Below are 144179 nucleotides of genomic sequence, written 5' to 3' on the forward strand. Positions count from 1 at the left end.
AACAATTAATGCAATATATTCCAATGCAGTATAACACAGTACATTTCCACAGCATTGGAAATGAACAAACCCCTGTACATGAAATCATTTGGGTGAATTTCACAAATAAAACATGGAATTAAGGAGGCTGGGTACAAAAATGTATATACTGTATGATTCTTTTAATATAAAGTTTAAAAATGGGTAAAACTAAAGTACTGTGTTTGAGATACATTCTTTGGCAGGGAATACTTAAAAGTAAAGGAGTGGTTTCATAAAATTCAGAATTATAGTCATTTTTGGTGGAGGAGCAATGATAGGGAGAGAACAAACCTCTCCATAACATTAATTGAGGGCTTTCTATGCACTAGACATTATTCCAAGGGATTTCTTGTTGCTGTACTGGGGACTAAAGTTAGGGTGTTCTACCACTGAGCTACCTCCCCAGCCCTTTTCATTTTTATAGAGATAGGGTCTCACTAAGTTGCCTCCTTGCTATCCCCCTGCTCCAGCCTTCCGAGTAGCTGGGATTACAGGCATGTGTCCCCAACTCCCAGCTTCCAATGTTTTAGAGGTAAGCCAAGGAACAGAGAGGATAGATAATCTGCCTGAAGTTGCTCAGTAGTAGCTGTAGGTTGGAAGCCTAGACAAGTGGCTTCCTGGCCCTCACCTGTCATCTGGGGCACTGATCTCTCCCATACACATAGAGGACAGAGGAACTAATTAGGTGAAGGCACCTCACGGACCTTCTTTGGTGTTAACAGGATGTGGGGTGAAGAACATTCCAGATATAACTGTTAATATTTTAAAGGGAGATACTTGGAAGTCCTCTCTCTTAGATACCCCCAAGAGAGTACCCTCTACCAGGTCCCAGGAACCCATTAGGTTATAGCTGAGTGTGACCACCATCAGAGATGAAGTTTCCAGAGTAAGGAAGCAGGCTCTCTGTTGGCTCTGATTGAAGCTGGAGGCTGTGCTCTGAAGCACCTCTTTGTCCACTGTCAGAGCTGGGACAGCATTTTGGTCTCATCTCCCAAGCTGTGAGCCGAGATATGGAGAATACCTGCCCAAGCACCAGCAGAAGCACGGAAAACAGCAGACTGGGCAGAAGCCCTCAGGGCAGTTGAGGTTCCCATATCCCTTCCTCAAGCAATCTGCTGTCCCCAAGGCTTTGAGTACCATCCTGTGACTCAGCTAGACATATCCTGTTGCCTACCTTGCACTTCTTCTGGTTCCTACTGAATGACCCTGGTCTTGTCCTTCCTAAGGGCCTCAGATTGTGCTCAGTGTGTATGGACCAGATGTGTTCGGGAATGATGTCGTCCGTGGCTACGGTGCGGTGCACGTGCCTTTCTCACCTGGCCGGTAGGTCCTTGCTCTGAATGAGTCACTGGGCCACAGCCTGTACCTTGGGTCCTTCACACTTACTCTGAAGGGCTTGTCCTTGAGGCAGCCATTCCTGCCTCCTCCATCTTGGGCTCAGACTGAGCATGCTCTCAGGTCCCCAGCAGCCTGGGCAACTCAGCATGGAATGTAGTTGCTGTGACCCTTAACCAGAAAGAGACCCAGTGTGAGGCTCACACTGCTAGCCAGACACAGGTGGGGAGGGGAGGGAGTGGGTCCTAAAAAGAAAAAGACTGACCTCCATGAGGCTACAACCACATAGCCTGATCTATGAGAATTCCCATTCACGGCCTGGTGGAGACTCTGGAAGGGCCTTCACTTTCCTGTTACTCAGTACATCTGTGTGAACACATTTGTTACAGGCACAAAAGGACCATCCCCATGTTTGTACCAGAGTCTACGTCTAAACTGCAGAAGTTCACAAGGTGAGTTTTCTACCTATAGCCAGATTACCTCCTGATCTAGTGGGTCAGTGGCTGTCACAAGCCAGTCCTGGTGATGTGCCTGGAAACCCCACCAGGGCTTCAGGCTGCCCCACCTATTGGGGACAAATGAGAACAGGTCTCCCGGATTTGGGGGCTGCTCAGTTACTGATAACTTTTCTGGTAGCATAAGGCTGTTTATTTTGATGTTGCTTGCTTGTTTGTTTTGCTGTTTGTCTTATTTTTTTGGTACTGGGAATTGAACCCAGGAGTGCTCTTCACTGAGCTGCATCCCCAGCCCATTTTATTTTGAGTCAGAGTCTCACTGAATTGCTGAGGCTGGCCTGGAACTTGCAAACCTCCTGCCCCAGCCTCCTTTGTAGCTGGGATTACAGGCATGTGCCACTATAGTGGCAAGAAGTGCATTCTTACTCTGTGCCCATTAAGACTTTGTGTCAGATGGAGCAGAAGAAAAATTCACGTCAGAAGGGAAAATGCTCACCACATAGTATGACATCAGGTAGGATCCAGAAGTGGGAGTCCAACATCCTAAAACAGTTACAGTGATCCTGGATAGCTTTTATCAGTCAGCTACTAAATCCTTTATGTGTGGGAGCCTCATGGAGAAGGGGGCATCTGAGTAGAGACAAGTGGAGCCAAGCAGCCACCCTGGGAAGAGGTGGGGGAAGAATATTCCAGGCACAAGGAATATCAAACACTGGCTGTGCCCTGAGGAGAGCGTGGGCTTAGCACATTAGGAGCAACCAGATTGCTATGGCCAGTAAGTGGCAAGCTGAGGGAGTGTCAGGGGAGACATCAAGAAGGCAGGTAGGAGCTTATAGGGAGAGCCCAGGGACAGATGCCTGGAGGAAGCCCAGTGGGAAGGACTCTTATCCCCTACCACATCTAAGTAGGAGATAACAAGGTGAACTGGGCCCCAGCTGGCTGACTGGGAGTTGGAGATGGAAGTGCCCCTCTGCTTACATGGTTGTAAGCCACCACCGCTGCCCAGCAGGTTGGCAAGCATGGGAAGAAAATGAAGGACCACCAGGTTCCCAAGCAGCAGCCAGCAAATGGTCCCCTGTAACCTGGCCAGTATTGGAGTGGGACCTAGTCAAATCCTGCTGGGTGGAGGAACAACTCAGAGCAGAGGAAGCCATGCTGAACACTGAGGTCTACAGAGAGGAGGAACAACATTCTCCATTGGCCTCAGCCCAAGGATTTGAGAGCCCACTGCCCCTAGAAGCCCCTCTGGGAGTCTACCAGATGGGAAGGGCTACTCAGACAGATGTCCTGGGCCAGTGTCAATTGGAGGTGACAATACCCAACCCCAGGGCTGTCATCAGACTTGGGGAAAGGCTTTGAGAGTCCACAGAGGCACAGAGCAGTTGCTCTGCTCCCCAGCCCCCAAGAGGAGAGTTTGGGCCTCCTGATGAGAGGTCCCTGAGGAAAGTATCCCATGCTGAGGAGAGAGGCCTGAGAGCCAGCAGAGCAGGTGACCTTCTTGCCTGTGCCTGAGGGATGGCAGCTCAGTGCAGGGCCATTTCCAGCCCTTTGCATGGGCTCTCAAATGGGCAAGGCAGTGTGTGCATGCGTTACAAAAACAGGAAGGGAATGCAGTATGGTGGCACATACCTGTAATCCAGCAGCACAAGAGGCTGAGGCAGGAGGATCGCAGGTTCAAAGCCAGCCTCAGCAACTTATTGAGGTTGTAAGCAACCTAACGAGAGCCTGTTTGAAAATAGAAAGGTCTGGGGATGTGGCTCAGTGGTTAAGTGCCTCTGGGTTCAATCCCCAGTACCAAAATTAAAAAAAAAAAAAAAACTTTAAATAAGCGGGAGGGTCTGACTAGTGAAGGCAGTGAAGCAGAATCTTCCCAGATGCAGCATCCATGAAGATGCAGGCCATCAGTCCCTCCCTCTGGAGCATCCTCCAGCAGCTCCCTTCTCTGCTGTCCCAATACTTTCCCCTACTCAGCCTCCTTCAGCCTGTGGACTGCTACAACATTCTTGGCCCTTGTATTAGTTTTCGGTGGGCACTAGAACAAATTACCACAAACTCTATGGCTTAAAACAACAGAAATTGTTTTCTCAGTTTTGAAGGCTAGAAGTCCAAATCCCATTTTGCTGGGCAAAATCAGGGTGCTGGAAGGTCCAGTTTCCCTTAGGAGGCTCTGAGGAAACTCCATTCCTTGCTTCTTACAGCTTCAATGGCTGCCTGCCTGCCTTAGCTGTGGTCACATCTCTCCAGCCCCTACCTCTGTGGTCACATGGCCTTTTCCTGTGTGTGTGTGTGACACTTTCCATGGCAACATCCTTCAATTAGGATGCCTGTGATCACATTAGGGCCTGCCTGGATAATCCAGAATAATCTAAAATAGTCCCCAAGGTCCTTAATGACACACACCTCAAGACCCTTTTTGCAAATATCTGATATTTCTAGGGGCTTTTTTCAGCCTAATAAACCCTCCAAGCTAGCAACTATGCAACTTCTTCACATAGCAACTATGATGGTGCTCCTAAAACCCTGTGCCCTCCCCTACTGGAAACTACCCAGGGACAACCCTTTGCATTTAGGATTAACTCCAGCCAGAATGCTGCAGGGCTCTCTGAGTTGGTGGCCTCCTCACTGCTTGCTTCCCATCTATAGACTCCTTACCTGCCTCAGTTCTCAGCCTACTGGGTTCTTTCCTGCCTGGGACCCATGCCTGGAACATTCTCCCCTGAACAGTCTAGTCTGTCTCTTCCAAGAATCAGATGAGCACACTGCCCGTGCAAACTCTGGAGAAAACTGGAAATGCAGCGAGTGTGCGATCTGTCCTCAGGATGGGACGGTGCCCACCTCCCCACCCCTCTGCCCATGCCTCAGCCCTCCGCTACCTGAGTTGCATGCTGTTAGGGCTGTGCTCTGTGATGGAGTAAGCGCTTAGCGAGTGGGGGGCCCGCCCCATCCAGTCTCCTGGAATGGGCAGCAGGGGCAGGAACTCTGGCTTCCCCGTACCACTCCGTCCCCTTGCTCAGAGCTTGGAGTCAGTGTGCAACGCTCCCTTGCTCTGGTCTGCACACAACCTCTTGTTCTGCAGCCTTGTGAACCTGCAGACAGAGAGCTCCGAGCCCGAGCCCGGAGAACAGAGTAGTGCTGGCGCCAGGGGAGGGCGTGGCCAGCGGTATGGCTCGTCACAGTTACCAGAGGGCCTGCCTGGCACTGCCCATGGTGAGGACAGAGGCTCGAGGGCGCATGGAGCTGCAGGGCTTTGATGCAAGGTGCTCGCACAGCCACAAGTTGTTCTAGGGCGCCCACGGTAGGAGAAGCCCATGTCTGCCTCATCCACCCAGCCGAGAATAGTGCACCTTGTTTCTGGCTCCAGTGGGTGTGTCGGAGAGGTGGACTTCACGCCCCGTACAGTGGCGCTGGATGAGGCAGGTGGCTCCTAGCCATTCCCAACCCTGCCCCTGCAGAACTGTGTGGCCTGGAGAGTCACTGGGCATTTGCAGAGCAAAGCTCCTGAGAGGGGAAACTTGACTGCCAGGGCCTGTGGCTGAGTGCTGCCTTTAGCAGGGCGTGGCCGCAGTTATTACCATGGCTGTCCCAGGGCATCCTAGGGCCAGTTCCTGCCTAGGAAGGGTAATGTTTCAGATGGCAGCTGACAGAGCACCTTCAGCTCACAACCCCAAGAGGTAGGTGCCAACGTCATCCTTGTTTTACGCTGGACAAAATGAGATTCAGTGATGAGAAGCAACTTATACTGGATCCCACACTACTCAGGGACAAAACTGGGGAGCTAGATCTGGCCCCTCTTTCAAGTGGGGTTATGCTGTTCGCTCCTCCCAAAGTCAGCTGTCACCTTTGAGGATTTCCACCTTGGTTCAGGCTATACCTGACCCCAGCTCAGTATTTCCCTCAGCTTTCATCCCCAGTGACTCAAACCCAAGGAAGACTGAGCTAGAAAAGCCAGATACCTAGGGTGGGGTACAGAACACCTGAGTCTTGGTAGAAGCCCTACTAGGCCTCCAGTGGCCATGTTGCCCAGACAAGGAACACCACCACTCTGGTATCCAGTTGGACAGAGGGAAGGTGGGCCTAGGAAGGTTCTGCCCAGGGGCCTGGCTTGTGGTGGATACATTGGAGAAGGGATGCTGGTTTTTGAAGCCTGGAAAGCCCACTGCCAGGATCTGAGACCAGAATTCCCAGGCAGGGCCCTACTCACCCATGTTTTCCTGTTCCCAGCTGGTTCATGGGACGGCGGCCCGAATACACAGACCCCAAGGTGGTGGCTCAGGGTGAAGGCCGGGAAGGTAAAGTTTGATGTCCTCCACCCCCACCCCCAGCCCAGAGGCAGGTTGGAGCCTGAAGTGGGACCTCAGCACCCAGGAGACCTGGAAAGAGATGGGGGATGAAGGCCAGGCATCTGCCAGGCACCTGGAACCTGGTACTTGTACTTGTGGGAGCTAGCCTGATAATTTTCCCAGAGCACCTCCCAGATTAGGGCCTGATTGGAGCAGAGGGCTTGCCATGTCTGTTTACCCCACTGCAGCCCCGTCGTTTCCCCATGAGGGACACAGGCCAGGCACTGCCATCCTCATTTTACAGAAAAGAACATTAAGACTGAGAGAGTCTTAGTTTCCTGGTTTTGTCCACCCCAGCCAGCCTGGCTGATGCTGCCCTTCTGTTTCCAGTGACACGAGTCCGTTCTCAGGGCTTTGTTACCCTCCTCTTCAATGTGGTGACCAAGGACATGAGAAAGCTGGGCTACGACACTGGACCTGTGGACACACAGGGCCTCCAGGGGCCCAGCCTGCCCTAGGGCATCCCCTGGTGAAGGCATCTGACTCTTCTACCTGCCCACTCCAAGTCTGGCCAGGTTGGCCCACCAGCTCTAAAATAACCAAGGGCTTCTTTTTTAGAGTTAGTCATGGCCTAAAGTATGGCCTGGTGCTGTGTGGGGTTTGGGGACAATAAAATTGTTTTGTATAATAAACTATCACATTTTCAGAAAGCCCAGCTGCCTTCTCTCCCTTTTAGCACCTACTGCTATGGTATAGGTCACGGGGCTGTGGCCTCCAGGACCCTCCCTTCTCTCTAGTCCTACAGGACACTGTGAGGGTAAAAGCTTCAGGGGCTGCACACCAGGATGGCCAGTCAGGACCAGAGCTTTGCTGTAACACTAGTTCTGCTGTTCACAGCCAGAGTGTGGCCTTTTTGACACCTCAATACTCATCCCTAAAATGGACACATCATTCACTTCAGCTATGAAGTTAAGCAGAGTCACTTGCTCAATGCCTGACACTGTGCCAACAGTACCCCAGCCTCTTTTGGCAAGGAGAGAGTTGCGTTAGCAGGAGCTCAATGGCAAGGTGCCCTGAGGACAGTGACCCCCTAGCCTGCTCTCTTCCTGCCTCCCCCACAGTCTGAGGACAGAGGCTGGAAACCTTCCAAAGGTGGGAGGCTGCTGGCTGGAATGCAACTTTCTGGTAAATACCACAGCCCAACACCCCTGGCATCCATGGGAGTCCTTGGCCACCTGAACACAGGTCTCTGTGACCACAGCAGGAATGCCCAAGACTGAGCTTCCTCACCCCCAAGCACACTTCCTGGCATACCATGAGGCAGCACCTCTTGCAGCCTCAGTTGAGCCTCTAGGGATGGACAGCAGAACTGTCCCTGCCCATCCCCTGAGATCTCCTTAGCACACAAACTGCTCTAGCCTGGATGGTCCCATCAGCAGAATGCGGGACAACTCCCATCTTCCAACATGCAGACCACTAGCCTCACTGTTGCATATTGCCCCAGACCATCACTGGAAGTTGCCCAAAGACCCTCTTCCTCCACTGTCTCTCGGGACACTCCTATCCCCTGCCCCCAACTCACTGTGCATTCTGGAACTCCTGATCTGTCAATAAAATTCCTGACTCCAACCATCTGAATGGAAAGCTCCCTGTTTTCCAAAACCTGCCCTGTCCCCGACAGCCCTCTTGAGTAGTTATCTTTTCCTTTCCACACTCTATGCACCATGGGCCCAGAAATGGAATGTGTCCTTGCACTTCAGCATTTCCAGACCACACCCCTCCTTCCCCATCCAGCTTCCTGAAGCCCAAGCCATCAGACCACACCGTCATCAGTCTCCATCAAGATGTGCCTGCATGGCCACTCACTCTGCAGCTATTCTTAGTGACATTATGGTCTTTGTGGATGATCCTTCCAACAACTTGGCCTCTTCCTCAACCTCCTCACTTACAGTGATCTTGACCTCTACTCTTGACAGCCCCCTTTCCTATGGTCAGAGCTGCTTGGTAACAACTGCATCACCTGCAAAATCTGGATCTGATTCCCTTTATTAGACAACTATTTCCATCGTGTGGTCCTTCCCTGGGTGCCCAAGCCAACAGCCCTTCATTCCATCCAGGACCTACAAGCCACTTGCTAACCAGCTGCTTTTGCCAAATGTCAGCCCTTCTTTTCTTGGTATCCAACCTATCCTCTACAGAACTTATGGTCATCACTTACAGGCACTCATTTATATGTCCCCTTAACAGCTATGCCCTTTCTTTCTCTCTGTACACTCACCCAACAAAACCTCAGCCCCAGTGGGGGCTCCCCATCCACCCACCCAAGCATGGAGCTTATTAACTGCCCACCTCCACCCACAGCCCAGCCCTCCATGGTCCTAACTGCCCAAAGACCCACTGTATTTCCCTAGACCAATCCCTCTTATAGTCTGAGAAAACCCCTTCATACCTTCTGTCTCCAAACTTCCAGGACCCTTTCTGCCCCTTCCACCAAATAGCTTACTCCTGGTCCTGCCATGGCATCCCGCACTCCCAGAGACATGTTCTTCCTAGTCCTTCCAAAGGCTGCCTCTTGGGAACACACCAAGGGCCCGTGCCTCTGGTTTCTCACAGGTGTCAGATCCACAAGGGGGCTCTCCTCCATCCTCGACAAAATGATTCCCCTCAGACTCCTCAGGACTCTAGATCAAGAAACCACAAGAAGCAAAATCCTAGGCCCCTCCACTTCACTTTTTTTTTTTTTTTTTTTTTTTCCCATAGTGGGGATTGAACCCAGAGGCACTTTACTCCTAAGCTACATCCCTGGTCCTTTTATTTTGTATTTGAGACAGGGTGTCAATAAGTTGCTGAGTATCTTGCTAAGTTGCTAAGGCCAGCCTCCAACATGCAATCTTCCTGCGTCCACCTCACAATTCACTGAGACACTCCCAGCTGCCCCTCAACTTCTTGGCTTTATTTTAATGCAGCTTCTAAAGATGCTGTCTCCTCTGTCTACAGCCTCCCCCGGCCCATGCCAACAGACCTTTCCTGTCACTGCTTGGGACAGCCACCCTCTCAAGTCCATGTTCAATCCTCAAGGCCAATTTGCCCCATGTCAGGAGCTTTGACATGGTGGGCCACCCTCTTCTCCTTAGTTTAACTGTCCATTCCCCCCACCCCAATATTATTAAATTGTTTAAACAAAGAGAAGTTGTAACTTTACAGTGAATACCACATACCCACCACCTAGATTCTACCACGACCATTTTCCTTCTCTATCTGCGCGTTGCACTAACCACAGATCAAAAATATTAGAAAAACATTGCATCTGTCCTGAATGGATATAGACTTTTTCCTTGTCATCATTTCCTAAATAAAACAGTGCAACTATTTGTATATCATCTACATATGCAGGCATTATAAGTAATCCAGAGATGATTTAAAGCCTATGGGATGATGTGCAATTACTAAACCATTTATATAAGAGGCCCGATTTGGTTATTTGTGGGTTGGAGAGTGGCTGGAACCCATCCCCGCCCAGATACCGAGGGACATTGACTGTACTTGAATTTTCACATATGTCCAACTGTTTTTCTTTCTTTCAGTCCATCCTGGTTTTAGTGTACTTCAAAATAAACTGCAGACTTAAGTACCACCTGCTTTCTATTTCAGCAGGCTTATCATTAACTATAGAGTTCAATATTTGTTCTTTTAAAAAAATATTTGTTCTTTTAAAAAAAAAAAAAAAAAAAAAATATATATATATATATATATATATATATATATAGTTGTAGGTGGGCACAGTATCTTTATTTTATTTTTATGTGATGCTGTGGCTCAAACCCAGGACCTCACACATGCTAGTCAGGTGCTCTACCACTGAGCTATAACCCCAGCCCTTTTTGTTCTTTATTTTGAAGAAACATTTACATCCAACAAAATGCATAAATCTTAAGTGTGCTACATCCCCCTTTGATTTATAACATTCTTGACTAGGAATGTCTTCCTGCAGGCAGGAGGCAGGGAGCTGAGCATCCCCCCAGAAGCACTCTAAGGCCCACCTTGGCTATAGTAGAGGGAATACAAAAAAGAATGGGTCATTCCTAGAGGACGGAGCCTGGAGTCACAGAGGAAACTGGTCAGGAGACTCCCCCTGCCCACCCACTGCCAGAAGAGCCAGAGCTTTATCAGGTCCTTTACTGCCATCTAGACAGGGGACCTCACAGGCCTTTTGCGCTGCCAAGGACCAGCAGCTGCCAGTGTTTTCTACTTGCTCTACTGACTAGAGTCTACTGTGATCACTTACCCCCGATGCACCATTTGCTACTGACAGGAGAGAGGACACAGTGACAGGTCTGTGACTGGGCCTGCCTTGCAGGAGAATGTGCTGCATCCCCCAGAGACCCTGCTGGATGCAGATGGAGGGAATCTTCTGGTCTATGCGTGGGAAGAATAAGGTATTTGTTGACAAGGGCCAGCTATGACATGTTAACCACCAGTTTCCCACTCCTCTGGGCACAAAACAAGTCTACCCCAACTGGTGAGGTGGCAGCTTCTTCTGGGAGGCCTCTAAGGTACATCAAAGCCAGGCCCTGTAACAGGCACACTCAAAACAGGCCTCCACTGTGACAAATGTGCAAAGGGGCAGATGCAGAAAGGGGCAAAGGACTTGAGACCATACTTTATCAGCACCCCAGAAAGGCAGGCCTCCCCAAGAAGAGCACTAGGACTAGGTGATGACCTCACTGATGATAGGCCAAGCTGTTTCTGGGCAGAAATGGGCTCCCTGGCCTGCTCAGCCCTCTGTGGCACAGGATGGACAAAGATGGAAGGCAGAAGGACACAGCCAGAAACCGCATCATGATACAAATGATAAATTATATTTATACAGTAAATAAGTATCAACAGTCAACACAAGTTCAAAACCAGCCACCGGCCCACGGGGAAATGGCTGGGTGACTTCCTCCACCACGGTGCTCATCAGGAGGGGGCACAGTAGCATGTGTGCAACACACGTGGCAGCAACTGGTGGCTTCATGATCAGTGCAGTGGGTAACAGGGACAACGTGCACTCAGGATGGCCTGTGCCAGGGGTGGGGTTGGGGGTGCTGTTCTCGGGTGTCCTGGAGGCTTGTTAATGTTGGGGCCTCAGTCACATCAGGAGGGGCTGTTGTCTTATTACAAAAGAATCACTGACCCCAAGCAGCCTGGTGTACCACCCTATACGCTGGCCCAGGCCCTGCACCTTTTGAGAGAGAGCACCATCCTGGGCAGGCGCCCTGCCTCGGCATCTCATGGTGCCTCCCACACTCCCCAGGCAGGACAAGCCCAGCCACCTGCCTTCCTGGGTGGCAAAGGCACCAAGGCCGGCCTTAAGCCTCGAGTTCTGGGAGGAACTAGAGTGGCCTAAGCAGGCAGTCTTCAGAGCTCGAGTGGCCTCCTGGCAGCCCAGAGACCACTGTAGATTGATCACGCCCCTGCTGATGCTGAGGGTGGGATCTCTTCCTGGAACCAGAGAGGGGCTGGCAGGTGGTTGGCTGCCCTTAGAACTGAAGGTGAGAAGTCCAAGCTGGGACTCAAGTCAGAAATATCTGCCAGGCAAGTTGCCAGGACACAGGATTCAAGGGACTATCCCTTTCCTGGGGAAAAGCAAGTCTTTTCTTGTTTGTAATCTGGGACTTAATACTTTTCTTTACAGTGGTGGATGGGGTGAGGACAGTAGGAGGTTGGGAGTGGGAGATATTAGTGCATGTTTGTTAAAAATCAATCCTGTGTGAGAATGGTTTTTTTCCTTCACCTCCAAAATAAGAGATGATTATTTCTCAGTCTGCAACCTGTGCCTGGAGTTGGCAGGTAGATGGATCAGGGCCAGCCCTGGTCCCTCACCTCTATCTCAGCCTGGGGACCGTTCCCCAGGGACCCCTGGGACATGATCCTGTCATTAACCTGAGCGTGGAACGAGTCAGAGGAGAGCAAGACAAAAGGCTAAGGGCGATTTCACCACTTCCAATTCCCACTGTAAACAGAAGTCTCTAAATCCCTGCATGCCTTTAATTAAAAAAGGAATTAGTTGATAAAAACTGGTGAGTCACATTCATACGTTAGTTTTTTTCAACTTTCAAGATGGCGTATTGGTTAAGAAATAAAAGCCTCTTTCTGGAGCTAGCCAAAAAGGCTGAGAGTCAATTGGTTTTTGTATATCACCAAAAAAGGGAGTTAGAGAAAGGAAAAGGCAACTGGAGGCTACAAGTTTTTGTTGCTGTTGGAGTTTTTTTTTTTTTTTTTAAATAAACATCTTTTTTGTGTAATCAAATTTTCATACTTTCTCCTATAAAGAATTTGCTTTAGTTTTTCCATAAGGCATATTTTTGTCATCAAAACATCTCTTCCTTTTTAAATTTTCTTACAGTTAAAACCATAAATAAGAGGACTTAAACCACTAAAATGACACGTGCCAAGATCTTAAGTCAGCCAGACCTGGTAAATTCTATCAAAACTAGACAGTTAAATAAGAACCACATTATAAAAATATTAGCCAAAAAAAGACTATTAGATAATTCTGCAAACTCAAATATGAAACTGTACTAAACAAAATATGTGCAAACGTGTACAAGCATAGAGCCATGTGGCAGGGTTATGCTCAGGTTAGTTTTAAAGCTCGCTCTAGTGGATTTAATTTAAGAGTTGTCCACGGTGGTGGTGTTTACTTTGAACTCACACACGAGTCAAAGAAAAATAAAAATACGCACAACCACTACCCCCAAGGTCAGTGTTGAATGGGGTGGTGCTTCATCCCATCTACCTCAGGGACAGAGCCTAAAGTGCCCCTAGGGCTGGGGGGTGGGGGGCAAAGATGAGGCAGCTGTCCCAAGTTCTGGGCTAGGCAGTGACCCAGACCCTTGGGCTGAGGCCGGGGCCAGGGCAACACTGATGACTTTGCTTCCTTGTCCAAGACCTCAGAGGAGCTTGGAAGCTGAGCACTTGGGAGGAGGCGGTGAGGGCAGGCCTGCTCCAGGCAGCATGGACAGCTATGTGCTGCTCAGTCTAAGGGTCGGGGCCACAGGACAAACCTTTCACCAGGAAGCTGGAACTGAAAAGCCCTAACACTCCACACTCTCAGCCGCCACCCCACAAACGAGAGTCCCTGCTATGAGTCCTCTGGCATGGGTACTCCAGGCATTCACTCAGGGAGGTCCAGAACCTGGGGCACTAGAGAAGGAAAGGGTTGGTTGTGCCAGTGGCCTGAGCTGCCGAAGGGGGAATGCCCACACTGCCCACCATGTTCATTGCTGCAGGGCCCAGTGGTGTCAAAGAGGAGCCACCAGCCCCCAGAGCTTGGTGTGGAGCTGCTGAGGTCATAGGGGCCACGGCCATGGGCTCCACCCCTGAGCCAGGCCCGAAGGATGTGCTGCTCCCCAGGACAGGGCTCCCCCGCAGCTGGTTCAATGTGAGTGGCTGGGGCTGGTTCACCTGGAAGGGGTTGACAGGGGCCGAGGCAGCGGCTGCACCTGGGAAGAGAGCAAGAAGGACAAGGACTGAGCTGTTAGGAGAGTACAATTCAGCACAGCCACCCTCCACAGACAGCTCATGTTTAGGATTCTGAGCTCCAGGTCAGGATTTGTATTTTGTTCCTTGCTATGCCCTCAGGGCCCATTACAATACTAGCTTAGTCCAAAGGAGACACTAGCAAACATCTGCTGACTACATGAATCACACGGGATGAGAGGACTATAGTTGTGAGAAGCCTGTGACTTGTCTGGGGTCACAGAGCTGAACAAGGCAGTTCTAGGACACACCAGGCTCAGAGACTCCAGCTCCTCTGTAGGGCTGGCACCCAGGACACCATCAGCAGTAAACAGCTGCCTGCTCCCTCATTCTGTCTCCCCAGCTGTGACCACAGATGTGTAGAAGAGACAAGGGTGTGTTTGGCACGGGGACACAGAGAGGGGCAGTGCAGAAACTATAGCACATGACTTGCAGTGCCCACATGGCACCTTGGGCCCTGCCTACCAGCACTTTGAAGGCTCAGGGAAGTCCTGACATCAAGAAGTTGAAGAGCCCTGCATCACCCAGTCCTCAAACCTCCCTCACCCCAGGAAGTCTGTTCTGCTCCAAGCAAAACATCTAGTGATTCTTTGCTGAGACACATCACTCTGCTGGCACTGAGTGTTCACCCTGGTTCAAGCCAGCATAGTAAGGAGGCATGCCTGTCAAAGAGCAGCCTGAGTCATCACCCAGGAGACAAGGCTGTTGCTCTCTGACCCACACTGGGGGAGATGAGCTCCTCCTCCCGGAGCCTGCAATGAGGGCTCTGTAAGTCACTCCTGGTTCACAGTAGAGAAAACAGACTGCAGAGCAGTAGACCCTGATCAAATACAGAGCCAGGACCATGTCTTTGGTCCATGTGACTCTACAAATGACAGCCAGGACTACCTGCATGGCCTAGAGAATGGCCCTGGATTCCAGCAGGGCTGTCCAAACCTTCAGTATCTTGCTGATAGCTCCCAGATCCCAGATGGGTTTCAGATGGCAAAGCTGCCTCAAGGCCCCAACAAGGTGCTCACAGAGAACTGATGATGGACATGATCATCCACAGGAGCTCCTGCAGGCCTCTGGGGGCTCTCTGGCAAAAGGGGACAGGAGCCTTCCTGGGCAGACACACTTCAGAGTGACTGAGGAGCCCATGTCCTAACCTAGCTTCACCCACAGGGCCACCTTCCTCTGTGGCCATATCCTCATTCATGAGGACCTCAGGCTGGGTGGGTCCCAGAAACTCCAAGCACAGATGTATCTGTGCAGGAGGGAAGAAGAACTTCCTAGAAGAGGAAGTCATTTGAACTAGGTACTGGAGAAAACAAGGGAGTATGATCTAGGCCGATTGGTTGGTGAGTCACAGCCTAGAGGTAAAGATGGGTCCTAGTACAGAGCTCAGTGGAGCCAAGGGGGTGTATCCATAAGAGAGAGGAGGGTGGGGCCAGTCTACGGAGGCCAGAGACAGGTTGCAATGGCCCTGGATGCTGGATAAAGCAGCTAGAAGCCTGTTCTGCAGCCAACACAGAGCCCCAAAGAAGACTTAGAGCAGAATCCTACACCAGGGGTGGTGAGGGTTCTTGGGTCCCAAGGCTGGCTTATACTAGAGGGCCAAGTTAGTCGCCTCTCAAGGGGGTATACTGGACAGCAAATCTTGGTTGTTCTTTGCCCCAGTACCCTGTCAGCCTCTACCTGACTTAATACTGGCTCCTGCCTGAGGGTTACCTGCTAGGGGCACTAAGTAGGAGTAGCTTCTACTCAGTCCTCTCAACTAAGAGGAGGAACTATTTCCTCCCCATATTCTCCCTGCTTTAAACAGCAGCTTCCATGCCCCACCCCATATGGCCCTGCAGAAGAGGCAGTAAGCCCAGGTCCTGGAGTTCATGATGAAACTCCCAGTCACTGGCCAGGCAGCTCCTGGAAGTTGGGCCCACAGGTAGGGCAGGGCAGGAAGAGTCCCAGAGTTGAGAGAGTCAGGTTCAGAGGCCAGCAGCACATCCAGTCTCAGGCAAAACAGCTGGATACAACCCAGACATGTGCCTACCTGGGGCCAAGAAGGGGTTGAGGGACTGGGCTGCCGGGGCAGGCCTGGTCACAAGTGAGTCCAGGTTCACCAAGGCCGCATTGGGGCCCAGGAAAGACTCGGGTGTTTTCCGGGCACTGCTGGGCTTGCTTGAAGCAACAGTCAGGGGCTGAGACTCAAAGGGGTCAGGGCTTGTAGTTCCATTGTTCTGGGACGGCAGAGAGGCCACAGACTCAGCTGCAAGACAGGGATACAAGTGGTAAAGTGAGCATAGGGGCCTAAGACCATGCACCTAACGCTGCTAACCCCATGAGCATCAATGCCCAGTGCCTCAGCTCCCAGGACACATGCCCTGTGCACAAGACAGTGTGTTCATTGAAGTGCCTTTCCAACATCCGCAAATGGAGACACAGCCGATCATAGGCATTAAAGAAACCATACATCCACATAGTCCAATAGGCACAGAAGAATAATAATGAGGAACAAAGAAAACTATCAAAATGGTTAAGTGGGAAAAGCAAGATACAAAACAGTACATATAGCACAATCCTCAAAAAATATTGATGTTATTTTTGGTTAGTGACAAGGCACAGATAATTTGATTTTTTAATATGTCACTTTATAATTTCATTTGCTAAATTTTCTACAGTGGAACATGAAGTTCTTGAGAGTAAGAAGAAAGCAAACTGTGTTTTAAAATTCAGCCAACAGAGGGTGTGCTGAGACAGGCCAGCGGCATGTGACTGCTATGATGGGATGCACCTGGACAAGGGTTTGGGTTCTCCAAAATGGTCATGCTCAGTCATTCCACTTTTAGGAATTCAGTCCAAGGAAAAAATGCAAAATGTGAACCAGGATTTTAAGTATAAAGGTGTTCAGCACAGAATTATTTACATTAGAATAATCTGAATTCAACCTAAAATTTCCTCCCCCAAACTGATAAAAATATTACTGAGCTTTAGAGAAAAACATATGTAAATATATCCACATATGTATATATATTTTATTACTATTTCCAATAAATTTTAAAGTCATGAAAAAAATGTTTCCAATCTGTTATAAAATTCAGGAAAGCAGGGGCAGAACTCAACTCTGATAGTAGATTTGAAAAGGACCACTAAGTTCAGAAAAAGATATCAGAGGGAAATAGAGTGGCTGAGTTACAGGTGGAATGATTATAGATGATTTTCATTTTTTTTCATAAACTTTTCCAAGTTTTCTACAATAGGAATACTTCTACAATTGGGAATAAATATTTAAAAGTCAACACCTAACAACAACCAAGCAGCTTTCTCAGAGGCACAGAGGGAGGAGGTGGGCAAGGACAGGATAGGCTGTAATACCTGCACAGACTTGTAGGATCTTGTTTTTTTTTTTTTTTTTTTTTTTACTGGGGGTTAACCCAGGGGTGCTTAACCACTGAGTCACATCTCCAGCCCTTTTAAAAAATATTTTTAAAGATTTCTAAAAATTTCTCCCTGGGTTGCTCAGAGTCTCACTAAGTTGCTGAGGCTGGCTTTGAACTTGCAATCCTTCTGCCTCAGTCTCCCGAGCCACTGGGATTATAGGTGTGTACCACTGTGCCTGGCACAATCTTGTTAAAATGTAGCAAAAAAAGGAAGGCAAAAAGCAAGAGGATTTTAGAGCTGCCTCAGGTCCCTAGCTGGGAGCCCCAGATCCCAGGGGGTGAAGTAGGGGTGGGATTGAGTTGCTGTACCTTTGACCAGGGCCCAGCCAGGCCAGGGTCTGCACCTGAGAGGGGGGCTTAAATAGAAGGAAAGGTGGAGGAAGGTAGGAAGGATGAGGATGAGGAAGTGTGCAGGGCAAGGGAAAAGTCAAAGGAAAAAAGAGAAAGAAGAGAAGTTGTTGTATGCAGCTAGAAGATAAGGACCCATATGGACAGAGGCTGCCTAGCTCTGTCCTCAGTTTACACAGAGTATGTGGGAGTGCACCCCAGGACTCCCCTGCTGCAACTTCCAGGTCAACCTTGACCCCCATGCCCTCCCAGCCCAGTTGGGTCTGGAATGGATCAGGGTCTCCTGGGCAGGAGCTTTCACAGAGGGGAAGTGGACAGAGACTGTCCCCATTTATATCCAAGGAGACACCTCTGGGGAGCAGGAAGATTGGTGGGAGGAAGGTGGATAGGATGGATGGACCCACACTGGCAGGGAGGCCAGAGTGGATACCTGCATGCAGCCAAGGGCTCTGGCTAACAGGAGTCACAGCCTTGGGAGAGAGGTGATAAGACACAGAACACAGGGCTCAACTTGAGGAAAAGTTGAGAAAAACCTCAACCTCCTCATGACTTTCCAATGTCAATGTGTGAATTCCTAGAATTAGATGCTTAGGTTCTTAAGATCAAAGTACTGAGAAAAGGCATAAAGCTGCTAGATTTCAAAAGCTATTATTTCTGCAATAATGAAGTTGGTCAAATGCACAGAATATTATGGAAACTACCTTTACTTACCTGATTTTTTTGAAGTTCGGAGGTTGTCAAATTCAGAAAAGTCGTCTTTAATTGTACCATTGAAATTACTGAACAGCTCAAAGGACCCTGGAGGGACAGAAGCCAGTGACTGTGGGGACCTCACAAGACCCTGCAGCACTGCAGTTGCCCACTGTACATCCAGAGGGTGAGAAGGCCAGGGGGGCATCTCCCTGTTTACCCTACCTCATAGGGCAGCACTAGAACCCAGAGCTAAAAACAGAATGGACTCCAGTCACCTGACTGGGAGAGGAACAGCAGGGAGAAGGGAGCCTGGACACTTGCCACTGCTTCTGTGGTCCTCACCCCAAACATAAGGATGTGGGCACATTTAAGCTGTGGCTGGACACTGGAAGCGGCTCTGTAGAAGTGGTCCAAAGGAGTGCCCAAGGTCAGTCCACCAGGGTAAGGACAGTACCCTTGGCTGGGAGCAGTGCAGACCTCTCAACACCCTCTTGGATGGCCCCTCTGGAGTAAGGTGTGACGCACACAGAGGGGCCTGTGACCTCGCATTCACACTGGGGTGTTTGGATCTGGGGATCGGGACCCAAGGTCAGTGTAACACAGGCAGAGGAACAAATGCAGCAGACCAGTGGGCAGCTGCCAAGGAGTCAGATGAAGCTCCTGGGGGGAGGCTGTCAGAACTCTGGCAGTGAGGCGCTCACCCGAGGCAGGTATGGGCTTGGTGGCGGAGGCTGCACCCCAGGCATCTGTTGTCTTCCCAGCACTGGGGGCAGGCTGTTGCGAAGTTGCCCAGGGGTCTGAGCTCTTGGGAACAGTGTGTGTGCTGACTGTGGTGGGCACTCCCCATGGGTCCACAGAGGCAGCTGGCTTGGTACCTGTAGAAAGGTGGAGTCAGGACTCAGAGATGCCTTCAGAAAGTTCTGAGCAGCTGGGGTAAGTGGCAAAGGATACTGTGGGTCACACCTGGGTCAGTGCCCTGTGCCAGGTGAGGCAGCTACCAAAAGGGTACTCTCCCAGACACAGCAAGGCTAGACAGAGCTGGAGTCCAGGACCCAACACCTGGGGAGGGAAAGTGCTGGGTGGGGAAGATCTAGGACAGACCCCCTGCTAAGGACTGGAGAAGGAACAGCTGAGAAAGACTCTCTGCACATTCTCTGCCACACACGGGGCAAGCAAGGGGCTCCCTGAGACAACCCAATCTCAATAGACTATGGGTAACTATAGGAGTCTATCTCCCCAGAACCCAGGCTCCCCCTACAAAGAGCCCCAGAGCCACCCACTTTGACCTGGCTCTCCAGAGGCACTTGAAGGCATCCTCTCCCAAGTGCTTTGAATGGTTTCTGCTTCTTAAAAGGTATAAGATGAGTACTGAATTAAGAAGTACACCAAACAGTTAGGTACCACCAGCTAAAACCATTAGATGTTTTCAAATTGTGAGTGATAAAATTGAGTTAATAGGTCACAACTGCCTGTTTTTAAAATAGAAAAGCCCTGTGTGCATCTAATGTTCAGTATCAGTCCTGTCATGTGCAGATGCACCTGTGCTTGTGCATGTGTGCATACATGTGAACTAAATCCCATGTCACCTCTCTCACAGTGGAATACCACAACAAATGTTTAAACACTACCGTCACCACAAAGTTATACCCCCACCCAGCTCATTGTGAAATGTATATTAGGCACTCTCTTTTCCTTCTAGTTTATAATTAGGGATACTTTTAAACAATATGCTGCTTAGTTGTGCCTACTTTCTAAACTTTATATTAATAGAAAAACATGTTCTTTTGTGGCTGGCTTTGTTCACTTCACATTTGGGATATTTATCTGTGTTGAGGTGTAGCTAAAATTTGTCATCTTAGTGCTGTATAGTATTTCTTTCTAAAAAGAAAAAAAGCCACAGTTAATTATTCTGTTGGACACTGGCTTGACTTTGTTTTGGTTTGGTCTGCGGCTGCTCTTATTCATATCCTCTTAACACATGCACAAGTGCTGGGTCACAGGGTTCCTTCACCGTCACTTGGTGATGCTGAAAGCATTTCCACAATGGTTGTTCAAGTCTACACCTCTTTTAACAGGGAACACAAGTCCTACTACCTGGCAGCTCACAGTCACTTTGGTAAGCATTATTTACTTTTTCATTTGTGCCAGTCTGGTAAGTGTGAAGCTACTTTACAGTAGGGTTTTCTGTTTGTTTTGTGGTGCCAGGGATTGAATTCAGGGGCTCACGAATGCTAGGCAAGTGCTCTACCAATTGAGTTATCCCAAGCCCTTACAGTGGTTTTGACTTGCACTTCCTTACTCCTTAAAAAAGTTATGCATCCATTTATGTCCATGTGTCATTCATGATTCCTCTAATAAGGTGTTTGTTCAAGTGTTCCTCCACCTTCCTTTAGGGTCATTTTGCCTTACTGATTCATCCCAGCAGCACAGATTAAAACCTGCTTGGGACTTTGATAAGAACTGCACTACATGACAGATAAATCTGGGGAGAAGTGTTATAATAATATCAAGTTTTTAAAACCAAAATCAAGGATTGATTTGTTTACTTAAATCTTTAATATTTTCATGCAATTTAATTCTTAAAAAATTTATCCTCTATCCCCATAAAATATTTATATAACCTTGGTAAATTTTCATAATCTATTTATTATTATGCAAAAAACCCTTAATTTGTATATTGTCCTTGGATCTAACAATCCTGCTAAACTCTTAATTCTAACAATTAAGTTATTTTGATTATTGATTCTAATACTAATAACTCTTAATCCTAATTATCTCCCAAATTTTTTAATATTATCTGCAAAGTTTGACAGTCTACCATCTTCTTTCTTATCCTTTACAAGTTTTCTCTTTGTTTTACTGCACTGAGTAGAAGCAACATAAAGTAGTGGGGCTGATCCCTGATATCCGTGGACTTGCTTTTGATCTTACAGGATCAATTTCAACATTTTAGCATGAAGTATCATGTTAGTTATAGTCTTTTCTCCTTTTAGAAGTGCTTTATCAGGTTGTGAAAGCTCCCCAATGTTCCATTTGCCAAGAATTTTTCTCAATAAATGGCTGATGAAATGCTATTAAATTGTTTCTGCCTTTATTAAGATCATCACAAGATTTTTCTCTTTTAATCTGCTAATATGGTACATCAGTAAGTTTTCCAATGACTCAGGTTCTTTTTTTAGTACTGGGGATTGAATTTAGGGGCATTTAACCATTGAGACACAGCTATAGTCCTTTTTTGGTGGGGGCGGGGGAGACAGGGTCTTGCTAAGCTGAGGCTGTCCCTGAATTTGCAATCCTCCTGTCTCAGCCTCCCAAGACTCTGGGATTACAGGTGTGTACCACCACACTCAGCATTCACTCAGTTCTTACAAACCAAGTTTTTCATGATGTACTTCATCTTTTTATTTTTAAATGTTTTCCTGGTTTTGCAATCTTTCCTTAGAATTTATGCATCAAGATTCATAAGTGAAACTGGCCTGAAATGTTTGGTCTCACACTACTATCTGATTTTGTTAAGATTATGCCAGTCTCATAAAATGTACAGGAACATTCCCTATTTTCCTGTTCTTTCATGGTGTTAGAATTTGCCTATATAGCTCTCTGGTTGAATTTGGGGATGTGGGGGTTTTAAGTACTGACAGAATTACTTTCATGATGATAGGGCTATCTCTATTTAGTTTTTCGATTATTCTTCAGTCTGTTTTGCCAAGTTTTCTTTTTTATTTTATCCATATCTAAGGTTTTTGATTTGTAAGCACAGAGTTGACTGGATAGACTTCTGCTATATATTAACTTTTGTCAGTGGCGCGGTTATGTTGTTTCATCCCTGTTTGTGCCGTTTCTATTTTTATAAAATTAATCCTACCAGAGATTGACCTATTTTATTACTTTGCAATTGCCAACTTGTCTCTGGATACTATTATGTGTTTATGATCTATTTCATTAATTTCTGTTCTCTTTGTGACCCCCTTCCTTCGTTTTATTTTGGTGCAGTGTCACTGTATCGTCATTAATTTTGTACCTTTCTTTATAACTAATGTGAACACTTAAAGCTGTAAATTTTTCTCTTATTATTGCTTAAATTGTCCCCAAAATTCTGTTATGAAAATGTATAAACTATTTGGTTCTAAATATTTCTGAATTTCACTATAGTTTCTTCTTTCAGTCAAAAATATAGAAGTCTTTAAGATTTCTTCTCACTTCAGTCAGAATGACAATTATCAAGAACACAAACAATAATGAATGCTGGTGAGGAGGCTGAGGGAAAAGTACACTCATACATTGCTGGTGGGACTGCAGACTAGTACACCACCCTGGAAAGCAGGATGGAGATTCCTCAAAAAACTAGGAATGGAACCACCACACAGCTATCCCACTCCTTGGTATTTACCCAAAAGAACTAAAATCAGCATACTCGAGTAATACAGCTACTTCAATGTGTATAGCAGCACAATTCACAACAGCCAAAGTATGGAATCAACCCAGATGCCTGTTAGTAGAGAATGGATTATGAAAATGTGGTATATATACACAATAGAGTTTTACTCTGCCATAAAAAAGAATGAAATTATGGCATTTGCTGGTAAATGGATGGAAATGGAAAACATCATGCTAAGTGAAATAAGCCAGTCTCAGGAAATCTCTCATATGTGGAAACTAGGATCGCAGGAGGGGAGGACCAGATATCATAAAGACATAGGGAAGATCAGTAAAACAGAAGATCAAGTGGGAGACAAGAGGAATGGGAAAGGGGAGGAAATGTGGGATGCATTTTTAAAAATCATGCTATATGCACCTTTACATATAAGTAGAAAAGAACCAATCAAAAATAAATCAATAGACTAATGAAAGGAAGATCAGTAGAATAGAGGTATAAATTTAATATTTGGGGAACAGTGTTAATAAAGTTTTATTCTCAAAAAAAAAAAAAAAAAAAGAATGTACTAGCATATGGTGTTTTTCTACTCACCTTTTGTTGTGGATTTTTAACGTGCTTTTAAAGTACTTTGTGATCAGAAAATGTATACCACAAGATCCCAAATTTTTAAAAATTTGCAAGTTATCTTACATGTGACTACAAAGAATGTGTATTCTCCAATTGTGGGGAACAATAAATTCATCAGTTCATAAGATGTACCACTCATTGCCTTTATTTTTAGAACTGCAGACTGAACTCAGGTGTACTTTACCCCTAAGCTACATCCCCAGTCCTTTTGAGACAGGATTCTGCTAAATTGTTGGGGCTATCCTAGAACTTGCAAACCTCCTGCTTCAGTCTCCCTAGTAGCTGAGATTATAGGCATGTGCCACTGTGCCTGGTTACAATTTGGGGGTGTTGGAGGGTGGTACTGGGGATTGAACCCAGTGATGCCCTACCACTGAGCTACAGTTCCTTTTTATTTTTAGACTGGATTTCCACTAAGTTACCCAAGCTGGCCTTAAATTTGTGATCCTCCTGCCCCAGCATCCTGAGCAGCTGAGATTACAGGTGTGTGCTGTAACCAGACATTTTTATTACTTTTAAAATACTCTCCTGCATTATTTCCCTTTTCCAACACTCTTCATTGCATCCTAGATCTAACTTTCTAATCTGGTTTTCTTTACTGTTAGCCTGAAGAACTTTCCTCAGAGTCTCTGTGCTGAGGGTAAGCTGATGATACATTCTCTGAGAATTCACCAGGAGGTACCATCATTTCACCTTCGTCAAATACAGAATTCTGGAGGTTGACTTTTTTTTTTTTTTTTTTTTTTTTGTAGTTGTTTTCAAATTTAGAAGACATTTTTTCACCATGATCCTCAGAAAGATGACTTTGTTAGGAATGGATGTCTAGGTCAACTGTGTTTCTTGCAGCACAATGAGGACACTTCCACTGTCTTCTGTGTCTGTCACGGGCTGGCTGTCATTTAACTGTGTTCCTTCCTACTGGACAGCCCACTTTCTCTGGGTAACTTAGGTACTCTCTTTCTTTACCGTGTCCCAGTGATAAGCCTGGGTGGGGATCCACTAACTTTCTGAATCTGAGAAGCCCCTTTCCACAATTCTTGAAAGCCCTCAGTTATTATCTTCTCAAACATTATCTCTTCTGGAATTCCAAACAGATGCAAGTTAGACATCCTCACTTCCTCCACTGCTTGCCCAATCACACTGATTCCCCACTGCTCCCCAATACAATGAAGGCAGCTATCCACCTGCTCTTCCGGCTTCCCTTGCCCTCTACCTTCTACTTTTTCTTCCTGTGTTCCCTGACTCCTCTGGAATCTTCCACTATCATACAGCACCAAATCTCCTTATTTAACTGTGGGCCTCTCCTTAACTGTGAACTCCTTGGAGTGAAAGGTAACTCTAGCCTGGGACAACTTGGCTAAGCCAAGGCTCAGAGAGGGCCAATGAGAGATGCAGGGACCACACCCCCATCTTAGGATCAGGGAAACATTCTGAGCTTGGAGAAGACTCAACTCCCTGGATTCCCATCTCAAGACGTGCTCCTTATCAGCCCTAGCATCACTGCTCCTATGTGGCAGAAGACTCCTTGGCTTTCATGAAGATGAACCCACTACTAGTCATCTTACCAAGTTTTCAAGTTTCCAAAATGCCAAAGGGCTTTTCTCTGGGTCTATGAAACCATCCCAGCCACTGTTCGACTATCTCTTTTAACTTTTGGCTGGATCAACTGGCAAACTGTGCAGGGAGTGAGGAAGAGAATGCTGCCTTCACTCCTCCCCAGGCTTGCCGGTGTGACCACACCCATGAGCTCAAGACAGCCAAGGGTAGGGCACATCCATGTGCAAGCTTCCCTGCCAACACTCCATGGTCAACTTTCATCTCCTCATTGCCTGCCAACTCCTACTTCGTTGCTGCTGCCCAGAGCGTACCACCTCTTCCATAGGCTCCAGAAGCACCTATCTCCCTCTAGAAGCTCCTTCTGAACCTTGACAAAAAGTCTTCCAGTGTTCTGTGCAGAACCACCTCCCTCAGGACTGAAATTGTTTTCCAATTGTCCACTTCTGCCTGACATGATGAAGAGCTTTTTAAGAAACTGAACCTGGTTCTTGCTGGAATCAAACTGATGGGACTGGCCCTCACTCTACTCCCCAAGAGGGCAACTAGTGGGACTTTTGGCTCTCTTTCCTGATTGGAGAAAGATAATGTGATAGAAATGGCTCATCAAGGAGAGAGGTGGGCTGTAAGCCAGAAGAGCCATGTGAAGTGTCTTCAGAACTGCCTGTGATACAACAGAGGACAAAGAATGCCACCTGTGAGCCAAGGAACATTAGCACAACTTGTTCCTCTTCACTGCTCACTAGCACCTATAGGACCACAGGGGAAGGAGAGTCTGCTGTGAGCCCCACATTCTCTCAACTGGGCTGTGCACGAGATTATAGGTGAGAGCCTCAGCTGCCTTTGTAGCCCTGATCACACACAGCAGCATCCCTCCTGCAATCAGACAGTTGCTGCCCTTTCCCTACACTAGCCTCTGTCAGGGGACAAGCCCTGATTGCTTTCAGCCCCCACACACCCATCTCCTGCGAGGAGACGATCCTTGGAAGAATTCTCCCTCACCTACTCCCTCTCTGAGGGGAAGAGACATTGCACTGGCAATTGGGGAGGGTTCTTGTGGGCTAAAGTTAACCCCAACCCCTTAAGTGGTATGTGGGCTGCAGAAAGATCTTTATCTTCAAGGCTGTGTGGCCAGGAGGGCACTCAAGACAGTCACTATGCTTGCAGCAGAGCAGAATGTGACCTCCTGAGGCCACAGGTGGGCAGAGGGGTGAAGTAGGTTTTGGGGGACAGTGGAGTCAAGCAGATCTGAATCTGGATGAGCTTATTGGTCTGAAGACACAGCTACCTGGCACCTGGCTCCTAAAGCTGACTGCCTCTCCTGACACATTTTGAGTGGGGCCTGGCAAGGAAGGTACGGCCCCACCCTGCAGCCTCCATGCCATCCCACCACATGGTCCCCCACCCTAAACATTTGGAGCCCGCTACAGAGCACTCACACCCATCCTTTGTGTGTGTGTGTGTGTGTGTGTGTGTGTGTGTGTGTGTGTGTGTTCAGTACCGAGGATGGAACCCAGGGCCTCATTCATGCAGGCAAGAGCTCTACTATGGAGCAACATCCCCACCCCCCAACACCCATTCTTGCTTAGAGAAGGATTTTACTGTCCCCATTAGAGTGTGCGCTCCATAAGAACAGGGGCTGAGGGGCTGCTTTGCACACACTAAAAACTGAGTGAACACCAGATCTAACCAGAAATTGGAGGGAAGTAACAAAGAACTGAGAGAAGTCTGGGTCTCAGGGTGAGAAGAGGTTTTTGCATTTCATCTGCTCTAAACCATCAGTGACCAACACTGACCAATTCTAGCAGATTCTGGTTATATATCTGATGAGAGCTGCCCCCCATCTCTGTACTGACAGTCTAAATGGGGGATTTACAAAGGTCTTCACTAACATGGTGCTTGGGGGCACTAAACCAGTGTTTCTCAACCATGGCTGTCCTCGTAATCTCTTGGAGAAATTTGATCCCCTCCCTACAGTCACCTTGCTCTACTCAAGTCATATGTGTCCAGCATTCCAAAACCCCAGCCCCAGGACAGTCCCTGTCTGTGAAAGAAATACAGAGGCAAGCCACTGCACCAGCCTGCAGACCCTGGGCAGCCAGTAACCAGTGAACAGGACAGGAGGGGGCCAGAAGACAAGGTGACCCTGTCTTCCTGGGGAGGAACATCTAAGCCACATCTTAAAGAATAAACAGGAGTTTTGCAGGGAGACAATGAGACACAATACAAAAATTAGGTAGCTGAGGGACCCAGGCTGATGTTAGCTCCAGACAGGTCTTGGAACTCTCCTAGGCCATGCCCACCAGCCTGGGTCCTCAGTTCCACCTTGAGCCCCCAGCAGGTGTGCATATGCAAAAGTAGAATCTGTTTTTCCATCTGGACATACTATTGGACAATTATGATCTAAACATACAGTTTCCCCAAAACTGATAGGGGCTTATATCTTTAAGAGTTAAAACAAAGTGCTTTAACATTTCTGGAAAAACCCCACCCTGAACGCTATGATGCATATGTGCACCAAATGGACATAGTGCTCTCTCCATGAGTCATCAGTGTGTGAAGCTCCTGCCCACCTGGACTCAGAGGCAAGGTTTTCATGTGAAGGGACCACTCTGCATGCAATCCACCCTGCAATTTTTCTAGAAGCCTCCTCTGACACTTGCAGTTAGTTCCCATGGCTCTGTCTGCTTTCCCTTTAGAACCTGCTGCTGGAATGGCCAAATTTTAAGGTCCAGTAACCTAGGCAATGCATACTGTTGAACTCAACAAGCTCAGCCTCAGAAGGAACTCCCACTCCACTGCTTGCAGGAAAAGTCTCACAGCTCAAGGAGTTTCGGACATGGAATGATATATGTACTTGGTTCAAATCCTGGACACCCCCAAATCACCAGATCACCATGGATAAGCAGCTTAGCCTGGATAAGCTTTATCAGGCTTCCATTCTGCAAATGACACTAGGGACACAGAAGTATTGAACACTGTGAAGGCTTCTGGGTTCAATTTAGATTATGCAAAATGAGCAAAGTACCACTGGACACAGGTAAATGGTTCTGTGGCCAGTGATACTTTCTTCAAAGGTGGCAGGGGACAGATAACACTCCCTCCTCCTTCTGAGGGAAAGCAGTGAGCATGGAGGCCAGGGTCCAGCTGGCCCCCCAGGGAACACTGCTGGCTTGAGGAGGCTCCTCCTCCATGAATGGACAGTAGAGCCAGTGCAAGGCTCCTCTGTGCTCTCAGCCTCACAGCCTCTGTGAGGTCCAGGCCATGCCATACACCCAATAAATAAATTCTTGTTGAAAGCTCCAGTGAATGAAAGGAGGATGGAACACAGGTCAAGCTGCTTCCGGCCTCCTCCTCTGTGGAGTCCATTCACAGGGAGCAACATCCCACCAGCCCGGTGCATCCAAGTCTCACAGATGAATATTCATGTGCACAGGGAGGCAGTTATAGTCATGTAGGGGTCACCAAGAAGCCAGCAGCACCACCTGCTGCTACTGGGGCGGAAGACAGGGCTCTGTCCCAGTCAGGGTGGTGGACAGTGGGGTGGGCAGAGAGGGAGCCCAGGCTGGCCAAGCCTTCTGAATCACCAGGCTGTGAGGCCTCCTCAGACCAGGTGGCTGCTTTGTGTGTCTAGAAGAAAGGCGGAAGTGCCCTGCTGACCTGGCAGGCTTCAATTTCCCTCCTCTTGGCCCTTAGCATTTCCTCCCAAGGCCACTTGGCCCAGCAGCCCCTGTGCTGCACTTGGAAAAAACTGGTAATGACAGGGCCCACTACAAATGGTGGCTTTCAAGGAGCCAGGGATATAGCTCAGTGGTAGAGTGCCTGCCTAGCATACATGAGCCCTGGTTTTGATTCCTAGTATGGCAAGGGATAAAGGAAAAAAAAAAAAAAAAAAAAAAAAAAAAAAAAAAAAAAAAAGATGGACAAATGGTGGCTTTCAAAAGTGTTTCTTTCATCCAGAGGGTGCGGCTCACAGTGCCATGGGAACGAGAATCTAATCTTTCTAATTTATGAATGCATCTCAGGACTAAGTGATGGGGGAGGGGCATGAAAATGCACATGACTGGATTTTACCAGAGGTTGGATAGTAAATCCAACCACACTTCTATTCTGGAGCTGGGTCGCTGGCACAAGGAGCAAAGCAAACCACCTGTGAACACACAGCCCTGAACCTGGAGCTGGCTGAGGCTGTTCTGCTCTGGTAGCACAGCCTCTGAGAAGTCCTCCAAGAATGCTGTGTTGTAGTGTCTTTTTCTGTTGAAAGCAGAGTTGGGACTACAAAACCAGCTCTCCACAACACTGAGGGAATTATGGCATAGCCATGCAATGCCTTATTAGTGCCACATTATTTAGATTTTCTCATAGTGCCTGGAAATGCTCATGGCACACAGTACAAGCTGTAGGAAAAAAATGTGTGCATAAATGTATATATGTACACAAAAAATTATACTGATCATATGGCCTCAGCTGAGTAAAAATATAATGCCAGAGAAAAACAGAAAGCAGATAAGTTCACATTCTAACAATGGCTCTCTCTTGATGCTGAAATTTGACATGACTTTTCCAGGACATGCCAGGGCCAAAGAAGGACTTTATGGCAATCCAGGATGGTGTGATAGGGCCAGGATGTGATACCATAAGCATTAAGCCTGCATCTAATTTGCTGTGTGACCCCAGAGAAATGAATAGCCTCTCTGAGCTTTGGTAGTCTGTTTCCTTTTCCCAAGTACTCAGAACCAAGAAGGCCCTGAGTGGGCAAGTAGCAAGAAATGGCAAACAAGCAAACAAAAGCTCCATGTGGCAACACTCAAGAGAGATTTTGACTAACCCCAACCATGTTTTTAGTATTTTAAAATCACTACCAACATTTAAACATTAATAGATTCCAAAAATTCAGATTTCAATCTTCTCTTTCAAATTCTGAATTCACAATTGCCAGAAAGCAGAAACAACCCAAATATCCATCAGTTCCTGAATGGTTAAACAAAATGTGGCACAGTCATACAATGGAATATCATTCAACCATAAAAAGGAATAAAGGACTGCCATATGCTACAACATGGATGGACCTCAAAAGCATGCTAAATAAAAGAAAGCCACAGAAGATCACATGTTGTATGATTCCATTCATATGAAATGTTCAGAATAGGCGAATCCTTGAAGACAGAAACCAGGTTGCTGGCTGCCAGGGACTGAGTATGGGGTTTCTTTCTGGGGTGATATAACATTCTAGAATTACAGAGTAGTGGTAAGTATACAACACTGTGTATACACTAGAAGTTACTGAGTTGTCTACTTTAAAATGGCTAAAATGGTGAATTTTATCTCAATTTTTTAGAAACTGAAAAGCCATCCCCAGGCACATTCCCACAGGATACTCAGTGCCTCTCCTCAGTGGCCCTTCCTCCCCCAGCATCTGGCAGCCTGGCATACTTCTAGCTTCCCATCGTGGAGGTGGTACTATCCACACCCACCAGGGAGACTCCACAGTTGGACTTCAAGGATCCAGTCCAGGACACGGACCTGTTCACCAGCTGACAAAAGGACAGGGCATAAATTGGTCCTTTAAAAATTACTGCTGCTTTGTCTCCTCTGACCAAGTAGAACTCATCCCTGGTAAACAAACTGACTGAAGGCACAAATAAAGTGTGAAAGCCAAGTCTCCCTCTCACTCCACCACCAGAATGCAACTTTCCTGAACCTACCTGCTCTAGGTGGGTGCACTTTCTTCCAGGTACTCACTCAATGAACCATCACACAACCCTGAAAGGGACTGAATAGTCTTTCCCCAAAACATCCCATCCACAACAAAGTGGCCACTGTTTGACCAATGTGTGACATTCTTCCAATTTAAAAATAAAGTCAAAGAAACTGTCTTGGAAGGGTCTGCTGTCTCTGGGACACCCTGTGTGCATCTCCAGCTGACCTGCCTCACACTGTTATGTGTGCTCGGCAAGACCACAACTACTACAAGCTCCCTAGTGCACAAGCACACAGGACATCAACTATGAGAACAAACCTCCAAGTAGCTCTGGAATTGGCTCAGTGAGTGAGAACTCTGGATAATTCTGCCTACCAAAGGGGGGACAGGGTTCTGTGTGGTCACCAGGGTTAACAGCAATGCCAAAGGGCTGACACCACCTTCAGGACCAAATTCAAGCACTCAGCAAGGTTAAGGTCAGGCTGAGTGACCTGGATGCTCCCCTCTCCCCTCAAACCTCCCCTGCTGCCTGCTTCACACTGCAGGTCCCTGCACCTATAAGATTGTACCATGCCTTGCCCTCAGGCCTTCTGATGAGCAGAAAACAGCTGTCTCTCACTGCCTTCCACCTGTTCTTCACTGGAAACTACTGAAAGCAGCCCTCCTCCAAGATGCTTGCTGCGTACCCTCGGGCCTTCTGGGATGCATTACACCCTTGAATACCCTCAAATAACCTCTATGGAAACCTGACTTCACAGAACTGCTCTTCCACTGTACTTCCATTCTATCCGCACCTGACCAGGGCCTGAAGGAAGGGACCATTCATTACCTGTTCGTCTCAAGGTCATCACATGGCAGGACAGAGCCTGGCACTTGGTACACTTTAGCAAACATCCAGGGAACTGAGCTGAATACAAAAGATGGTTCTAGTTTGGGAAAACAGGGACTCCAAGAGATACAGGCAAGATGCCACAAAATATGCAATTCAGAGTTCCTAGACAGAAAGCCCCCAAATCAGCTGTGACCAGCATGGTTCAGAGCACCAGGAAGGGTCACCCCAGGACATCAAGCCAGGAAAACCCCATGAAGCCTGCAAGGCCAAGCCTCCTGCCCAGCAATTAAGAAATTCATGTGCCCCAGAATCAACACCAAGAGCAAACTAATTCTGTCATGTTTCTGTTTAAAATCTCCTGCCAGAAATTCTCTTACATTTCACATTGAGCAAAACTTAGAAATTCACTTATCCTATTAAATTGATTTACTATTGCTTTAAATAACAAGAACTATAGCAAATGTATCCCATTGTCATTAGCAGCAGTTTTAAATATATAATTTCCAGCTAATTATAGCAACTTGACTTGGATGTTTCATGCTCTGTACTGCTGCTTCTTAAGCTGGGTACAATTTTGAAGTATAGAGTTAAAATATGTAACACAACAGGGACAAGTCATTTCTGGTGCATGTGAGGCAGGGAAGAAGTCAGCATTCCTTCAATCCAAGCAGAAAACCATTCAAAACACCAAGAAAGAGTGCAGTGCCTTGGTTCCCAAGGGCCTCCTGGGCATCACTGCTAGGAACTGTACAGCCTGGACCCCCATCACAGTGGACTGGGCCAGATGAAAGACAGCATAAGCCCTGCCCTGTTCCCCTCACCCATCCAGCAGGCAAGCACAGGAGACCAAGGATAAAGTCTTTACCAAATGATGGCCAGGGGTCCGAAGTGCTTGAGGGAGCTGCGGGACCACCCCAGGGGTTGGTCTGGTTAGCAGAGGCCGCTGGGCCCCAGGGCTCCACTTTCTGGGCAACAGGGCCTGAGCTGGGAAGGGCATCCATTAAATCCAACAGAGTGGTCTGTGGTGGGTGGGAGCCGTGCTTTTGAAACAAAAAGAAGGTAACAGTTTTACTTGTTACAGTCACATTCACGCATTAGCCATAAATCTCACCAGTGCCTCTTACTATATATAGTATAGGCCCCTCGAGAAGGGCTCAGCAGGATTGAGAAATTAAGCCATTTCCTCTCCTGCCCCATCCTCACTGGCTCCATCAACATTACTACTTCCCAGGGCAGCTCAGGTTCCAGATGCACCAAGCTGTTTACTGATTGCAAAATTCCTCACAGGCTTTCGGAGTTCTCAGTGCTCTGAAAACTTCCCCCAAGATGGCACTGGCTTTTACCAGGGCCTCAGCCTACCAAGAAAAACATCCCTCTCTGCTCTCCTTGCCTTTCAGTTGCCAGCCACCACCCAGGGTGCAGCCTGATGATCCTCTCCTGGGGAGAGGAGGTGTCCTCCTCCCCGACTCCCATGAGCACCACATCCATCATCCAGGACCTTGTGGCATCATAACAAGAAAGGCCACTGGAGACCCCTGTCCCTGTGGTGGCAGTGGTGGGATCTGTCTCCTTACTGGATGATACTGATGATGAGCTTGTCAAAAGCAAAAAACCTGTTCATCTCCAAGTCAACGCACGGAAGCCTGGCACACACCATCATGGTGGCAATGATGGAGAGCACCACCTCTGGGGGCTTACTCTGGCCCAGCAGTGTCCCAAAGTACTGCCATTTCATTTATTTAACAGCGACCTTAACTTCAAGAGGCAGGCACCATTGTCATCCTCATTTTATAGGTGAGGGGACTCAGACACCGGGACACTGTCTTCTCTTAATTTGGATATTTTCACCAGCATCCTTACTTTGCTCTTGCCTGCCACAGACATATAGGTTATTTGTTGAGGTTGGAGAACCCACTGTGTATCTGATTCACCTGTAAGTTTCAGGGATATTTAGGGCAACAACTTGCACATCTCAAATATTTACCTTCCAGCAAGCTCTTACCTCCTTTTTTTTTGGAACTTTGACTGTGTCTCTTCGGCTTTCTTCCAGGGCCATCTGTAATCTGAGGTCATCACCCCGTCTGAGACGTTCTTCCTGTAGAGGGACAATGAGACCTTGAAGTTGATGGTAATGATAATAACATCACAGGAGAGAACAAAGCCACCCTGGCCAGCAACAGGAAGTGCACATTGTTGTATGTGTCATTTCAAAGGACTATGTAAAATCAACTGGTAAGACAAAATTACTTTCCAATCCCAAGTGTTTGTACTCAGAAGACTCTTCTCTTACCGCACCACTGTGACTTCAACCTCCTTGGGGTCTCACCAGGGAGACTGGGGTCCCACCAAACTGAGAAAAAAGAAAGCTTAATCTAAAATATTTTTTCTGAAAATGAAAATGGCTTTATAATTCTTTCTACTTACAGAAGCAATATGTCTTCTTATAAACCATGGATCTGACAACCCAAGAATGAATCAGAAAGAGAATGAAAATCACACATCATACCATTTCCCACTGCAGATGCTCTCAGAAAATAACCGCGTGTTCTATGACTTTTAACAGAAATGATTCGCTATATTTATTTAAGGAAAAATCACTACAAGCAAAAGACAGGATTGCCCTAGCTTTATTTGTTTGTTTTCAGTACTGGGGATTGAACCCAGGGATATTTTACCACTAAGCTATGTTTCCAGTCCTTTTTATTTTTTGAGACAGGGCCTTTCTAAGTTGCTGAGACTTGCCTTGAACTTGCAATTCTCCTGCTTCAGCCTCCTGAGTTGCTGGGATTATAGGCATACACAACATCCAGCTTGCCTTTGCTTTTATATATTATAATAACTAATTATAACCTATTCCTTATATTTTACTTATTAAAATATTAACCAAAAAGGGTTCACCTTCAACTATCTGCCTATCCCTGTGCTTCTCTGTGAGCAATTTTGAGAACTTTTCTCCCAAGGTGAGGGTCACAGAGCCATGTACTTCTACATGGATGTACTGAATGGCTACACCACTGTGAGGACAGAGGCCAGGAATGAAAAGGTCTATTGTTGTTGAGCTTGAGGATATTTCAGTTACAGACACACAAACAATGCCAGACAGACCTCTCTATACTCAAATCTAACCATTCCTATCATTTTTCTGAGAGCCAGCTTCTAAATGAGAGGTGTCCCTGGGCTACCCTAGCTCTATCTATACTTTTTTGAAAATTGCAACCAAAGGGATAATAACTTCTAATATTACTTTAATTGCTTCTTTCCCCCTCTCCCATCTTAAAGTAATGCATGCTTATTAAAGAAAAATGGGACTAGAAAAAAAAATAAAAACTACACCATGGGACTGGAAGAGTGCCTCAGTGATAGAACATTTGTCTAACATGTGAAAGGACCTGGGTTCCATCCCCAATATCACCAAACAACAAAAATGAAAAACACATACTTCTGTCGTCAAAACACGAACACTTTCATTTCCAGGAAAATTTCCTTCTAGCATTTTCTCCCCTGGGCACCTGCCACTTGCCTAACTGCCTCCATAGGAAGCTAGGTCCACTCCTTCCTCCACAGCCTGTATCCCTGTACCTGACCTGCACAACCCTGGAGGCTATATGCACTCAGCTCACTCAGGGGACACGAGATGCTGGCTCTGTCTGCATAAGTGATTTTGGGAAGCACTTTTGGTTATTTTCCTCCTTTGACAATGGCATTCCTAAAAACCTTTCCTAAACATAACTTTGCACAGGCCTCTTCCTGCCCTGGGGTCAGTGGATGACACGAACATACTTGTAGCCATATGAAGTGAACTCACCAAGCACATCAGAAAATCGTGAAGAGAGGGTCCCTGGGAACCATCCCTTGCCCCTTCTCCTCTCCAGAAGTCACCGCAGTGAAGTCATACCCGGGGCACTAACCTGCTCAGCCACTTCTCTGCTCATGGCAAGTGCCAGCTGCAGCTGCAGCTCCTCTTCTCCACTCGTCTGTGGTCGGGCCTGCTCCAGCTCAGAAGACACCCGAGGGGAGGTGGCTGTGGGGAGAAGACAGAGTTACCACATGCAAAGACAGGGCCATCCCTCTCAAGCCTAGGAGTTCCCTGTTCACAGCACATCCCACTTCCATCTCAAACCTACAAGGTTTGGCAAGAGCCCAGTGAAACAGGCAGAGGATAGAAATGAACTACAGATATTTCAAGGTTAAAATCAAGTGATCATCATCAAACTGGCGTCACAACTATTCAAGCCACATGGCACCCATGGAGAGAAGAGTCTCTGGGCTGTAAGCCCCAGCAAGCAGTCAGGTCTCAGGAAAATCAGAACCTAATTCTCCACGGCTCCAAAGAGAGGGACTAATTCAAACAAAGACCCACAATATTCTTCTGGAAGAGATGACCTAAAGAACCTCCTTCAATCAGGAACTGGGCATTGGGCACCAAGGCTCCATTCAAGTTTTAACAAGGTTTGAGAGCTGTATTTGGCATCTTATAGTACTAAGGACTGGGGAAAATGCAGCCCATCTATTTCTGTGGTGACCCTGAACATTTTGTTTTGAAACACTGTACACAGATAAGACATGAACACAGGTACAGGCATTTTTGCTGAAGGTAGCCAGCTAGTTTGAACACTTAAAAGCAGCTCTGGAAAGACAGTTTTTACTGAAGGGATGAGATGTGAATTCCTAGCTGATAACAAACCCCAAATGAAGACATCTTTACATTCATATGAACTCAGGCAGGGCCTCCCTGGGAACATGCCAGGGCTCAAAGAGCCACAGAATGCTTGTGGATCAGGGAGTCCGGATGCCTCCAGAAACTGATGTAAAGTTTAGGGAACATGAGGATAAGTGTCCACCTCTGCTCCATCCCAGCTCCTCTAAAGTTCTCAGAGCAAGGCCTGCCCTATGATGGAATTGCTGCGGCAGCAGGTTCCTGACTCTGGCCTCTCCTGGGCTTCTGTGCAGCTCAGCTTACCTACCTCCTCCTCCAGCTCTGTGGTTTGCAGATCTAGCCTCCCTCCAGGATATCTCAGGATGTCTCAGCCCTCAGGCTGGGCAGACTCTCTCCATCCCTCAGTGCACTCACCCCAGACTGGCAAATACCTACCAGCTGGATGATAGATGGATGGACAAAGAATTCAATTTCATGGTTTAGGGGTAGTTGTTTAAAAATGTTATAAATGTGTATTAGTTTACATGTTCTTTCAAAACATGCATACTAGCAAACCCAACCATCAGGATTTGCTTGCCTAAATATTGCTTCTATATCTCCATTCTAAACTTGCTTCCTAGGATCTGCTTTCTTTGGGAGAAAGTAAAAGGTCAGGAATGACTCATGACAAAGGCGGTTTCTAGATGGCCAGGCCCTGGCTACAGTGAATGAAACAGGAGAAGAGGCCTAAATGCAGTTTGGGCCACAGAGGTAATCCACTGAAGGACCAGGTCAGGTAGCCACAAAATGCCTCAGGCAGAGGGCTGGGGTGGGATGGGAGACTGAAAACTTTTCTCTACTGTAATATTGCTAGACAACTTTACTCTGTTGTGAAATTTTTAAATATTTACATCAATAAGATTTAACATGGAACAATACTGGGCATGAAGCACGGTGTATTTGTTGTGATTTATTGTCATCTCCCTGACCCCCACAAAAAAAGTCAGCAAGCAATTCCCTCATGTCTTCACTAAATGGCACCAACAAGCAAATAAATAAATAGGCAAGCAAGCAAGCAAGCTGCAGTTGAAAGAAAAAACAAAGGTTATTTCTCTAAACAAAATAAAGTCAAACCCCATCTTAGTGCATTACTTCAATTACATTATCCACTGTTCTTCTTTATAAATAAAGCTAGATGGTCTGAAAAGTCTTTTGAATCCATCTAAATAATTAGATTTCTTAACGATACACTGAAACAAAAAGTATAGTTTTGGTTCATTTTGTTTCCAAAGTCGCTGGTACAGTCAGACAGCTAGGGTGTTGGCTTTCCCATGCTTAAGAAAAAAAGATGCTGCCACCTGGACTGAAGGGAAAAGGCAACCAGACATGCTGGGGGATGGTTCTGGGGGACTCTCATCCACTGAGCTCTCTATCCAAGTCATTCACACCCAGCAGCTTCTTGTCAGCCTCTCTGATGATAATCTGAAGCGTGGTTCACAAAACCCTAGGTTTATGTAAGACACAGCTATGACATCCCCTATTTATGAACAAATGAAGATCAAGAGTGAATAAAAGAGAAGGTCCCTTACCCAACCCAGAAAGAGCACTCTGGAAAATGAGCATCATCCTGGCAGGAAAAGCTGCTCCTGGGCCACATGATCACAGGGGCTGATAGAGTCAGGCCAAGGATGAATTGCTTGGGGCTCTGAGCAAGACCTGGTCCAGCAATGAGGCCTCCCTTGTCCCCTGAACTTCAAAGCACACCTGCAAGGCCAGATTCAAATGCAAATATATATGCTTCCTTCTACCATCACCACCACCAGAGAATAATACATAACCGGCACATTCGGAAACAGTTCACCACATCAATGTGGAAATTCAAGACAAAGGGTATTCCCCTGCTCACTGTGGTTTTTAAAAACGGATGCAGAGCTCCCAGCTTCACAGGTGGCAGAATTCACAGCCACCAAACCCCAAATATCAGCTGCACACAGCGGGTCTCAGCTTGAAGGGAGGATTCCAGCAGAGACGCCATTGCCCTAGTGACAGCATCTCAGTCCACAAAGGGCCTCTTGTGCCTGGGCACATGATAGGGAACACAGATGTCATTGTGAAATAGGCCTGAATGGACCCTTCTGACCACCTGAGCCTGGCCCTGTTCTGAGGATTCAAAGGCTCACAACTCACAGAGACCTAAGGGAAAGCAAGTGCCTAAGGGGTGAGCCACTCTATGTGCTGATTGCTTCCCCTGGCCCCCACTCTTTGGAGGGAAGAACAGGAACTGTTCATTTACGTTAATCATACCACCAACTACATCATGGGCCTTCTCCATCATGAGACAGGCTTCTGTGTTACCGACTCCACCTGAAAGAGTTTCACTGTGGCCAAGAATTATAACCACAGGTGGGACCCTTTTATTTTTTCCAGTCTGTTACCGAACACTTTCCTCAAAATTCAGTCTAATAGGAAGACCAAGGAACTCCCAGGTCAAGTGAGTCAGGATCTCCCTGTACCTGTATGCTATGGACGCCTGTACCCTGTGCTATGGGAAGGACCCTTTTTCCCAAATGTGCTCCTAAAACAGAATTCAAGAGATTTCCTAAAGAAGATGATTCAGTTGACCAATTTCAGATACTTTTGAAAGAAGTGAAGCAGAGTTGATTAAAAAAAAAAAAAAAAAAAAAACAGGAAATTGCTTATCAGCTATATTTTGCAATTTTCCTAGAAAGTATTGAAGCAGCATCTGCCACTCACATAATGCTAAATAAAGGGAACAAATATTATGTGTCAGACAGAAGCTGTGTGGTCCCCAGTATGACTCTGTGAGCCTCACACAGACCCCAGGGGAGGCAGGGGAAGGGCCTTGACTCTGTGTGTTCTGGGTTTGGTCTGGTGATGGTAGGTACACAAATGTTTTGGGCAAGTATGCAAGGTTGTCAGGCCTCAAGGACCTGAGAAGACCCACGTGGGTTCAAACACTGCTGAAATCCCTTCTGCCCCTATGCATTCAGCTGGGGAAGACCAGGTAAACCGAAAGAGTACTGTATGGGCAAATCTTGTTTCCACCATTGACCAACATCCAAATGGCTGACCTCTCTGAGATTCTGCTCCTATTTCTGTGAAATGGAGAACAACAGGGCTTATGGGAGGGATTAGGAGTACCCAGGACCCAGCTAGACCACCCCTCAGGATCTAGAGTGCTGTCAGGAACTCACATACTCTACCTCATACAGCATAAAACCTACCCTTTCTGGCCCTATGGGAACAATCTGGGCAAGCCTGGCTGGTCTCTGACCTTCTCTTTCTGCCTGGAAGGTATCCCTTAAAGGAAGGGAAGGAGAAGCCCATATTGAGCCCAAGACCAGCTTTCCTCCCTTGGGTGACCCAATCTCCAGTCCAGCCAAATTCCTTCCTCATTACTGAACTGCAGGGGGATGCTTACTCAGTCTTCCTCAACGTTGTGACATCTTCCTGTGATCCCTAGGCTACTCCTAAGCCAGAGGTGACTTCAGCCACTGAGGACACTCCCACCCAGTAGCTCTTGCCTGAGCTGAGGCTTCTAAACACAGGGGATCTTCCAGGGCCCTTACTTTGTCTACTCACAGGGAGGAGCAGAAAGGATTGCTTTTAATTGAAAGCGGTATGAGAAAATAAAATCAGCCTACCCCCAGTAACAGAAAAAAAGAGAAGAAATATAAATACATGGGAGAAAAAACAAAGAGGTACAAAATGAGAAGCACACTAAAGCTGGACCAAAGCCAGATCACTGTCCAGCCATAGGGCAGATGTGATTTACAACAAAGGGACAGGCCATGACCACTTCCTGCCATGTGGTCAACCCAGGACACCGAGTGGTAGGACAGCTGCCTATCAGGCGCTGTCACATCACCACCTAGGACTGTCCCAGCAAAATGCTGACAAGAGTGGAAATTCAGACTTTACATGTGATTTCCAGATCACAGGAAGTTCAGGGTTAGGGTCAGACTAATAAGGCAAGAGGCAGCAGAGAAAGACTCAGGTCAAGGCTGGACATAAGTCTATTGGGACCCTGAGAAAATTAGGATAAACTGAAGGGACAGGATGACCAAGAAACTCATGATCTTAGGTACTCTCTCTTTGGCCAAACCAGTGGCAGGACACTTTCAGAACAACTGCAAAATCTAAATTTGGCCTCCAAAGTAGGATATTGCCAATTCCTGACTTTTTGAAGTATGACAGTGGTTTTGTGACTCTTCTAGAATAGACAAGTTTTAGGGGTATGAAGTGATGATGCCCATAACTTATTCTTTAATACTTCAGCATAAAAGGCAATGAGGGACACTCCCCACAGGAAGCAGCTGTTCACATTTTCCTGTGGTTCCGGAACAGCTTTTTACCACATGCTCTTCATGTGGATGGGGGGTGGGGTGCACTTCTATTCCTGACATTCACTCACACGGAAGGAGGTGCATCTATTCCTCAGTGGTAGGAAGCTCCCTATCAGGAGACATCACAGCACTGCTCTAGGACTGTCCCAGTGAAGTGCAGACAAGACTAGAATCCAGGCTGTAGATGTGGTTCCCATACCTGTGTTCTGCATTTCCTCCTCAGATCTGACCGAGGCTGAGCACTGTCAGAGAGGGTACTTATTAGCATGACAATTGAGGAGAGGACACTCAGGCCCCAATGTCTGGGTTCAGATCTGGACTCTGCTTCATTTAGCCTAGATTAAATTCTCTGTGTCTCAGTTTTCTCACCTGCAGGATGGAGACAGAGTACCCATCTCCTGGGGTTATTGTGAGGATCAAACAAATTACTATGTGAAAGGCAGGTGATATTCTTACAATGCCCATGGGTCTCTCACTGAACCCTCACTCTATACAGGCCAGGACTGAGGCTTAGGGGGCCAGTGACTTGCGCAAAGTTACCCAGCTGGGGAGAAATGGAGTCTGATCCTGAAGGGCTCACTCTTGGGGTTTTTTGTTTTGTTTTGTTTTTATTTTGTCTTTTTTGGAGGTGTTAGGGATAGAACCCTGGACCTCATGCATGCTAAGTACATGCTTTACCACTGAGCTACACACCTCAAGCCCTATCCCCTATCGACCCTTTTTATAGATGAAGAAACTAGGGCTCAGAGGGGTAAAATGGCTTGCACACAGCTGGCCAGGGGCAGGATAAGAACTCAAAGCCAAATCTTGGGACCTAAATCCCACAACTGTTCCCAAGACCCTGAAGGAGATTTAAGGCTCTCAGTTGGTGCCAATGAGTATATTACACCATGCCAGCCACTCCTCAAGCATGCAGAAAGGCCCTGTTCTCATGAGGCTTGTGTTCTAGTAAAGCAAGACCAGAAACAAACAAAAACACTGCAAAAGAGAAGAGAAAGCAGCAGGGGAGAAGACCTGAGAGGAGACACTGGGGAGAGACCTGGAGGTCAGAGGGTAGGGGTACTTCCGCTCTGGCTCTGGCATAAGCAGAGGGCTCCCCAAGACACCTGAGGGAAGAGTCTGGAGGCTTCAGCCTTTGAGGGTGCTGTGGGAGGCAGTAAGCGGAGCAGAAATGCCATCTGACTAGTCTAGGGGGCAGTGATGGGAGCCCAGGCCAGAAGTGGCTCTTAAGGAGTTGCAACAGGAAGCTGGATACATTCCATAGAGATCCCACAAAACCTGGAAATGTTCCTGAACCACCTGGTCAAGCCCATAAGAGGGTCACTGCCAATGTAATTAGTTAAAATGAGGCTATACTGAAGCAGGGTGGGCCCTATATCCTGTATGACTGGTATCCTTACAAGAGGAGAAGAAAGAGAGGTACAGATAAACGAAGGGAGAATGCCACGGACAATGGAAGCAGAGACAGGAGTGATGCACCAGCCACCACTAGAAGCTAGAAAGGAAGAAAGGGGAGGCCCTGCTGATACCTTGATTTTGGACTTCTGGCCTCCAGAACAGTGAGATAATCCATTCCTGATATCTCAGACCACAGTTAAGTGGCATTTTGTCAAGGCAGTCCTAGGAAGCAGACCAAAGCCCTTTCTAACACACATCTCAAGGCATTCCCACTGTGTCCCATGCTGATGTGAGCATCCTTGGCATGCAGGGAACAAACTGTCTTGTCCCCTGCCTCCAGTACTACAGCTGCCCACCTCATGGTTACTCACTAGGTTCTTTTCTGCCTTGAGCCCTGCGCCTGCCTGGGCCACTGCCTCATGATTATACATTCTCCCTGTAGTCCTATAATGGGAAAGAGAAGCACATCCTCGTTCTTAAAATCCCTAGAAGCCACCTCCAATGTTACTTTATCAAAATGCATGTTGTGACTATGCTACTAAGATGGTCTTTCACCAGACTGGGGCGTCCACAGGGCAGGCAGTCATCAGCTTTATTCACCACTGGAATGGGCCCCAGCAGGCTTGGACAGCTAGCTGGTGGGTGCCCATGCAGTGACAGCTTTGTAGTCTTCATCATTTCCAATTGTGCATTTCACACTGCTCCCAGACAACGCACCCTCCCTCCATGACTGCCAGCTCTAAGGTGGCTGGGGCTGCACTGACTTGTTTCTGCACAGAGCAGCACTCAGCTCTCTTATCAGCTGAGCTACAAGTTTAGTTTCTGCTGAAACTAATAATGGCTGTAACTTTCGCACTACTACCCTGGGATGCTGGCACTGCCACCTCCATTTACAGACAAAGAAGCTGAAACCCCAGGAGAAAGAAGGCAGGTATCAAACAATGGCCATGTTTAGGCTTCAGCATAGGACTGGTGAGGGAGATGGGGGAGGGGAGATCAGAGACAAAAGGCAGTCCTTCCATTTGTCTGCATGATTCAAAACCCATCCTCAGTCTGAATAAAAAGCAAGTTTATGCTGTTCTTTCTGAGCTACAGATTAAACTCTGTCTCTTAAAGATCACCAACTTGTTGAGTAGGAAAAGAAAGGATTGTCCAAAACATCAAGCACCTTTTCTCAGTGCTCATTATCCAGGGGTCTTGGTGCTGTGGCTTCTGTCCACAGTAAAAGTAACAAAGGCACAGTCTGTACCTCCTTGGGTGGAGCACTGGGGTGTGGGCCTCATGGTGCCTGGAAACCAGTGCAGGGAAAAGAGGCCCTTTATGCCTTACCTTGGGGGCCCAACTCTCCAGACAGAAGCCCAGCGGGGAAAAGGGTGACTGGGTCCATGCAGTACTAGTGAGAGTAAGCATCCAAGCTTGGGAACAGAAATCAGGTGCAGGAGCAACTTTAAGAACACAATTTATCTCTTTCTAAATTCAATAATAACCTCACAGAAATCAAAGGATTCTAGCACTTTGTTAGCGTAATACAGGTTGAGTGTTCCAAATCCAAAACTCTAAAATTCAAAACACTCTAAAATCCAAAACATTTTGAGCACTGATACAATGCCACAAGTGGAAAATTCCACATCTGACCTCATATGATAGGTCTTTGTCAAAAACACAGGTGCACTAAAAATATTGTACAGAATTACCTCTGGGCTAATATATAAGTTATATATGAAACATAAATGAGTTTCATGTTTAGACTTAGGTCCCATGCATTTGGATAAGAAATATTCAACCTGGACTTTGAAACAATAAACTCATTTTTTAAACCAGGTTTTTAATTCTGATAATAACTTCCACCTATTAAAATGGTAATCATTTTTAAGATTATAGTACTTAGCCAGGCATGGTGACACACACCTGTAATCTCAGTGCCTCAGGAGGCTGAAGCAGGAGGATCACAAGTTCAAGGCCAGCCTCAACAACACAGTGAGACCCTCAGCAACTTTGTGAGACCCTATTTCAAAATAAAAAATAAAAAGAACCGGGGATGTAACTCAGTGTTAAAGCAACCCTGGGTTCAATCCTCAATACCAAAATTAATTCATTAAAAATTTAAAAATTATAGTACCCCCTATGGACTCTGGGATAGACAGCACTCCTATCTGCTGCTTCAGACACAATCTACTTAAGAAGCATTTGCAATATTCCAAGAGAGAATGATGTTTATATACTTTTCCCATTCACTGATGAGAATTCTACAGAGAAGAAATAATTAAAATCCAGACGTTATTCCAATTACTCAGGAAACAGAGGCAGGAGAATTTCAAGTCCAAGGCTAGCCCAGCAATTTAGGAAGACCCTGCCTCAAAACAAAATAAAAAGGGATGGGTAGCTCAGTGATAAGAGTGTTTGCCTAGCATACATGAGGCCTTGGATTTGATACACACACACACACACACACACACACACACACACACACACACACACACACAAACCTGCCAAAGTTTACATCAGACAGAACTTGAAAATAACTCTGATTGTAGAGTGGATCATCTACAATACTGAAGTGCATGTAACCTAGGAGAAAGTATTATGGTATGTTCATTTCACAGATTAAAGGATTAAAACTTGAAGAAGTAATTCAATCGAAGCTTACCTTTAACTAGGTATAAATGTTGAGCATGGTGGCACACCTGCAGTGCCAGCAACTTGGGAGGCTGAGGCAGGAGGATCGAAAGTTTGAGGCTAGCTTCAGCAATTTAGTGAGGCCCTAAGCAATTTAGCAAGAGCCTGTCTCAAAATAAATAAAAAGGGCTGGCAGTATTTAAGCACCCCTGGGTTCCACCCCTGGTACCCTCGTCCAATAAAAAACCTAGGTATAACTTAGTAGCAACATGGAAAATGCAGAGAATTAGAGAAAAACAAACAAACAGACTGCAAAACTGTCTTATTTCTGAGTTAGTTGATTTGTACTCTCTGAAGCCCAGTGCTTAGGGGTACATGGGGGCACTGCTCCTGCACTTACAGCTCCACCTTCCACTCACCTGTCCTATGCCTTACCCTGTGCCTTGTCTTGCGTCATGCACACACAAACACAGGGAATAATAATGATGCTAAGGATGAGAACAGCTAATTTTGCATCACCTGTCCCAATATCCCGCCACAGCACTAGGCACCTCACTTAAGCACACTGTTGATTGCCTGCTTGTCTAAACTGAGCCCACTTGAGGCAAGATCTCAGTTACCAGTTGTAAGCCCCTCAAAGCTTAGAGCTGGAGCCAGGTAGTTACTCAGGAGGCTGAGGCAGAAAGATCCCAAGTTTAAGGCCAGTCTGGGCAACAGAGTAAGACAGTGTCTTAAAATAAAAAGCAGAGGATGTAACTCAGTGGTAGAACATCCCCTGGGTCCAATCCCCAGTTCCACAAAAATGTAAAAATAAAATTAAAGCTTAGGGGTGGTTCTGACACACCCAAACTAACATTCTGGAAAATGTCCTTTGAAAACAGCACATGGTTATAAACAATATATCCATAATGCTATCATATTATCTGTGTAATATACATTTAAGATTTGTTTTTATGGAACACTCTTCAGACCTGTAGTTCAGATTGGTCAATACAACTGACTTTAGGTGTACAGGCTTTGACCTGACCTTCAGTCCTCTCCAGGTTAAGGACCTCCTAGCTGATAGCTATGACAAAACTGTACAACCTAGTCTGAGCATGGTGGCACATACCTGTGATCCCAGTGGCTCGGGAGACTAAGGCTGGATGATCACAAGTTCAAAGCCAGGCTCAGCAACTTAGTGAGGCCCTAAGCAACACAGTGAGACCCTGTCTCATAATAAAATAAAAAGGGCTGGGGATGTGGCCCAGTAGTGAAGTGCCCCTAGGTTCAATCTCTGGTATAAAAAAAAAAAGACACGGCACAACATAAAGGCTCCCAAAAGCCCCTGGAACCCTATCACTGAAATGTGGTGTGAACATGAGGAGTGACCAACAGCTCCCCATCAGGGAAAGGATAAGTTAGGAATTCACCAGTGAAACAGTGTTCTGTGCCTAAGGGTTCCACATCAGTGGATTCAACAAACCTCGGATTGGAAATGTTTCAGAAAAGAAATTGTACAGTCTTTTTCTTGTCATAATCCCCTAAACAATAGAGTAAAACAACTATACACATAATATTTATATCCTATTCAGTATTATAAGTCATCTGGTGTTGATCTGAAGTACATGGGAGGATGCGCATGGGTTACATGCAAATTCTATGCCATTTATATAAGGGACTTCAGCATCTGTAGCTTTTGGTATCCAGTGGAGGTCCTGCAACCTATTCCCTGAGTTTTTCTATACATTGTATGCAGATGTTAAAATGTTTACAGGGTAATAATGTCCAATTCATTCTACCATCCTTCCTACCCCAATACTCCCTCCTCTCTCTTCACTCCCTCTGCCTAATCCAAAGTAACTCTATTCTTCCCTACCATCCCACCATTGTGAATTAGCATATGTATATCAGAGAAAACATTCAGCCTTTGGTTTGGGGGGATTAGTTTATTTTGCTTAGCATAATATTCTCCAGCTTCATCCATTTACCAGCAAATACCATCATTTCATTCTTCTTTAAGGCTGAGTAATATTCCATTGTTTATATATACCACATTTTTTTTTATCCATTCATCTGTTGAAGGACACCTAGGTTGGTTCCATAGTTTAGCTATTGTGAGTTGACTGGTGTGATTCTACATCATGTACAACCAGAAGAATGAGAAGTTATACTCCATTCATGTATGATGTGTCAAAATGCATTCTACTGTCATGTATAACTAATTAGAACAAATTTTTAAAATTACAATAAAAAACATGCAATACCGTCAAACTGAATGCATAATAGAATATAGGGAAAAAATATTTACAGAGTTATGCAGGAACCAGAGAAAATGCTTCTATTACAATGTCATGAGACAAAAAGCAGGAATGAAAAGTTAGATTCACAGTGCAACAGCAAGGGTAGATAATAATGTGCTTAGGAAAAAAATCCAGGAGGAAAAACACCAACAAGTAACAACAGTTGCCTATGTAATAAGATTACAGGATACTGTTGACTTTTTCCCCTGCACTTTCTACACTATCATGAACCCTTATAATGAAAACTGAGAAATACTTCATGTCCACACCAGGCTTACCAGTTAGAAATGGAAAGGCAGTCACTGAGTGACTTAAGGGTGCTGGGTTGAGCTCTCATTAGCAGTCAGCAGGAGGTGAATAATCCAATTTGCAACACCAATCCCAAGCTGCTGAGAGTTGAATATTGTCTGCTGCCCAAAACTTTGTGAAAGGGCACTACATGGTCAACAGCTGAAGGGAGAGGGGAGGAAGATTCCTCCAACTGAATAAAGCCTGACATGGACTCTATCCCTGGAGCTGTTTTACAAAGCCTCAGTGGAACACTGTAGTCACCTGACACTGTGATGGGGTAGGGGAGTAAGTCTGATCTGAAAGGTGTAGTCAGAGGTGTGGCCCATGCTTTAGGAAAATTTAAAAGTTCCTGTGAAGCCAGCTTGAGAGCCAGTAGTATAGGGGGAAAAGGGCAAAGTGAGAAATAGTATTTTATTCCTAAACAATAATAACTATGAAACATGCCTGCTGAACTTGAACTTAAAACACTTAGAAACCACACAAATATGGTGGTGTACTGCTCAACGGTGGGGACACCTTCTGAGAGATGCATCACTGTGTTGGCATCACAGAATGAACTTACACAAACCTAGATGGATGGTACAGTCCACTCCACCCCTCAGCTATATGGGATACCCTACTGCACCTCAGCAACAAACCTGTACAGTGTGTTACTGTATTGAATACTGTAAGCAACTGAAATGTAGCATAAGTATTTGTGTACATAAACATACCTAAGTATAGAAAGGGCCTGGCAAAGACACTAGGTGAGGGCTGAGGGTTTACCTTAGTAGTAGGGTGCATGCTTAGCATGTGCAAGGCACTAGATTCAATCTCCAGCACAAAGTTAAAAAGAAACAAAATATACTAGATGACAGAAAATTTTCAGCTCCATTATAATCTATGAAATCACTATCAGACATGTGGTCTGTCATTAACCAGTATATGACTGTGTATAAAATATTTTATATTTCTGGAAAAGCCCTAAAATGTATTTTCAAAAGCATAACACTCATGCCTGGGACTGATAGCAACAGAGATGAGCATATCATATAAAAGTATCATCACAGAGAAAGAAAAGAAAGAAAACAACTAGGGTTTATTTACAGCAATCATTCATGAAGTATTTACTAAGCACCTCTCCTGACTCAGGCAAGACACTGGGTCACTAAGGAGATAGCACAGGTGTGGACAGGATCCCACTTCAACAGTTAGCTTGTGCAGGGAGACAGAAAACAAAATAAACAAGATAATTTCCAATAGTGAAAAGCATTCTGAAGACAACAACAAATGACACAGGAAAACATGAAAGATTATATTCCAATTTTATCGGACCTATCTATTCATGCAAAAAGAAATCTGTCTTTACAACTTCCCTCCTATTTTTATTCACATAACTGTAAATATTCTCTTGAAATTTATTATTAGCAACTGCTGTCCTACAAGTCCATGGCAGTCAGGACCTGTGTGGCCATGTTGTCAACTGGCTAAAAACACTTCCCTATTCCCTACCACACTTACTCAGTTTATCAACAATGGTTTGTTTACCTATACTATAAAGGATGCTTTAAAAATATGTAGATGAATATTTTTATCAACAATTTCAATTTTCCATGGAATAAGTCAATGCCAATCATATAATTAATAATACCCAATCTGCAATTTTGATGGCCATGTTTCAATTCTGAAAATAATGCCATCCTCTGACCAGTAGTGAGCTCCATAAACTCTAGGTCCAGATTAAGTAGTCATTTAAATTGTACTCCAGCTCTTAAAAACTATAAAAATAAGAAATAAAATCATTACATGAGATGGACCACACAATCCTGAAACTTAAGAGCAGTATATTATATCCCTCTATCTTGTAGAAAAAATTTAAAGCACTTTTTAAAAAAAAAAAATATAAAGAAAGGGAACCAGTACTCTCCCAAACTCCAGTTCAAATTCTGGCTTTATCACTTGCAACTGAGTGAATTATGGGAGTGATTTCATCCGAGTTTCTGCATTAACCACACCTGTCCTCCCTACCTCCTTTAGGAAGGGTGTGAATGGACTCCTCCTGAGGGAAAACAGAGGCCCAGAAAGGTGATCCGTGGGCCTTCTGGCTCAGCAGCTCACATTATCATATATACAAATCTCACTTAAGGCCCAAGCCCTTGTGGTAAGAATGAGCATTGTGTATCTAATGTGTCCACATATGTGCCAATAAAACTGTCACCTCGAGTGTGTGCACATGTTACTGACCAGCACCCTTTGTGATTCCATTTTCCACTTGAAGAGATCAAATCTTTATAGCACAATGATGCCCTGCCCCTGCCTCTGCCCCAGGACTACCTGCTCCAGAAGATGCAGAACTCCCAGGATTTGCAGAGCACATTTATTCCAGCCAAATGAAATGTCAAATGAGTCTCAATCCCCACCAAATTTCTGGTCTATTCCCAAAGGCCCCTAAAGTCTAGGTACCTTTCCCACTGGCCAGCTGTTCCCGCCCTTTCCTAATAGCAGGAAATACCTGGCTGGCACCACCTACTGCTACTCAGTCCCATGTTTCCCTCCACCCTCAGTCTTACCTTGGAGCTTCCTTTCCCACCCTTTCTACCCACCCTTCCTCTCTCCCACTCCCATACTCTTAGGAGCCCTGCATTGGCCCAGACTCCTTCCAAGATCCACCTCCTGCACTTCTGAGGGACATGCTGGCTGGGTTTTTCTTTTTATAACAATTACTATGCTTTCTTTCCCATATCCTCAGGTTTTCAATAACAGGCCTATGTAAGACTTCCTTTCTCATATACCCACTTATTGAGCACCTTTGTATTTGAACAAGCTCCAGCTTTACCCCCAGAGTTTGGTCAGCAGGTGGGATACCAGAATGCCAGAGGACCTGCTGGCCCTGGAGACGTCTCACACACATACACACACACACACACACACACACATGAAATAGTGTACAAGAAGCCTTCAGATTCTCCACAGAGTACTTCCTATGGGGTTTAAGAACAGTTGTTCACCATGGAGGAAACACAATCGTCATGCCACCCCTCCACTCCCAGAGAGATGTGGAAATCCCCAAGGCATAGAATTCTGCCAGGCCACTAGAGAGTTAACACACAGACTGCAGGACTCCATGCTCAGGTCCCGATACATGGGCAGCAGATTTGGGGCAGCCACAGGACAGTGCCCATAACAGTAGCTGTGCACACTGTCCTGAGGGGCTGCTCAGGCCCTGCCCCTCCCACCTGCACAGTAAGCCCCTGGCCTCCTACACCTCCATCTAGACCCTGGACACTTGTCTAGAAACCAAAGACAATATGTCCTCTCTGGTGTTGGGGGCTAAGTTCAAAGTCAAATTTGGATCCATCTCTAGCAACTGCCTATGACTCTGGTTATTTTATTTCCTCACCCTTGTTTTCCTTTTGCTCCACTTTTATCTGGTACTTAATCCTATGGTACTGAATGTGTTTTATAAGCCAACTCAAATCCTTCCTGAAGTGAAGCAGGGCAAATGCATTAAATGATCATAATCTCCAGTAATCACTTAGTAAGTACTGCCAGTGGATATGAGGGGTGCAGCCTTGGCACAAGGAGCTTGAGGGTCTGAAGGATTCCCTAACATTTCCCTAGGAGAACACCTGGTCACACACAGCTGGCTGAATGCACCATCCAGAGTGCCAACAGTATCATCCCAGACAGAAGGGGCTGTCACACTATTTCTAGAAGACAAGGAGCAGGTAGCAGGTGGCAGCACCCACCTGGGGCAAAGCCCACCACCATCACTTTGGTCGTAGGACTTCAAGTTGTTCTGAGATTCACTCTAGAACAAGGATTTCTACACTGTCTCTGCACCCCCACCACCTTTTTTTTCTTTTAACCAGGGAATGAATGCACAGGTGCTTTATCACTATGCTACATCCCCAGTCCTTTTTATTTTTATTTTTTATGGTTTTTTTTTCCCTTTTTTTTTTGCAGTACTGGGGATTGAACCCAGGGTCTTGTGCTTACAAGATGAGCACTCTACCAACTGAGCTATATCCCCAGCCCCACAGTCCTTTTTATTTTCAAAAAGGGTCTTGCTTCTTCCTAAGTTGCTTAGAGCCTTGCTAAGTTGCCAAGGCTGGCCTCCAACTTGCAACACTCCTACCTTGGCCTCCCAAGTCACTGAGATTACAGGCAAACACCACGGCACCTGGCTTTTATCTTTTCTTTATCTTTTGAAAGAACAGGAATTCTGGCAGTTAAAACTCCCACCAAAAACTCCAACATATTAGGCTGGTTCCTGGTGCATCAGGACAACTGTGGCTCTAGCTCCAGAGGATGATTCAGGGAGCCCAGCCAAAGGAGGCTGCAATTACCAAGTTGGGCTTTGCTTCGTTCCACCAGCCTTAAGTGGCAGCCAAGACAGGCAGGAAGAGGAAGCGATCTGACCCTGATCCAACAGCATCCGTAGTTCGAAGACAGCAGAGATGTTTTTTCCCCAAGCCTTCACCTTGACTCATAGGAAAGATTCCTCCATTCCGCTCTACTACCTTAGAAGTGGGTTCCTACTACCACAAGAACTTCTACATCTTCTTCATGGCCTGCTGAGTGCTGGGGCCAGTCCTACATGAGAGGATGGCAAGAACCATGGATGGGGAACAGGTATACTGTTCACAGTCAGGCTCTAGTCCAAGCCAGATACCATCTCCGTGATCTTGGACAAATCCCTTCAACTTTCTCCTGAGTAGCCTCCTCTGGGCCACACAGCTTCAGCCAACATGCAAAATTTCTGAGCACCAACTGCATACCAGGACCATGTGAGGACAGCCAACATAGGCAAGCTAAGGCCAGAGCACCCTGAACCTTCAAGTAAGCGTAAGTTGCCAGACGTGGCCAAAGCGCTAAAGACCAGAAGCACCATTCATACACCAACTCCCTACCTGCATCTCCTTCTCAGAATTTTCTCCTAACTCTAGGCTTCTTGCCACCTCCTCTTGCATGTTAAGAAGACACTTCAACATGTCTCTCCCCTACTGGCCCTCCTCCCCCCACCGAAACCTGCCATCCCCACAGCCATCTTCCCTCCCAGACACTCTGCCCAAAGGTCCCAGAGCTGTCCTCAATTCCTTTTCCCTTCACCATAGTCCAGGCCTCCAGCAAGTCCTCTTGGATATTCTTTAGAATATACCCAAGGCCTGACCACTTCCCAGACTTCTGCCACCCACTGGACTATAGGCACCATCATTTCCCACATGGACAAAGCCAGTGACCTCCTTCCCAGTCTCCTGCACTCACCCTGCCCCACACACAGGCAGAGGGACACCCCAAAACTTTGTCACTCTTAACTCAGATCAAGCCTTCCTGAGGTTCAAAACCCTCCCCTGGTTCCCCATGTAGACTCTTAAAGGCCTTGTATCAATCCACAGAACAGGAGTATGTGGTCTAGGAAAGTACAGTGAGAGAAAGTATTTAGAAATTTTATAGCCACTTGACATTGCTACAATATACAAACTATAACACAAAATCATATGGCTGAAATGGACTAAGAATTTAAGGAATGCTTCCTACCAGATATAATCACTTGGTAATGATTATATAATCACTAGATATAATCACTACTGCCCTGGTAGTTGGAGAGCCCCCGCCCCCCCCATACTCCCTGCAGGCCTGACTGCTAGGGCTCTATCCTGACCTCATCCACCCCTCTCCCTTACTCAGCTTGTCTCCCTGGCTACCTTCCTGTTCTTCAAACACCCTGAGCACATTTCTGCCTCAGGGATTTTGCACTGGTGCCTCCTCTCCCCAACATTTTCTCACAAGGCTAACTCCTCTTCCCTCAATGCTTGTGTTTCATACTGCAAACTATCCTCCCTGCTCCCCACAAAAACTTTAAACATTACCAGGTGTTTTTTTTTTTTTTTTTTTTTTTTTATTGCTGTTGTTTGTTTGTTTGGGGATTTGATTGTTTTTGCTGTTTTCTGAGCATGCATCATCACGTATAATGTATTTATGTTGTATTTTCCTTTCCATTACCATGTAAGTGCCACAGTGGGTTGGGGGGCAGAATGGAAATGCAATAAACACTGTAATGGAAGAATGTGGGGGCCCAGAGTGTAGGGGGTGACCAGCACAAAGAACACAAAGCCTTGTTCTGCAGACAAACATCAGTAAACCTGATGTTTGAGATGCTTCTGTGGGAAGACAAGAACCTGTGCAGACTTGGGGAGGGAAGTGGGCAGAGCTGGAGGACAGTGACCAAGGTCTACCAGAGAAGACTTTGTCTGCCACAACAAAGGCTCAGAGATGATCCTGCAAGGGACCTGGCATGTAAAGGGCTTTCTGACCCCAGGGCCAGAGCATTATTTATTTATTTGCTTGTTTGCTTGCTTCTTTGTGGTACTAGGGATTGAACTCAGGGCATTTCACACTGAATTACATCCCTAGTCCTTTATTTCTTTTTTGAGACAGCGTCTCACTAAGTTGTTGAGTCTGACCTCAAACTTTCAATCCTCTTGTCTAAGCTTCCCAAGCTGCTGGCTTTACAGGCATGCACAACCACTCCAGGCTCAGAGCATCATTTATAAAGATAAAGGGTGGAGAGGAAGGGGGGGCAGCAAGGAAACCAATTAGAAGGCTACACTGGACTGAGGCCATGGAATGAGATGAGGGACAGAATTTGAGAGATTTCCAAGGTCAGATCTACAGATGTTTGAGGGCAGTGAGGGCGAGGCAGGCTGAAATGAGGTATGGCTCAAAAAAGCTGTCCTCAAACGCCTCACATCACTGTCCCTTAGGGTAACAGTCCAAGGCTTGAGAGGCCTTCCAGCTGTGGTGACTGTAGTGCAAGGGGGGCTTCTCAGCAATCTGCCTCCTCTGCCCCTGTACCCTTCACAAACCTCTCTCCAGAGTCAAAATTCCTGTGTTTCTAAGACCCTTTTCTGAAAAGCTGGTGTTACTCTGACTTCTCCATTGCTAGATTTCAAGTAGATGTGCTCCAAGGAAATTGATAAGTACACATATCTTAAGCACCTGCCTTACTCTCAACACTTTAGGAGGCTCCAAGAAAGAACAGAAAAGAAACACAGGACAAGGTCCAACCCCAAGGTAAGAGATGTGGAGAGAACCAATTAAGGATGGAATGCAATTCCACATAACACGTGTGTGCCCAAAATTCATCTGATGTATGAGAAAGAAAGCATACTCATTTTTATCTTTAATTCATACCAGAGCTGAAGAAGAAGAGACATCACATGGGCTATACACCTTCAGCAACTAGTCAGATTTGGGGGGTGCCTATCCAAGAACAGGGAACTACACAGGCAAAGATGCAAGACTGGAAGTGCCCAGAAGAAGAGATAGAAGGCCTGATTTTAATATACAAATGTCCCAGGAAAGCCAGCTGCCCAAGGGGAAAGCTAGAAGGCAGGTGAACCCAAAACTAACCACCAGGGCTCAAAACAGACCTTACTGGTTACTGAATGGGTAGAACATAGAAAATCAAAGGAGGAGCTCCATGGAGTTTGTGGGAATCTTCCAGAACAGTCCCTGAGTATATGATGGAAGAAATGCATCTATAACTCATGAACCTTTAGGTAACTCTTCCAAACAAGCTTTGATCTTGACATTCTTTACAGTACAAACCTGGTCCTCCTTACATTGTCTAACATCAATTTAAGAGAAGCCAAAATCCTGTATAAACTTTCAGGGGAAGCCTAGGGCATGAATGAAAACATCCCAGAACTGTGATGACACAACCCAAGTCAAATAAGCTATAGCATTAATGAGGCATCAATGACAAGTAACTGTCTCCAGTGCTGAATAAAGCATGGCCACCTTATCCAGGAAGATGCACAAAGGCTTGCTGTCACTACCCTCTGGTAAGAATAGAAGAGACAACTTTCTTTCCACGCGGGAAACCCACTTGGGACTAAAGGGAGATGAGAGAACATTTTTTCGTAGACAACAGTGAAAATTTCTTTCCAATTAAACCGGCAACGGTGTGGGCTCTGACCAGGATACATTATCAATTAGTCAAAAGAGAAGCCCCATTTTTAGTTACCCATTGAATTCAGTATCTTCAAATACCTTGACCTAGAATTGACAGTACAGCTAACTCTCTGTTTACCATGATAATGGGGATTTCAGGAATGACAGTAGTTCACTGGGAAGCAAAAACAAGCCCACTGGATGCTCAGCAAGGCATCTATTAATACATTAAGGATGATGCTTCCAATACCATCAAGTGAGGGTCTGGTATTTGCTCAGCATTGTGAGGTTTAAATCACACATTTCCACTTCAATAAGCCAAGTGGTTTGATCCATCACTACTAGTGGAAAACCTGTTTGTCAGAGAGCGTGGCAGGGCGAGAACAGGAGCCATCACCCCATGCCTACCCAAAGAGCAGCTCCCCTACTAAGTGAGTAATGTGGTGAGGAGAGAGGCAGAACAGGAGTCAGGGAGAGAGTTGGCTGTACTGGCTCAACAAGCACCCCCCAGCAAGCTGCCCAGCATTTCTAGGAAGGAGAAAAGCAAACCGCCGTCCCACCTCGGGCTGCGCGGTCACAAGTGAGGCAGGGCTGGGACCATTCGCCATTTGGGCGGGAGGCCAGCCCCAGGTGCGGCAGGAAAGGGTGGCGCTGGCTCAGTGGCTGCAGCTCCTCACTCTGACCCAGCGGGGCCCCTGTGCGGTGTTGGGGGCACAGCGAGGCCTCAGGCGCTGTTGGGCAGGGACACACACACATACACACAGAGAGAGACACACCATTAGAGGATGTGCAGCAGCCCTGCAAGGGGTATAGGACAAGACCATCCAGGGTCCCAATCACCACACAGTGGTCCCCTCTGCTCAGAAGCTGTGAAGAGCCCACTGACCATATTCCAACCCTGAATATGAAGCTCAGATTCAAGGTTTGAGGAAACCAGAAAACTTCAGACTGGAACATTGTTTAGCTTGGTAGGGCCCGTGGCTGGAGATCCAGGGTTTGGTGTAAGGAGGGGCCCAATCAAATGACCAGGCTCCTATGGCTCCATCTCACCATTACACCTGGAACTTTCCACAAACTGTTCATTAAACTTGATGCTGTTTCAGCTCTGTGCTTTCTATCCTTTGGCTTCCATTCCATGACTAAGGGGAATGGCCCTATTCTTTTCTGTGCCTCTCACAATCACAATTCTTTTTTAAAAAATATTAATTAAAATTTACTTAAAAACAACTTTAAGTTGTTCTGTGTGGTGCAGAGCCAGCCACACAATCAAATCACACAGAGAACTCCTGTTGCAAATTTGGAAAAGAGGACTTGCTCACACTAACAACCTGTAGAGGGTTTTTAGCAGTTTTCCCTCTACATGAAACTTTAAGTTGTTTTTAAGTAAATTTTAACTGATATTTTTTAAAAAAGAATAGTGGCTGTGAGAGGCACAGAAAAGAATAGGGCCATTCCCCTTAGTCATCCATCCCAATCGCAGCCTTTTGACAGAGGAAGCAAAGGGACAATCTTTTATTTATTTTGAGTGTGTGTGTGTGTGTGTGTGTGTGTGTGTGTGTGTGTGTGTGTATGCACACGCGTGCAAATTTGACCCAAAAAGAAACTTCTGGAGATTATAAATCATTTTCAGTGGTTTCACAAAGGTCACAACCACTGCTTAAGCAGAGCAGTTTAAACTAAGAAAAAATGACAATAATTAAAAATGCTCCAAGCTTGATAATAATTCAGAATTCCTAGAGACAGAAAATCTGACTTTGATATGCAAATTTCTCATTTAACACATTTCTCAAAATGCCTGTGGTAATGGGACAAAGTCAAATAGAAACCTGTAAAAGCAGGAAATATTGGCAAGTGGTCTGATGATAGAACCACTGACTAAGCAAGAGTTGACTGGCTTGCCAAACTACAAACTCTTCAAAAAAAAATGTTTTCTGTTATGCTGATATAGTGTTACTAATTCCAGAAAGTATGTATATGAAAACCTGCACTTTCATTTTTGCAGTTAGAAGATACCATTTCTGCATCCCCCATCTCATACCTCCCCAAAGGCCATTAGGGCCACCTGTCTCTGTGTGCTGTCCACCCCATCACCACACAGCATTGGAGGGTGAAGGGGCACCCTAGGACCTTGGCCAGGAGGCCAACGTGGTTCAGGACATTAGCTTCCATCAAGCCCTAAACTCTACTTCGGCTCCCTGAAATAACTTTAGAACGTAGGACAAAGACCCAAAGTGACCTGACATGCAAAACCAGAACAAAGACCAGCCCTGTCCAGCGCAGAGCAAGCCACACAACCAAATCACACAAAGAACTCCTTTTGCATGTTTGGAAAAGAGGCCTTGCTCACACTAACAACCTGTAGAGATTTTTTAGCAATTTTCCCTCTCTACACGAAACAAAGACATCCAATTTCCATGCTTTATGATGCTGAAGTAGAATACACTGAGCCACTTGAGAGACCTATGGCTCAAATCAGCAGAAAAGGTATTTAATAACAGATTAAGGAAATAAGATTACCAAAAAAGAGCATCATTTCCTCCTAGCTACCAAAGAGTCAGCTCCCCTCTGTTTGGACAGTAGGCAATTCCTTTGCTGGCAGACCTTCTCAGAAGAGGAAGCTGATGAGACCTTCCTTGTTGACCACCTTTTCCTGAAAACCCAGGAAGCCACAGGAGCCACTCTGCCCAGAAGCACAGAATGAAACCCACAGAGCAGCCAAGGCTCCAAAAGGCCTTTTGTGAGTAACTCAAACCAGACTAGGGCACTGTTGTCTAGTATGCCAAAAGCTGAAAACTGAGGACAGAATCAAGCCCCAGGGTAGCCACCACATCCTCAGCCCCAGGGAACCCAGACTATCTGCTACCCTGGGTGCTGCATCACATAAGGTGCCCACTTGAGTCAGGGGTTAGGAAGGGCTTAGATTACTCACAGCCATGATAGGAGGCTGGCGACCCCCCAGCCTTGCCATATTCCTGCTCTGAGTAGCTGGTGGAGAGGTTGGGCTGGCTGGACCCACGGCCAAAGGTGATCTGGTTGCTGCCCATGCCAGTGGCCACCTGGGCCATGCGCTCTTTGGTTTTGAGAGCCTGGGCCCTCTCAGCCTTCAGTCGCTCCTCATCCTTGAGAAGGGCCACCAGCTGCTTAGACTTCTCACGGACATTGATGCCCTGGTCCTTGCCGTCACGATCAATGTACTGGAAGTCTTTCAGGGTCTGGATGGCGAAGATGTTCTCACGGCACTGCTGGGCCACACGCTCAGAGCCTGTCTTGATGAGGTAGTCCAGCAGGGTCAGCGCCTTGTACACGTGCCTCCAGTTCTTGCCATGATCATTGAGCCGTTTCCACACCATGCTCATGATTTCAGAGAAGGCCACTACATTGTAGGTCAGGTCAGCGATCTCGGTCATCAGAGAGCTGGATGGGCCCCATGGGTCATTGGAGGTGGCTTCCCGGACTTTGATTTCAGCCTCTGAGTAATTGTTCACAATGTTTTTCATCTGTCGTCTGATAGATGAAGTCGTCATTTTTATTTTCTTTGTTACAAATTTAAAGCCCTTCAAAGAGAAACTTTCCTGTTCTCTGTAAGTCCACACCCTCTGAAGGTCCAGTTTCCGTAACTGAGCTGGAGCAAGAGCCCTGAACAGTCATTTCCTCCTCTGGAGCCTCAGATCCAAGAAGCTGGAAGCCATGACCTAAAGAGAGAGAAAAAACACTCCCTGTGACATGTGTGCCCTGTGAGGGTGGGAGATCCTTGCTCAGATACTTCTGTAAACTACATATAGTAAGAAAGAATGTCCATTCTACTTTCAAAACTAAGATAAAATCAATAATGCCAGCTAATAATGAGTAAAATCTAAACTCAAGTAAACATTATAACTATTGTTCCATTTCCAAAAGGATTCCACTAGAATGGCTATTTGGTGGGTTCTATATTTTCACTGCCAGGAAGAAGTTAGCTGTAAAAGAATTAGGATGTTGGGGAAATTGATCCTGATGTATTTATTTTATTTTTTTATACTGGGGATTGAACACAGGGCTTCACACTCTACCACTGAGCTATATACCACAAGCTCAATCCTGATAGTTTTAAAATTTTATGTAGCCTCTCAATTTAAGGCTACCTTAATCCCACAATTCTTGTCTGTATCTCTAAAATTGTTGAACATTTGGCTTTGGTCCACTGGCCTTCTTTCTACCCAGGGAATTCTCCTTGAGAGAATTCTTTTCTGAACTTCCCTGCTCGAGAAATGTTGCGGATTCTCACCACTCTTCTAGAGCAAGGTTGACAATGAACCTTACCTCTGCTTTCAAGACCCTGGGCATTGACTCAGCTAATACAGACTTAAAACTTCTGTAGTTCAAGCCCAACCCCCGCAAGTCAAAAGAGGAGAAAACTGAGACCCAGAGCTCTGTATTCATTGGCTCCTAACACATTCATCCCCTTTCTTCCTCCAGACAATAAACACTTACGGAGCTAGAGCAGGGTCCACATCTCCGACACAAGGCTCTGGTCCTCAAGTTTGGTGACCCCCATCTGCCTCGTTCACTTGAGCACCCAGTACCTAGCAAGCACTGCGCCCAACACGAAATAAACACTGTTGGATAAATGATATTACAGATTAGAAAGTGTCCCTGTCCTTGCTGAGCAAGGTGGCAGATGCCTGTAATCCCAGAGGCTGGGGAGGCTAAGTCAGGAAGATCATGAATTCAAAGCCAGTCTCAGAAACAGCAAGGCACTAAGCAACTCAGTGAGACCTGTCTCTAAAAAAAATACAAAATTGGGCTGGGGATGAGGCTTGAGTGCCCCTGAATTCAACCCTGATACCCCCACAAAAAAGAAAAAAAAAGTAAGTGTCCCTGTCCTCAAGAAGGTCACAGTCCAGCAAAGGATAAAGGTTCCTCATTTAAAAAATGAGAACTCTAAGGCCCAAAAGACTTCAGAGATGGCTACAGATTAAGCAAAACAGCTGGACACCAAACAGAAAGTGAGGGGTTCCACCCATCACTACCACCTGCTTGGTCATTCAGGGTCCTTCAGGCCAGACTCTGTCTTGCTTATTGCTTGTGAAAATCATTGTCAACTGTCTGGCCAACCCCCCACTTATGGGCCCTCCTCCAGACATATCCCCTATGCAACAGCCTTTCCTCTCCACCAAGCAGCTGTGCTATTTCTGCTAGAGAAATACAAACAGCCTCAGTTTCCTCATCTAAAGCTCAGGTGGACAATGGACACATCAAAATAAACAAGTAAACAAAAGGAAGGCACAGGAAATGCAATGGACACTTGTTTATGTCACCACACAAGAAAAGAGACAGCTCATCCGCCATCTCATCACCCCAGGTATGCCAGGGATTCTGTCTCTGTCTCTGTCTGTGGCCACAGAACAGGCTTTGGTTGAAGACAGGCATGTTCTGCCTTCCCGAGCATTTGGCCAGCTCTTGTGAATACTCCAAAGCCTATGAGAGGACGAGAGATTTAAAAAAGAAAAACTTTTTCACAGTGCCCTGCACATTTGCTTTAATTAGGCTTTTCATTCACAGGGCAACATTTACGGCTGGTAGAAATGAGATGGGTCTCACAAAGGGAGAAAGAACACTGATTTATAGTGGGTATCTCCCAGCTTACAGAGTACATATTGTGTCAACAAGTGTAGTGACACATATCTGTAATTTCAGCAACTGGAAAGGCTGAGGCAGGAGGATGGCAAGTTTGAGGCCAGCCTCAGCAACTTAACAAGATCCTGTCCCAAAATAAAAATAAGAAGGACTGAGGATGTAAGCTCAATGGTAAAGTGCCCCTGCCCCTAGGTTCAGTCCCCAATACCAAACAAAAAGAGGAAAAAAAGGAGAGAAAGAATAGCTGTGTCAAAATCAGTAGTAATGTTCAGATGCACTTAATGGCTAGGGGCCCTACTATATGCCAGGAACCCTGACACTTTCTCAGTTGGATGGATGATTGCTCCCAATTCCAGAGAAGTGGGCAGAGCTGGAATTCTCCCTCGAAGAGACCCTCAGGACCTCTTCCCATAATTCAATTAAGCACTAGAGCAAACTGTTGGTAAAAAGACCTCTGATGGTTGAGAATATTTTAGGAAAAAAGAATACTTTCCCAAGGAAGAAACACACCCTGGGGTCTGCTGCCCTCCTCTAGTCCCACCACCTTTCAGAAGAGTGTGTGTGGGGTGGGAGGCAGGAGGCATGACAGAAGACTTCCAGCTGGGCCCAGCAACCTTCAAGAGACTGGGAGAAGCTGTGAAGCCCCATCAGGACTTCCACTGGGTCTACTAAGCATGTGACAAAGAAAAGGCAATGATTCCTGTGAGCAAGAGCCAGAGTGCCTCTGTTTCCCTGACAATGACCAGGAAAGGAATGCCAAACAATTCAGGTGTCAGGTCTGTTGACCAAGGTGGGTCTTTCTCTAACAGGCTCAACTTGCACAGACACCTGTTGGTAGTCTCTGAAATATTCAAGCTTTCTAAGGAAAAAGCTAATAAAATATGCATTGCAGCCTGAAAAATGCAGACTACACAATTGACATAACTTTCTGATATTTTCTTAAAGCTTATAGAAAGAGCAGCTTTCGGAACTAGCAGAGGCTAAGAAGGGAGAGATCTGGGAATAAGAAATGTCCAAAGAGACCAGAGATACCCAGGAGACCACTGTTCCAGGTAAACTGGGTTGTGCGCATTACCCTAGCAAGATGTTGCAAACTGAAACTTCCACTTTCAACTGGGTAACCTAAGTCAAGCTGCAGGACCTGTGTGCAATGCCCACAGTCACAGAACATCTCCATGGCTTTGCCAAACGGATCCATGTATACCCCAGACTCTTATTTTTCCCATTTCAAACTTCTCCTCTTCAACCCCAGAATTGGACTGTAAATACTTAGTGGCTCCTCTTCCAGCAAACATCTACCAGGACACCTTCTCAAAAGCAACCTCCCACCCTCCAACACATGCTCCCCTAGCCCCCAAGGACACATCCTGTTATTCCAAAACCTAAGTTTTTGGTTTTGTTCTCTCTTCTGAATAGTTTGCAAGCTCTATTTTCCAAGCTTTCCTTCCCAATTTGCCAGTTTTATTCCATTTCAGCCTCCTGAGAACACGCAAAAGCCACTAGAACAGGACCATTTGTTAACTTCTGGGCTCCTCATTTGGTTTAAACCAAGGAATTGTGATCAGTTCACAAACGTGAACCACATCCTAAGGACTCCAGGCCAGATATGGGGAAGACAGGGGACAAAAAGTTGTGAAAAACAAGAGGGAACAATAAACTTTGTTAACAATTCACAACAGGCCAGGTTTGGTGGCACGTGTCTGTAATCCCTGCAGCTTGGGAGGCTGAAGCAGGAGGATCATGAGTTCAAAGCCAGCCTCAGGCACTAAGCAACTCAGTGAGACCCTACCTTTAAATAAATATTAATAAATGTAAATAAAATACAAAATAGGGCTGGGGATGTGGCTCAGAAGTCAAGTGATGCTGAGTTCAATTCCCGGTACCCTCAAACCCCCCCAAAATTTTATTTTTTTATTTTTGAGACAAGGCCTCATTAAGATGCCCAGGCTAGCCTCAAACTTGTGATCCTCCTGCCTCTGACTTCCAAGTAGCTGGGATTACAGACGTGCACCATACCAGACTGAGATAGCCACTCTTAATCACTGTGAGTCAAAAAAAATTCCAAACAACAGCAAAGAAACTGAACAGCCTAGATGTCCTGGGGATCTTGCAGGGGGGATAAGTTAGAATTGGTCAGGCCCAGGGCTGGTGGTATAATCACTGGCAGAGCATTTGCCTGACATGCTGGAAGGCCCTGTGTTTGATCCCTAGCACCACACACAAACAAAAAGAATGACTTGTTAACCTTTTTGGAAGGTACCTGATGTGAATTTTGGAACTTTAAGGACTCCACATCAAGTCACAATCTTTTCAGTATGGAAAGAAACACTCACTTTTCTACATTTTGTCTCCAGAACTAAGAGCCTTTTTAAAGTCAGATTATTTAATTTTCAACCTGGAAATGGAATCTGCTGGTTTTGCCTATGCAACAACCATCTCCAACTGTCTTGGAAAGAGTGCCTCAGTCATTCTTGGGGATTGGCCAGGAGGAGGCTCTGGACTCAGGCAGGGCCAATTATAGCACCAGAGTCCCCAGCCTCATTGTACATTGACAATCCAGATTAGGCCTCCAAGAGACATCTCTGAAGGGACCTGAAACAAATGGGAAACCAGGAGATTGCTAAACTGCTAGAAGCCACCACAGGGACAGGGTCAGAGGTTACCTAAGACTAAAACAAGTACAGGAGAAAGCAAGAAGAGGGGGAAAGGCATAACATCACATCATTTGAACCTCTAGATTCACCTATATCTGAAGTCATTCGTCCCTTCTCATGTAACTGAGAAGTCATTTATAACCTTTAGCAGGGTGTGTTGTCACTTGTAACTCCATGTCCTATGCAAGAAGCGTCTGAGGATGCTTTCAAATCTGGTGCTCTTGAGGACAAGAGGAGGAAAGCCAGCAACAGCCAAACAGCACAGTCATTCCCTCAGCTCCTAGTGAGCCTCAAGCAGAAGTGTGGAGACAATGCCAGGCTCCCTGACACAAGACTGACAGAGGAGGAGAGGAGGGGCTGCATACTCCCAGGGATACTCAGCACTCCCCTACAATAAAGCATCCCCAAAGTCTGGGATCATCCACTTTTTTTTTTTCACGAGAGCAATGTATGATGGGAACCATAAAGTAATTACTAAATGCCCCCATGGCAAAGGGGCGTGCCAAGGGGAAAAAATCTGGCATACTTGAAATGGAATCAGACAGAATTAAACAGCTAACTGGTGTGAGGGGGTGAGGGTGGGGTTCAAAGCTGATATGTCCCTGGAGGCAAGAATTCTATAACAATGTGCTCCAACGACTTGTAGAGTTGAATAGGGAAATCTTTCAAATCTGGTACTTCATGGGAGACAGAGAGGGTCTTCTTGGTTGAGTCACACAGGTAGGGCACTGTCAAAACATGGTAACTCCACTCCCTAAGGAGATTTTGGGCAGTTGCTTTTCAGTTCCATTATCAAGGATGAAGACCTGCTGTGAGGAAATACCAACAATTACCCCTCAATACCATCCCTAAATCTAACAGCCACAGGACTCAACAGAGACTGCAGCAAATCAGTCCCAATCAATAAATATGACAGAAAGGATTGACTGAACATCCCCACATCAGATGGCAGCTCATACAATATGAGTTTGGCAGGCTCCTGTGACTTTACGTGTACTTTATCCTTCTAAAAGCAGATAACTCTGCGAGCTTAAGAAGGGATACATCCATGTTTCCCCCAGTGTCACACCTGTGTGGTCCACAGCTCAAATTTATCAGAACCTCCCAGGAGCCTGTTTGAAAATTCAGAAAGAGAATAAGAGGAAGAGGCAAGAGGATGCTGCATTCCTAACAAGCTCTCCAATGATTTTTAGGGGTCCAGTGTGTAATGCACAGGAGCCTAAATGTGTGCAATACTCTGCAATCCTTAATTAGCTGGTTCTGTTTCCTTTATGTGCCATCCATGAGAAAGCAAACACCTCCATCTTTCCTGCTGGGGAAAAGGGTGCAAGGCCCTTTACAAGGAGGCCCAGTCCGGGGCATTGAGACAGCAGCTCACATGACAGACCCTCCAAAGGACAACAGCCCAGTCAGGACAATATGGACAGTACCACATTCTTTTCAACAGTAATCATTTCAGCTTTAAGAGAAAGGACTATTATGGCTTTGCTTCAGCCAAGTTAGCATTAACTTAAAGCCTAAGAACTGTGGCTCATGCAGAGAAGAGAAGTGAAAGCAGGGGGAAATTCCTTTCCTTTATTTCTCTCACCAGGAAAAACAATGAGATTCAGCCTAAATGAAACATCTTCCTCACTAACCAAACCTGAGTACCTCCATTCCAATACTTTCTTATTTATTAGAGAAACTAAAACCAAACTTCATATCAGTATCTAAAAATTGGAATGGAACCACCATTTGCCCCAACTATCCCACTCCTTAGTTTATACCCAAATAACTTAAAATCAGCATACTACAGTGACACAGCCACATCAGTGTTTTTACAGCAGCTCAATTCACAATAGCTAAATTATGGAACCAACCTAGGTGCCCTTCAGCAGATGAATGGATAAAGAAAATATGGAATATATATACAATGGAAGATTATTCAACCTTAAAGAAGAATGAAATTATGGTATTTGTAGGTAAATGGATGGAGCTGAAGAATATGCTAAGTGAAATAAGCCTCCCCCAAAACTAAAGGCTGAATGTTTTCTCTGATATGCGGATGCTAATTCACAATTAGCGAGGGTGGTGCTAGGGTACTTTGGATTAGGTAGAGAGGAGTAAAGGGAGGAGAGGGGGTATGAGGGTAGGAAGGATAGTAGAATGAATCAGACATTATTAACCTATGTACATAAATGACTACACGATCGGTGTGGTTCTACATCATGTATAACCAGAAGAATGAGAAATTATATTCCATTTAAGTATGATGTGTCAAATGCATTCTGCTGTCTCATATAACTAATTAGAACAAAAAAAAAAAAACACTTTGCATTCATATACTTAAAGATTTTTGAGGGAAAACAAACATTTAAGATTTGACTTTGACTTCTATAGGGTATCAGGTAAAGCCCATGCTCATTTCTCTCTACCCAGGACCTTTCTCCAAGTAAAAGATCCTAAGGGGTATCAGTACACCTATATCAGGGTAGAGATGTAAAGGGCTGACTGTGTAGAAGAGTAAAGCCCCATGCTAGTCAATACCACCCTTCAGGTGAGTAGGAGGCCTTCCAACAAGAAGCCACCAGGGCAGCTTCTCCGAGGATCCATCAGTCGTTGCAACAAGCACAGGAAAGCTTAACTAGATCTAGTCAGATGGCCTCCTGAGACTTTACATGACCTTACTTTTCCTAAAGGCAGGAATCAAGTACCAAAACATACACAAAGAGTTTCATTTTTCTTTACCAACTGTTTGGACTCTGTGAAGGGCAACCCATGAGTACAGATTACACAGGTGGTGAAATGCAGTTATTTTAAAAGACTGTGTGAAGCAAGGACAGGTTAAGAGACCTGGTTCTGGCTGTTGCTGCTGACCCAGGGAATGGACATGATGAGCTGCAACCACCTGAGCAGAGGATCAAATACCCTGACAACTGCACAAAGGGGACACATAAACAGATATCCAAGGAAAACAAGCAATCTTTTAATATTCCCCTAACTTCCTTCAATGAAGTTTTGCGAATGACCAAATCATGGACAGCATTCTTTAAAAATTATGAAAAAGGGGCTAGAGGGTGTAGTGTAGTGGTAGAGTGCTTGCCTAGCATGAAAGTCATCTGGGTACTCCCCAGCACTGGAAAGGAGGACTAAATCATGCAAAAAAGCAAATGATGTGGTATGGTCCAAACAGACCAGATTTAGGAGAAACAGGGAAACACCAGGACCAAGATGTGATGATGTAACTGCTCTGCAGCACCAAGGACCAGGGTCCTTGTTTCCAAAATTACAGAGGTAAACCAGATGCTCTCCCCAAACCCTTCAGTTCCAAAACCACCATTCTGACCAATGGCCCTGTTCCCTGTCATCTCCATGGTGTCATGGGGAGTTCAGGTTTCTGACCAGTTCAGTCACTGGTCACAAACTGATGGACTAAAACTCAGGCCACAAGCCAATCAAACAGATGTTTCTGTAGGCCTGTGGGGCTCTGTGGGAGGAAAAAAGGGGAGGCAAAAAGGAGGGCTTCCCTTTGGTCTTTGGAAGTGTGAAGAGTAGCCCTCAGAACCCCTCCCCGCTCCCAGAAAAGCAGCCTGTGACCCACTAAGAGATCTCCATTTCTAACACACAGTGACTCTGCCCCTGGAAACATCACTGATGAAAGACAATGGGGCCACACACACCCAGACTTGGCCCCCTCCCCAGGGCAGGCCATGGTATGGATCACCACTGCTAATCAGTACAACCTTCCAGCTTGAGATGTTTGAAAGAAATGACAAGCTACATGGGAAATTTTCAAGTTCCCATGATTTCATGCTTAATTTAGACCTGTCTGGTGGTTGTGGTGGTGCTAAGTGCTGGGCTGTCGCCATCTCCAGAAGCCAGAGTGTGGAAGTAGGGGGGCGGTGAGCCATGGGGCTCTCAGCCACACGTCCACAGTCTCTGGGTTTCTAGCACCCCTGTGACTTCACTCTTCTCAGAGGGAGCACAGGATTTGAGCCAAGAAGGAATCTGCCAAGGAGCAGGTATTTTCACCCTGTGAGCACAAGACCACAGCTCAAGAAAAGTAAGTGGTTAGCTCACCTCTGCCCTGCAACCAGCATTTCTGGGAGGGCCTTGGACTCCCATAGCAGCTGTGGAGGAGCTAGGAGGAGATAGGTAGATTTCTGCAGGCAGCAAAGGGAGCTACTTCCTCAGACTTCTGGTAATGACAGCTAATGTCCCCGAGTCACACCAGCTGACTTTGGTTCCCAACCCAAACTTACCATCGCTGGGGTTGGAGGGGTGAACCAGAATCTCAGAGATCAAAAGACAGGCTCATCTCAGCATGTGCTCAAATGCGCCAAACCATCCTAAGTTTGGACCCTAAGGAAAGGCCAGTCCTGAAAGTTAACTCTGTGCTACCTGTGTGCCACACGCTCTTTTCCAGTCATTTTATTTATTTATTTATTTATTTGGTACTGAGGATTGAACCCAGGGGTGTTTTACCACTGAGCCACATCCCCAGCCCTTTTTATTTTGAGACAGGGTCTCATTAAATTGCTTAGGGCCTTGCTAAATTGCTGAGGGTGGTCTTGAATTTGTAATCCTCCAGCCTCAGTCTTTCTGGATTACTGGGTGTGTGCCAATGCACCCTGCTCCAGTCACTTCCATTATTACTAGAACAATATGCTGTCACTCCAAAGAAACCTGCCTGCCAGAGAGGTTTCTGTCTTGAGCTCTACACACCTCCATTTTCTTCTGCCAGTCCTTGTCTATCCTGTGACTATCACAGCCTAGCTCCTTGTCACTTAGATGTCAGTTTAAACACTGCCTCCTCAGAGGAAGTCAATTTACCAGTTTGCATTTTCAGCAGAGCCCGTCCTCCATCTGACATTTTCTTGCTTATGCGCCTATCTGTTAATATCATGCTGGCTCTACCCTCCTTCATGAGAGTTGAGCCCTACCTGCCTTTTTACCACTGTCTCCCCAATGCCTTGAACAGTACCTGGCACACAGTAAGTGTTCAGTAAGTACCTACCATATGAATGACACAGTAGCCAAAGATTTAAAAAAAGAAGAAGAAAAAAAGTCTATCATCCCACCTACTCAGATTGCCAGAGTTAACACCTTGACACTACTCTCCCAGTCCTGCTTCCCTTTGGTCTCCCTTGAGTAAGAAAATAGCTGCTATACTGCCTGCCAGTAATATACCACCAGGAAACAGGCATAGTCACACCTGGTACTTAATGAATGCTGACTACAAAATGAACAGCTGCTGAAGTCTGCACCCAACAGGGTTAGGGCACCAAGGAACAGCCATCCAGTGTCCTTCCCAGCCTGGACTTGGGAGAAATGCCAGCTGGCCTGGGCAGCATTCAAGGGCTCAAATGAGTAGTCCTTCCTCCTATCACAGGGATCAGCATCCTGCCTTTCCAGGTGTGTGATCTAAGGTCAGAGGATGTGCTCTTCTGAGTTTCTGTCTCTACATCTGGTAAGCAGAGGCAATGAATATCAACTGCTGTGCCAGGCTGCTGTGGGACTTCAAATGATAGGCATCCAAATATCTGCTTCCTCTTCCCTGGCCTGCCCAGGTGCATATATGTCTATAGGGATGCTTCTCAGCAGGTCCCTGAGTCAACTTGGCAGGATGTGAAGCCCAGAGAGGCTTCTCCCTAACAAGGCATAAAGTGGACCTGGCCTGGCAGCACAGTAGATATACCATGCAAGTCTCTCCTTTCAGACATGCATACAACCTGGTAATCCCCCTTAATGGTCCTACCTGCTCTTCTCTGAAGCTGGCATTCCCAGAGAAGTCTCAAACTGCTAGCTCTCTGATACTAATAACAGATCAGAACTAGAAGAGTACTAGAAAATAGAAGGGGTTTTCTAAGTAGAAACTAGCAAACTAACTGGTTGTGGTGGCACACACCTATAATCCCAGTGACTCAAGAGGCTGAGGCAGGAGGATCACGAGTTCAAAGACAGCCTCAGCAATATAGCAAAATCCTGTCCCAAAATATTAAAAAAGAACTGGGGATGTGGTTTAGTAGCAAATTCTAACTAAACCCTTACTACATGTCAGGTGCTGTTCTAAGCACTTCACAGGTGTTTATTCTTTGGCTCTTCATAACAATTCTACAGGAAGTTATTCTTATCTGCATTTTACAGGAAAGTAACAGAGAGGTTAAGCGACTGGCACAAGGCTGCACTGCAAGCAAATGGTAAGACCAGAATCTGATTCCATACCTGTGGCTTCTGGTCTCACCCTCTTAACCCTTATTCTTTTTGTTTTGTTTGTTTGTTCATTTGTTTGTTTGTTTGTTTCTGGTACTAGGGTTAGAACCCAGGGCACATACTAGGAAAACAGGCTACCACTAAACAACATCCCCAGCCCAAATCCTATTCTTATTTTTTTCTGACTTTAGACAAATTTAGCAATGAAATTTTTAAAAGCCAGACAGAATGGAACACACCTGTAATCCTAGTAACTTAGGAGGCTGAGGCAGGAGGATCAGAAGATTGAAGCTAGCCTCAGCAAGTTAGTAAGACCCTATCTCAAAATAAAAGTAAAAAGGGTTGAGAATATAGCTCAGTGGTACAGTACCCCAGCGTTCAATGCCCAGCACTCAAAAAGAGAAAAAGAAAAAAAGTCATAAGAACAACAAATTTTCCATTGCTAAATCTTCAAGCCTGAAAAGGTCCCTCTTGTTTAGATGTTTGGAGTCAGAAGATGGCAGGAAACAAAAGTTTTCCCAATCTGTTCAACAGGTCACAGGAGATTCTTTTCCCAGCTAGCTCACCAAGTCCAGCAAACAGAAGCAAATCTCCTGGAGTGGGGTGGGCCTCAGGACTCACCATGTACAGATACCAAGGTCCAGGGATTACTGCCAGAACAGAAACAGAACCTGGGATTCCTAGAAACTTCCAGTGCAGCTGCAAAGAGGAAGAGGGCTATGACACTCTTCAAAGAAAGCTCTCCCCAAAAACGTGTAAGGTCTATAGACTGGCCGTACCATGGTGTCAGTTAGGAAGAATCTGAGACACCATCGCACAGACTCCAAAATGATTCTTAAAAATGTGTTTCTCTAAGCTTACATTGTTTAAGAAATTATGTCCCTTTAGTTGTAAGAATGTCTTCCACTAAGTCAGTCACATCAAATTTAGTGACCTGAGAAGTCTGCATTGCTCCTTTGAAATGGTCCTTGTCATCTTAAATACCACTCAGGAAAAAAAAAAAAGAAAGAAAGAGAAGAAAAAAAATGGTCCTCTTTATGCTACAAGGTAACTTCCTTTTTTGGTACAGGATAAAAATATTACTTCCCTCATTCCTCTGCTGCTGGAAACATTCCCAGTGTTTTATTTACTCTGCAATACTGACTGGCTACATTGGGAGGAAATGTTCCTTCCTAAGTCTTAAATGTCAGAGTTGGCCCCAGAAAAGGCAGAAGTCAGTCCTAATATTTTCTTGTTGCGCCTGTTTGCTTAAATGTTTTACTAGGTACCATTGGGTAATTTAAGAGTATATGTGCAGCCAGTCACCACGGCACATGCCTGTAATCCCAGCTTCTCAAGAGGTTGAGGTAGGAGGATCAAGACCCTATCTCGAAAATTTTTAAAGGGAGATGGTGGGGCTGGGGATATAGCACGGTGGGAGCACTCTATGTTCAATCCCCAATACTGAAAGAGAGAAGAAAATATATGCAAATCACATTTGAGGAACAAATGAAATGAGCCCCCATGAGCCTGTGGTCCCTCAAGATCTAGACTAACCCCCAGAGTCCACACAGGGCCCCCTCCCCTCCCCATCTCCTCTGCAGGGCAGCGGGGCAGGAGCACCGCGGGCGGAGCACCACGGGCAGAGAGCAAATAGTCTGAGTTCTAGGTTTCACGCTCTTGCTACTTACTTATTAATTTTATTATTTTGAGGTGGGAGTCTGGCTATGTTGCTCAAGCTGGCTCCTGTCTCAGCCTCCTGAATAGGTGGAACTACAGGCATGTGCAACCATGCCCAGTTAGTCCTTTGCTTTTAAGAAGAAGAAAATAAGCTGGGTGTGGGGCACATTCCTGTAATTCCAGCAACTTGGGAGGCTGAGGCAGGAGGAAAGCCAGCCTCAGCAACTTAGGAAAGCCCTAAACAACTTATCAAGACCCTGTATCAAAATTATAAGGACTGGGAATGTAGGCATCCCGAGCTCAATCCCTAGTACCAAAGAAAGAAAAGAATAACTGGATCACTCACACTGTAAACCTAAGACCACTTCCACCACTTGCTTGTGTCACTCAGTGTAATGTTTCTTCCCTGTTGCTCCATATAAAAGCTGCATCTCATCTACTTTTATGCTGTAGAATATGACTGCATTACTATTTAATGATGTGCCTCTCCTGCTCCTATAGATGATATCTTGGTTCCTATAGATTTCTGCAATCACTAATAGCTCTGTAATGTACAGGTGTGTCTCCTGGGATACCTGTAACAAGGTTTTCTAGGAGTATGTTCCTAAGAGGAGAACTGCTTGTTTATAAAGGACAAAATGCTCTCTCTACTGTTATCTTTTTTTTTTTTTTTTTTTCCTTCTGGTACTAGGGATTGAACCCAAAGTGCTTTACCACTGAGTTACATCCCTAATTGCTAGGGGGATTACAAGCATGCACACCACACCAGGCTCTGCACTGTATCTTTTTTTTTTAATGTGGTGCTGAGTACCAAACCCAGTGCCTCACCTGTGGTAAGCAAGCACTCTACCACTGAGCTACAGCCTCAGCCCCTGCACCGTATCTTTAAATTACCTTTGCAGTCCTATTTTATAACATCATTTTGTCATCAGAAAGATGTACTAATAGTTAAGATGATACTAGATTGACTTTGCACATGCTCACTGTGTTAAGAAGGCAATGTCAGCAGGCTCAGGGTATTTACAGAAGCACAAGATGTGAACTCCAGTTTGGGTAGGGAACAGCAACCCCCGCAAAGGACAACAAAAAGAGACTCCAAACTGGGTGCTCCAGGCAGCTCATGAGAAGACAGGGACAGGCATGGGGCCATCAAGTGCACCTGTGGCAATACCATCAACGAATGAGAAGGAGGCGGCAGAGCAGGATCCCTCAGGGAGTGATGCAGAGAAAGCAGGGTGGACAGACTGGGGCTAAGGCTGCACAGCCAGGGCCTCACCAGGTGCACTAAGAAATGTGGACTTGCCAACTCTGGTTATTCACCTTCAAGAGCCTAGCCTTCTCCAAACAATGAAACAGCTACCACTGACAGAGCACTTACTGCATGCTCCACACTCTTGGGAATTAGGTCAGTGAATCATTAATACATGTCATACCACTGCCTGCTGAATATTTTTCTTTAAGTCAATTTGCTTTTAAATTTAAATACCCATTTGAGTAACAATATCTGAAAACAGGTATCACTGCTACGATATTAGGAAGTGTCTTTGTTTTTATCGAGAGACAACAGCATAAAATTCACCAAAGTGTGCATGATTCAGTGTTCTCTCTCTCTCTAGTATATCCACAATGTTGTGCAACCATCATGACTTTTTTATTCCCCTTGTGGTACTGGGGATTGAATGCAGGGGCACTTTACCAGTAAGCTACATCCCCAGCCCTTTAATTTTTTGAGCAGGGTCTCACTAAGTTACTCAGATTGGTCTCAAACTTTTGATCCTTCTGTCTCAGCCTCCTAAATCACTGGGATTACAGTGTGCGTGACCATCATTACTATCTAATTCCAGAACATTTTCATCATCCCCAAAAGAAACCCTATATCCATTAGCAGTCACTACCCACTGCCTACTCCCAGATTCCCTGGCAAATATAAGTAAGTCTACTTTCTGCAACTATGGATTTCCCTATTCTGGATATTTCATTTATATAAATGGAATCAAATAATATGTGGTCTTCTGTGTGTGGCTGCTCTCACTTAGAATCATGTTTTGTTGTTTGGTTTTTGTTATTCATGCTAGGGATTGAATTCAAGTCCTCACACATGAAAGGCAAACATTCTACCACTGAGTTACAGGTTTTAAAGGTTTTAATGGTTTACATATTTTAAAGGTTCATCCATGTAGCATTATGTATCAGTACTCCATTCCTTTTTATGACAATAATTTTTCATTGAGTAGATATATCACATTTTGTTCACCCATTCACTAGTTGATGGACATTTGGGTTATTTCCAATTTTTTGGCTGTTATTAATAATGCTGATATGAGTATTTTTGAGTGGATATGTGTTTTCAGCAATATATACAGGGATACACTGCAAGTGCTGGATCCTATGTTAACTAGATGCATAATTCTTTGATGAACTGACAAAGTACATTGGCATTTTTGAGATAAAGAACTATAAAACTAACAACATTCAAGTGCATACCACTTAAAATTATTTTGGGAAATACTGCTAAAGGCAAAGCTACTAAAGCTGGGTTTTGTTTTGTTTGGGAGCAGGGAACTGACGTGGTCAGAACGGTATTTCTGAAATCCTCATCAAGCAGTGGGAGAGAAAGGACAGGGCTGGATGTGGGGGAGGGGTGAAGACAGGAAGACAGTTGCCAGAACAGAAGGAGAAGACACTGGGGCCTGAATCTGAATGTGGCAGGGGAATGGGAAAGGGCAAGAGATAGCCAAAAACACTGAGTAGGAGAAAGAGCACTGACAACCAAATGACAGGATGGGTGGGGTGAAGGGAAGGGAGAGGCCAGGAAGACAAAAAGTTACTTCCCATAACAGAAAGTAAAGGTGGAGAGGTACTTCAGGAGAAGGGAAGAGGCAGAATACTTAGTTTTATTTCAGACAAACACAGCTGGAGGTGCTGGCAGAACAGACAAGGAGAATGAAGATAGCCAATGACAGCTGGCACCTAAGACCAGGTGCAGGAGGAGAACTGGGCCAGCACGTTCATCCATGTGGAGCACACGAAGGCCGGGGAGAGAGCATGGGACACCTGGGACAAGGATGCAAGTCAGGAAGGAACAAGTATCTGGTAGCAAAGCCCCAGAAGGGGCAGGAGCAAGATAGACACAAGAGAGCCATTCAGGGCCAGGGAAGCAGAGGACAGAGGGGCACTGCTTTTGCAACTGTGCAGAATAGTGTGGGGCTGGGAGGACCATGCCTTCTCCTGTTTATGACCAGCAAGAATGGGTTCAGATGCCCTTGTACACATCTCTGCATCATGCTGGTCTTAGGATGAACTGAATCCACCACCCCTGACTCCTCTGCAGCCCATTCACCCATTCCCTATCCCTCTAGGTGGCCCAGGATCTACCACCTGCTGTCCAGCTGACCAAGTCAGAAGCCTTGGAGCTAACCTGGACTTCTGGCTCTCCATCCACACTCCCTCCTTCCTTATGTGCACCTGTGGACTCCTGGGGGACAGAGGCCACAACTGTCTCCTCACTGCTACATGCTGGGCCTGGCACATATCCACCACAGGAACAAATGACGGTGCAGGACACCAAGTCCAAACCACACTTGCTCGCACTCTGCTTCACTCTCCCTCCTCAGAGCTCTCTTAGCCTCCACACTCTCATCAAACCTCCAATGCAAGGACCCTCAAATACCCACACCAAATATAAAACATGTGCCACCAACATTGGAACAGCCCTAAAACAACTCCTCGGTGGAAAGATCACAGGTCTACCCACCACCACTTTTTTAGTCAACTCAATGAACCTCAGTGTCCTCATTCGTAGAATAGGAATGGCGTCCTGTGAACATCATCGAGATAAAGGACGGGGAGAGCTGTAGGAAATAAGGTTAAATGTTTTTACTTCTGCTATAGGAGTTCCCATGTGCCCCCACAGGTTTCTGATTGGCCTCTCACATTCCACTAGTCCCTTGACCACACAGCCTTTACAAGAAAAGCAAAACAGAGCAAGCTGACATGGAACAGGAGGGGAAGTTTTTAGTCTATTTCACACTAAATTTAACAAGCATAAACAAACAGAAGTTTGCATACCATATAATTTTTTTTAATTCTTAAAACACTAGAAGAATGCTGCCAAATGTCAAAACACAAAAACCAAAAGGAAATGAAAGTTGTTATTTTCCTTCTGGTTTTATCTCCATTAGCCAAATGCTTTTATTCAATCAGTGTTTTCACTGCCATTGTCCTGCTTTGTTTGGAAAAATAATAATTGAGGGGTGAATTTCCAGCATTGACAACTGAGTGCATGATGGGGATCTGCCCAGTTGCTCCCATGCCCAGAAAATGCTCTACTTTAGAAACTTCTTGTGCTGAGAAACCAAGGAAAAACTATTCACTTGCCCTTGAAATATGTGCTGGCCACGTCAGCGCCACCAACCCCACCTCATCTAGAGTGGCCCCCTCCTCCTTCAGTCACCAAGGAGATAACCAGGCCATAAGAACCAGGCTGTCCCAGCCTCGTCACACAGTGCTCAAAGGGTCGGCTGCTGCTGGTCAAATATACCAAGGTTAGAGTTGTAATTTTCTGAGTGCTCAGCACTGGCCCAGGTGGCTCACAGCATCAATCTTGCTACAGTTCTGCTGGTGGAGCATTTTATAAGTGAAGAGAGAGGGGACAAATGGCAGAGTGAGGATGAGGTTCTGGGCTCACTAAGCCACACTGTTTCCAAAAAAATTCAGAATGATCCAGTCCTCAACCTTGGTCCAGTATAGTACTACTTCTATGTGGCTGGCTGCCCTTGTCTGCTCCAATATCACCATACCCACCTAAGATGGACCTTGGAAGATGTAAGGTCTTTTCACCAAGCAGCTTTCAAGGTCAATCCATGTAATTTCTGTACTGGAACCAATTTTACTAATGAACCTTTATTAATGAAACTGTATACACAGGTCATTCTGGGGCCTAGAAATGTCCCCTCTCTTCTCTTCTATAGTTTTAGTTCTCTTCACCATGAATTTCTAGCTCACTTCCTTTTGGGCTTTCAACAGTTTTTCCAACCCCTCTGAAGTCAGTCGTGGCATTGGACTGGGCACTAAGACAAAACAGAAGTAAGGTATGTCATTCTCCATATTCCCTTCCCACCATGGAGGTGACAGTGGATGCCTGCGTCAAGATGGAGCTTCCCTATCTGCCCAGAGACTCACAGACTCGTGCATCACATTCATGGCTATACAACTCACAACAGCCAGCGCGGAGACAACTTTGTCTATCCACAGATGAGTGAATAAACAAACGTGTTCTAGCCTTACAGTGGATTATTATTTAGCCTTAAGAAAGGAATGAAGTCCTGACACTTGCTACAACATGGATGAAGCCTGAAATGTGATGCTGAGTAAAAGAAGGCAAACCTAAAAAGTCATGTAAGTCTACTTACATGGAATGTTCAGAAAAGACATATCCACAGGAACACAAAGTAGACTGATAGTTGCCAGAGGACAGGGAAAGGTAGAAGGAAGAATGTGGGCTTAATGGGTACAAGGTTTCTTTTTAGGGGTGATGAAATGTTCTATAATAATATTATGTTAATGGTCACGCAGCTCTATACTAAAACTACTGAACCATATACACTACTAAACACCATTTATACACTTCAAATGGGTGAACTTTATTGCATAAAACATAAATCATTTATCAATAAAACACTTTAAAAAAATGAATGAATGAATGAATGAATGAATGAATGAATGAAAGCTTACATCTCCATCATCCCAGGTTTGACAATGACTACAATGAGCAAAGTCCCCTGAACAGACACACTGGACACATGGTACCAGGGAGAAATAATCCCTGCTCTGCCAGGCCCCTTGTTTGTTTGCTTGTTTCTCATACTGGGGATTAAACACAAGTGTGCCCTACAACTGAGTAACAGCCCCAGTCCTTTTTATTTTTTTTTTATTTTGAGACAGGGTCTCAATAAGTTGCTGAGGCTGGCCTCAAACATGTGACCCCGAATTTGTGATTCTACTGCCTCAGCCTCCAGAGTCGCTGGAATTACAGTCATACACCACCATGTCCTACAGCTAGGGACTGATATTTTCACAGAGTTATGTAGCCCAGCCAAACCTGATTCAAGCACACCTACACTATCATATGTTCATGTTTAAAATGAGACTGTGGCTAATTAACATAAATTCCTGGAAGGAAGTCAAGATTGTGGTTCTGTCCCAATAGGAACCACCAAGGTCTGTCCCAAGGCCATGGTCTGATTTAAACCCAAGGAGACAGAGAGGAATGGAGTTACCAAAACAAACCTGGCTCAATCAGAATAATTTCTAGCCTGAAAAAATATTTATAACTCATAACACAGTGAACCAACCTTCCAAAATTATAAAGAGAAACTGAGAAATGAGCAATTGATAAACCCAAAAGAAAAATGGGAACACAGTAGTTCACACAAAAATATAAATGGTCCTTAAACATATGAGCATGATCAGCTCACAATTCAGAAAAATGCAAATTGAAATTATATTGAGATACTATTTACACCTGTCAGGCTGGCAGAAATCCAAACATTTGACTACACCTGCTGTTAGCCAGGCTGTGGGGAGATAGGCATCTACACTGCTGATAAGAGGGCAACCTGGAGCAACCCCCATGGAGGGAAAAATCTGTCAAAATGTCAAACATGTCTTCCCTCTGACTCCTCAGTGTCCCTGTGGGAACATATCACTGAATATGGAAGACAACACATTGCAGGCATGTCATGAAACAGCATGCTGGAAATGACCTGCATGCCTTTATTTATTTATACAGATTAAGTTTTTTAAATGTTTCAAAAAGAAACAACTTCACAAAACTATACTAAAGAGAATGACAAGATCCTCCATGTACTGACAGGAAAAAAAATTTATAGAATACACAGGTAAAATGAAACAGCAAACTGTAGAAATGTATGCAGAATATACAGACAGGCCTGTATTTTAAATAAAGAGAAAGAATCTACACCTGTGTTTGTATTAGCAAAGAAACACTGGAAGGATATTCAAACTGCAAAGACGGTTATCAAGAAGAAAGGCACAGCAGACGAGATCAAGAGTGGACAATATTTTCCAAAGTACATTTTAAAATCCTTTCATTTTACTTAATTTTTTTAGATATTAAAGGTTGAATTCAGGGGTGCTCTACCACTGAACTACCTCCCCAGCCCTTCTCCCCTTTTTTTGAAACAGGGTCTCACTAAGTTGCCCAGACTGGCCTCGAACATTCCATCCTCCTGCCTTAGGTGCCCAAGGAGCTGAGGTCACAAATGTGTGCCACCACAACCTGGCTCAAATCTTTTTATTTTTAGAACTGTGCTGATATATTGTCTATTCAAATGAGTAATTCATCTTGAAAAAAAAAGAAAGAAATACTGGTCACATCAAAGTCTTTGATCAATAGGTCCCAGATGCCAGTGCCAAGCAGCCCATTAGTGAGCACCAGCCAAGGCCCACCTATATCCTTCTGCATTCACCTGTGTGAGAGCCAAGGAACCAACTGCTATCAGTCAGAGGGGAAGTATTCCAGGTCTTCCTGCAGCTGTCCCTTTCTTTCTGGAACTCCTCCTCCACCATGTTTCCCATCTCAGTGGCTTCTCCCACTATCAACACACATATCAACCTATGGTCCGCTTTGGTATGAGCTTTCCCTCTCCCATGGGCCATCCAAAGCATTGTTGGAAAATCCCACCCAGCGTGGCCCTGAGCAAGTCTGCGTCTCCATCATGAGGTAGCAAGGTGAAGCCGGGCAGAACAGCCCTCTGAAGATTACTCATGCAGCAGTCCTTTCCCCAACACCAGTTCCTGCCAGGCTCTAGGCATGGTGCTGGAGGACGCAGATTCATCAGACATAGTCCCTACATGCAATAGCTCAAGTGATACCAAACACAGCGAGCAAAACAGGCAATAACAAGAATTTGGGACAGTAGCATAGGCTTTCAGGTCAGCATCTGTGTGCAGCATTTGAGAAGCCCAACAATGTAGATAAGCAATGGGCAAAGCACATTCCAAGCAAAATGGGTGGCTCAGGACACAGCTTGGCTGGGGAAAAGCAAATGAAAAGAAAAGGACAGCAAGAGATGAAGCTGAAAGGGAAGAAAGATCAAATCAGGATGAGCCCTGAATGCACATGACAAGACACTTGGGCCTTTCCCCTGGGTATGCAGGGATAAGGGGGTCACCATTCCAAAGGCCAATCTGTAAACATGATTTCCCACCCCTCTGACTCAGTTTTACCCCTAGGGCCTAGCAAGCCTGGTCTTCATTAAATCAGGTAATAAGGAAAGTCAGAAGAAGCAAAACAAAAGATGAAAGGCTTTGGCCCTTGGAATGAGATTTTCTGGAAATTTCTTCTGAAATGACCCAAGGCTCCAAAGATGCCAGATCAGCCAGTTAACTATTCTCACATTCAACAAAAACAGCAAAACTGCATTTCCACATCATCCACCAGAAGGAGAAAACCTCAGACTGACCAATTCCAAATTGGATTTCCCTGGGCCTCACAAAAGGGAAGTTAAAAAAAAATCTTAAATTTCCGAGCGTTTGCTTCATCAGTCAGTTAGATTGTTTTTCTTTTCTTTTAAGGAAGACAACATTTTTTTCCCTTTCCAAGTTTTAAACTGATTTTCTTCTAACAACAACAACAAAAAGCCCGACACAGTGGTACAGGTTTACAATCTCAGGAAAATCACAATTTAAGATCAACCTTAGCAACTTAGTGAGACACCAACTCAAAATAAAAAATAAAAAGGGCTGGAGATGTAGCTCAGTGGTAGAATGCCCCTTTACTTCCCATGTGCTGGGATTGGAATCCAGTGCCTTACATATGCCTTAGCAAGTACTCAACCACTGAGCTATACCCCAGCCCTGTAAAAAATTTCTTAAATCTCCACCAGTTGGTAGTGTTATGTAGCATACAAATGCACACTTGTGCTAGACACAATGGACACAGAAGAGCCTACTGCCGCCCTCCTGGTGGCCACAGTCTTGTGGGAAGATTGATATCGTCTACTGGGATTGGCTCTGTGACTAAATGGCCAGATAGGCCTGACCCCATTGTGCAGGGAACCTAACCCTAATATGGAAGACCTGCTCACAGGCACTCTCAACCTGTTCAATTATCCACATACAGCATCAATGCCAAGGGCTCCAGAAGGAAATTACTAGATGAGAACATACCATGTGTCTCTCTGAAGTGACCTGGTTGACTAAGGTTCTGCTCCTACTCTTTAGGTTGCCTCAGAGTTAGCTGTTGAGCCTCAAGCAAACATTTTCTGAGAAACCAGCCTGTTTTCTCTTCTGCAGGCTCCTGAAAAGTGAGATAATAAACTGTGGAAAGAACATGCTGACCCATTATCAAGTTCTCATCACCAACCCAAACCTACCTCACCCAAAGGAAAAAGATATTACCAGAAACATGACAAATGTCAGTTGGAATGCTGCCCTCATCTAGGAATGGAAGATCTTCAGAAACACAGACCACAGCTTGCTGGTATTAAAAAGGATGTGGGAAGGACTGTTCTTTCATTTATATCAAATGTGGGGAAACTGAGGCCCAGAGAACATTAAGGGATTTTGCCCAAGGAATTGGTCTGCCCCATTCTGAAAGCCTTCAAAGTGTATACAGTGCTGGCACTTTTTGGTTCCACTGTCCAGCCCTGAAACCATATTCTCCACCAGACAGGCTCTTCCTTCACACTCCCTGTCTCTACACAGTACCAAGAGCCACCCAGGTCAGTGTTTATTTCTCCTCCTTCACCCACATGCAGTTACTTAACAAACCCTCTTAGTGCAGCAAAGCCTCTCCCCTACCAGACAGCTTCCTCCCGGTCTCCTGAAGGAGAATGCAGAACCCCAGCACCTGGAGCATGGGAGGTGGGGACCAATAGCTTCCTTGGAAAGAAAACAAATGACAAAAGATGACAGACCTCTCCCAGCATCACCATTCAAGGGAAAACTCTGAGCCATGCCATGATGGTTAAACAGATCACAAAGACACCAGTGTAGTAAAAAAAAACCACAATAATGTACAGGAAATAAACCAAAATATCAACAGTAATTACAGTGATAAGACTAAGTTGTAGTTTAGTCCTTTCTACTTACATGTACTTCTAAATTTTCTGATGACCATCACTGGGCTCAGAGAATGATACCCCAAAATATAGCACTTTGGCATGCTGGGTACTTTGAACTAAAGAACAGTGAAAAGCCTCAGAACCAAGAACTCTCTGACCTTTGTCTATCCTCCTGTCATCCCTCTTCTTCCCCAAGAATGAGTTATGAAAATCAGGATTCCTCTTCCCCAAGTCAAGCCACAGAAACTAGAGAGTCTTTTTCCCAAAGCCAGTCACAAAAACTAGAATGAGTAACCTCTTCCCCAGCCATCACACTCCTCTGTCTAGGAGCTGGCCATAAAGAAATTCTCTGGCCAGACACAATGGTGTACACCTATAATCCCAGAAACTCAGGAGACTGAGATGGAGAATCACAAGTTCAAGGTCAGCCTGGGCAACTTGGAGAGATCAAAATTAAGAAGCAGGGGTAGTTGGGAATGTAGCACCTACATTCAATTCCCTGTGGGGGTAAAAGGGGGAAGAGAAATTCTCTGACCTATCTTGTCCAATAACAGATCATAATACCCTTATTCCAAAGGGTCTTATACCAAACCTGAAGGAAGGAATACTATAACTGAGAGGACAAGAAGAATCTGAGCCTTGTTAGGTTTCCCAGCTCAGTCTATTACCATTAGGATCATAATCTTTTTGTCCAATCACATTTCTCATAGCTATTTCCGCTTCATAAAACCTAAGCATAAAATAGACATTTCCCCTGTCATTTTGAAGGCTCCCTTATCACTTAAAACAATGATTACAGAACGAGAATGTTTTTCTCTTATAAATCTGTCTTTCGTTATGACATGTCAGTAATGCCCCTTATGATGAGGAGGAAAGGTATTGCTCCCCCCTACCTCTACACCATTAAAACAGACATCCTTAACAACCTCAGGGCATTTAGCACAAAAAAAGGAAATCTGCCTAGAAATACCATATTGCATATCATCTATTTTAGTATAGCTGACTTTAACTAGTCATTGGAAACTAGTGATTATCAGATGGTAGGGAAGGAAATAAAGATAGCAAGATGTTTCTTCAAAGATGTTTCTTCAAATGAAAATGGGGGATGAGAGGAGGGAGGAATTAAGGGACTTGGTTTGTTTAAAAAAACATTTCTTTTTCTTCAAATGTTAATATCTACCCAGTACTTTGCAATCAGGTTACACAGTAATTTGTTGTGCTACCTGCCTTTTTTTTCTATTGATACAATACAATCTTTTACATGGACAAAGAATGAAAACATTCTTAATTTCTTGTTTTTCTTTAAAACAGGGAGAATAGGGTTTCCCCCCACAAATACTTTTTTAAAGCATAGAAGGGATCAGATTAGTTGCAAAGACCATGTTTTAAATGTTCGCTTTATATAAAAAAGTATTCCTTAATTACAATCTATACTATATGATACAAAGCATAAATTAGGCTCCAAGCATGGCAACTGGGTCCTGAAGAGCTGCTCCTACCAATGTGGTGTGAGTTGAGCCTCCTGTGGTTCTGGACAAGGAGAGGAGTCTCTCAGAGTTGTCCTGCAGTGTCATAGGCAGGACACCACTGGAAATTATATAATCCTCTTTATTCAGCATCTCTGAGCTCAGACTACTGTCCTTCAGTTTGGTTATCCTCCCAGACTCTACCCTTTTTGTCTATTTAACCCTACTTTGTTGCTAAAAAGAAGTGAAATGACCTAAAGGAACAGTTGAAAACAAGGCCAGATGCATGAACCTTTGAGAACTTTGGAAGCATATTTATACTCAGGCCCCATTCTAGAATAATAAAACAAGAGAAAGTAGGGACCAAGCATCAGGTGATGGCACTTAAAAGACAAAAGTGGGGTCAGAAAGCAAGGTTAAAACCCAAACTTCAGGTCACACTACAGCTGGAATAAATAAATGAGTGGTTATGAGTTGAGCTTCCTGTTGGTCAAAGCAAAAAGGATTCACACTATCTACAATAGATAAACCAGATTCAAGAGATTTCCCTTGTCTGGGACCTGAGATGAATGCTCCCTCAGGCCCTCCAAAAAGAGAACATACAGCATGATGTAGCAGAGTACGCCCCCAGTTCCATAGCTCTAACTACCACAGATGTGGCATGGGACCACTTTTACTATGTCTCTCAGAGTACAGATATTCCACAAAACCAGCCTTGAGAAGGGTATCCACCTATCAGCACCCATTTACTATTAAGAGCTGCCCACTAACTGACATGAAATCAATGCCCTAAATATAAAACACCCTACCAAACCCAGTTCTGTTCTATGATGGTAACAATGTATTTTACCTGCCCTCCTGGACTCCAGCAAATAATGAAAACACAAACCTCAGGCAGACTGATTATTTTACTGAGGTAGATGACTAACAGCACTAACTCAGTATCCAGGAAAACAAGCTCTTCTATCAAAGGCTCTTCTGAAAACACAAATCTATTCCTATAACTCAGAAAGAGGGCAAAGTCCCAGAGACTGCCAAGCGTTTCTTCCACACCACTGCTCATGAGGGCCACTGCCCTCCCTCACACCTGTAGCTATGGCTGTTTAAGTCACCAAGAAAGATAGGGCTTGTCCATGAGACAAGCAGTCCCAACTTATGCGGGTCTAATGGTCACCAAAATCAAACAACAAAAAGATAGTCAGAAGAGGTCTCTGAGTCAGACAAATGCCCGTAATTCTAGCTGCTCCAGAGGCTGAGGGAAGAGGACTGCCAAATTCAAAACCAGGCCTCAGCAACTTAGTGAGACCCTGTCTCAAAATAAAAAATAGTGATAAGCTCACTGGTTAAGCATCTCTAGGCTCAATCCCTGGTACCCACTCCCCCCCAAAAGGTTCTGAGTCCCTTAGATACTGATGAAATATATCCAGGAGTATACCTTTCTGTTACTAAGCTAGTTCTTTGAAAATGTGACTGTTTAAATAAATGGAAAATTGCTCTCCTGCCCTTTACACATCATATTTTCTTTACAATTCACATTCACACCCCATCACCAATTTCAAAATAAGCAATGAACAGTTAAGTTAAAATAGCAACTATTCACAATAGCCATAGGTAAAAACAACCCAAATGACCACCAACAGATGGATTAAACAGAAAAAAAAACAAAAAACCCTGAGGTCTATTCAGTCATAAAAAGGTATAAAATGATGATCCATGCTACTACAGGGTAAAAGAGGCCAACCAAAAGGCTATAGTGAGTTTCCATGTATATGAAATGTTCAGATTAGACAAATCCATAGAGATAAAAAGTAGATTAGTAGTTACCAGGTGTTGGGGAAAATAGCATTGGGGCTGGGGGAAAGCCAAACTGGGGAATAACTAATGAATGTGGATTTTTTTTTTTTTTTTTTTTTTTTTTTTGGTGGGGGGAGTGATGAGAATTAGGGCAAGGAACTCTAAATTGTTGAAGCTGGCCAGGCAGTGGTAGATGCCTGCAATCCCAGCTACTAGGAAGGCTGAGGCAGGAGGATCGTAAACGTGAAGTCAGCCTAGGTAAGAAAAGTGGGAAGCCCAACAGTTTTGGGTCACTCAATGCAGATCCTTCCACAGGAGGTCACACAAAGGGTTCCTTATAACCAGAATCCCAGTTCAGACCACCAGACAGCAGTACTGAGAGTTTGGCTTGGACCCTCACACTCTAACCAACCTGATACCCAGGCCTCCGGGATGCCTGCTCAAAATTCAACTATCAGCTGGGTCCAGGAAATGTTTGGAAAGGACACTGGATCTTTCAGCAAAATACCTTTAACCCAGTGCAAACAGAGTTTACCTCCAGGGCTGGGGACTGAAAGAAGCAGACACCCCTAAATGCAGCAGGAGGTAGATAGTGTACTTGCCAATTCATTTGGTTCTCCAACTCTCTCTACTAGGACCAGACTTGCAGGGGAGGCAGACAGGAGTCTCTACCTTGTTTCCTGTTGCATTCCCAGTGTCCTGGAGAGTGCACGGCACAGCGATGTTTAACTACATGCTGATATGTCATTCTTTTGATGGATATGGCTCTAAAGTTACATTATAAAGACTTTCTTGTCACAAATTCCAATGCAAAACAGAGGTAACAGAATGTACTAAAGTTGGATGCCAGAAAAGGAGGGAACCAGGAGTCATGGCACAAATGGCACCAGAGATGCTGTGGAGCATAAAGCCCTTGATCAGAGAGAGAAGAAGGGATAGTATTGCCAGGCACAGGCAGAAAAGGGGGCATCAGGATGATAGTCTGGGGCAGGAAGTGGGGGTGAGATGCAGGGGGAGAGAAGGAGAGCACAAAACAGGAAGATGGAGAGATCGATTATCCTGGACATGGGACACTGCCACAACTGAACTCTGTAAGTTCCTTTCTCCCCAGAGTGAGGACCAAAAAACTAAAGGAAATGAGTGGGCACCATGAGGAGGGCTGGGCCCACAGAAAACTGGCACACACAAGACCCAGCTAGAGATGGCAAAAACACTGGCTCCAACCCACTGTTACCAGGCAACAGTGCAGCCCCCAGCTGCCAAGTGTTCTGATTTGTCCATGAAACTGCAAGTGTGGCTAGCTATGTGAGATCTCCTGATTTTCATGTTGGCAAGTGTGGTAGGCAAATGATGGCCTCCCAAAGATGTCTACATACCAATCCTGGAAGCTGAGGATATTTGAGGTTACAAGGCAAAGGGGGAACTAAGGTAGCAAACAGAATTAAAGGTTTCTAATCAGGTGACTAAAAAATAGGGAAAATATCCTGGATTACCAAGCAGACTGAAGGTAATCACAAGAGACCTTTGAAGTGAAGTGGGAGACAGGAGAATCAGAGTCAGAGAGATGCCATGAGAAAGACAGGACAGTAACAGCTGGCTATAAGGACAAAAGGGGCATAAACCAATAAACACAGAAGGCCTAGAAGCTGGAAAAGGCAAGGAGATAGATCCTCCCCTAGAGCCTCCTGGAGGAATGCAGCCATTGATGACAGCACGATCTTAGTCTCCTCTACCCTACACAAAAACATTTCTTACAGTAGCCACAGGAAATGAACAGCGCCCAGGGTTAATGTTTTAAAAAGAGGCATAGAACATGCAGCCAAACAAGACACCTACCTCTGTGGTTTCAATTCACCAATAAACATCTTTTTTCTAATCCAGACAGAGGAAAGTTAAGGGCTGGGACCATCTCCTCAGTACCCAGCACACAGCCAGGGACAGTGGCTCTCTGACATACATTCTAAGTTAATAATCAGGAGGTCCCTTATCTTTACCATGTGGTCACAAAATTCTCCAGGGATTTTTGAAAAACAGAGCTGTTTAACCGCAGGAGTTTTAGTCCCAAGGGATTGGTTCACTGAAACACCACCAAATCACAGAGGCGTCACCAGACCTTGAGAAACTGGCCTAGAGGAGGGGGTGGGACAGGAACTCCTTTCAACTCCACCCTTCTCACAGCACACAGAAAAGAGCAAGAGCTGTTCAGGTCCTCTAAAAGAAGCCTCAGCCCCTCCCTCCCAGTCACCTAAAAGGCACTCTGCTCATCCTGGCTCCCCAGCACCTTCAGCAAAGGAGGCCACTCTGGCCGTGTTCAACCCATACAGAAACACTTTCAAAGTTCTTTTGGGTTCCCCACTTTCATCAGAGCAGAGCTGCTCTGCTTAGGAGTGGGGTGGAGGACCCACAACTCTGCCTATTTACAACCAAATGACTGCATGAAAAACATGGCCACAAGTCAAATCTCACCCAGCTCTCACCAGTCCTGCCTGAACAGCCTGATAAGCCCACATCTGGGTCTCTGCCACATGTCCAGTCCTTTCTCCTCCTTACTCAGCCTGGACAGCAGGCTTCCAGGTCTTTGTACCACACAGCACCATTGGCTGGGTTCCTCTACTCTAATTTCAATATATATATACACATACATATGTGTGTATATATATATATATATATTTTTTTTTTTTTTAAACCAAGGGGAGCTTAATCCCTGAGCCACATCTCCAGCCCTTTTTATTTTTTATTTTGAGACAGGTTCTCACTTGCTTAGGGTCTTCATAAATTGCTGAGATTGGCCTCGAACTTGCAATCCTCCTGCCTCAGCCTCACAGATCTCTGGGATTACAGGAGTACACCACTGCACTTAGCTTTCAGATATGAAGCCTTCTCTACTCTCCAGATTCCATCCTTAGTCAGATACCAGTTCCTAAACTTCTCTATAAGCACCTCTCTCCTATGGATGATGCCACCCATCCCTACATCAGGAGACCCTCTGCAGACCCAAAACTATCTGTGGACAGAACTTACATTTTATTCATTTCTGTATCCCAGCCCAGTAGACATAATATAAATGTGCTCAATAAGCATTAAATAGTAAATGAATTGGACTGGACTATGAATGATTTTTTTCCCAAAATCCCATGCATGACATTATTACATGTATTAAATGTGCCACGTAAAACCTCATTTCCAACCTTTGACTAGTAAAGTGAACCTATCTGAATTAAGTACTCTACAATACAACCATCTTTAATAAAACTACCTTAAAGAAGTGCAGTTTTTAAAAATTTTACAAGTATTGCTGCTATGGTCATTATAATTCAGGGTGTGGGAAGGAACCTGGCTGGCAAGCTTAAAGGAACAGATAAGAACCTGCTCTGCCTGCTCCAAGCCTAGGGCTCAGGTAGAAAGGATTACCAAACAGTTGGCTCACGATCTCTCCTCCTGCTCTCACCTTCTTTACACTCTACTAAACTAACCCCCTCCTCCAAGGTTAGCTCAGAGGCGCCAGTCTGGCTCTAGCCAGATCCCACCTCCTTGATGGCCCTCCCTCTTTTCTGGAGCCCATCCACAGTTACTGTAAGACAACCCAGAGCCCCAGCACCCACAACTTATTACCACAAAAGCTTCCTCCTCTCTGGTTCCATTTACTCCCACATTCCAATCCCGACATTCCCAGAGGCTCCCCTGAGCACACACCTTTGCGTCCCAACCCACACAGACCATTAGATTTGTCTGGGGTACTTCTAAAAATTATTGGCTCCACCTTGATGGTCTGGGGTGGGGCCCCATCAGAGGCATTTTTTAAAAGCTTTCCAAGTCATGTGGTTTGCAGGTGCAACCAGGGATAAGATCTGCAGGCTCCCAGTGTGTCAAATTCAAATTTCCCAGCCTGCAGTGAGTCCCTCATCTTTCCCCAAACAAAGCTGGATGCTGGCCTCCCTTCAGATTCTATCTCAGATTCTGGATCTAGCCAGCCTCATGATGCCAATCTGGGCTAGACTCTCACCCATAGGAAGTACTCCACTCCACTGGGCCTGCCAGAGGACCCTTTCCCCAAACACTAGAGGTGGCACACACTCAAGACTTACCTACTGCCAACAAAATAAAACCCAAGGCTGCTGCCTCATCAGAGCTGGTGGCCTTCTCAGACCTCACTGCACCCAGAAGGCATACTGCCAGGTAGAGTTGCTTCAGTAGCTTGCACACATGCAGGTGGATGAGCAGAGATACACATCTGCACCTGAACCATGCCCAAGTCCACCTCAAGCTCTGCCTCCTGCTGTTCCTGGATTTGAAATGCCTTCCTATCTGCCTTTCTTCCCTTTCCTTATCCTTCAAGACCTGACTCAAATCCTACCTTCTCCCTGACTCTTCCAGATTTTTTCCTCCATTCTTGGCCTCCTGACAAAGAATCAAACTCATAGCTCAACACACTGCTAGCTTCTGTCTCACAAATGTTAATTTTGTCTTCTCAATTAGACTAAGCTCATAATGGCCAGAAACATGCTCTTTCATTTACACCCAGCAATTTGACTCCAAAGGCCACGTATTACAGATTTTCCAGGCTGACACTGACCTCAGATATTCTGCCCTATTGTCACAAAACTGTCCTTGAAATGCCTATGCTTCTATATCTCCTGACTGCCTCTAGTAACAAAGCATAAAATTCTTACTCTGATTGTGGTTTCCCAAATTTTTGATCCACAGTAGAGTCATTATATCCCAGGACAGCTCTGGTATCAAACAGGCACACAGAGAGGACCCGCTTTCAAGAAAAAAAATGTGAATCACATTTAGCCTGTCAGCAATCCTTTTCTGCTATGACTGCTGGCATGGGGGATGGGGCTATCCTTTAACAGCAACATTTATTTGTTCACTTCAGAGTCCTTAACAGTTTACAAAACAACAAACTAATCCAAATCTCCAGAGCCTCCCACAAGTGCAGGACAGGCACCAACACAGAACTATTTACCATCCTTGGATCAAGAGCTGCAGGCAGTTTTCAAACCTTGGGAAAGTGCCCACACCCCAGGCTCCTTGGGACACTGCTGAGAAAACTACCCACTGGCTGGAACGCATGTGGTAACTGCATACCAAGGAAGGAGGTTCTTTATATTTTTATTTACATGGAACTTTTTAAGCACACCAAGTTCTTCTGCATGAATTTGATCACTCTTTCAACCACAGCATTATCAGAGCATTATTTTAGTCATTTGGTACCCGTGTATAATGTTTAGAACCAGTGTGCAGAGCTTTGGGGTTACAAAGGAAAAAGAAATGCCCCCTTCCCTCGAAGAGCAATTTAGCCAATTATTTTAACACAGCTTTGAAAACACAAAAACCCTTACCAGCCAGCTCACAGACTTCCTTGAGCCAACCCAGCTGGATTACCCCGAGGTCCCTGTTGGATGCATCTAGGCTGCTGAGCATCTATGAATTTACTTCTATTGTCCTGGACAGGGAGGTGAGCTGTTGTCATAGAAATGACTTCATAAAGCTCCAAAATGAGACAGGTGTGGGACTGAATTCAGGTCCTTCAAATCGCTTGGCTAGGTGCACATGGCCAAACTCACCTCCTCTAAACTTCAGCAAGCTCATCTGTGAAATTCCTACCTCTCAAGGCTGCTCTGAGGGTAAAGTGAGGTAATGGGAGCACGTGGCACAATGCAGGGTGAAGGAGTGGAAATGATGTGGTTCTGAGTCTGACACAGGTGGGGCACTGATACTAACTGGAGCATTCAAAGCCTGTGTGGCCTGGGGCCACAAATGCAAAAAGGGAAACTGATAGGCTTTACAGGACAGGCACAGATAATTAAATCAGGTACTGTGCATAAAAGGAGTAACTAGGGCCTAGTACATAGGAGACATTAAAAAACTAACTAGGCTCAGACACATACCACCCCCAACGTTTGTTTTTGATGGACAAGTTGCTAATTACCAATAGAAGCAAAAAGTATATTTTTTTCCAAACTCTAAACACCAAAGAATAATAAATTAATCTGAATTGTTAGGAGGAGGAGTAACTTCCATTAACAACAGTAGTCCATCCCTAATGGCCCCCTTGAGATTCTGCTCAAACCCATCACCACTACCACTTTCCCCAACCTCTCTCCAAGATGCATTTCTAAAAAGCCTCAACAGCAAACATATTGCCAGATGTGTAGGTTTGATGAACCTGCTTTTCCAACAGAAAGGCTAACTACCTTTTTGTAGGCCACTGACATTCCCTTCTTTAAGGAAAATGTTCCAACTAATCTACGTAATGTTTAACAATGACTGTGACCATAGTCCCAAGTTACAATCAAGAAATAATAAAGTGAAAATATCTCTCTGAGAACCCAAATTTCCTTTCCAAGTCACACTACCATCTTCAGAGCAATATTTAGAAGCATTTCAGAGGCAAAAAGGAAGTGTCATTTTCGCATTTCCTCTGCACTACCAGTTGGTGCTAGACACCTAATGTGCCTGCTCCATCAATTCTCAGGCCAGAGTTCCCAAGTTTGGTTCCCAAACTGGCAGGATCAGTCATACTCAGAAACTGGTTAAAAACACACATTCTAAGGCATCACATACTATATGGAAACTCTGCAGTGAAGCTCAGCAATGTGTTGACCCAGCCCTTTGGGAGATTCTGATGCACAGTGGAGTCTGAGAAACACAGCAAGTCTATTCCATGAAGTCGTCATTGCTAGCCCCACTTTAGAGATGAGGCAACCAAAGCTCAGTGATGGAAGTGCCACAAGTCACCTAGCCAGGAGGCCTTCTAGGACCCACATCTGATTCCAAAGCGATCTGCCACATGGCCTTTGTAGACAAATAGTGCCATTTGGTGTTCTCAGCTACAAAACTGCCACATTGTGACAATGATATTACCAAAAGCAGTGGGAGCAAAAGGAAAGATGCAGTCTGCACTTAGAAGTGATTAATTATAAATGCTTTTAAATCCACATCATGCATTAGCCCTAGATGGCCAGCCATCTCCCAGGATGAGTCTATTTTTCCCCACCCTATTGATAACTGGGCTACATGAACAGGAGATGGGAGTCCCTTATATTTACAGTCCTCAGTGTGCCTGATTCCTTGCACTGCTTTGAATAAAATTAAGTTACCTGTTTTGTCTCTAGAACAGGCTTAAAAGAGCTGCTATACACATTGCCTAGACCAGGACCAAGAGGAAATGGAATCAGCCAAAACCTTTCTGTGCCCAGCAACAAAGCAGGCTCCAGTACCTGGAAGCCCTGGGAAATGAGTCACCTGAAAGAAGCCAAAGCATACAGAAAACACTGTAACAATGTTGCAGATCTGGTTCAAAGAAGGCAGGTTTTTGTTTTGTTTTTTTTTAAATCAAACCCTAAATCTAATGTGTCTGATGAAGTGGCCCATTAAGTTACTGACATTCAAACTGCAGTGCTTTCATAGATCCTAAAGTTAGGAGAAAGCCAAAAAACTCATTCACAATTCCTAACTTTCTAAGAAACTGTGGTGGGGAATTCCAGATCACAGATTTATCCTATAATGTAAATAAATAATCATCATTCTGTAGCACTTTCTACAGGAGGTGCTAGAGTAGAAGGGACTGGGAATCATACAGACCTCAGTTTGAATCCTTGTGCCCAGCAGGTCTTCCTACATAACTTAATCTCTCTGGGTCTCAGTTTTGCCATTCACAAATGAGTGGTAATCCCTATGCTAAATGCTAATGTGAAATCATAGGGAGATTTTTGTTTGTTTTGCTTTTGCTTTATTTTAAAAGGATGCTAAAACAGCTTTCAAGACTTTTTACAACGTGAAAGACTTAACCACTTAACTGGAAATAAGTATGGACAAATACATCCATAGATGGAAGCAATATTTAATATACACTAAATTTCACATACACATATCAAAGTATTTGGTTTTCTAAATTTCTCTTTTGGACACCATGAACAAGCTAATTAAGAAATAAAATTCTGCTGGGTACAGTGGCACACACCTGTACTCCGAGCAATTCAGGAGACTAAGTCAGAAGGATCACAAGTTTGAGGTCAGTCTCAATAACTTAGTGAGTCCTTGTCGCAAAAAAAAATTAATAAATAAAAAGGGCAGAGATATAGCTCAGCAGCAGAGCACCCTGGGTTCAATCCCCAGTACGAAAAAAAGAAAAAGAAAGAAAGAAAACTCTACAGACTATCAAAAAGCTTGTCAATTTTTAAAAACTCAACAGATGGACATAGTCATTTCACAAACGCATTTGACAAAAACAAAATGTGAGAATTTCAATTATAACATCCCACATTATTTGCAGTACATCTTTTCTTCCCTGAGAGAAATGAGGGCACAGGTATAATAACATTCTTGAGTCCAACACACCTGTTCAAATGCCATCCCATCACTTACTGGTTATGTGATCTAGAGGACATGACTTAAGCTCACTGGTTCTCAGTTAATTCATCTGCAGAAGGGGAATGTGTGACTGATACATGACTGCTGGACCAACAGTAGTGGTTTATGTAAGAGCAAAACTGAACAATAGAGCCTGTAGAAGTATTGATAAAAATGTGTTCCCCTGCCCAAATGACTTCTCATAACTGACTTTTACTAAGTACTTACCGTAGGTCACAGGCTGATCCAGGCCCTGGAGAAGTAAAGGAAGAGAGGGCAACCACTGGCTTCAAAGATGTCACAGTATCACAAACTGCCCAAACACACTATGTGCAAAGTGCCCCAACACTGTGTGGAGCTGGGAAGCTAGGAGAGCAGAGGAAGAGGGACTCAAATACCAGTGGAGTTCACCAGCAAAGTCTTGACAGATAGGTTTGTTTAAACTGAACATATGAGTTAAAAGATAAACCAACAAATGGGAGTAGAACTACAATTCCTCACATCCTCTCCAACCACAAACCACTAAATCCAAGCTCTCTGACTTCCCCAAGGCTCAGGGTCACCAGGTATTTATGGCACAAAATAATTATTCACACCCCATCAACATGACAGAAAGGCTGTGGGAAGGAGTGAGAACAATTGCCAGAACACTTAGAAAAACTTTAAGGCTCATCCCAAAAGCATGACAATAACAATTCCATGGCTTTTCAAAAAATTCATTCTCTTAGCACTTTAGTCCTCAAAGAACTGAGAGTTACCAGTCCTCCTAATAAAATTAAAAAAAAAAAAAAAAAAAAAGACCCTTTAACTTTAGGAAAGACAAAGCATTAAAATAAATCAGAGTCCCAACAACTTTTCAACTACTTTTCCAGGACTCTTATCAGAATCGCCATTCTTAGGAAATCCATGCCTCATTATGAAAGAAGATTACATAAGAGGCAACCATATTTCTACATTTTCTAAAGGATGGGTCACTTTTCAAGACTGCTAACCATGCTAGGTATTATCATATAAAAGTTGCACGTTTTCTCACACTTCAAATGCTGGGTGGAAGAGAATTCTCAAGGAGCTCCCCATCCCTCCAGCTCAGGGTTCAGGGGAGGCAAAAAGCCTCAGGAGAGGTACATCCCACAGAACTATCCCGACTTGCTGTTGGTCCAGAGGCTTGTGGGATGCAGGCAACCCTGAATCATGCCTTAGAATAATTAGAATAATTTACACTTTCCCAAACTCTTTTATAGATTTTTGTTGTTGTTGCACTGGATTAATTAAATCCAGAGGCACTCTACCACTGAGTTATATCCCCAGCACTCCTTAATTTTTTATTTAGAGAGAAGGTCTTGCTAAATTGCTGAGGAGGGCTTCAAACTTGTGATCTTTTCTACCTCACCGTCCCCAGTAGTAGCTGTGCATCATCTCACTCAGATTTCCAGACTCTTTAATAACCAATGCCCAGGGAGAGATGAAGACAACCAGCCCACTTTTAAAACAAGGAAACAAACTTCAACAATGTAACATAAAAAGCAGACAAAAGCTGACATCTAGTTGTATTTCACCAACACATCATTTGTCCCAAACACAAGTACCTGAACAAGTACCAATCAGAAACAAACTGTAGTACCTTTTGATGTTCATTTAAATACAGATGAAAACTTAATTATCAGTGCAAAGTCAATCACTGTGCAGGATTCGGTATATGATTCTGTCAGTACCTATCATTCCATCTCTAGAACTACAAGATGCCAAATCTTCATTATATTATGTAATGGAGGGGTGCAGATAATTAAAATTCACCTTTTCCAATCAGTTCAATCCCCTCTTCTAATCCCTTCTTCCACCGGGTATTTTCTGGAAGTGCAAAGGAAGCATTCATACTCCTCATCTTTTCCTGCCCACTTTCTTGTGTGAATGTTAAAAAAAAAAAAAAAAGGCAAGCGATGGGGGGGGGGGGGTTCTGAACATCTCTCTTTCAAAATTTTCTTAACTGTCATAGGGAGTCAGCTTCCAGCTTTGGCACTGACACAGCATCACTGAGTGACCTTGGGCAGATTACTGCATCTCTGGGCCTCAGTTTCTCCCATCAGAAACTCAATGAGGGTTTTTAAGCCCCCTCCTCTCTTAAAGCACAGATTTCAAATGTGTCCCCAAGGCAGCACACAGTGAAGGGGCCTGCCGGTCTGAGTCTGGCTGGGGTCATGGAATGAACTTTCACAGGCCCTGCTGGGGTATCAAGGGAGCTTAAGCTGCCTCCTGCAAAGACACTGGGCCAACTTCAGGTCGCAAACAAAAACCTGTTGGCATGGACTCCTCTAGGAAAGGCCTGCCGCTCCCAATGCGCTGGACTCCCGCTGCCGGGGAGCCGCCCCATGGGAAGAGGGAAGGCTGGCCCCCACGCACCATTCACCCATCCTGATTAGCCGAGCACGACCGCCGGGCCAGGTCTCTGCCATCCCACGCGGAACAAAAGGCAGCTGGAGCCTGGCTCTGCCGCCCCCGTCCCCTCTGTGCTGTGCTATTGGGGGCTGGGGAAGGGGAACCTAGTCCTCCGAGAAGGAAAGGGGGCCCCCGCTCCACCCTGAAGGAGAGGGAAACGAGTCGGGATCCTGGACAGAGAAGGGGACCCTCCCCGGATCCCTAGAGGGAGGTAGGGCTGTGCTCTGCATGGGGGCGGGAGGGAGACCAGGCTGGGCTCTGGAGGCAGGGGCGCCTGGCCCGGAGAGGAATGTGCTCTGGGGAGAGGGGCGGGGTTGTTCCAAACCGAAGGGAGCTCCCAGATCTGAAGAGAGAGTACGGAAGCCCCGGACTCCGAGAATATAAAATGAAGAGGTTCCAGATAGGGAAACTGCGGGGGGTGGGGGGGTTATGTCTTGCAGCGGAAAGAGGGATCCAGATGGGAAGGGGGTCCATGCTCCAGTTTGTGGGGCGGGCCTAGTTAGAAAGAAGAGGGTCCCGCCCAAAGCGGTGTCAAGCTGTGGCGGCAGTGGTGCATGCTCTGGGGGTCTTGCCAGCTTAGGGGAAGCCTGTGCTCTGGGGGCGTCCGCGCCCTGGGGAGGGGGAGGGCCCGTACCCTGTGGTCCTGCTGCAGCACACGAGCCCCTCAGGTCCCAATCACCTCCGCTCTTCCTGTCCGGCGCGAAAGCGCGGCTGGAGCCTCTGGTAGCACTGGAGAGGCGGGAACGACCGGAGCCCGCGGAGCCGCCGCTGCCGCCGCGTCTGGCTCCGTTTGACACCCACACACCAGCCAACATGGCGGCCGGGAGGGGGCGCGCCGGCGGCGTGCGCGCGCCCGGCGGCCCCGCCCCTCCGAGCCCGCCGAGGCCCCGCCCCTGAGACCCCGCCGGCGCCCCCACCGAGGCCCCGCCCGCTTGCTCCGGCGCCGTAGCCCAAGCGCGGCCGGGCCTCCCAGACCCCGCGAGGACCCGCCCACTCACGCGTGCCCCCTGTTCAGTGCTCAAGTACCCACTACCGGCGGAGTCCCACGGCGCCCGCTACCTTCGCCCGAATCCCATAGACGACCCCCCTCCAAACCCTGACTCGCACACAAGCCCTGGCAAATTCATACCGAAACCTACACATTCTGCAATGTTCATTAAGAACTTTATAAATCCCGCCGCCCTATATTCCTCCTCAAGTCCACACACTCCTGTCACCCACACGCATAGACCCTTGCCCCACTATACTCTAAAACGCTTCTTACCCTGGCAGTTGAAAATATTGTAAGGGTTCATCCTTCTCTAGGAAGACGGAGACTGAAAGTGCAGCCTCCCAGGGCACTGGTTATGGGAGAATTCTTGAGTTAAAAGTTGTGCTCACTTTGTGAAAATTCACTGATCTGCCCTTTAGATTTGTATTCTTCTAAACGTGTATCGTATTTCAATAAAATATACTAAAAACTACTCTGGGAAGGGGTCCATAGGCTTCAATAGACTGCCTAAGGTTTACAGACACCCCTCTTACAGGCCTACATGGGGTGTGTGTGTGTGTGTGTGTGTGTGTGTGTACACAAGGCTGCATAAGAAACATCAAACCACCTCTCCTTCTTGGTTCCACAAGCACCCACAAGGCACCTCCTATGTGCCCAACAGTGTGCTGGGACACACACCAAATGCCGGGAATGAGAGGGGAGTCTGGCACAAGCAAGGCTCCTGGGAGAGGCTTTCAGAGGAGTGAAACTGGAGGCTGAACCTTAAAGCTGACTAACCTGTTCTAACCTAGGTGGGAGTCAACAGAGACCCCCTCACAGGAGCATCTGGGACATGAATCAAGGTTTTTAGGAGGGCAGAGGACACCATCCCTGTTGCCAGGGTGACATCACACTGTTCCAAACTCTGACTTCAGGGAAGCTGTGCCCAGAAGGCCCACTCTGCCCTTGCTCCCATAAGCAAGTCACTACACTTCTCTGAGCCACACATTCATTTTTCCTATAAAGAAGTCAAATGGACAATTGTACTCCTTATGGGTCTTACAAATTGGGATTTAGAATTATTTTCTTAAACAAAAATACAATAAAGATTCGGAAGGAGGGACCCTAACACATCTGCACACCCACCTGGCCACTTTTCCTTTGAAAAATCCCAACTCTGGGAAGTTTTAGATGCTAGACATCCCTCCTTAGAATTACCTATCCTTCCCACTGTTTGGTGTCCCTTCTCCACCAGGACAGTGAATCACACTTCATGTGCCTATCTTGCAGTGGGAACTGCCACTCCATTTTACACTTGGTCTGCCAGGTAGGGACAGAGAAGTATATGTGGCTTTCCTTCCCCATCATAAGTTCACAGTCAATGCTCCAAAAGACAGGTTAACAAGAGAAAAGTATAACAAATTTATTTAATCAATGTCTTATGTGACATCATAGCCTTCAGAATGAAGACTGCAAGACACAGGGAAAGCTATTTTTATGCTTAAGTTTGATAATGAATGAGCAGCCCTGTAGAAATGTGATTGTGACCTAAGGTAATAGACTGAGTGAAGAAAGTAGCAAACCCTGTCTGTTCAGGTTATTCTTGGTCTCTGAGTAGCATTCCTTCCTCCAAGGTATAGGATAGGACCCCTTCTAGAATGAGGGTCTTGTGACCTACTATTAGACAAGGTAGGTTATAAAATTTCTCGATGGCCAGCTCTTACACAAGAAAGGCAGAGAGAAAGTTAGAGTAGTGTGTCTAGGTTTTATGGCTGACTTTGGTGGATAGGGGTACGAGTTCCTATGATCTGCATTCAGGGAGAAAGAGGAGCTGGAGAAAGAAAGGCAGAAAAAGACAGAGAGAGACTTTGCTTATGAGCCTTTCCAATATCCTTCAGGTCAAAGTACTCTGCATACCAAACTGCCATACATCAGGGCATTACTTTCTAAGCCCCAACAACCCCCATCAAAGTAGAATGCCCTCAACCAGATCAACATTCCTTGTGAGCCCCTGGTCTTTGCTAGAACTTCAAGGAGTGCAGAACTGTGCACAGAAATCACGAGGCTACCTCCATTTACAACTTCAGATGAGTTATAACACAAAACTGATGTGTGGTCTAGGGTCCACATATATTATCCCAAACTAGCACTCTCTGATCTGTATGACAGAACTTCCTGCCCCTCCCCCAACTTGGCAGTGTTGGGGATGAAACCCAGGACCCCCTGCACATGCTAGGCAGGAACTGTACCATTGAGCCACACCCCCTCCCTAGAACTTCCTTTGATGTTGGAACTATCCTCTATCTGTGCCATCCAATGGGGTAGCCACCAGTTACATATGGGTAATAAACACCTGGTTTGTCATGTATGACTAAGCTGAATTTTTTAAACTTTATTTAATTTTCATTCATTTACATTTAAATTGGTCACATGTGACTAGATGCTACCATAGTGAACAACACTGGTCAAAAACCTCATGAGATTCTACAAGGTGCATATTCCATTGTCCACAGTTTAAAAAATAATAATAAAAAGGTTTGGAGAGAGTTTGGCCACAGGGATGGATTTTTCTGTAGGCAAAGTCTACTCCCTACACCACTCAGCAAGCAAGTGTGTGTGCAGGCACAGAGATAAGCTGTGTGCTTTGGAAGGAGAGCTGGATACAGATAAAGAGGTGATGGACTAATAATACAGGACAGGAAGTGAGTTGGAGAGCAAGAGACTGGGCCAGCCTGAGGAGGTGGGAGAAGGATTTTTACCCCCAGCCAGAAACCCACCACCCTCTTGCAAGGTCAGAGGTAACATTCCTCCATTTCTCCAAATCATTCCTCCTTCCCAATCCCCCACTTCCTTAATTCATTCCCATGAAGATGCCTTGAAGTCAACAGCCTTATTGCCAGATGAGGAAACTGAGGCAGTGTGTGACAGTGCTGGGATTCAAATTCAGGTTCTGCCAAGTTCAGAGAGTATAAGCATTCTTGGAGAGAAGAGTACAGGATAAGCCAGATGCTTTGCTGTGCATAAAGCAACCAAGGGCACAAGGGCTGCCCTTTCAAGAATTTGGAGGTTTGTTCTTGTAAAGAATGAGGTGGAATGACTGGAACTGGCCAGAGGGGTGAAGAAGATATAGGCCAGAGATTTCTCTGAGATTAAGGGAGGAGGGTTTTAAGGAAGGAGAGACTGGGAAGAAGGATTGCACATAATGCTTTTCTTCCAAAGCACTTACCACATTTGATAAACAAGTTTCAGTGATCTTCACCAGTTTTCCTCCCTAGAGTGTAATGTGTATTATAAAAACAGCATCCACATAATACGTAATTTCTGATCTTATGATGCACCTTTTCTGTTTCTTATTGACCGTTAATCTTCAAGCTTTTTTCCCTACAGAGAAGATTCCTAACAAGACAGATCATTTTTTAAACTTTTTTTTCAAGATCCAACTTGGACTACTACATGGACTAAACATGTTACACCCATTATTTCATAAAAACCATATGGGAAAGGCATACTAACTCCATTTTACAGATGAGCAAAGTGTAATGCAGAGAGGGGCCATACCTGGTGGCCCTGCTAATGATTGTGAGGTTGATATTTTCACAAAAGTCAGTTTGAGTCAGGGATGGTATCTCCCCACTGTGCACTACCATCCTCCTCAGAGGACCCCTTCTTTGGAAATGTACATGGGACCTGTCTGCCAGAGACTCAAGGCATGATCTGAGAAGACCATAGTTCCTTTCTGGTTTCAGAAAGGTATTGTACTTGCTTTTTCAGAAAATTTACAGACAAGCTGGACACACTTCATAAAGCTTTCAGCTTGGGTAGAGTTAAAACATTGCCATCCAAAACTATAACCCAAAGAAGTCTTCTCAGAAGAGTGACGTTGGAATCCAAGTGTGGTGGTGCATGACTATAAACCCAGAGACTAGAGAGGCTGAGGCAGGAGGATCCCAAGTTAGAAGCCAGCCTCAGCAATTTAGTGAGACCCTGTCTCAAAATAAAAAGTAATAACTGGCTGGAGGTGTGAGTCAGTGGTAGAGTGCCACTGGGTTCAAACCCCAGTACGGAAAAAAAAAAAAGCAATTTGAGCTGAGCCTGTAAGGGTGAGCCGGTAAGCAGAGAGAAGGTGGTAGCAACTTAGGCAGGGGGGGACAGGCTGAGCAGAGACCAGGAGGCCAGAAATCATGGATCAGTGATGTCATGTAACTGGACCATACGATGCATAGAAGAAACGTGAATTTAGGGAGAGATGGCTGAAATTTGATGAGTTAGAAGCTCTGCAGCTTTTGAGGGCACCTTACTTTTTATCATTCCCAGAAGTGGGCATAGCCCTGGCAGAAAATGCCCTCTGGCCATAGTGATTGGTCATATGACCCAGGCCCAGCTAATAAGAGATTTTCCTAGGACTTGAGCTAAAACCATCAGGAAAGAGGCCCTCTCTGCTTCTGAGATTGTCAGCAACAAGGATCATGGAAGCCTGGAGCTACCAGGAATCCTCTTTATCATCTCACAGGAACAACACCTCCTGTTCAGATCAGCCCAGGAACCAGGGAACCAGAGCCAATGGGGTCAGGCTAGTGTCACGGCAGACTTCTTTCTTTCTTTCTTCCTTTCTTTTATTTATTTATTTATTTTTGAACTGGGGATTGAACCCAGGAGCATTTTACTAATGAGCTACATGACAAGCCCTTTTAAAATTTTGAGACAGGGTCTCATTAAATTGCCCCAACTGGCCTTGAACTTGAAATCCTCCTGCTTAAACAGCTTCCTGAGTAGCTAGGATCACAGGTGTGTACCACTACACCCAGCCTCAAGGACATCGTTGATGGAGAAGACAATAAAACAGAATTGTCTGATATGTTGGGAAAAAAATTGCTCAAATTCTCCAGTCTTCCAATTTGGATGCTTCTCTATGTAGACACTGCCATAATCTGGTTCCTTATAGAGGCCAGGTGTGGTGATTGAAAATATAGGTCCTTGGAACAAAGAGGTCTGGATTCAGATACAGACTAGGTCACTTCCCAGCTGAGTGACCAAGATCACATAGGTCATTGTTCCTCTCTGAGCCTCAAGCTACCCTTTTCACTCCACCAAGATGATGGATAGAGAGTCAATGCAGAGAAGGCACTTATAAATTTATGACTCAGGGCGGTTAGAGGCGTGCCAAGAGGGCTGGACTTGTTGTACTGCACGAGGCTTGAGGAAAAGGCTGATAGAGTGGAGTAGCAGAATCTACCAGTCAAGCCAGAGACCGTGGAACATGAACAGTCTCCAGGCCAGCCCTCCCTGCTTCCTTTGTGCTCATGCATGCAATCACTGCTACCTGAGTTCCTCTTCTACAATGCTGGGAACCTGGAACTGAGGCCACAGGTCTGTCCCAGGGATCATCAGTCTTCAGGAAAGTTTAGCACAAATATAGACACTGAAAGACCAACATGTAGGGGTCCAGAAAGAGGGCAGGAGGCCAGTGACTCAAGAGGTAAGAAAATCAGGCCCATTTCAACCTAGAAAAAAGTTTCTACCAGTTTTCTTTCTTTTGCCTCTTTGTCCTCTTTCTGATTTCCTTTCTCCCTCCCTTTTTCCTTCCCCATTTGTCTCCCTTTCTTCTGCCCTTGCCTCTGTTACTTTTTTTAATCCAAAAGAAATTCAAGTTGAAGATATAATGCAAATACCATTATTAATTTTTTTAAGTGCTTAGCTGAGAGGCTCTGAGCAAAAAGATAAGAACAAAATTACACCTCCATCCTCTCCATCTGGGCTTCTAGATATGAGCCTCCCACACGCCCAGGCAAAGGCAGAAGGGATAGGCCAGCCAGCTGGCACCTGTCCCCCTCCCTGCCAGCCCCTTCCCATCCCTGGATTCAAGTGTTCTCATGACTACCCATTGAATAGATGGAGAATCCGAGCTCTAGAGTGGGGAAGGGATTGGCCTCTCTGGCTCATCTATGGGCACTGTTTTCCAGACATCCTGCCCCAGTCCTGCCAATTGTCTGGGACCCCTGAGATGACCCACCTCTGAGCTTTCGTGTGTGCTAGTCCTTCTGCCTGGAACAACCTCTCCATCCCTCAGGGCCCTTCTCTCAGGTGACCTGATTGACTGCTAACAGGGTTTAGGGTTCAGGCAGGTATCTTGTCCTGGGAGCCTTTACCCCTGAATGGTGACACCTTGTTTTAGGATCACAGGTTACCCTGTGATCTGGAAGCTTTGTGAGGGAGGGTAGCAGCTAGTTTTCGTTTGTCTGCGTTTCTGACCCCTGCAAGTTTCTGGCCACTGAGAATAATGCCAGAGTATGTGTTGAGTCAAGAGAGGAAGACACAACAGCCCTGTTGGGAGCTACTCTGTAAGACACAGCTTAACTGAATATAGTTGGGGGCTGCACCTGGCACCTCACACCATGCCATTGCAGGCTGAAGACAGAGAGATCCTGGAGTGAGTTCAGTCTCAGCCCCACTGCTGGTGATGTCAGGCATGTGCTGGAATGTGCCCTGAACCTCAGTGTCCTCATTTCAATTCTGGGGTCCTCTCCAGCTGGCAGGTCTTATAAGAAAGACCAAATGAGATCATGTCAGCCCCTCCCAATCCCTTAAGGACTTTGGATGGCAGTCAGAACCAGATTTACCTCACTTCCATGGCCAGAAATCCCTGTCCTTCCCATCTTACCCTCTCTCCTCCCCTTTTCCCCTTGCAAACTACCTCCCCTACATGACCCCTTGCCATTACCTCTGCACGAAATGCCTTTCCCTCAGACAGCTCAATGCCCATCCTCCATTCCCTTCAGGCCAAGGACCACTAAGATGATGTTGCCCCCAAGCAAGCATGCCCCACTCTCCAGCCCCTCCCCCTGCTTTATAAAATCTATATCATGTCGTATACTGATCTTTTTGTTTGCTCTCTCCCCTCCATGAGAACAGGTGCTTGCATTTGTCTTGTTCATGGCAGTGCCCCCAAAACTTAAATGAAGGCTCAGCACACAACGGGTACTTACTCAAGATTTGGAAAGCAACTAGATAAATGAATGGCCCAGAGAGGTGCTTAGGAACTGTGTCCTCTGCCTCCCACTGAGACTGCACCCTTCAGGAATCTAGGTTCCTGCTGCTGGATGGAGTCAGGACCTGGGGCAGCAAAATGTCCATCCAGAGGGCAGATGGACCAAGGAACATGGTCTTTTGTTCATGGTATGCAGGGCTGGGTTTAGGGGTGAGCCTCTAGCTCCCATATGGGGTGTGGATAAACCTTGCTTTTCCTTTGCCAATAGCTACAGGGTGCCCTGCTAACTGGTGGCCCAGGTCCTCTGGTTTTTCCCCAGAGCCCTCCAAAGTCTTAGTCCACCAATTCAAAGACCTCTGGACAGAAGGGATGAGAAGAGGTATACTCACCCCAGCCACTTGTCTCTTCTCTAGTACCAGAGCCCAGAGAGGTCCATGACTGGGGCTGAAGTCACACGGCAGGTTAAGACAGAGTTGGAGAGGACTTGGGACACCTGTGCCAGCAGGGGGTGTCCCTATGTGCCCTGGGATTGACCCCCAAATTGTAGCTGTGATCAGGCCAAAGCGTCAGAACCCCAGCAGCCATCCAGTTGTTGTTGCAGAGGGCAGAAGATTCCATGGGATCCTGTCTAATGCACTGTGTGAGACAATTTCTAGTCCCAGTCACTGACCGCTTCTCAGTTGGGCCAGCCCCAGCCACGACACATACAGACCTCACTCCCATTTCTGAGAAAATAGAAGTCATGGCTTCCCCTCAGCTTACCCCACCCTCCTCCTCTTCCTGCAAACTTGAGTCACAGCTGCCTTGTCAACTCTGGGGATATCTGAGTCAGCCTGGCTGGGGTTCCAATCCCAGCACCACCCCTACCAGCTGTCACCCTCCGGGCAGCCTCCAAACCTTGCTGAACCTCCATTTCCACATCAATGGAATGAAGGCGTGAAAGTGCCTACCTCATTGGGTGATGCAAGGACTGAGTGGGCTGCTTCCCTGTGCACGGTCATTGCATGCAGTAGGTGCCCAATAACAGGGACACCAACAGAGACCACTAGAGCGCCCCTTGCTGGGCACTTCCACACGCAGTCCTCTTTACCCTTCACAAGAATTCAATGAGGAAGGCATATATATCTTCATGATCCCATTTTACAGATGAGGAAACCAAGCACAGAAAGGCGAAGTCCTTTGACCCTAGTCACAAATGGGCTAGTTACTGATAAACTTGGGATTTGAGCCCAGAGACTGTGTTCTGTCCCACTCCCTCCACAAATGGGGGTCCTTCCTCTGCCCCACAGTGTGCTGAGAATGTCACAGTCTTTGGTGTGGCCAATCTTCATAATGCCCTTACGTGATGGAGATTACAAGGGGGCTCCATTTTATAGATGAGTAGGTACTAGGGTTTGAATATGGTTTGTCCCCTCTGAAATTCACACTGAAATTTGACTGCTATTGTATACTGCCAGGGAGTGAGAACTTTGAGAAGTGATTTGCGGGGCTGGAGATGTAGCTCGGTGGTGGAACTTGGCCCTGGGTTTGACTCCCAACACTGCAAAAAAAAGAAAAAAAAAGTTTGAGGATAATGTGAGGTTGAGGCAGGAGGATTGCAAGTTTGAGGCCAGACTTGGCAACTTAGTGAGAATCCATCTCAAAATAAAAAATAAAAAGGGCTAGGACTGTGACTTAGTGGTAGAGAAGCCCTGGCTTTGATTCCCAGTACCAAAAATTTAAAAAAGAAAAGAAAGGAAGTGATTTGATTGTTAAAAGAATGAATGTCATTCCCACAGGACTGGGTCAATCCTCCTGGTTGTGTGTGCTCACTGTCACAGCACTAGATTAGTTGCTAAGAGAGCAGATTGCCATGTGAGGCAGCCCCTCATTTGCCTCTTCTGTACCTGCCTATTTGCCCTTCTGCTTTCTGCCACGAAAATGCCTTCATGATGCCTGCACTATGACCTTGGACTTCCCAGCCTTCAGAACTATGAGTCAATAAACCTCTATTCTTTACAAATTACCTAGTCTCAAGTATCTTGTTATAGCAACAGAAAACAGACTAAGATAGTAAGCTGAATCACTGAGAAAGGATGTGACACAGACCACATGGTACTGAGTATCAGAACCAAGATTAAACCCATTTCCCATCCTAGCCCAGAATGACCCTCTTATTCTCTAATTTCCCCAAAGAAGCCAGACTTGCCTCTGACCCTGGCTATGACTTGGGTTTCTTGTCCCTTCTCTGCCTCTACCCACTGGCTATGCTGGAGCCCTCCAATCTTCAAGGAGCAGGGCCATGGGGCAATTTAGGGGATGCCTTTAAAACCAGAGAAGCCCAGTTTCTAATCCTAGTGCTTTTACTTCTTAGCTATGGGATTTTAGTTGAGTTCCTATGCTTCAGTTTCCCCATTTATAAAGAGGTACCTCACTTAGGTGAGGGGGCCTGATAAATGAAGTGTTCAGCACCTTAGTAAGAGTTCCATGTATGCTGAGGCTGCTGTTCCAGCTATCCAGGGTGGGCTCCCTTAATTTCCTGGGGGTTCCAAGGAAGGAAGGGAGAAAGTTAAACCTCTTGACCTTTCCAGAAAAAGTAATTTTCTAAAATCAAATTCTGCCCTTGCTCAAAAACTTTTGGTGGTGGTTCCCCGTGACCAGGAAACTCTCTGAGAACCTCCCCACCTCACCCCCAAATCCACCCTGTGAGTCTGACTCCAACCTATAATTCTAGTGCCAAGGTTGTCAGTCAGTCCCTCCTTGATCCTGCTCCAAGTCTCTGTGTGCTGCTCTCCCCACATTGAGGATGTCCTTTCCCCAACCCCCCATCCTTCTGGGAAATGCCTCCTGGTCCTTCAAAGTCAAGTTGAAGGGGAATTTCTGAGAAGCTGCTTGACCAGCAGAAGTGGCCACTCTCCCTAGGGTATCCATTGGTCAAGCATTGACCTCACTGGGTTACAGTCTTCTGCGCCTGTTCCTGCTCTGCCTTTCCCACCAGGAAAAAAGTCTGGAGGCCAAAGAAGACCTTTGAGTCATGCCCACATCCCCAGAGTACAGGGCAAGGCCAGGTTCAGGGTAGGAGCACATCCCGGGGGAAAGCAATGGAATGAATGAGAATCTTCGCTGAACACCCACAGCAGACCACTCTGGAACAGAGATGACAGTGCGAGGTTTTTATTTGGATGTGATCTTAGAAAATGACCTTTAAAGAATGAGGTTGATAAAAAAAAAAAAAAAAAAAAGAATGAGGTTGATGAAACAGGGAAAGGAAGGAATCAACAAAGGGTGTGTGAACTGTCAGGCATGGTGATGCACACAAGAAACCCCAGAAACTTGACGGTTTGAAGTAGAAGGATCACAAGTTCGAGGCCAGCCTTGGCAACTTAAAAAAACCCTGTCTAAAAATAAAAAATAAAAAGGGCTGGGGATGTAGCTCAGCTGTAGAGTGACCCTGGAGTACCAAAAGAAGAAAGAGAAAAGAAAAGCGAGTACCCAGGGGATATGTGCATCTTTCAGTGAATGAATGAATATATGAATACAAGAATGAATGGAGTACTGTGGGAAAAGCTGCAAATCTCCAAACATTAAGCAGACAAACCCCTTTTGCTGTGTGACCCTGGACTAGCCACTATCCCTCTCTGAACTTGCTTTCCTTTTCAGTAAAGCTGGAATGTCAGCCCTAACCTCTCAAGAGATAAAGGGTAGGAGGTATCCAGAAGATGAGAAGTGTCCCACTTTGGCTCCCATCCCTCGCTCCAGTTCCAACTCCAGGAGGCAGGACATGAGCCAACCAGGGCTCTCTATGGGTGAGGAAGCCACAGGAGACAGGCACAGTGCCCAGGTTAGAACCACAGGGGCCCAGGAGAAACCACATCATGGCTACCACAGCCTCCACCATCCCACAGGGACTTCCGCTGCTACCCAGGGCAGGGTATCCCACCAACACTGGCTGCCTCTGCACTAGCACCTGTCCCAGCAGGCCCGGCAGCCTGGAGATGGCTGCAGAAGCGTAGGCTGACAGCTGTTTCTGCATGCAGCAGTGGTGCTTTCAAAAACCACAGGCATTCCTGTGGTTAGGAGCTCCTGTTTCTGTATTATGGGATCAAATCCCACTGGCGCTACTGAGGACCTTGGGCAAGTCACTGCATCTCTGGATCCTCTCTGACCTCAGGAATCAAAAGGAACTAACATTCCATTGTCCCTTCAGGTGATCTCAACTCCTGCATCAGGGCCTTCTTGCACCCTTCTGACACCAGGCCTTTGATTGCTATGCTCCACCTGGAACTCCTTTCCACCCAGTCTCTTTGCTTAAGTAACCTCTCAGCAGTTGCTTCCATGCTGTCTCCTCAGGGAAGGGAAGACCTGACTGACCACTTTCTCTAAACTGGTGCAGGCCCTTAGACATCCCCTTCTCCCCAGTAGCTCTGAGTCTGCAAGATGGTAGTTACTAGCCATGCATGGTGGTAAGGCCTGTAATCCCTGACTCAGGAGGTTGAGTCAGGAGGATTGCAAATTTGAGGCCAGCTCAGCAATCTAGTAAGGCTCTGCCTCAAAATCATAAAATAAAAGGTGCTGGGGATGTAGTTCAGTGGTAGAGCCCCACTAGGGTCCATCCTCAGTACCTCAAAAAAAAAATAATTTTAAAAAGATGGTAATCTTTTGCTTTTTTTTTGTCTCACCCACTGCAAAACTCATGAGGACACAGGCATATCTTATCTCAAGCCCAAACTTTTGGGCCAAGTGCAGAGTCTGACACACAGTGAGAGCTCAATAAATGCTTATCAATAAACGAATTATTGTCTGAAATACTTATCCCTGGTTAACTCCTTGTTCTTCTGGTTTAGATTTAAATGCCACCTCTTCCAGGCAGCCTTCCTGATTGCTTCCCTGGTTTCTATTCTGGGTTTCCAGGATCTTCCCCAGCCCTTGCTCTTTTCCCTTTCTCCAGAGCTTCCTGACTACTGGTTGTCCTGTAGCTATCCAGTTATAGGGTCCCCAAATTGGCCCTGCCCCCTCGTTCTGCTTTCCTGTGCTTGCCGGGACCAGCCTGCAGCGAGAGAATGAAAGGCTGGAAGAAAGAGGAAGAGTAAGGAGAGGCCCAGAAGCATCTAGAAGGCGCCTAGTAGTAATGAAGATGCTCGAAGGTCTGGCCTTAGAGGGCCCTCATTGACATTGGTGGAGAAGTGAGCTGAGGCCCGGGCGGCCGGAAGGAGGAGGGCCAGGCGGGGCGCTGGACTGCAGCTCTGGGTTGGTGACGCGAGGCCCGCTGGGGCGGGGGCGGGGGCGGAGGGGGGGTTCTGGTATTTCCTGAGGCCGGGCAGGAAATACTTGAGGCCCGCTCCGGGGCAGGATCCGTGGATGGGATCAGCCTGGGAAGGACCCAAACACTGTGCACGGCGCTCCCCTCCACGCGCTGGTTGGGGACTCCGCGTGTCCGCAGCGCGCTGGGGCTTTCCAATCATCTTTGCGAACCCGCCTCACCAGTCAAGAGGTGCTGTGCAATCCTCATTTACAGAGGAGACTTGAAACTCAGAGGTGGCCACCGGGCTCCTCCGGCCACAATGCCTCCGACACGTCCTGCTGACTCTAGCTCCTGGACCAGGTTGCGCTCTCCAGCCCGTGGCCCCTGCGGAGACCGCCTCATCTACTCTCATCTTCAGTCCACCGCCCCCACCCCCACCCCGCCCCCAGCCCATCGGTGGCTTCCCGGGTTGGGCTCCCTCCCACAATGCGAAGGGAAGTGGAGATGGAGCCAGAGCGGGAGGCGGTTGCGGGGCTGGACGCCCACACACCAGACAGCGCCGCCCCGGGCCTGCTGGGACAGCAGGTGCCAGCCGGCAGCGTGGGTACAGAGCAATCTGCGCGCGCACACTCATGCCCGCGTCCCTGCCATCCTCCCGGTCTCAGCTCTCACAGGGGTGGGCTACAGAAGGCAGGCTCCCCAGAGATTCGTCACTGAGCCCGGAGAAGACACGAAAACTCATTTATTCACATATTCATTCGTCCTTCTTTGAGGAGTCAAAGAATCTCTTTGGCTGAGTTTCGCCTGCCCGGTTCAAATTCTGCTTGCACTGCCTAATTAGCTGTAGAACCTCCAGAACACTTTGCTTCTCTGGGCATCAGTTGCCTCTGAATCATGGAGATAAAGCAGAGCTGCCTCAGAAGGTTGTGGTGAGAATTAAATTTTGAGTTGATCCGTGTAAGTCGCTGTGCCCGTAACCTGGTATTTGATCAAAAAATGTCAGCTATTATGATAGAAAGATGCTGAGAACTCTGCCATTTTCTGCCCATCTCCTTTTTCTACTTCATCTGAATTTTTATCAAATATCCATCTTCTGTAAGTTAAGAATGTGTTTATTTGAAAAAAAAAAAATCAAAACCAATTCACAGTAGTTTAGACAACTAAGGGTTTATTTTTCCCTATCACAGTGAGCCTGGACAACATCCATGGTCAACATTGTTTCATCAGCCCAATGATGTCAGAGCCCATGTCTCTCCAATTGTTATGGTTTTTCCTTCTTGTCTGCAGAATGGCTGTGGCTGCTCCTGGCGTTACATCTGCATTTAAGATGGGAAGGGAGAGAAATAGTTAAATTTAGAGTTCATTGAAAGCATTTGTCTCTTTTACTGTGAAAAGAAATAATTTCCTAGAGCCCATCCCCAATGAAATCTAATGAAACTCCTTAGATCTTAACCAGAATCATGTCACATGGCCACTCCTTAGCTGCTAGGAATGCTGAGAAAGTTTTTTTTTTTTTTTTTTTTTCCCCCCCCAATTCCCACAGTGGAAGGAATCTTGGTGAGAAAGGGATTGAAAATGGCAGTTAGATCAATCAGTCAGTGGCTTCTGCCACAATTTACCCCCGTGTCTCCCTCCAGCCCCACCATTCCCCAGGCCCTTCTCTACCCCTGACCTCTTCCCTCATCCAATGGCTACCTGTTTCCAGTCCTCTTTGGGAAGTCAGAAGTTGACAACTCTGGACCTGGGCTTCCACAGGGCAGCCATCTATGGATGGTGAGTAGGGCTGCATATTTATTTATTTTTGGTACCAGGGATTGAATCCAGGGGTGCTTAACACACTGAGCCACATCCTCAGTCCTTTTTATTTTGAGACAGGATCTTGCTGAGTCTTTAAGGCCTCACTAAATTGCTGAGGCTGGCCTTAAACTTGCAATTCTCCTGCCTCAGCCTCCAGAGTCGCTGGGATTACTGGCGAGCACCACTGTGCCCAGCAGGGCTGCCCCCTTAGATGAGCCTTGACTGTTTGCCTCTGTCCCTACCAATCCCCAATTAGTGAGGCACTTATTTACTTTCCCATCTATACCTTATTGGTGTTAGAATTTGAACCCCTGCATTAGACAACTAAGGGTTTATTGAATTTGTTTTCCCCTCCCTGCTTTATTTCAAGGATTTAACACATGAAAAATACCCCTTTTAGGTAGTTCATAAGCAAAAATTTTCCTTCAGCCATTGACCCCAGTCACCCAATTCCCCTGCTTTTCCTGACTATAATAAAATACTTGAGATAGTCAGCTTACCTATTAATGTCCCATTAATTTTTTAAAATTTATTTTGTTTTTTTATTTTTATGTTTTTAGTTGTCAACAAATCTTATTATTCATTTATATGTAGTACTGAGTATCGAATCCAGGGCCTCACACATGCCAGGCAAGAACTCTACCACTGAGCCCCAACTCCAGCCCCCATTATGTCCCATTTATGGAACACCTAAAAAAGTTAAATTGAGCAACAAGTATACTAATTAACTTTCCTACCTAGACATCCTTGGTGTTAGAATTTTTAAACTTTTTTTAGTGGGTGGGTACTAGGGATTGAACTCAGGGGCATTCAACCACTGAGCCACATCCCCAGACCTATTTATATTTTATTTAGAGACAGGGTCTCACTGAGTTGCTTAGTGCCTGAGGCTGAGGCTGGCTTTGAACTCGAAATCCTCTTGTATGAGCCTCCGAGCCTCTGGGATTACAGTCGTATGCCACTATGCCCAGCAGAATTTGGTAACTTTAAATAAATATTTGTTTTCAGAGTTCTATTTGTTTGAAAAAAATAAAAGGTGAATGATTAGTGATAATAAAGTGTATAGTAAGCTCTTGATTATGATTTCCAACCTCTTTTCATGTGCCTGTGTCAATTTTATTGAAATATTTGTGGAATTGAAAACTTGGGTTTTTTTTTCTTCTTCTTCTTTTTTTTTTTTTTGGTACCAGGGATTTAACCCAGTGATGCTTTACCACTGAGCTACATCCCCAGTTGTTTTTTTAAAAAACATTTTTAGTTGTAGATGGACACATACCTTTATTTTGTTTACTTAGCTTTTCTATGTGGTGCTGGGGATCAAACCCAGTGCCTCACTCATGCTAGGCAAGCGCTCTACCACTGAGCCACAACCCCAGCCCTTCTTTCTTTCTTTTTCTCTTTTTTTTTTTTTTTTTTTTTGATACAAGGTCTCACTAAGTTGCTGAGACTGTCCTTGAACTTGTGATCCTCCTTTCTTAGCATCCCAAATTGCTGGGATTACAGGTCTGTACCTCCACACCCATATGAAAATTTGGGATTTAATGTGTTAAAAAGAGGAAAAGTTTATTTGGCTCACAGTTTTGGAGGTTTCAGACCACGGTGTCTAGGACCCCTTGCTTTTGGGCCTGTGGCAGGGCAGTGCATCATATCAGGAAAGTGTGCTTGAGGAAGCTGTCATATGGCAACAAGGAAGCTTCTAGAGAGTTCAAGAGGAGGGGCCCTGGCCCCAAAAACCCCTTCAAGGGCCCTTCAAGGGCACACCCCAATGACCTAACTTCCTCCCATCAGGCTAACTACCTGAAGTTTCCAGCACCTCCAGCTAGTACCACAGACTGGTGACTAAGTCTTTAGCATATGGGTCTTTGGGGGACATTTAAGATCTAAACCATAAGTAGTACATGCCTGTAATCGCAGCACTCAGTAAGTTGAGGCAGGAGGATTGCAAGTTTGAAGACAGCTTCGGCAATTTATCAAGACCCTGTTTCAAAATAAAAAAATAAAAAAATAAGAAGGGCCAGGGATGAAGCTCAGTTGTAGAGTATACTTGGGTTCAATTCCCAGTAACCCCCCATGCACACACATACTCCAAATCATAGCACATCCCTAGGAATAAATAATGTATCAAATCCCTTGTTAGTCTCTAGACATATTTTATGCACATATAGGCAAATTTACCTATACATGTACTTTATCTATCTCCTTTATTTACTTGTTTATTTCTTTATGTACTTGGGGATATGTCCACAGCACTTACTTTTTACTTTTTGACAGGGTCTGACTAAGTTGCCCAGGTTGGCCTCAGAACTTGTGATCCTTCTGCCTAAACCTCTCAAGTAGCTGGGATGATAGGCATGCACCACCGTGCCCAACTGTCTGGTTGCTTTTTGAGTATCCTTTTTGATTTGCTCTGTAGTTTTATTATGATATGTCCAGCTGTGAATTTCTTTCTGTTTATCTTGCTTGAGATTCATTGGCTCTCTAGAATCTATGGATTTGGTGGTTCTTATTGGTTCTGTAAAAAAAGTCAGATTTTGTTTCTTTACATACTGTCTTTGTCTCATTTTCGCTCTCTTCTCCTGCTGAAACTACTATCTGCACTAGATCTAGATCTTTCTCCTCCATCTTCCCTGGCTCTTAATCCTTTTTTTTTTTTTTTTTTTTTTTTTTTTAGTGGTACTAGGGATTGAACCCAGAGGTGCTCTGCCACTGAGCTACATCCCATTTTTAAATTTTTTATTTTGAGACGGGGTCTCACTAAGTTGCCCAGGCTGGCCTTGAACTTGTGATCCCCCTTCCTCAGCCTCCTGAGTTGCTAGGATTACAGGTGTGCACACTGTGTTTGAATTAACCTCTTTTCAAAAAATATTTTGTATTTTTTTGGTTTTCTGGGTTGCATTCTGGATAATTTCTTTAAACTCATCTTCCAGATTACTGATTTTCTAATAAACTTTGTCTAGTCTGCTATTAAAACTATCCATTGAGTTTTTAATTTCAGGTACCCTATGTTTGGCTTCTGATGTTCTAACCGGTTCTTGTTCACATCTGCTTAGTTGTTCTCGTCTCTCAGCCTTCTGGCTAATTCCTGTGCAACCCATTTGTTTCCACTTCCAGGAATTCTGCCTGGATTAATGGCTTTCTCTAACCCCTCTTAGTCCCCTGGGACCTCTTTCTCACAGTATTGATCATTTGGGGCCATGATTAGTGGGGTTTAGATTGGCCTCCCCCATCAAACCTGTGTCCTCATAAGCAGGAGCCATGTCTCCAACATTTGCCAGGCCTAGCACACAGTGGGTATTCAATAAATTTACATAAGAGAATTGGGCACAGTGGTGCATGGCTGTAATCCCAGAGACCTGGTAGTCTGAGGCAGGACAATTGCAAGCTTGAGGCCAGCCTCAGCAATTTAGCAAGACTTTGTTTCAAAAGAAAAAGAAAAAGAAAAAAGAAAGAGCATGGGATATAGCTTAGTGGTAAAGGACCCTTGTGTTCAATTCCCAGTACTAAAAACTTTTAATTAAAGAAAAACAAAATAAAAACAATTGCCTTTACTCTTTCCTTGTTTTGTTTTGGTTTTTGCAGTGTTGGGAATGAACCCAGGGCCTTGTATACACTATGCAAGCACTTATACTGAGTTATACCCCCAGCCCTTTTCTTAAAATTTCCACACTTAGCCTATTCATCAATTCCTCTTATTTGTTGATTCATTTACTTGTTTTTCTTTTTTGTGGTACTGAGAATGTAACCCAGGGTCTTGGCAGGCTAGGCAAATGCTCCACCACTGAGCCACACCCCAGATCCGTTTACTTGCTTTTAAATTAATTAAGTCACTTCTCCATCTGTTAACTCAATTCCTCACTCATTCACTCATCCACTCAATAAGCCTTTTCTAATCCCTATGGATGTGGAATAAATTAGTACAACTACTACAATGAGTGACCAAGGCAAGATGCTGTTAAAAAGTCTAACAGCTAGAAGCTTCCAGTTGAAGTGACAATGGAGTAGGACCTGGAAGGAGGGAAGTGTGGAGGAAATTGTGCTAGGATCACAGGACACTGTTACAGGGGCCCCAGGACAGCCCTGCAGCCTCTGAGATTGAGCTCATGCCATCTAACCACTCCCAGCACGTAACCAATTTATCTCCTTTCTTTTTTTTGCCTTGGCTGTCGAGAAACTCAGAGTTCAGTCTGGTGCACAACAGTAGCAACTTCTCTTTGCCTGAATGTGTGTGTGTGTGTGTGTGTGTGTGTGTGTGTGTGCGCGTGTGTGTGTGCGCGCGCGCGCGCGCACACATAAACACAGATGGATATTAGGGATTGAGAAGAACCCATGGATGCTCTACTACTGAGCTACATTGTCCAGCCCTTTTTAGTTTTATTTGTATTGAGGCAGGGTCTCAATAAGTTGCTGAGGCTGGCTGAGCATGGTGGTACAAACCTGTATGTCAGCAGCTTGGGAGGCTAAGACAGGAGGAATGCATGTTCAAAACCAGCCTCAGCAATTTAGTGAGGCCCTAAGAAATTTAGTGAGAACTTGTCTCTAAATAATATATAAAAATGGGCTGGAGATGTGGCTCAGTGATTAAGCATCCCTGGGTACCAAATTTAAAATGTTAAAACAAAGTGCTGAGTCCAGCTTCAAACTTGGTTCATTCTCATTTCAGCCTCCAGTTGCTGAAATTATAGGCATATGCCATCATACCCATCTTGCCTGGTATTTTGTAGTTATTTCTGCTCTGTGGCTCAAAATCTTTGACCCTTACACTCTTTGTGTCTCTTGTGGAAACTTTGCAATAGATGGAATAAAAGTAGTGATAACTCTCATAAAGATCTGATTCAACTTTATAGTAAGTGATAGAGTTGGGCATGGTGATACACAACTGTAATCCCAGAAACTCAGGAGGCTGAGGCAGGAAGATCACAAGTTCAAGGCCAACCTGGGCAATTTAGTGAGACCTCAGCAACTTAGCGAGATCCTGTCTGTCTCAAAATTTATAAGTACACACAAAATGAGCTGAGGATATAGCTCAGTGGTAGAGCACCTCTGGGTTCAAGTAACACACACACACACACACACACACACACACACGCGCGTGATGGATTCAAGACTTAAGAACTTAAGAATAATATAAGGTGTGTCTCAACCCACTATGGCTGCAATAACACCATGTAACATCACAAACTCAGAAGCTTAACACAATAGTCACGTGATTCTGTCTGCTGCACCTACAGGTTGACTGAGGTCTGCTGAATTTGGGCATGGTTGTACACCTCTGTTACAAGCTCAGCTTGGGCTCTGGCTGCTCAGTGTGTCTCATTCTGGGGCTGGGCTGAATGGTTGGCAACTGTGCAAGGGGATGACATTACAGAAGCAAATGAAGCACCCATGCAAGCACATTTCAAGGCTTTGGCCTTCTCATATCTGTTGCCATTTCATTCCAATGACCAAAGCAAGTAACCTGGCTGAACCCAGCATCAAGAGATTGGGAGCATACTGTGATCACCCTGACCTCATGGCCTCAGTATCACATACCCTCCAGTCTAATTGCCCACCCCTATTTCTTAGAAGGGTACCGTGGTGTCCAGGGTGTGGTCACACACAGTGGGCCAGACTAGGATCTGGCAGAGCATCCTAACTTCTCATCCCCTTTTCCATAGACAGGCCATCTGTCTGTCTACAGCCTGCCTGATTAACCCAATCTTCAGTTAGAAGGACCTGGGTACTCTCCTGCCTCCTCTATGGCCAGCAGTGGAATCTTGAGCAAGTTCCCCTCCTTCTCTGATCCTCAGTTTCCTCCTCTGTAGAATGGATAAACAATAATAACACCAAGCAGGATGCGTTGGCTCATACCTACAGTCTCAGCTACTCTGGAGGCTGAGGCAGGAGGATGTCTTGGACCCAGGAATTTAAGACCAGCTTCAGCAATGTAGTAAAACTGTGTCTCAACTAACCCACCAACCCAAGGAGACTAGGAGAATTCAGTAGCATTTGTGCATATGGGCATGTGGGTGTGTGTACAGTACTGGGGATTGAGCCCAGAACTCAACCACCAAGCTACATCCCCAGTCTTTTTTATTTCTTTATTTTTTAATGTTGAGACAGGATCTCTCAATTCCCCTGTCGGACTCATATTTACCATCCTCCTGTCTTAGATTCCTGAAAAGCTGGGATTACAGGTATGCAGTACTGTACTCGGCTGTTTTTTTTTTTTTTTTTTCCCCCAATGCTGGGACTTGAATTCAGGTCCTTGTGTGTGCTAGTCAAACTCTACCACTGATGAGTTGGGATTCTGGCTCAGTGGTAGAGCACTTACCTAGCACATGTGAGGTACTGGTTTCAATCCTCAGCACCACATAAAAATAAATAAACAAAATAAAGGTATTGTATCCATCTACAACTAAAAATAAAAACCCCTACTGCTGAGCTGCACTCCTAGTCCTATATTGTTTTATCTAATCCTCACAACAACAGGCTTAGAAAGCAGGTGTTGTTATTATCTTCATTCTACAGAATGGGAAACTGAGGCACAGTGCAGTTAGTTAACATCCAAAATCACAGAGTAGAGATTGATACAACTGGGATTTTAACCCATAGTTGCCACTCCAGTGCCAGCACTCAGGCCTCTGGCACTATACCCTGATCCTGGGCTGGCTGCCCATGTCCAGCTGAGTTCCAGGGCTTGGCAGTCCCCAGGCCAAAATGAGCCCCCTCCCTAAGCCCTCCAAGTTAATCTGTCTAGGGGTAGCACCTGGAGCTGTGAAGGTCTCTGTGCTCAGACCAGAGCCAAGATCTGGGATCTCTTTGCCTCTGGTATGAAACTGGGGCATCGGAGTGATCTCAGGGACCTAGAGGCTCAGGAGTCAGCCTGCTGTTTCCCAGCTATGTGGATTTGGGCAAGTCACCTCCCCTATCTGAACCTCATTTTCATCACTGGTGAAAGATTATCATTAAATGCCTCTCACTCATGGAGGTTGTGGAGGATGATTAAATGTATAAATGAATCACTTAGGAATATTCCTGAAATATAAAACAGAAATAGGAGGAGGAAGAACAGGAAGTGGAGGAGGAAGAAGAGGAGAAAGAAAGGAGGAGGAGGAGGAAGAGGAGGAGGCAGCAGAGACTGCAGCAGCATTACATTTACTGATAGCATTGTTCCTGGACGCTCATATAGCAGGGGAAACAATTTGCTGGGGAGGGGATCCTATGAGCCAGCCCTTCCCTCTGATCTGGGACCCAGAGCATTTGGCCAGGGGATATTCATCACTGGGGCAAAGCGATTCTTGCTATAATAGTATCCCATCAAACTAAATGTCTGGGGAGACTGGCAGAATAAATAACTTCACCCAGAAAACAAAAAGACAGAAACTAAGGCCAGTCTGTGTTTTGTAGGCAGTCTCTACAAAGGGATCTTGAAGAAAGCCTAAAGAAAAGGATGGAAAGTTCCTCCTTCATTGCCTAGTAGAAGGAAAAGATCCAAAAGGAGCCTCTGGGTACAATTGACAGTGAGGAATTCACTTAAAGTTGATGATATTGTGCTAATGATAATGGAGACAGGTCAGGCTCAAACTCCTGAAAGCAATCTGGGAGAAAAAAAGATTAAGGCAGTTTTTTTTTTTTTTAGGCTGAAGTCCAAGTTAAAAGAGGGCAAAACTAAGGATGTAAAGAAGTTGAGAATGTTTAAGTAAGTCGCAGGTTTGTGGAAGGTAAGTCTCTTTTAAAAAGTTTGTGTTTGATTAAATTGGCTGTAATTAGCACAATCAAAGTTATTTGAATATTAATGTACTGATATGAAGCAAAGTCTGAAACATTGATCTGTTCTTAATCTATGGGATATTTTCTTGTATTTGTTAGGTTTTATCATTTGGGGAAACTAAGTCTTAAAGGAATTGGGTTTGTACCTCTTTTAAAGTCTTAAATGATTACTTTGTAACTGGTTAAACAAACAACTGTTATTTAGGTTATAAGAATATAGTTAGCACCCTAAACATATGTGACTAGGTATATGTATGCATCTGAGAACTTTATCTAGATGTTATGTAAAAATTTATAAAATGAAAGTTTATGTAAGTTTACTGGCAAGATAACAAATAATTGTCATCTTTTATACTTTGTATCTGACATAGAAGGGCAACACTGTCATTTGAAGAACCTGTCTTATATGTTTGCTTCCACAAGTCAATTTCTGATCATTAACACTGATTCCTAAATGTATAAGAGATTTAAGGCGATCCTTTGGATTTTTGTTAACCCATGGAGATTATTGTTACAATACACTGGATTCCAAATTGTACTTTAAAAGTTAAACTTAGTTAAATGTAAAGTTTAGGATAGCACTTTGCCAAGTGGTGTTCTCCAAACTAAAATTACGTGTGGCAAAAGTCTAGGATTTGTATGAAAATAACAAATTTTGTTGGCATTTATTCATGTCATTTGATGTTTTATAGCTGGATAAAGTAACCTGTTGTCAATTAGTTATATATTCGATTTTGTGTTACTCTTCACACTGCAATTGGAATTTAAATGCATTTTTGGAAGATAATAAGGGGAGTCTGATTTGTTTAAAGGTGACATTGTACAACATGGAAGCATTCTGTCACTTTTTCCACAAAAAAAGTTAAAAACTCTCTTAGCCTGTCTTTGATTCATATTTCAGCTGTAATGTTGTATTGTGAAGAACCCTGCCTTACCTGAGATAAGACTCTACCTCCCACCTTACTCCATATTAGAATGACTCCAAAATAGGCTAGACTTCAACTCATTTAAAGTTGTGTTCAAAAGATTGATTATGGTTTAAAGATTACTGTGATTCAGACAGGGAATATAATGTATAAGTAAAGATTCAAGATTATAAAAGTCATTTTTCTTGGTTCATAGTTATTACACAAACTGAATATGTTTTTGCTCTGTTAATTTTATTTTGTATTTTTCTTATACACTTATAACTGTTGCCTGTTAGTATTTTGCAGAGGTACTGCTTCAAAAAAACAAAACAAACAAACAAACAAACAAAAAAACCTAGGTTAACTTGAGATAATAAGCCATCACCTACAGGACAGATAGTATATAATGCTGACTTCCAGTACTAATCCTAATGCTGACTTCCAGTACTAATCCTAACCCCAATTAAATGAAAAGGGTAACTATAAAATTGTTATATTATACAGGTATATTGTTATAACTATAAAATTGCGATATTGAAGTCATAACCTGTTACTCCCTTTTTAAGACTCATTAAAACAGCTTGATGGGTGTTTAAAACTGAAAACCTGGAGACCAAAGTCAAGGAAGTAAAAGGACCAAGGAAGAAACAGCCCTCTAAGGTCAACCAGGACCCAGAGAATGAGGGGACCCCTCTCTGGATCCTGCAAATTTGGTGAGTCACCTAATCTGCTGATCAGGGAGATTGACAGGACCCTGGAAAACAGGAAGCCAACCAGTGCACATTCTGCAAAGAGGAGGGTCATTGGAGATGGAAATGTCCCTGAGGCTTTCAAGAGAAGCCATGTATGGTCAGCCAGACTCTGACCATCTTGACAGGTGGCACCATGGGTAAAGGAACAGGAGGCTTCACACATGTCCCCAAGAGTGATCTCTGACAAATCTCAGCTGACTCTTAATAGTAGATAGGAACAAGGTCAGTTTTGACTAACTTGGGTTTAAAAACCCAGTAGGAGAGTATAGTCTAAAAGCCTAGATGGACATTTAAAAGGAAAAACTTAAGATATATACTTGTGTAAACCCTACCCAAAGTAAGAAAAGCTGGAGGCTATAAATGAAGGGGTTTTGTTTGAGAGCACCTAATAATAATGATCACAATTGTTGCAAATTTATCCTGAGTTAATTTGAGTCGATTTCATAACTTACCAATCTTCCTAACCTTCTACATTGATGAATTTGATCTGTTCTTCACTGATAAGATTGAGTTACTGTCCTCATGGTTTTCAGAAATTAGTTGGAATACTAATTGTTTTTGTTCTAATTATTTACAAAACAGTAATGCTTTGCTGTCTTTATTGTTGTCTTAGTAGGAGCCCTGCCCTATGTATGCCTTGTCCAGTCACCTGCCATCTGCCACTGTGGATCTCTGGATTGCTCTGATGCTGAATGCCCTTAACTGTCCACTCCCCACCTGACAGAGAACAAGGACTTTGGGTTACTTCCCCCAACTTTACCCATTTTCAGCAGGAAGCAGTTTGAAGATGTTGTTGACCATTTTTCCATAGAAATGGAATGTAGAAATTGACAGTGGGGAAATGTAACAGTGGTCCATTTTATGCTTTAAATAAATTCCTTGCTGCTCTGCCCTACAACTTATTTTTAAAATGGACATGTTTCTTTCTCTTCTCTCTACCTGCTCCTTCCTACTCTCCCCACTCCTTAATCTCAGGGGAAACAGGATTACCTTTCTTCCCTATCCTAGTCAGAGTTATCTGTCCTTTAGTACACACCCACCCTAGGAACAAAGTAATTCAGAATTTGGGGATGGTACTGGAAGATCTCAGAAATGACCATCTCCCAAATTAACAAGTGAATTACAACTCCAACAGAGAACACGTGGAATGTAGTCTTTGAATCACCTCTTTAAAAGCCCCCTGTTCCTGCTCATGGGTAGAATCACAGCCTTTGGGACAGGAGTCCCCTGTGTTTTTTCCTTTGCTAGCAAAACAATAAACTTTAATTTTTCTTTTTCTCAAAACCCAAAATCCATGTTATTGGATTAGCATTGGGGATAAGGACCACACTTCGGCAACACTCCCTGATCCTGTTTCCTTTTATGCAAAACGTATCCATTTATTTAATGAGTATTTCCTGAATACCTACTAATAGCTAGATACTGAGCTAGGCACATGGGATAAAGTCACAAATTCAGAAAGGTGACAGAGGGGAGGGGCAAGAAACAAACCCAAAGCATAGGTATATAGCTCAGGGTGAGTGCTATAAATAAACCAGGAAGTGGGACAGAGCATGGTAGAGAATGCTAAGGGAGGCCTCACAGGGACATCATGGCCCACCCCCTGGGCCATTAGGGGGACAAGAAGCAGGCACAACACAAACTCTCCCAGGCTCCCAGCTCACTCAGAGTCTACATGGAGGGCCTTCCCATGGTCTAAAAGTCACTTCCTTCAGAGGTACATTGGGGTTTGGTGGGGCAGGTAGCTTCTGGAATGTAAGAGTCCTGTTTAAGAAAAATAATACAATCTTACAAATATGAAATGAGGCTATCTGGAATGAAGATGAAGGAAGAATTGAAGACACAGCTGTAATTCTAGCTACTAGGGAGGCTGAAGCAGGAGGATCCAAGTTTCAAGTCAGAATAAGACTATCAAAAATTTAAAAAAGTAAGAAGGAAAAACAAGAAGGGCTGGAAATATATCTCAGTGGTAGTGTGCCCCTGGGTTCAGTCCCCTAGTCAGAAAAAAGAAAAAGAAAAAGAAATGTAAGTGGACTTAACCAATTGTACTGAAATAGCTTAGGTATTCAGGATGCACCACAAAAATAAAATGAAATTGAAACATAAGATAATAAAATCAAATATAAAATCAAGTTAAATTTAAAACTTGCTTGTACTATGTGACCACTTTGGAGTGGTTAGTGACCTAGAATCTATGACAGTCCTCAGAATAGGCATCTCCATGACATCAGGAACCAATAGTAATGTGTAGGTATGTGCACTATTCATAATGTCTTCAGAGTCCTAGGCCACAGGCCTGACTCTAGGGATCCATCAATTCATTCCAAAACCCAAATAGAACAGGTAATGGTGAAAAACAAAAGGAACTTGAATCAGTGTAGCGACACCAGGAAGACAAGGGGACACTGGTCCTCAGACATGTCTTGCAGGGACTAATGACTTTGAGTTTTATAGAGAGGGAAATGAAGGCAAGGGTTGGGGGCTTGCATAGTTAGAGGCTTTTCACAGCTGTCCAAAGTAGGTGAACTTGATCAGGTATGGTCTGTCCATCATGATTTCACGATTGGAACAAGAAAGTTGCTGTTGCCTAAGGGGTAGCTTCCACACATTACAAGATGTTTATCAGATCAGACCTTGTTCTTGGAATCCAAGGTGACTCAGAGCAAAGGCGATGGATGCAAAATGGAGGCAGAAATGCCAAGTCTTTAATCCTGCTTTTAGCTACGCATGGGACATTTGCAGGCAAAGGTGAAGAGTCTAAGTCCTTGTTGCAAGATAACCCCAAACTGTTCTTGGAGCTCAGAAAATGATACCCCAAAGTGAAGACTTCAGAAGCATTGGTTTTCTCCAAACTTTTGCCTTCCTTTCCTATTGTTCCCCAAGGCAGACCACAGAAGTTAGAATTCTTCTTCATAGGAACTAGAATCCCTTTACCCTAAAACCAACCAAAAAAGGAAAACAAATCTAGAATGGTTGTTCAAACTCTCCCTTGCCTTTCTGTGCAGGAGTTAGTCACAAGAAAATTCTCTGACCTTCTCTGACCTACTATGTTTGATTGCAGGTCTTTAGATCCTCATTCCAGAAAGTATCCTAGCCACTTCTGGGAGGAAGAAATGTCACACAGAGAGTCCAGGGCTTACTGATTTCCCATTTCAGTCTTTCTACTTCCTCCCGCCCTTCTTCTCTTCCTTTCCTCTTTTCTTTGCAGTAGTGGAATTAAATCAGGACTTTGAACATACTAGATAAGTGCTCTACCACTGAGCTGCACACCAGTTCCCACTTCAGTCTATAAACATATTGACATACTCTTTTTGTTCAATCACATTTGTACTAGAGTGTCCATTCTTCATTAAATGTAAGTATAAAAAGCGACAATATTCCTGGATCTTTGGGTCTTCATTCTGAAGGGTCCTGTGTCATATAAAACTATGATTAAATAATTAATGCTTTTTGTGGGGGGTGTGCTGGAGATCAAACCCAGGGATGCTCTGCCAGTAAGCTATATCCCTGGCCCTTTTCATTTTTTATTTTGAGCTAGGGTTTCACTAAGTTGCCTGGGCTGGCCTTGAACTTATGATCCTCCTGCTTCAGCCTCCCCAGTCACTGGGATTGCAGGCATGTGCCACCATGTCTTGCAAACTTATGCTTTTCTTGTTACCTGTCTTTGTCAAAGGAATGTGGGCCTTCAGATGGGTAGAGAAGGGGTCACTCCCTTTCTGCCCCTAACTGGAAACACCCTGAAAGTAGGAGAATGGGGAATGAAGGGCAGCCTCTTCATAGCACATGCTCTTTTGGGGTAACAGCAAAGGACTGATGCCCAACAGGTGCACATGCACATGCTTGGATTCCATGTATACAAAGTCCAAACCAGGCACGTCAGCTTTGTGTTGTAAGGTGTACTGATGAAGAGGGAGCCTGAGAGGCCTCCAGGAGCAGTCTCATGGGTGGGTCTCTCCTACAATGTACACTGAACCCTTGGCTTATGATGTATGCACTTGGTCATATGCATATCAGACTTCAGTAGAAATGAATGAAATACAGCACATTGACTCTATCATGAAAGATGAAACACATTAAATCTCAATAACTGAACTTTTTTTTAGGGTACTATTGCCAGTCCATTTTATTTTATTTTATTTTTGAGACAGTGTCTTATTAAGTTGCTGAGGACTTTGCCAAGTTGCTGAGGCTGACCTTGAACTCATGATTCTCCTGCCTCAGCCGCCTGAGTCCCTGGGATCACAGGCATGCGCACAATGCTTGGCTGGTTAATAGATTTCTGAGCCAGCCATGGGCCAGTCTCAAGCCTGGGCAGAATGGTGCCACTTGCTCAGCCTTCCACTCTTCTACCAACACCTCCAAAGTCAGCTCGAGCCAGTCCAAGACTGGCCAGTGCTACGACCTGGAGCAGGCAGGGATCCTGCCTTCAGGGACCAGTGTTTGATCAAATGGGGGGCACCCAGGAGGCTACAGAGGCCAGAGGAGCCTGACCTATCCTGGGGTTGGCCTTTTAGTGATTGCTGACCTAAGACTTGAAAAGTGGCTGTGACAAAGAGGAAAGCTGTTCAAGGTAGAAAGAAAAGCAGTGAAAGGCAAGGTGGCTGGACAAGCAATCACAAGTAGTGGGGATGACCAGGTCAGGGAAGGCCGTGAGAACCAGGTCAAGGGGATGGATTTCAACTTGCAGCTTAGAGAAGCAGTGCAGACTCATGTTAATAAGTGGGCCCTGAGGGCTGGGGAGATAGCACAGTTGGTAGAGTGCTTGCCTCACAAGCACAAGGCCCTGGGTTCAATCCCCAGCACGGCAAAAGGAAAAAAAAAAAAAAAAAGAATAAGCGGGCCCTGAGCCCCACTTCCTAGGTGTGAATACTGCTCCTGTTGCTTGGCAGCAATGGGATGTCGAGTAAGTTGCTTCACCTCTCTGTGCCTCAGCTTCCATGTGTGTTAAAATTGTAACAGTGGTCCATTTTATGCTTTATATAACCCTTGCTCCTCTCCCACTGCAACATACTTTTAAAATGGACATATTTCTTTCTCTTCCTCACTCCCTGCTCCTCCCTAATCTCTCCTCCTCCCCCATCTCAGGGGAAACAGGATTACCTTTCTTCCCTATCCTAGTCAGAGTTATCCGTCCTTTAGTACACACCCACCCTAGGAACGAAGTAATTCAGAATTTGGGGATGGTACTGGAAGATCTCAGAAATGACCATCTCCCAAATTAACAAGTGAATTACAACTCCAAAAGAGAACATGTGGAATGTAGCTTTTGAGACACCTCTTTAAAAGCCCCCTGTTCCTGCTGATGGGCAGAATCACAGTCTTTGGGCTAGGAGTCCCCTGGGTTTCGCCTTTACTAGCAAAGCAATAAACCTTTTCCCCAAAACCATGTTCTGGTTATTGGATTGGCATTGGGGACAAGAACAAAGCTTTCAGCAACAACATTGGCTTAATTATATTTCAGAAGAGTGTTGATAAACCAGCAACTAGGAGGCTGAGGCAGGAGGATTGCAAGTTCAAGGCCAGCCTTGGCAATTTAGTGAGACTCTCAGCAACTTAGTGAGACCCTTTCTCAAAAAATTAAAAATAAAAAGGGCTAGGGATGTCATTTAGTGGTAAAGCAATCCTGGTTCAATCCCCAGCACACATGCACACACATACACACATACACACATACAAGGTTGTCGATAAGAAGCGAGTCTCTTTTTCTGGAGTATGTATCCAGTAAGTGCTCAATAAATGCTAACTGTGACTATTATAGCTGTGACTCAAGATAATCAGAATTTATCATTAGAATAGAACTTTACTGACCTCTTAACTGTCTCAAATTGTATTCTCCTGAAATAGACCCAGAGACAAGAATTTGGTGCAAGGAGTTTCTTTGGGAGGTGACAAGGAAGCACCAGTGTGGACATGGGAAAGCAAGACAAGAAAGGGGTCAAAAAAGGGAAGAAGGAGAAGATAACCTCTGCAGGAATGCTGCCTCACTGCTACAGTGTTAGGGGAGCTCAAACTGGGAGAGCACTCTGAGTACTGTCCCGTTGGGGGATGCAGAGATGTGGAGGTAGTTATTCGTCCTTGCTATTCCTTTGCCTTCAGTTCTGCAGTGAGAGAAAGACCATATATATAATTTCATGATGTATTTGGAACGTGTTTATACGAAAGAATTATTGTTATCTGAAAATCAAATCTAACTGGTAGTCCCATGTTTTCACGTTGGGAAGCCACAGACATAGACTCAAAGCTCCTGCTGCGGTCAGAACCGCAGCTAGAGTTGATAGCCAGAAACCTCAGTCTTCATATGAGTCTTTCCATGTTGCTTTCTGGGCTTCCTCACGACTTGATGGCTAATTCCAGGAAGGAACACTCCAGTAGGTAAGAATCAAAAGTTGCTAGTCCTCTAGAGTCCTTATTGGTCAGAGTTATCACAGGGCTAGCTGAAATTCAAGGGGAGAAGAAAAGGGATTTATCTCTTGTTGCAGTTTGGGTCTCAAGGTCCTCCAAAGGGGGAGGCTTCATGTTGAAGGCTTCACAGCCAGACTGTGGCACTTTTGGGAGGTAGCAGAACTTTCAGGAGGGAAGAAGATAGGTCATTGGGAGCAAGCCCTTGAAGGGAATATTGGGAACAAGCCCCTTCCTGTTTCTCTTTGGTTGAGGAAAACCGTTTCCTCCATCATGTGCTCCCACCATGAAGCACTTTGTTAACACATTGCGTGTGTGTGTGTGTGTGTGTGTGTGTGTGTGTGTGTGTTGAGGGGGGTACTGGGGATTAAGCCCAGGGGCACTCTACCACTGAGCTATAGCCCCATCCATTTTTATTTTTTATTTTGGGACAGGGTCTTACTAAATTGTCCAGGCTGGCCTCAGGTTTGCTATCCTGCCTCAGCCTCCCAGGACTCTCTGAGATTACAGATCTGTCTACAGCCTATCCCCTGTGGCAGTTCCATCACCGCCTTGGTCTCTGTGTCTGTGGGAACTGGTGAATAGATAGCAACAGCCCCCCTATTGGGTTCAGATTCCACGTGGTCTGGGCACTGGGGGTGTAGAGTGACCCTGCCAGTCCCTCGTGTTAGCGCATCTTTGGCTTACTTTGGGGACAGGAGGGCTACCTGTAGTTCCAGAAGATGCCGTAAGAGGGCAGAGGCGGCCACCGAATAAGGGTTTGCTCTTGGGGAGCCCTCCGGTTACTGACAAGAACACCGTGGAGTCCTAGAAAACCGCGCGACCTGGCACCCCAGCTACCGCGTTGGAACCCAGGCTCCTTCACTTACTGGGCAAAGCTCTGATCCCCACGCCGCAAACGGGTCCCTGTAAAGAGTAAATAATATGAATCTAAGGTACTTAGTTTATGGACTTTGAACTGGAAAACCGTGAACCTCTCATAGGGGCTGGGCCATTTAACGAGCTAAAAGAATTTATGGAATTTTTATTTAGCCACTGCCTGATGCCGAGTGATAAGCAGGGGAATGACGTGATTAGAAAGTGGGGGAAGAGGTAGGGAGCGACGGAGGGAGGAAGGAAGGGAGGGAGGGAGGAGGGAAAGAGGGAAGGAAGGAAAGAAGAAAGGAAAGAAAGAGAAAGAAAAGGAATGTTAGGGTTTTAGATCAGTGGTAGAGCGCTCGCCTAGCATATGTGAGGCCCTGGGTTCCATTCCCAGTGTTGGGGGTTGGGGCGGAGTTGCACTGGTTTAAAAAAAAAAAAAAATCTACCTATAATCCTGTTTCTCATCCATAACCACAGTAGGTTTTGGCATATAAATTTTCAGTGTCAGTCCTTTTCTCACTGCAAATTCACACACACACACACGCACACGGCACACATGTATATGTGTGTGTGTGTATATATCTATGTGTGTGTGTATATATGTATATATATATATATATATATATATATATATATATGTCCACAAATTTAGAGGTGCAAGAAAGGTAACTTTATCAATTTTTAAAAAATTTTACATAATGACTTTCTTTTTCTCCACACCCCCGCCCTGGGATTGAACCCAGGAATGCTCTACCACTGAGCCACACCCCAGCACTTTTTATTTTGAAACAGGGTCTTGCTAAATTATTGAGGATGTCCTTGAACTTGTGATCCTCTTGCCTTGGCCTCCTGAGAAGATGGGATTACAGATGCATTCCACCAGGACTGGCATTATTGTTCTTTTTATAAAAATAATATATGCTTAACCAAAAAAAAAAAAAAAAAAAAAAAAAATCCAAGAAATTTAGAAAGTACACAGAAAAAAAGCAACAAATTACCTAGGATATGCAGGAAAATGATTATGGCATTCTCTCCATACAGTCTCAGTCTCTACAGGATGAACAGATGAGCAGACAGATAGGATTTTTAAGAATTGGGATCATAAGCATAGCCCGGTGGCACATGCCTGTAATCCCAGACACACTTGGGAGTCTGAGTCAGGAGGACTCAGTTCAAGTTCATACTCGGCAAGTAAGCCAGACCCACAGCAACTTAGAGCCTGTCTCAAAATAAAAAGGGCTGGGGATGTGTCTCAGTGGTAAAGTACTCCTGGGTTCAACCCCTAGTACAAAAGCCAAAAAGAATTGGGATCATATCCTGTTTTTTTCTCACGTATAGCACAGTGGCTTGCTTGTGTGTATGTGTTTAAAAATTAGTAGACTGTCAAAAGAAAACTGCAACAAATTTAGGTATGGATTTATTGGCTTTTATTCATGATTCATGAAGTGGGGCAACCTTGACTCTATAAAATAGGATGAGAGCTCCCACTGGACAAGAGCTAAACTGTGGGTTTTGTAAAGTGAGCACAAGGAAACAGAACAATAGGGAAAAAACCCGGCTGGCTAATATCAGGTTACTTTGTTGAATAGGTTTAAGGAACTTCCTGATTATGCTGACTCAGGTAGACTAGAATCTCCCTATTTTCATAGAAAAAAAAAAAAATCTTTTCAGAATCTATTTCTACCTTTAAGTTTTAATTTGATGAGTTGGCACTTAGCAGGAGTGACTCCATTGTGGCTTGATCTGGTTTATTGGGTCAGATCAACGGCCTTCCATCATTTTGTTTAATAAAACTTTTCTTCAGGGAGTAGTTATAGGTTTACAGAAAATTGGAGCAGAAAATACAGAGAATTCCCATGTATCCCCCACCATACACACAACCCATACCTGTTTACCTATTATTAAGTTTTGCATAACGTGATGACATTTGTTACAACTGATGCGCTAATATTCATAGGTAATTATTGAATAAAATTCTAGTTTATGTTAGAGTTCATTCTTGCTGCAGTACATTTTGTGGGTTTGGACAAATGCATAATGACCCATCATTACAATATCAGAGTGAGTACTTTCACTGTCCTAAAGATCTTCTGTGCTCTGCCCATCCCTCCCTCCTTCTAGCCCCTGGTAACCACTGAATAAAAAAAAATTATATTTTACTATTTTTAAGTGCCACTTCATAATAGTGTGTGTTTATGGGATGCAGTGTGACATTTCAATACATGTAGACAGTGAGTAATGATCAAATGATCACTGATCTTTTCATTGTCTCCATAGGTTCATCTTTTTCAGAATGTCATATTGTTGGGATAATACAATATGCAGCCTTTTCAGATTGACTTCTTTCACTTAGCAATATGCACTTTTCTCTATCTCTTTTCATGATTTGATAGCTCATATCTTTTTAGCACTGAATAATTTTCATTGTCTGGATGTGCCCCAGTTTATATTCATTCACCTACTCAAGGACATCTTGGTTGCTTCCACATTTTGGCAAATATGAAAAAAGCTGCTATAAACATCCATGTGCTGGTTTTTGTGTGGGCATACGTTTTAAGCTCATTTGGGTAGATACCAAGGGGCACGAGTGCTGGACCATATGGTAAGAGTATGTTTAGTTTTGTAAGAAACTGTCTTAGCTTAGACTGCCATACAAAAATACTGTAGACCGGGTGGTTTAGACAACATAAATTTATTTATTATAGTTCTGGAATTGGGAAGTTTTAAGATTGAGGTACCTGCAAGGAAGGATTCATGTGAAGACTCTGTTTTTGGCTTTTAGATGACTGTCTTCTTGTTATGTCCTTGCATGGCAGAGAGTTTTGAATTTCAATGTAATTCTTATCCTTGTTCCTCTGTAGGTAAGGTGGGACTATTTTTGTTTGTTTGTTTTGATTTTAGCTTTTCTTCTTATTCCTTCTCCGGTTTCTTTAAAGATTTTTCTCTTTGTCTTTGATTTTTCTACCATTTGAATATGATATACCTGTGTAGGTATTTTGTTATTTACCCTGATTGATGTTTTTTTTTTTTTTCTTTCTTTTTTTTGGGGGTAGGTGCTGCGAATCAGATCCAGAGCCTCATACATACTAGGCAAGTGTTCTACTACTGAGCTACATCTCCAGACTGATGGGTATTTCTGAGCATCCTGGCTCTGTGGTTTGTTTTCCATCACTAATTTTTGGGAAATTCTCAGTCACTACTGCTTCAAGTATTTCTTTTTTGCTCTCTTTTTCTTTCCCCCTCTGGAAATAAAACTCATAAAAACATGCTTTCCCTTACTGGGTCTTTCTAGAATTTTTAACTCTCAAACTTATCCACACTGAGTGTTTATCCATTTGTTAATTGCAGTTCAGGTTTTTCTACCCAAGTATTATTTCTGTCAGTTTCTGTTCCCAGACTTTGCTCTTTTAAGTTGTGATTCTCTGTATCTGTTCTCCCCAGTTTGAGGGACCATGCTTTGTTCCATGACCTTAATTCTCTGAGGGATCTGAAAAGAAGTATTGATTTTTCAGTTTGTTCAGTTTTCTTCTTATTGCAAGATCAAGTGTGATAGTGACAACTGCCAAACTCTTTGCATACTGAACCAGAATCCAGAATCCAATCTATGCCATTTTAAAACATAAAAGCATTAAAATCAATTAATTTTACTGAACTTTTGTCTAAGCTGGAGTTTGAAACCAGGAGCACTCTACCACTGAGCCAATCCCCTGTCCTTTTAATTTTTTTTATTTTGAAACCAGGTCTAACAAAGTTGCCCAGGCTGGCCTCAAATTTGTGATCCTCCTGCCTCAGCCTCCAGAATTGCTGGCATAATATGTATGTGCCACTGCACCTAGCAATTTTATTGGAATTTAGAAGATGAAATAAGACAAGCAAAATTGAATAAATCTTGTATTTGATATAGTTTTTTTTTGGGGGGGGGGAGAATTGTTGTTTTGTTTGCCACAAGAAATATGAGTTCCTTTCAAAGAATCCCTTTGCAATTTAGAGAGAGTTCATGAAACTCTTTAACAAGTTGATAGGTTTTTAAATAAAACCATATTTCTCTCTCTCTGTCTCTCTCTCTCTCTCTCTCACACACACACACACACACACACACACACACACACACTTTGATACCATGGATTAAACCAAGAGCGCTTTCCCTAGCCCTTTTTATTTTTTATTTTAAGACCAGTTCTCACTAAGTTTCTTAGGGCCTCGCTAAATTGCCCAGACTGGCCTTGAAGTTGTAATCTTCCTGCCTCAGCCTGCCAAGTCACTAGGATTACAGGCATGCGCCACCACACCCAGTTTAAAATCATGTTTCAAATTTAGATTATATGAACAACTGCCTGAGGCAAAAGAGCGGTGACGAATTTTTAAAACTTAGTCTTTCCAACTTTAGGTGTTTTTCACTCTGTTAACATTCATAACATGGTCATACTCTGTTTTGCAAATATAAGTCTTCCAAATGGGTTTTAGTTCTGTGTGGGAAGGAATTCAGTATTCATCTCCAATTCTTTTAACTTGGCTTTTCTGTATCCATATTCTTTATTTGGATTCATCTAAGGGTTAGCCACATTTTATTATTGTGTAATTTTTTTTAGAAGCTCTGGGGAGTACAATATTTCCAGAGCATAGAGTCTGGGTCTAATCAGGAGAGGGGGCACATATGTTAAATGGGGATAATTTACCATAAAGAATGACTAACTGAGGGGTGTAGCTCACTGGTAGAGCATGCCCATTTGTGTGAGACCTGGGTTCAATTCCTAGCACCCTGCCATTCCCCTGGTGGTAGTAGAAGCTGAGAATGACCCAGCTATGATAAAAGAGTGACTAATTATAAGACATAAAAGAATTGTAGTGATGCTCGCCTGTAATCATGGAGACTCAGGAGGCTGAGGCAGAATTGCAAGTTCAAGACCAACCTGGGCAATTTAGCAATATATTGTTTCAAACTAAAATATAAAAGGGGCAAAGGATAGAAGGGAACGCTGTATGGTATCCTGGTGCTGAAGGAGAGGACTCAAGGAAGGGCAAACATGGAACATGTTCAGATCTCTTTTGGGAAGATGTGGTTTGGCTGTTGTTCTCTAGTTTAGCCAGACTGGAGCTGATATCAAATTGCTGGGCAAATATTCAAGCGTGGGTCAGGTTCAGGTGATTAGCAACTGCAAGTGAAGGGCAGATGACCTCTCTCACAGGATGTGGTTCTCCTGTGGCTCGTAGGGGGACATGGCTATTTGATGTGTGACCCTTCAGGCCACAAGCAACTTAGAGCAGACCGCAAAAGGGATCTGGTTTCCATGTTTGAGAGGCTGCAGAGACCTCACCAAGATAAAGCTACAATAGGGTTACAGCAAGATTGTGTTCTGGGCAAGTTCCATAGCATGTCCTCATACCCACATAGCTGATGGCTCTTTTCCCTGTGCCAGAAATTGCAAGAAGCCTCTGCCTTCAGCTATGCCCCTTCAGACCTGTCTCCTAGGAAGGCTTAGTATTGCCATCACTTCAAAGGGAAAAAAAAAAAAAACACGTAATGGAATTCTGTTGTTTCTCATAAGCATGTATGGAAAGTCTATTTGGAAATGTGACTCAATTAATTGATAACTACCACAGCGAGGGTCTGTGTTAGTTTTCTGTCACGATACCTGAGACAATCAAATTATAAAGAGAAAAGGGATATTTTGACTCATGGTTTTGGAGGGTCCAGCCCATGATCAGATAAACCCATTGCTTTTAGACCTTGGTGGGTACTAGATGGAAATGATGGGGAGCACATGGTGGAGCAAACTGCTCACCTCACGGCCAGGAAGCAAAGAGAGAAAAAAGAAGGGGCTTGAGTGCTATCCTTCCCTTTGAGGACACGTTCCCAGTGACCTGAAGACTTTCCACTGGGGCTTACCTCTTCAAGGTTCTGCCAACTCTGGGGAACAAGTTTTTAGTACATGAGCCTAGGAGTCTAGTAAATATCCAAACCACAGGAGATTCCTTCATGTTTGGAACTTCTGTGTGCCACTTGGATGCTTGATTGGCCTTTTGGCATATATTGAGGGGAGGAGGAAGAACTTTTGGAGACACGTTCCCTTCTCTGACTTAGTACCCAGGACTTTTTCACTGTGTTTTCCTTCCTATACTTTATTTCCCTGGGTTCATAAAACTGCTAGAGCCTTTTGTCGGGTGTTCCCTCCACAGCGAGACATCCCATGACCATCTTGACCTACCTGACCCTTGATCATGTACCATTCCGTAAAAGAAAATGGAAGAAGTGGGAGTCAACGCTTTGTTTTTAGTCACTTGTTTACACTGTTGGAGCAAGTGATTACGGGCTTCACTCTTCTGTTTGTGGTTTGTTGCTTTAAATCAGCTACTGCAACACCTAGCAGCTCAGATCTTTCCCAGCTGAACTGATTTTCTGACCATAACTTTCTTGGTCCACCCTTGTCCTAAGAACACTGTGGCTTTATGGTAGGACCTTGGGACATGAGACATGGCTATGAAGAAGGCCAAGGGAAGCCAGTTTTTTATCCCCATCCCCATCCTCAACCTACAGTTACTACCCAGCCAGTCCATTCAAACCCGGATGGACTGATTAGGTTATAGCTCTCGTAATTGAATCATTTCACCTCCAAACATTCCTGTGTTGACACAGGAGCTTTCAGGGGACACCTCATATCCAAACTATAACAATAGATGAAGAAACATTACCAGGCTGTGTTTCTGTTGTTATGCACAAATTTTCCATTCTAAATCTTTCTGGCATATGGCATGCCCTTCACATCAACAATTCAGTTATTTCAGGGACTTTTTCCTGAAAAAAAAAATTTTTTTTTCATATCCAGTGGGTTTCTCTTTTTCAGAGATATCAATTGCCCTAATTTTGGCTCATCCTTATCTTTTCCCCTTACTTAGCACTTCTTGCAGATTACATTAATATCTCTTTTTTGCCTTTGCATTCATTGGGATGTTTTCAAGTCATTCCTTCATGTTATAAATTTTATTTTTATTCTGCACATGTTCATGTTATTTCTAGGTCATTTATTAGGACTAAAGTGGAGGTCTTTTTCTTTTCTTCCCCATCCCTTTCTTTTTCCTATCAGGGATTGAACCCAGAGGTGCTTAACCACCAAGTCATATACCCTGTCCTTTTTATTTTTGAGATAGGGTTTCACCAAGTTGCTTAAGGCCTCCATAAATTGCTGAGTCTGGCCTTGAACTTGCAGTCTTCCTGCCTCAGCCTCCTGAGTTGCTGGGATTACAGGTGTGCACCAGCATGCCTGGATCTAATGGGGTTCTTTGGATGTCAATTATCTCCATCCATCTCCTTTTCTGTCCTTCTTGTGACTTGATCCCTAGTTATAGTCTTTTTTTTTTCTTTTTAAACTTTATTTATTTATTTATACATACTTGGAATGGAACCCAGGGCCTGGTATATGCTATACTCTATCACCGAGCTATATCCACAGCCCTTTTTTTTAAAGTAAATTAAATTTACTTTTTTTGGTATTGAATATTGAACATAGGAACACTTTACCACTGAGCTACAACCACAGTTTTTTTATTTTTTATTTTGAGACAGAATCTTACTAAGTTGCTGAGGCTGACCTTGAACTTGCAATCCTCCTGCCTCAACCTCCTGAGTCACTGGGATTACAAGCATGTACCACTGCACCTGTAATCTTTTCTAATCAGAGCACTTATGGGGAATTTTCTGCTCTTTTTTTAAAAATTTTTTTATTTTTACAGATTGCAGTTTGACTCATTGTACACAAATGGGGTACAACTTTTCATTTCTATGGTTGTATACAATGTAGATTCACACCATTCGTGTAATCATACATGTACATAGGGTAATACTGTCTGTTTCATTCTATTATCTTTCCATCCCTCCCCACCCCATTTTCCTCTACGCCATCCAAAGTTCCTTCATTTTTCTCTCCCTTCCCCCATTATATATTGTCATGCGCTTATCAGAGAAAACATTCAGGATTTGGTTTTTTGGGCTTGGCCTATTTTACTTAGCATGATATTGTCCAACTTCATCCATTTACCAGCAAATGCCATAATTTTATTCTTCTTTATGGCTGAGTAGTATTCCATTGTGTATATCTACCACAGTTTATTTATCCATTCATCAATTGAAGGGCATCTAGGTTGGTTCCACAATCTAGCTATTGCGAATGAGCTGCTGAATTTTCTGCCCTTCATTGTGTTTTCTTCCGGACCAAGTAGGTTTTCTGTTTGTTTCATTTGTTTTAATTCTGAGATTTGGTCCTAATCATACACAAGCCCCTGGACTGTGTGGCTGAGCCATTTCTCTTTATCTTGCTCTGAGTTACTTTGGGCAACTTTCCAATTCATCTGCCCTGGGAGCCTCCTACAACATGCCCTTTTCCTCCAAAGGAGGGAGAGATTCTTTCAACATCTTGAGCCCTGAAAAGGACAGCGATAAGTACTGCTTCCTTGTGGAACCCCAGACCTCTGCCCTCCCACCATATAGGAAGCCTTTCTGTCTCCCCCATCCCTCCTTTTATATCTCTAAAGTCCTGTGTTATTCAGCCTTCCATCGCTGTAGCAAAAAATGAGATAATAAACTTAGAAAAGGTTTTTTGGCTCATAGTTTTTGCTACCCACCACCTTAGCACTTGAACTAGGTCATTCACTGCATTCTCCTTCATAGTTTCTGTTGAGAAGTCAGATGTTTGTCTTACTTAGGTTCCCTGGTGAGTAAGGAGCATTTTTTCTCTAACTACTCTAAGATTTTTTTTTTTTTTTTTTTTGAGCATTTTGGCTATTATGTGTATATGTGGCTTACTTCATGTTTATCTTATTTGGAGTTTGTTGATCTTCCTGGATGTGAGAGTTACTGTTTTTCCAACAAATTTGGGGGGTTTTCTGCCTTTATTTCTTTGAATTTTTCCCCTGCTGCTTTCTCCTCTTTTTTCTATCTAGTAATTCTATTAAGAATATTATGATGTGTTTTGGTGTCCCACATTTCTCTGAAGCTCTTTTCATTTTTGCTTAAGTTTTTCTCTGTTTCTCAACTTGCATAATCTCTACCAAAATCTTTTTCTTCCTTCCTCCCTTCTTTGTTCTCCTCTTTCTTTCTTTCCTTCCTTCCTTCCTTCCTTCCTTCCTTCTTTCCTTCCTTCCTTCCTTCCTTCCTTCCTTCCTTCCTTCCTTCTTACAGGGTCTTGCCAGGGTGGTCTTGAACCCTTAGGATCAAGAAATCCTCCTGCCTCAGCCTTCCCCTTAATGCTGGGACTATAGAAGTGCTGCTGCACCCAGCTCATCAATCTACCTCCATGTTCACCTATCCAAATTTACTTTCCAACCCTTCTAGGGACAGAAAAAAAAAATTTTTTTTTTTTGTATTGGGGATTAAATCCAGGGATGCTCTACCACTGAACTACATACACACTCCTTTTTATGTTTTATTTTGAGACAGGATCTTGGTAAGTTGCTGAGTGTGACTTTGAATTTGTGATTCTTTTGCCTTGTGCCCCTACCCCTCAAATTGGAATTGTAGGCATGTGCCAGCATGCCTGGCCCTCTTGGTGAATTTTTATTTGGGGATTGAACCCAGGGCCTTGTGTTCGTGAGGCAAGCACTCTACCAACTGAGTTATATCTCCAGTCCATCTTTTTTTTTTTTACAATTTCTCTATTTTTGTGGATATTCACTATTTGGTGCAACATTGTCAGTCAACTACTTATTTATTCATGGTTTCATTTCTGAGATCATGTATTTAATGGCTGCTTGCTTGTATTTTATTTTGTTGAGACAAAGTCTCACTGCGTCTCCCAAGTTGGCCTTGAAGTTGAGATTCTCAGCCTCCTGAGTAGCTGGATTATAGGCCCATGCCACTGCACCTGGATAATGGGCTACTAAAGTCTTTTTCTGTTAAATCTTTGATCTCTTTCAAAGGCAGTTTCTGTTTCCTGCTTTCCCCTTCCCATGCATAGGTCATGTTTTACTGATTTTTTTTTTCTTTTGATAATGTTGGAAACCAGACATTTTTAGATAATACATTATCACAATTCTGGGCACAATTCTCTTCACTCTAGGGCTAGTTATTGTTATTTTCTTGTTTGTTTCTTTAGTGACTGGCTGGATTGTTTTAGTGCGTCTATTTCCTCCCCACAGTGTTGAGCTTCTGGTGTAGTTCCTCAAGCAGGAGCAAACAACTTTGGGTTTGTCCAGTCACACAGTGTGGCAGTGATGTTGGTAGGGCTCTCTTTGTTCCTTGATCATACCCAACAGTTAAGCTCCATTAATTGTCAATTGATTGTTATCATTTTCTAGAATGTCCTACTCTTCAAACAAATCCAATCATGTCTGCCTTCTTTGAAGAAATAGTGTGTGAGGGTCATATTTGGTTTATTTATTCTTTTTGCAGAACTGGGGATTGAACCCAGCGGTGCTCTACCACAGAATTACATCCTGAGCCCTTTTTATTTTGAGAAGAATCTTGATAAATTATCCAGGCTGGCCTTGAACTTCTGATCCTCTTGCCTCAGCCTCCTGAATAGCTGGGCTTACAGGTATGCACCTGATGCAATAAATTTTGGCTATATGAATCAATAACAAGGATAGCATCAGTTCAAGTTTGGACAGGAAGTTTTGGGGCAGATTTAGAAGTAGTTGTTGTCTAAGTTTGCAGTGGCCTTTATGAAAGGCCAAGGTGCTCACAGTCTTTGGGATCTTTCTTACTATCAGGCTTGCATGCATGAGATCACCTCCTTCATAGCCCCCTGGCTGGCTAACTTTCTTTTCTTCCTTCCTTCCTTTCTTTCTTTTCTTTTCTTTTCTTTTTTTTTTTTTTTTTCTTTTTTAGTTGTAGATGGACACAATACTTTTATTTTATTTATTCATGTGGTGCTGAGAATTGAACCCAGTGCCTCCCATATGCTAGGTAAGCACTCTACCACTGAGCTACAGCCCTAACCTGACTTACTTCTTCCTTCCTTCCTTCCTTTCTCTTTCTCTCTCTCTCTCTCTCTCTCTCTCTCTCTCTCTCTCTCTCTCTCTCTCTCTTTCATTGGCTGTGAGTGACTTCTTTTTGATTTTTCACAATGTTCACATGCTCCAGGAGCTGTACATCTGGTGGGAGAGGCTGCAGTGACCTCACTTTACAGCTTGCCTGTCTTGGTGAGGAACCTCTTCTCAGCAGCCAGGGGAGGCCTGATCAGGGCTGCACTATTCACATCATCCTGTCCCCAAGGTAGATTCTGCATCCCATGAGGGACCTTTGGAAGAAGGCTTTTTCACCTTTGGCTACACTCATTCAGGACTTAGCTTCAGCAATAGGTAACTGGGGGCAGCATGGGAAGAATTAACATTCTGTTCTTCCTGGAAAGTAAATGCTCCTAATGAAACTGTTTCCGTGGTTTAGGCGGAGAGTAAGCCCATGTACTTGGCTGCTGCTTCCTGGGGTAGAGTCTTAGCTTCACTGAGCTGTGTGGAGTGATCTTGGTTCATAGATGCTATTTTGTTTTTCACAATGCTAGGGATGAACCCAGGGCCTTACGCATGATAAATAAGTGCTCTACTACTGAGCTACATCCCTGGCCCTTTTTATTTTATTTTGAGACAGGTTCTTGTTAAGTTGCCCAGTCTGGCCTTGAACTTGTAATCTTCCTGCCTAGGCCTTGTCACGGGGAGTAGCTGAGATTACAGGCCTGCATCACAGCGACTGCATAGATGTTCTTGAATACAGACGGTCCCTGACTTACAATGGTTTGACTTACAACTTTTCAACTTTACAATGAAGTGAAAACAATATGTATTGAGTGGAAACCACACCTTGAATTTGGGTCATTTTCTGGACTAGTCAAATGTTGAATGACACACTCTCTGCCTGCTGGGCAGTGAGCCTCAGAACCCACAGGTCAGCCTTGTGATCATGAGGTTGAACAACTGATGCTCTACAGTATGCTGTGTTGCCACTGTCTTTTGGATACACATGTTCAATAACCATAAGATATTTGACACTTTATTATAAAATAGGATTTGTGTTAATTGATTTTGCCTAGCTGTGGGCTAATAGAAGGGTTTTGCATGTTTATGTTCAGCTTACATTAACTAAGATTTTCGGTAGCTTAGGTGTACTGAATGTATTCTTTATTTTTAATTTGTTCTTATTAGTTATACATGACTAGCGTGTATTTTGACATATTATACATATATGATGTATAACTTCTTGTTCTTCTTGTACATTAAATGTATTTTCAACTTACAAATGGGTCTGTCTGTACATGACCCTATGGTAAATCGTGGAGCATCTGTAGTTATCTTTTTGTTTTCTATTCACAATCAAGACCATTTCCTGAGGCTTTAAATTTGTGCTTACACCAGTTTCAGTGGGGAACTTGTATACAGAGACCTTCTGCTGTTCTGTCAGAAGCTGACCTCTGAAGACAGAGCTTTCACTTCCTTCCCTTCAATTTTTTCTTTTCTTTTGTGGTACTGAGGGTTAAACCCAGGGGTGCTCTACCACTGAGCAACAACTCCAACCCTTTCTATTTTTTTTTTTTTTTTCCAATTTTGAGACAGGGTCTTGCTAAGTTGATGAGACTGGCCTCCAACTTACTATCCTCCTGCCTCAGCCTCCTTAGTATCTGGGACTACAGGCGTGTGCCACAGATGCTCAGCTTTTTTTTTTCTTTTCACTGTTATATACACAAAACCTCACATAGAGACTGGCATAGAATTTATGTTTGAGAAATAGGTATTGAATAAATGAGTAGCAGAAAACAACTTGATTTTTCTTCCCATTGTCTTTTAAACTTTCCCAGACAGCAGGGCCTAGTGGCAAACTGTAATCCCAACAGCGCAGAATTGAAGCAGGAGGATCGCAAGTTCAAAGCCTTAGCAACTTGGTGAGGCCTAGGTAACTTAGCAAGACTCTGTCTCAAAATAAAAAATATAAGGGCTGGGGATGTAGTTCAGTGGTTAATTATCCCTTGTTCAATCCCTGGTACCAAAAAATCAAAAACAAACCTCCCCCCAAAACAAAAACAACAACAACAACAAAAAAAAAAAACAAAATGAAAACTTTTCCCTGACAAACACACCCTTCCTTGCCCCTTGGTAGAAACTCTGGGAGGCCCGTCAAGCGGTTCAATCTATCTGATGTAGAAGCCCCTAACTCCTGCCAGCCTCTTTGGAAAGCTCAAGCATCTAATAATGACAGAAGTCCAACCTTCAGTGAAATTGCAGGCCCCTCTCTTCCAGCTCACTGCAACTCCAAGCTGGAATGGGAGACTGTAGTCAATTTTTTCTCTTGTCTCAACTTCCCCATCCCCTCATCTCAAGCTGCCGTTTCTAATTCTCACTTGCTTGGGAGCACAAGGAAGAGGCAGTGTGCTTGTTTCCTATTGCTGCTGGAACAAAGTGCCACAAACCAGCCTCTTGTATCAAGGCACAGTCATTCTCTATTCTTCAGGACTGCAAGCTCAGTTTCACTGGGGTTGGTCAAAATGTTCCCAAGGGGAGAATGGGTTCCCTGCATTCTCTCCTGCAGCTTCAAAGTCAGACCACCTTGCTTCTGTGCCTTTCTTTTTGTGAAATCTGCCTCCCTCTTATGAGTGATAAGGGCTGGCTGCCCAACATGACAGAAGCCAGTACCATGACACTGGGCTTTTGCAAGTAGGAAATGATTTTCTGAGCAGCCAATCAGCAAGGAGGCCTAGAGCTCTAAGCCCAAATCTGCCTCCCTGACCAGTTGGTGCTAGAGACATTTGTAGGAAGGGAGAGAGAAGTTGCCTCATTGATTGGATGGTGCAGGAATAAATGGTTATCATGCCTCTTTGGGTTTACATGTTTCTTTTTGTGTCGGGTGAATTATATTTTGCACAGGGTATTTTTTTTTCTTAATTCAAATCTTTTTTATTGGTTCTAATTAGTTATACATGACAGTAGAATGCATTTTGACACATCATACATAAATGGAGTATAACTTCTCATTCTTCTGGTTGCACATGATGTAGAATCACATCAGTCATGTAATCACATATGTACACAGAGTAATAATGTCTGATTCATTCTACTATCCTTTCTACCCCCAGACCCCTTCCCCTCCCTTCAATTCCCTCTGTCAAGTCCAAAGTACCTCTATTCTTCCCTAGCACTTCCCTCCCCCTTATTGTGAATTAGCATCCACATAGCAGAGAAAACATTTGGCCTTTGGTTTTTTGGGATTGGCTTATTTCACTTAGCATGATATTCTCCAGCTCCATCCATTTACCATCAAATGCCATCATTTCATTCTTTAAGGCTGAGTAATATTCCATTGTGCATATATATCACATTTTCTTTATCCATTCTTCTGTCCAAGGGCATCCAGTTTGGTTCCATAGTTTGGCTCTGTAAATTGAGCTGCTGTAAACATTGATGTGGCTGCATCACTGTAGTATGCTGATTTTAAATCCTTTGGGTATAAACCAAGGAGTGGGACAGCTGGGGCAAATGGTGGTTCCATTCCAAGTTTTCTGAGGAATCTCCATACTGTTTTCCACAGTGGTTGCACCAATTTGCAGTCCTACCAGCAATGTATGAATGTACCTTTCCCCTCACATCCTCGCCAACATTTATTGTTGCTTGTATTCTTATTAAAAATATTTTTTTTAGTTGTAGATGGACACAATGTCTTTATTTATTTGTTTTTATTTGGTGCTGAGGATCAAACCCAGTGCCTCACACATGCTAGGCAAGCGCTCTACCACTGAACTTCAGCCTCAGCCCCACTTGTATTCTTGATAATTGCTGTTCTGACTGGGTTGATAAAATCTTAGTTTTGATTTGCATTTGTCTAATTGCTAGAGATGTTGAGCATTTTTTCATATATTTGTCGATCAATTGTATTTCTTCTTCTGTGAAGTGTCTCTTCAGTTCCTTAGCCCATTTATTGAGTGGGTTATTTGTTTTTGTGATGTTGAGATTAATACTCTGAGGTTGCACAGGGGATTGTGAGTCAGTGATGTCAAAAGGTCACCGACTGGATGAATTGGCTTATTTAGCACTTGTCAATTCTTGAAAAGCGGGTTCGGAACTGTCCTTGAGTGAATTCTAGAGGCTTTTCCTGAAAGACAAATTAAGCACTTCACTATTCAAGGAATTTATGTCCAGTTGTGTCCAAGCCTTGCCGATTTTGTGAATACTCTTCTGACAACATTTAGGGCCCTCATGATTACATTTAGGGTCCAAAATTATCTCCCATTTCAAGACCCTAAATGTAATCACATCAGCAAAGTTCCTTTGGTTATGTAAAGGAAATGTCACAGGATGTTGGGGTGAGGGTGTGAATGTCTTTGGGGCCATTTTTCAGCTTACCACAGGTGTTAGGGTTAAGCACTGGGATGGTGGCCAGTTTTGCAGGAATATGGCATGACTGTGGCCAACACTGGTATTTTTCTTCTGTGGGCAGGTTTTGAGGGATCTCCCAAGTTAATGCTGGCTGCCACTCATTGTGGGGTTTGGTGCTGGCCTGGCTGCCAGCTCCGTATGTCTGCTTGTTTTAGACCCTGGCACCTATGTCCATTGGGGCATCTGCAGCCCTCAAGGGTCTTATATGGTTGGAAAATGTTTACCTTACAACAAAGAGTCACTGTTGAGCACTTACAGGTCTCCTTGAGGTAGGATGGAAGAAACAAAAACTAGGTAGAAAGGAAACATAAGGCTGGGCATGGTGGTGCACACCTGTAATCCCAGGGGCTAGGGAGGCTGAGGCAGGAGGATAAAAGTCAGCCTCAGCAATTTAGCAAGGTTCTAAGACACTCAGCAAGACCCTGTCTCTAAAAGGGGCTGAGGATGTGGCTCAGTGGTTAAGCTGGGTTCAATCCCTGGTTAAAAAAAAAAAAGAAAAAAGAAAAGAAAAGAAAAGAAAAGGAAAGAAGACAAAGGAGACATAAGGAAGGACAAGAAAATAAAATTTTAATTCAGAAGTTCCACAAACTTTTCCAGGTCTGTTACTCCCTAAGCAGTCTCTCTCCCAGGCCTGTCACTCCCAAATTCCTGGGTAATCTGTAAATCTACCTTGTGTACTGTTAGTCCACCAATAAATAGATTAAGTAAGGAGAGATACCATATTTTGGGAAACCTATAATTTAGGGGACTTTACAGTATTATCTACTGATCAGATAATGGAGACATCAGCCTTGAAAACAACCAGAACACCAGAAACTGCCTTGAGATCACCGGACTGATGTCATCCCACACCCGCCCCTCACCGATTTTTTGAAAAGAACAGCCAGGATGCCAGGCATGGTGGTGCATGCTTGTAATCCCAGCGGATACTGAAGCAGGAGGATTGCAAGTTCAAAGCCACCTCAGCAACATAGCAAGGCCCTAAGCAACTTATCGAAACCCTGTCTTAAAATAAAATATAAAAAGGGCTTGGGTGTGACTCAGTGGTTAAGCATCCCTGGGTTCAATCCCTGGTACCAAAAATAAATAAATGCTAAAAATAAATAAACAAAAGAAGAGCTGGGAACCACAAAAACACATTTCTCGATCTTGAGATGGCTGTGTTCTCCCTTGAACGTGCATTCCTTGCTTTCCCATGTACCCTCTGTGCCTCTACTTACAGGTGCTGGATTCTTTTCCTTACATTATGTCAAGGACCCCACTGGTCTCGAGTTCATTTCCCGCTTCTCCCTAGGAGCTCCTCAGGACCCTCTCTGGGAGAGAGCTCTTCTCTCTGACATCATGACCAACTCTGTTCTTGCAGACCACGCCCATGGTCATGCAGGACTCATCTTCTGAGGCCATGTGGCACTGGAGTCTTGGCATGAGCTGGGGAGGTGTGGATTTGAACCCCATCCCTGCCACTCACTAGCTGTTGGCTTTTGGGAGAGTGTCTTATTTCTTGGTACAGAACTTGACCCAAAATAAACCAAGAAATAAGCCAGCTGTTGGGCTCACACACTCCGGGGGACTCATGCTTAGATTTCCAAGGGGAAGCCCTCCCCATGTTTGGCTCAAGGCACCTCAGACTCAGGGTGGGGTGGGGAAGGGATGCCAACCCTCTTACTGCACTTTTCTGAGACTGAAACCTCAGCTGAAACGGAGGCGGAAAGAGGCGCCTTATAACTTCCTGCCACCCTCTGGGTCTGGGGCAGGCGGAAGTCAGGGAGGGGCACTAGTAGAGAGATGGTGTCCTGGGATGGGGTCAGGGGCGCTGGGGTGGCCAGGCTCAGAGGCCTCCAGAGCAGGTCATCGGCTTCTGTTATCTTCTCTTCTTTCTCCTCAACTATGATTTTTAAAAGTAAGCCCTTTTTTTTTTTTTTAAGATGGGGTGGGAACCCAGGGTCTCATGCATGCCAGGCAAGCTCTCTACCCCGAGTCACATCACCAGCTCAAACTTTTGATTTGGGGATAACTGTAGATTCACACACATCTCAACTTTTTATACTGAAAATATTCAAACCTTCAGAAAAAGCTATGAAAATGGTACAAAACCACCCACACCCTTCAACTATAGTCACTAGTTCACATTTGACTGAGTTCATGGTGTTTAATTTATTATCCATCCATAAGTAATAGATATGGAAAATGATAAATCCCCAGGATAATGTGGCCTGGGAAAAGGGAGTGCAAAAGAG

At 44.8% G+C, this 144179-nt stretch overlaps 2 protein-coding genes and 1 long non-coding RNA gene across 13 annotated transcripts in view; 2 read left to right on the top strand and 1 right to left on the bottom strand.

The window, feature by feature from the left end:
* The window catches only part of B9D1 (B9 domain containing 1), a 16421-nt gene extending 9620 nt beyond the window's left edge, over positions 1-6801 (top strand). For both annotated transcript variants that reach the window (XM_079132944.1, XM_079132943.1), the window contains 4 exons: positions 1248-1344; positions 1746-1808; positions 6033-6100; positions 6482-6801. In XM_079132944.1, coding sequence (XP_078989070.1) covers positions 1248-1344; positions 1746-1808; positions 6033-6100; positions 6482-6609 — 356 coding nt within the window. In that variant the 3' untranslated portion in view covers positions 6610-6801. The remainder of the gene's footprint in view (positions 1-1247; positions 1345-1745; positions 1809-6032; positions 6101-6481) is intronic.
* Positions 6802-10928: 4127 nt separating this feature from the next.
* Positions 10929-103315, bottom strand: EPN2 (epsin 2). 10 transcript variants are annotated; one of them, XM_079131688.1, is made up of 12 exons: positions 103297-103315; positions 59163-59287; positions 57622-58384; positions 55253-55423; positions 35073-35185; positions 33167-33259; positions 32030-32204; positions 31162-31239; positions 18774-18947; positions 18091-18177; positions 15645-15860; positions 10929-13578 (listed from the first exon to the last, which is right to left on the bottom strand). In XM_079131688.1, the coding sequence occupies exons 3-12, from the start codon at positions 58214-58216 to the stop codon at positions 13280-13282; spliced, it is 2001 nt and encodes a 666-aa protein (XP_078987814.1). In that variant the 5' UTR covers positions 58217-58384; positions 59163-59287; positions 103297-103315; the 3' UTR covers positions 10929-13279. The 10 variants fall into 10 exon arrangements, with proteins under 10 accessions (XP_078987814.1, XP_078987812.1, XP_078987809.1 ...); XM_079131686.1 differs by lacking the exon at positions 103297-103315 and adding an exon at positions 95632-95755; XM_079131683.1 differs by lacking the exon at positions 103297-103315 and adding an exon at positions 95587-95726.
* A 4939-nt stretch (positions 103316-108254) lies between these two features.
* On the top strand, positions 108255-120220 carry LOC306656495. Its single transcript, XR_013762529.1, has 4 exons — positions 108255-109901; positions 117544-117625; positions 119149-119295; positions 119948-120220. It is a non-coding gene; the product is annotated as an uncharacterized lncRNA (long non-coding RNA).
* The last annotated feature ends 23959 nt before the right edge of the window (positions 120221-144179 follow it).

This window comes from Sciurus vulgaris, assembly GCF_902686455.1.
Source record: "Sciurus vulgaris genome assembly, chromosome: 3".
Taxonomy (NCBI): domain Eukaryota; kingdom Metazoa; phylum Chordata; class Mammalia; order Rodentia; family Sciuridae; genus Sciurus; species Sciurus vulgaris.

Coding starts and splice junctions, on each gene's coding strand:
- EPN2 (XM_079131688.1), bottom strand. CDS start 58,216: ATGACGACTTCATCTATCAGACGACAGATGAAAAACATTGTGAACAAT. Junction 55,424..57,621: donor GCCAGCCTCCTATCATGGCT/GTGAGTAATCTA, acceptor CCTGCCCAACAG/CGCCTGAGGCCTCGCTGTGC. Junction 32,205..33,166: donor AAGTTCCAAAAAAAAAGGAG/GTAAGAGCTTGC, acceptor TTGTTTCAAAAG/CACGGCTCCCACCCACCACA.